The 123,763-nt window shown below is 45.5% G+C and overlaps 2 protein-coding genes across 3 annotated transcripts; both read right to left on the reverse strand.

Moving 5' to 3' along the window:
* Nucleotides 1–7,385: 7,385 nt before the first annotated feature.
* On the reverse strand, nt 7,386–50,546 carry ARL6IP4 (ADP ribosylation factor like GTPase 6 interacting protein 4). The gene is made up of 6 exons (XM_040347316.1): nt 50,438–50,546; nt 46,324–46,512; nt 45,818–46,192; nt 38,517–38,634; nt 8,517–8,586; nt 7,386–7,646 (listed from the first exon to the last, which is right to left on the reverse strand). Exons 2-6 carry the CDS (start codon nt 46,493–46,495, stop codon nt 7,587–7,589), a joined length of 795 nt encoding a protein of 264 aa, XP_040203250.1. The 5' UTR covers nt 46,496–46,512; nt 50,438–50,546; the 3' UTR covers nt 7,386–7,586.
* A 6,524-nt stretch (nt 50,547–57,070) lies between these two features.
* OGFOD2 (2-oxoglutarate and iron dependent oxygenase domain containing 2) lies at nt 57,071–107,999 on the reverse strand. 2 transcript variants are annotated; one of them, XM_040347317.1, is made up of 7 exons: nt 107,763–107,999; nt 101,306–101,362; nt 95,923–96,033; nt 94,698–94,797; nt 82,812–82,936; nt 67,420–67,677; nt 57,071–57,382 (listed from the first exon to the last, which is right to left on the reverse strand). In XM_040347317.1, exons 1-7 carry the CDS (start codon nt 107,889–107,891, stop codon nt 57,107–57,109), a joined length of 1,056 nt encoding a protein of 351 aa, XP_040203251.1. In that variant the 5' UTR covers nt 107,892–107,999; the 3' UTR covers nt 57,071–57,106. The 2 variants fall into 2 exon arrangements, with proteins under 2 accessions (XP_040203251.1, XP_040203252.1); XM_040347318.1 differs by having other exon boundaries at nt 95,923–96,050; nt 107,763–107,797.
* Between the last annotated feature and the right edge of the window lie 15,764 nt (nt 108,000–123,763).

Raw genomic sequence — 123,763 nt, forward strand, 5'->3', positions numbered from 1 at the left:
CAGGTGGAGTAGCCCCCCCTGGGAATTCATCCAGCATTGCGCTTCCTCATCTTCCTGCTCCTCGACGGCTTGATCAATGACACAACGCAATGCACGCTCCAGAAAGAAGGCGTAAGGTACGATGTCACTGATGTCGCCCTGGCTGCGACTGACCAGTTTGGTGATCTCATCAAATGGCCGCAGAAGTCTGCATGAGTCGCGCATGAGCAGCCACTGGTGCGGTGCAAAAAAAACAAGCTCCCCAGAACCTGTCCTGCCGCAGAGTTCGTACAGGTAGTCGTTAACTGCACGTTTCTGCTGGAGCAGCCTATCAAGCATATACAATGTTGAGTTCCATTGTGTCGGGCAGTCACAAATAAGACGTCAGATGGGCAGGTTGTGTCGCTGCTGAATGTCAGTAAGGCGAGCCATGGCCGTGTAAGATCTTCTGAAATGGGCCATAATTTTCCTGGCCTGCCGCAAGACGTCCTGGAGCCCAGGGTATTTGGCAACGAATCGATGCACGATCAAGTTCAGGACGTGTGCCATGCATGGCATGTGTGTCATTTTCCCCTGTTTCAGCGCGCTCAGCACATTGGCACCATTGTCGCACACCACTTTACCAACTGTCAAATTGAGCGGTGTTAGCCACTGATCTGCCTGTGAACGCAAAGCTGAAAGGAGTGCAGGACCAGTGTGGCTCTTGTCTTCCAGGCAAAACAGACACAGCACAGCATGGCAACATCTCACCTGGCTTGTCGAATAGGTTCTGGGGATCCTGGGCGGCGCAGCGGAAGAGACGGTAGCATCGGAAAATGAGTCAGCCGAGGAGAAGAGGGAGGATGGAGTAGGAGGAGAAGAAGAGGCAGGCCTGCATGTAATCCGTGGCGGTAAAACCAAATCTACATGGGTGCCACGGGTTACATGCTTGACGGCCGTCAGAAGGTTCACCCAGTGGGCAGTGAAAGTTATATACCTTCCCTGCCCGTGTTTGCTAAACCACGTGTCTGTGGTCAGATGTATCTTGGCACCTACACTGTGTTCCAGAGATACATTCACTTGCCGCTGAACATGGCCATATAGCTCTGGGATGCCCTTCTGTGAAAAAAATTTCCTTCCTGGGACCTTCCATTGTGGTGTTCCAATGGCCACAAATTTTCAAAAGGCCTGCGACTCCACCAGTTTATATGGCAGTAGTTGGCGGGCTATCAGTTCTGACAAGCCAGCGGTTAACCGTTGGGCAAGAGGGTTATCCGGCGTCATCGTTTTTTTACAATCAAACATTTGGGCCACGGAAGCCTGCCTTTTTGCAGAAAAACGTGAGGAAGGCATGATGGAAGGTGGAGTGGAGGACAATTGTGAACATGAAGGAGAAGAGGCTGGACGGTGAGAGCCTGGAGTGTGGCTTTGTGGGTTATGATGGCGTTGCTCCCACTGGGCTCAGTGATGGGAGGTCAGGTGCCTTCTTAAGGCGGTCGTCCCTAGGTGAGTGTTGGGCTTACCACGACTTATGCGTTGACTGCAAAGGCTGCAGATGGCAACACTATTGTCTGCAGCGGACATGTTAAAAAAAGCCCACACTGCGGAGCCATGGGCCGGCGTCCTTGGAGCACAAGATGTGACCGTACATGGTTAATGGCTCGCTCCTCATACATTAGGAGTCTGGTTTGTCCCTCCTGTGCAATGTAAGTTCGACCTGCTTCTCTTCCCTATCTGCTGGTCCATCTCTCCCTCTGAACTTCCCTCCTCTTCCTCTCTTGTGGGCACCCACGTGACATCTGTAGACACGTCATCATCAATGTCACCTTCCCCATCACTAACATTAGAGATCTCCGAGTAGGCAGCAACAGCGGGCACCAACCTCCTTGGGCTGATCTGAGTACTGTCGTCAGACTGCTGAGTGGCGGCTGTTGCTACCTCCTCTTCCTGATCCAATGCCAAGAATAGCTGCACATCCGAAATGTCTTCTGATGGATCGGAAAATAATTCCTGTGACTCAAGCGGAGGGTATGTGGTGGTGGTGGTGGTGTTGGTGGTGAGCCACTCAACCAAGTCTGGTGCGTCCTTTGACGTAATCGAACGAACATTGTGCCACTTCCCACTTTGGCTCCGGCCTGGTGCTCCTGCCCTACCACCCCTGCGGAAGGGCCTGCCTTTTCTTCTGCCTGTCATTTTTTAAATGACCATGTGACAACAAAAGTCTCTAGAGAAGCGCAGTATATGTGGAAGAAGGTATATAACAAAATTTGTCGTTTTGGGGGGGCCACTGGTTTATCGCACCAGTTATGAAACTTTTTTTTCAGGATTTTTTTTTAATGTGTGTGGCAGAGGTAACGCAGCGAAGGAGGCAAAAATCCAGCAGTAACCAAATACACCACCAGTCACAATGCTGCACAATACAAATCCACTATAATATGCTTTCTATATTCGAAAGTGTAATAGAAGTGTATATTAAACCTATATACTGCAGAGCAAGTAGCACACCTATACCAGTGCTTGAAAGGACTTTTTTGGACCTGTTAGGTAGCGATTTGTGTCGCTAAAGTCTGTCCCTGCTGGAAACGCCAACCTTTCCCTACACCAGGGATATGCAATTAGCGGACCTCCAGCTGTTGCAAAACTACAAGTCCCATCATGCCTCTGCCTCTGGGTGTCATGCTTGTGGCTGTCAGAGTCTTGCTATGCCTCATGGGACTTGTAGTTCTGCAACAGCTGGAGGTCCGCTAATTGCATATCCCTGCCCTACACTGACAAAAAGTATATGAATGAATGTATTAGACACTATGATGTACTGCATAGAAAGTAGCACACCTATACCAGTTCTTAAATGGACTTTTGTGGACCTTTTAGATAGCTATTTGATTGAATACAGCCCCTACCTGCTGGAAATGCCAACCTCGCCCTACACTGACAAAAAGTATATGAATGTATTACACACTATCAAGTACTGCAGAGCAAGTAACACACCTATACCAGTGCTTGAAAGGACTTTTGTGGACCTGTTAGGTAGGGATTTGTGTCGCTAAAGTCTGTCCCTGCTGGAAACGCCAACCTCTCCCTACACTGACAAAAAGTATATGAATGTATTAGACACCTATATACTAGAGCAAGTAGCACACCTATACCAGTCCTTAAAAGGACTTTTGTGGACCTTTTAGATAGCTATTTGATAGAATACAGCCTGTCCCTGCTCCAAACAGCACCCTCTCCCTACACTGACAACAAGCAGAATGTAAGATGGCCGCCAGATCAGGTCTATTTATAAGGTAGGGGGTATGTCCATGTGCTGAAATGTCTCAATTGGCTGCCCTGCACCACCTGATGGATGTGTCATAGGTCAAAGTTCTTACCCATGTAACATTGCGGACACGCAAAGTTCGCCGCGAAACGACCGCCGGGCGAACCAGCAGGCCATCTCTACTGAGGAAGCTGTGGAGGGGTGAGTGCGCTGTTGCACTCCAGCTGTTGTGGAACTAATAATCCCATGAGGCATTGCAACGCTGACAGTTACAAGCATTACTCCCAAAGGCAGAGGCATGATGGTACTTGTAGATCTGCAACAGCTGGAGGGCCATAGGTTGAGCACCCATGGTCAAAACAGACCCCATATCTCTTGAGACAGAGAAAGGGACTAAATATTCTCTGCAGCACGTTACTTGAATGAATGAGGAATCTGTTCATTCATTCATAAAATGACAGTCTGATACATGATATCACTCGCGGTTACTATATATCCACTGTACTACAGGGGGGCTTGGTAAACACATGTATACCAAGCCCCAACTTAACCTCCACCTGCACAGCTCCCCATACCCCCCCCCCCCCCACTGTGCTCCCCAGCCTGACAGATCACGGAGATAAGTGCAGGGAGGGATGCAGGCTCTTGATGGTAGCTGCGGGGATCCGGTTAGGGGGGATCAGTGCTGGAGTGGGGGGGGGGGGTAGTTTAAGGTAAAATTTAGCGACTGGAGGTGGAAGAGGCGGCATAGGAGAAGATGGGGGGGGGTGGTGGCCACAATAGAGGTTAATAACTCTGATCAGTTGGTTGTAATCCGCTGATGAGAGGTATAGAATTGTTTAGCAGAGTCTGCTGAACAATTCTGATATAAGCTTATGGTCATTGAAGTGGCCATAAGCTTATAGGAGAGGGAGAAATGAGGTCCGTATGGCGTACGCACTTGGCCACCTGTAGCCACTTTTTAGGTCTGTACGGTGTACGAACCTGGCAGTGAAAGGGTTAAAGCACAACTTCAGGCTTCCATTTTTTCCCCTCGTATTGAGGATGTTCAGAAACTTCCTTTTTGTTTTCTCATGCTTGAAATCCCTCTACATCCATTTATTTTTTGCCATAAATGTTAATAGAAGGCCTAAGCCATTCCCTTACTTTCAGGCTGTGAAAATTCCCCCTTTAGTACCAGGGGGTGAGGTCCTGATGCAGCCCTCAGTAGCTGAGCTTTTTTATTGGCTGATGCCTTGCTGGATGCTCTGCGAGCAGCTGCACCTATCAATGATATAAGTGCCAGAGATCTCCTCCCATAGTTAGATTCTGCTAGAGAAGGAAGGAGCCCTGCGACAGTTACACGAATACAACTTTACACATCACTGCTTGTGCTCACTCCAGCTTTCCCCATTTTAAATATTTACTTTTAAAGCAATTTTCCCTACTATTTCTTGAGCACTTTTCCAACATTTGGAATGGATATCCGACATTTCCTGATGCTTAACAAATGCAAGAAAAGTGATTTCAACATTTGTTAAGCAGTTGATCTGCCAGTAAGTTCCAAGAAATATGGCGTTGCAACATAGTTTTTTTTTTGTATAACCACATAAAAAGTCATAAATGTAGGAATTTATTTTGTAGCCTTGTTTACTGGATTATTTTTTATGTCTTTGGAAACAGCACTCACCCTGCTGCATCACCCACAATGAGGTGCTGACAGGCTCCATTACATCTTGCCAAGATATGAGTTTGGAGATTTATACAGCAGAGAGGCGAGAGCCTGAAGTGAGAGGCTGATTGTTTATGACAGAGTACACATCCTCCAAACAAACATGTGTGTGGAAGTGACTTGGTGTCTTGCTTCAATACTGACTTACCCTGAATGTTCCCAGCCGACAAACCAAAAGCACTTCTCGGCAGCAAGAACCCTTCTCTAAAATACTTTAAAGCGCTCAGCTCATCCTTTCAATAACTAAGAAACAGAGAATACTTAAACATTTACCTGCCTCTGTCCCCGCTAACTGGAATTTTATTACTAGAAACGAGTGTAAATTTGTGCTATGCCGTTTTTACTCTGTGACTCCTTTATAGAACTCTATAATTTCATAATCAGTTTAGCAAATACTTATGCCTTGTACACACGATAGGAATTTCTGATGAAAAAAGTCTGGTGGAATTCCTATGGTGTGTGGGCCCCATAGGATTTTTTTTCGTCGGAGTTTGAAAATAGAACATGTTTTATTTTTTTCTGATGGAAAAAAATTCTATGGGGAATTCCGATCGTCTTAGTGGAACTCTGACGGAGAAAAAAACACGCATGCTCAGAATTAAGTCGACGCATGCTCAGAAGCATTGAACTTCATTTTTCTCAGCTCATCGAAGTGTTTTACGTCATTGCGTTTTGGACGGTCTGAATTTAGTCTGACAGTGTGTATGCAAGACTGATGGAAGACAGCTTAAACATAATTCTGACAGAAAATTCCATCAGATTTTAGCCCATAGGAAATTCCTATTGTGTGTACAGGGCATTAGAATTAACATAGTACCAGTGCATGTGCAGAATCAATTGCAGAGATTAGTCATGTTAAATACATGGCAGGGCTGGTAAAATAGGACTGAAGCTAAAAGAAAACCATCCTATCAAGAATATGCATGCTGGCATTGGTGGCCATTTACTGAAAGTTTTAGCCAACTGGCTGTCTCTGAATTCAGTATTATCTTGGCCTGGGACAAGAATACTGCATGTGAAGTCACAGCTTCTGATCTACATGTTTATTCCAGGTCAATGGCAGAGAATTGTTGCTATTGGTTCTGCATGGAAGCCAAATACATTTTTTCTGGTTGACTTGAAAATCTTCTAACTTAAAAGCCCAATTTAAATCACAGAAATAGATATGCAGTCAGATACATATGCCATTAGTCTCCATTTTCATATTAGTAACACAGAAGCTGTGTGGAGTGTCTATGGCTGGCCATAGACTGTATATTGTCTGGTTCTGCAGGACAGGCTAAATGTTCCAAGTTGATCGATCAACTTGGGTACAACCAAGCCTGCTGGATTTTACATACGATTATTGCTAGCAGGTGGTATAACCACTAGCAATAATCATTGTCTTCTCCTGGCGTGAACAGTTTCCCCCTGTGGGTGCAGGAATGAAATTTGCTTTGTGTATGGCCTGTCTAAATACAACTCGTACCAGAATTGACTAGTTCTATCAGTTTTCAGATGATCCTTCATGTGTACTAGGCTTAATTCACACAGACCTGGAATAAAGGTCTATGTTAGGTCACTTGTGCTGAGAGGTGTGACTGAGAAGCCTCGTACACACGCTCGGTTCTCTCGCAAGAACCAGCAAGAAAACTGCTGGCAGAGCTTTCTTGCCGAGTAAACCGAGCGTGTGTACGAGGCTTTCAGGTTTCTCGTCTGGAAATCTGGCCAGAATCTCAATGAGATCCTGCTCTCTATTTTCTCGCCGATAAATTTTTGTCGGCCTGTTTCCAGACGAGAAACCCGAGAGTGTGTATACTTACCTGTCGCCGTGGAAATCTGCGCATGCTCGAAATGACTTTGACGCATGCGCAGTAGCTTCCATGGCATAGGTAGGGTGAAGCAAGATGGCGGCGATGGCATCATATGTGACGAGCGCATGCTCGTCGTACGCGATGACGTCACCGCGTTCTTGCCTTTCAAAAGAAACGCGGTTCTTTTGAAAGGACTGTGTGTACATTTGTGTACACATATTCGCCAGCACACCAAGGATCATTTAAAAAACGTCCAAAAATTTAATGCATAATAGCGATCCAAAAAGCAACGTTTCGAGGTCACGCAGGACCTCTTCGTCAGGCAAAAGATTCCTGGAAGGTGTGCAGTTGGAATATTTTGTGACTGTGTGTACATTTGGGCGGCAAGAGATTCTTGCCAAGAATCTCGTCAGGAAAAAGTTTTTTTTTCCTGACGAGATTCTGGCCCGTGTGTACGAGGCCTTAAGCTGGCCATGGTTGGCGAGGATTTCAAACAAAAATTATTGGGGAAAAAATGTTCTAAGGAAGATCCTTTGTTTTTCTAATCATTAGTGGGTCAAAATCGATGGTCATTTTCAACCGTATTGATGAAAAAATTTAAAGGACAGGATAAAAAAATTGTTCTCGAATAAACAAATTTGTAGGAGTGAGTGTTGTTTTTTTTTCACGTCTGTTTATTTTTATATACTGTACAGTATAACATAACCCTAACAATTAATTTCTATCACAAAAAAACAAAAAAAAATGTTTCTTTTCCATGAGAACACCATGGATTTGTGACATCAAGCCCAGTAGTTCAGTAAGGGGAATCTGAACATCTGCTTGCCTTCACCACAAAGACGGAGGATAGAAACTCTCTGAGCCATTAGTCATAGAGTATCCCAGACCTCATTTGGAAAGTCAGTCCGTCATTGGCTGTAGCTTGCTGCAGGAAAAGATACAATAAATAAGGTTATTCACAGGAAATGGTTAATCTACCGCTGTATAAAAGGTAAAGTCAAATGTGTACTCGGACTACATTTAGATAGAAAATCCTCTTTAACCTCAAAGATAGTATTTCCCAAACCTGTCCTCAGGTTACAACAACAACACCTGCCATATGTGTAACATCACACTTGTCCTACCTGTTTGGATAATGTAATATAAGTGGAGCCCAAGGACAAAAAAAACACCCATAAAAAATAAACATGACAATTTGGTTCCACAGCTTCAGAGACAATTAGACCCAGTTGATAGTTTACTTTTTATGCTAAACATCCAGGGACTTGATAAGCCTAATTTTTAGGGGGTTCTGGGGTGCTGCCTGCAGTATTTTATGACTGTCGGCCTGCACATCACTGCTTGTGCTCACTCCGGCTTTCCCCATTTTAAATATTTGGAGAACTTTTAAAGCAATTGGTTCCCTACTATTTCTTGAGCACTTTTCCAACATTTGGAATGGCTATCCGACATTTCCTGATGCTTAACAAATGCAAGAAAAGTGATTTCAACATTTGTTAAGCAGTTGATCTGCCAGTAAGTTCCAAGAAATATGGTGTTCCCATGCATGTCACTACCATGCACATGTATAAGGATTTCAATCTAATCTGTGATGTGGCCACATCTATTTCACATGATATACCATTGCCATTCGGATCGGAAGCAAGCTAGTCTGCTTTTTTTATGCTGTACTGTCAATAGGTGCAGTGCAAAGTAGGAAAAAGTATCTCTATATGAATCATCAGGTGATATGTTGTCCAAGTCTCTATTAGACACAATGTAGTGCAATGTTTCAAAGGGATTCCAATATACATACCTTATTGATCTCTCTGTGCTTGTCCCTGCTTACAATTTCTTCCAGTACTTCACCATCTCCTTTAATTAGCCTGGATTAGACACAAATAACATTAATTTAACGTGTTGTACATGAAAGATCTTCATTCTTGATATAGGCTCCTATGAAGTACAGTGGGTATAGAAAAGCAGCCCCCTCCCCCCATTGCAGCCTGAAATGAAGACCGACACAGTATTTGTTTTATCCACCTATATTTACTAGTGAGTTGGAAAAAGGATCACCCCCTTTTGACTAGAGGTCGACCGATATATCGGCCGGCCGATATATTGGCCGATATTCGGTCATTTTGGAGAAATGAGGCCAAATGTGGCCGATATTTAACATATCTGCATCAGCAGAGTGTGGAGAAGGAACATGGGATTCCTCCTCCCTTCTCCACACTGTCTGCAGAGCAGCGCTGTGTTTGTGAAACACTAAGGGAACTGTCACTAGAACGGTCTGATGTCGGGGTGGGCGGGATTCAGCTGTCCAACACCAGCCAATGGGATGAGATAATTGGCTGGATAGCCGCTGGGGCCCGCCCACCTCGGGTCCCGCCCACCTCCAACATCACGATGAATCTGAGCTCCCCTCTCTCTCTCTCCTCTCTGCAGCACCATGTGAAACTGTATGGAGAAAGAGAGTTTCACACAGCTCTACATTATGGGCTGTGAAACCTGCCAGTGCCATCTGCTAATGCCAACCAGCCAGTGCCAACTAGTACCATCCAGTGCCACCTGCCAATGCCATCCATTGCCAACTAGTGCCACCTGCCAATGCTATCCATTGCCAACTAGTGCCACCTGCCAATGCCATCCATGCCAACTAGTGCCACCTGCCAGTGCCAACTAGTGCCACCTGCCAGTGCCAACTAGTGCCATCCAGTGCCACCTGCCAGTGCCATCCAGTGCCACCTGCCAGTGCCACCTACCAATGACAACCAATGCCACCTGCCAGGGCCATCCAGTGTCACCTGCCAGTGCCAACCAGTGCCATCTATTGCCAATTAGTGCCACCTGCCAATCAGTACCAACCAGTGCCACATGCTAGTGCCACCTGCCAATGCCACGTGTCAATTCCAACCAGTGCCATCTGCCAGTGCTAACTATTGCCATCCAGTGCCACGTGCCAATCAGTGACATCTGCCAGTACCAACCAGTGCCACCTGCCAATGCTAACTAGTGCCATCCAGTGCCACCTGCCAATTAGTGCCATCTGCTAGTGCCAATTAGTTCCATCCAGTGCAACCTGCCAATCAGTGCCACTCCCAGTGCCACCCGCCAATCAGTGTCACCTGTAAGTGCCACGAGCCAGTGGCACCTATCAGTGCCACCTGCCAAAAAAAAATAAAAAATAAAAATCGGCCTAAAATATCGGCCGCAAAAATCGGCATCATATATCGGCCATCGGCCACCCCGATTTCTAAATATCGGCATCAACATCGGCCAGGGAAAAACCCATATCGGTCGACCTCTACTTTTGACAGTATTTCGTTGAATTAACTTTTGCTTTAATTACAGTCTTTAGTCTGTTGGGATATGTCTCTGCTAACTTTACAATATTTGCCCATTCTTCTTTGCAGAGCTGCTGAAGTTCTGTTAAAGGAGTTGTAAATAAAATAAAAAAATTGATGCTGAAATGACTGTTTACAGGGTATAGAGACATAATAGTTAACTGATTCCTTTTAAAAATGATTAAAAATAGCTAAAAATCAATCATATAATGTACCTGTAGTTTCTAGTTTCGTTTTTGCATGGTGTTTCCTGCCTCTGTGCTGTACAGAGCCACAGAGCCAATACAGGGCAGTGATGGTTTGGAAAACTAAACTGATTGGTGCTGAGGGGGTTTTAGACACACAGTAATCACACCTCCTTGATTAGTGACCACAGAGAGAAAGCTCCCAGCACTGTGGTTATCAGGAAACAGACAACCAGGAAGTGTGGAGATCAGAGAAGAATTACAGCAACTTGAGAGCAAAAACGAACAATGAGGACATGAAAACAGCACTGCATTAAGGTAAAGGAAGCTATTAAGATTAAAAAAAAAAAATCCTTTACAAACCCTTTAAATTTGATGGTGACCGTTTGTGGACTTCGAGTCATTCCACAGATTTTCAATGGGGTTTAAGGCGAGTACACACGGTACGAAAATCAGAAGGAAAAAGTTGAAGACGAGCTGTCTGCAGATTTTCGGATCGTTAGTACGGTGCATTCGACAGACAATTTGACTTTTACATCAGACAAAAGCTGGATTGGATGTGCAGGCTAGAATATGTCTGATGTGAACTCAAATAGCTAGATTCAGGTAGAGTTAGGTCGGCGTATCAGTAGAGTTATTCTCAAACAGAGATACACTTAAACCTATCTAAGATACGACGGCTTGCGCCATCCTATCTTAGGGTGCAATTTTTAGGCTGGCCGCTAGGTGGCGCTTCCATTGCGGTCGGCGTAGAATATGTAAATCACTAGATACGCCTATTCACGAAAGTACGTCCGGCCGACGCAGTACAGATACGCCGTTTCCATAAGAGATAGGCTGCCTAAAGTTAAAGATGCCCCCTAGGTGGCATAGCCAATGTTAAAGTATGGCCGCCGTTCCCGCTTCGAAATTAGAAAATTTTACGTTGTTTGCGTAAGTCGTCCGTGAATAGGGATTTACGTCATTTACGTCCACGTTGAAATCAATAGGACCGTGCGGCGTACTTAGCCGCAATGCACACTGGGAAATGTAGGTGGACGGCGCATGCGCCGTTCCAAAAAAACGTCAATCACGTCAGGTCAAAGCATTCTAACATAAAACACGCCCCCTCAGCCTATTTTGAATTAGGCGCGCTTGCGCCCGCCGCATTTACGCTACGCCGCCATAAGTTAGGAGGCAAGTACTTTGAGAATACAGTACTTGCCTCTCTGACTTAAGGCGGCGTAGCGTAAAAGTTGCGGCAAACTACCTGAATCTAGCTAATAGTCTGATTTTCGGATAATCAGTAAAGAAATCCGTCACACAAAAGTCGAAAGTACAAACACGCATGCTCGGAATCTAGGAACGAAGAGTTCAGTCTTGTCTTGTCTTGTAAACTATTGTTCATAACGCGGCAATTGAAGAAATGTCAAAATTCTCACTTTCTTTAATGGGATAATAAAGAGATTTTTAATACAGCTTACCTGTAAAATCCTTTTCTTGGAGTACATCACGGGACACAGAGCGGCATATTCATTACTATGTGGGTTATATGGAGTACCTTCAGGTGATGGACACTGGCAATCTCAAACAGGAAGTGCCCCTCCCTATATAACCCCCTCCCATAGGAGGAGTACCTCAGTTTTGTAGCAAGCAGTATGCCTCCCAAAATGGTCCCCATAAGAGGGGTGGGAGCTCTGTGTCCCGTGATGTACTCCAAGAAAAAGATTTTACAGGTAAGCTGTATTAAAAATCTCTTTTTCTTTATCGTACATCACGGGACACAGAGCGGCATATTCATTACTATGTGGGATGTCCCAAAGCAATGCTTACAATGAGGGGAGGGAGAACATCTTCCCAAGACAAAAGGATTTAATTTAGAGATATACTCAAATTATAATAAATCCAACTTAGTTGAGAATTTTTTTTTTTAAATTTAACTCAAAAGGGAGCCCCCGGAATCCGAGGGTCTCAAACTGCAGCCTGCAGCACTGCCTGCCCAAAGGCTGTATCAGTATTCCTTCTTACGTCCAACTGGTAGAATCTTGTAAACGTGTGGACAGAAGACCAGGTTGCCGCCTTGCAAACTTGAGCCATAGAGATCTGGTGGTGTGCTGCCCAGGAGGCGCCCATGGCCCTAGTAGAATGAGCCTTTAATGATAACGGAGGAGGCAACCCTTTCAAGCCGTAGGCCTGAGTGATTAACTGTTTAATCCACCTCGAGATGGTGGATTTTGCAGCTGCCTGCCCCTTCTTGGGCCCATCCGGTAAAATGAACAACACATCTGTTTTCCGGATCTTCTCTGTAGCTTTAAGATAGGCCTTCATGGCCCTGACAATATCCAAGGTATGCAGCAACCCTTCCTTTCTGGAAGTAGGTTTAGGAAAGAAGGATGGTAATACCAAATCCTGGTTTAGATGAAAACTGGATATAACCTTTGGTAGGAAGGAAGGATGAGGGCGGAGAACGACCTTGTCCTTATGTAAAATAAGATATGGTTCCTTACAGGATAAGGCTGCCAGTTCCGATACTCTTCTGGCGGAAACTATGGCGACCAAAAATACTAACTTCCTTGTCAGTAAAACCAAAGGAATTTCAGCCAACGGCTCAAAAGGTTGTTTCTGTAAACTTGACAGAACAAGATTTAAATCCCACGGACAAAGTGGGGATTTAACTGGAGGATTAATACGTAAGACCCCTTGCATGAAGGTCTTAACCAGCGAGTGGGTGGCCAGCGGCCGCTGAAACCACACTGACAAAGCTGAAATCTGTCCCTTGATTGTGCTTAATGCCAGTCCTTTATCCACTCCTAGCTGGAGAAAACGTAATACTCTATCGATGGTAAACTTGCGAGAAAGCCATCGCTTGGACTCACACCAGCCTACATAGGCCTTCCAGACCCTGTAATAAATCACCCTAGAGACCGGTTTCCTGGCTCTGATTAGGGTAGAGATTACTTTCTGAGACAGACCTCTACCCCTGAGAATCAGGGATTCAGCTTCCAGGCCGTCAATTTTAGATGCCGTAAGGCAGGGTGGAGGATCGGACCTTGCGATAGCAGGTCTGGCCGTAGAGGAAGAGTCCAAGGGTCTCCCACTACCATCTTCAGGATTAGTGAATACCATGCCCTTCTGGGCCATGCTGGAGCTACCAGGATGACTGGTATGTGCTCCACCCTGATCCTGCGCAGCAGGCGGGGTAGTAACTGGAGCGGGGGAAATACATAAAGAAGTTTGAACTGATGCCAAGGGCAAACCAGCGCATCGGTTCCGCAGGCCATCGGATCAATACTCCCCCACCCTCGTGGGTGGGGGCGCCCCTTCATAAGGTCGGCTTGGGGGCTGGTTTTGCTGGTTTGCGAAACCACTGCTTCTTGCCTCTAGCGGCCTGTCCCTGCGATTTGTTGTTAAAGTTAAAGTTTGATCTTGCAGGAGGCCGTCGATACTGTTTGGTATTAGAGTGCCCCTGCCCAGGGGAGTGCTGTCGTTTAAACGCAGGCCACTGAAACTTTTTCTTGGTTGGCAAAATAGTACTTTTGCCGCTTGAAATGGTCTGAATGTATTTATCCAGGTCTTCTCCGAAGAGTCGTCCTCCATGGAAGGGGAACCCTTCCAGGAGCTTCTTGCATGGGGGCTCTGCCTCCCAGCTCTTTAACCATAAGAGTCTTCTCATATGGATAAGGGATAACGATAAGCGTGACGCTTGCTGGATAGAATCCTTAATCGCATCTACCGTAAAGCGTATGGCCCTAGGGACATCAGAAAATTCTTCTGCCTGCTGGGCAGGAATAAGTTTAAGCATCTGCTTAGTTTGATCCGATAATGCTTGTGCAACCCCAATCGCAGCCACAGCTGGCTGCACTACTGCCCCTGCAGTAGTGAAGGAGCTTTTAAGTAGCGTTTCCAAGCGTTTATCAACCGGATCCTTGAACACCTGTATGTTTTCTACAGGGCATGTTAAAGATTTGTTAACACATGAGATGGCTGCGTCCACCGCCGGGGTTGCCCATCTCTTGGAAAATTTATCCTCCATAGGATATAAGGCAGAGAATCTTTTAGGTGGTAAAAAGATTCTATCTGGCTTGGTCCAATCTTGGAACATAACTTCCTCTAGCAGAGGATGGATCGGAAAAACTGCGTTGTTTTGAGGCGCCTTTAGTGAGCCCAAAGCTGAAACAGTCGATACTTGGAGATCTGGTACTGGCAAGTTGAATGCACTATGGACCAAGTCCGTTAAGGCTTGAACCCACCAGCTCTCCCCTTGGGAGGCTGCCCCAGACTCCCCCGTATCCGGATCCTCGATCCCCGAACCTGCTTGGTCCTTGTCCAAGAGGTCGTCCAATTCCCCTGCAGAAAGGACCTCCTCCTCTGAGGGTCCACGCTCGGGCGACGGAGATCTATTCCGTTTTCTGCCCCGCATAGCCCTGGCTATCATTTTTTCCATTCTCTTTTCCATCTCTTTTAAAGAGGTGGACAGTACCTCGTCCGTGACCACCCTAGGGTTGGACTGACCCGTGCCAGCTCCAGCCCCAGATCCCGATGGTCCCACCAAGGCTCCCTCTCGGGAAAGCAGCGGCATAACTTTGTCCGAGACCTCAGACTCTCTGGGGGAATCCCCACCTCTTGTACCCTCTTTTTTTTTTTTTTTTTTCAAACCAAAGAGAGAAAAAACATTCTGTCCCCCTTAGTAGTATTGCCAAAAAACTGCTGAGATAGAAAAGAACAGCCTAACTCTAGGCTCCAGGACAGTCTTATTGAAGACTGTAATAATCTTTTTTTGGCCACTGTGTGTCCTCTGCGCCCCGTGCTGCCGCTCTGGTCTCTTCCTCTCTCAGTTCCAGCATACACTGAGCTGAGAACGAATGGAAGGGCCGCCCCTTCCTTTAACATGCTGGCCCGCCCTTCCCCCCTCAGCTAACGGCGCGAAATTGCGCCCATATCACGGGGACGCGCGCGCCCGCCGGTGGGGGGGGGTGGGGGGAAGGAGACCACACGAGGAGGCAGTTTGTCCAGTCTCCAGGCTAGGAGGAAGAACCGTGGCAGCAATCGCCTGGAGGCTTTGCAGGTACAGTAAGCACAGCTCTCTTTACACACACACACACACACACACACACAGGCCTCTTTCTCAATGCTTACAATACTACCAGGGAGGTCACCTTTTATGGGGAATACACATAGAGCCATCCTATCTTTAAGACATGTGACTTACTTTGCCAGATGCAGCGCATAACTTTAGGCATGTCCCACTGTGACCCCCCCAGAAAAACCTGCTAAGAACCAAGTTCCGCAAGTTTCCCCTCACTTACCTGCTCCATGCCGCAGGACTTTGCACAGCAAGAGGCCCAATCTTCCCCCATCTCCGTGGGGCATTGACCTTCAGGCCCTGGGTTCCTATGAAGGATCCACTGTCCTGGGCCCATATAGCACTCTGGCAACAGAAACATTAGGCCCCCAAAGGTTTCTAAGTTCTGGGCCCAGGGTCCAGCTCTCTAAAAAGAAAGCATTATGGGCTATACCCCATTGGTTTGGGGTCCGGTTACTGACCACTTTAGCGCTGAGGCCGTTGGACAGAACCGGTTAGCCCACCTTAATCCCAAGGATGTGGAGACAAGCTAAACCATGACCAACACCTAAGACACTGGCGTAAAAACTGAGGTACTCCTCCTATGGGAGGGGGTTATATAGGGAGGGGCATTTCCTGTTTGAGATTGCCAGTGTCCATCACCTGAAGGTACTCCATATAACCCACATAGTAATGAATATGCCGTTCTGTGTCCCGTGATGTACGATAAAGAAAATGAAACTGCTTTGCATGTAGTTACGCCAAACGTATTTTAAAAGGCATTTGTTCAGTATGGTCTGAAAAATCAGGGCCCAAAGGGTGGCGCTTGAGAAAACACCTTCCTCTTTATACTCTCATGCCGCGTACAAACGGTCGTTTTTTGTGATGAAAAAAAACAACGTTTTTGAAAACTTCATTTAAAATGACTGTGTGTGGGGAAAACGTTGTTTTATGTCTTCTGAAAAACGACAAAAAAAAATTCGAACATGCTCAAATTTTTTGTGTCGTTTTTCAAAACGTTGTTTTTTGTGTCAATGAAAATGATTGTGTGTGGGCAAAACGACGTTTCAAAACGACGTTTTTAAACCCGCGCATGCTCAGAAGCAAGTTATGAAGCTAACTTCAATGGAAAAGAGTGCTGAACGTAACCGCGCTTTGCTAGAGCATTTTTAAAAAACGATGGTGTGTAGGCAACGTCGTTTTTGAAAATGAAGTTTCAAAAACGTCGTTTTATTTCATGATTCAAAACGTCGTTTTTTTTTCATCACAAAAAACGACCGTCTGTACGCGGCATCATAGTACGTCACTACGTTCGTGTTTATCAAACGACAATTTGCAAAACGTTAGTAGACAAAATTTTGCACACGCCCTTTTAACAAAAAATTGGTTTGTACAAGGCTTAAAGCGGTGGTTCACCCTCCATAACAACATTTTAGCATAAAATGAGGCATAGTAGCGCGAGCTACAGTATGCCTGTATTTATTTTTTTATCCCCGTACTCACTGTGCACTCGTATATTGAAGATTCCGACTTCCCGCGGGGAATGGGCGTTCCTATCCAGAGGGAAGGTGATTGACAGCCGGCTCTGGCACGTCACGCTCCCCGAAGATAGCCGGAGTAGGTCTCGGCTCTTCACGGCGCCTGCGCACAGACTATGCACAGGCGCCGTGAAGAGCCAAGTCCTATTTCGGCTATTTCCGGAGAAGCGTGACGTGCCAGAGCCGGCCGTCAATCACCTTTCCTCTGGATAGGAACGCCCATTCCTCGCGGAATCTTCTATGTACGATTGCACAGTGAGTACGGGGCTAAAAAAATAAATACAGGCATACTGTAGCTCGCGCTACTATGCCTAATTTTTTTTTTTTATAGGGTGAACTCCCGCTTTAAGTCTGGGCTCTGACTAAGCCATACAAGGACATTTACCTTTCTCTCCTTCAACCATTGTGTGGCCATTGTGGCTGTGTGCTTTGGGTCATTGTCATGTTGGAAGGTAAACCTTCTTCCCATTGATAGCTTTCTGGCAGAGGACAACAGATTTTCCTTAAGAATTTGATGGTAGTTTGCCCCCATCTATTTTCTTTCTATCCTGACAAGTGCTCCAGTCCGTGCTGCAGAGAAACACCCTCATAACAGGATATTATCACCTCCGCTGTATTGGATTTCATGCCAGATATATCGTTTGGTGTTGAGGCCAAATAATTCAGTTTTAGTCTCATCTGACCATAACACCTTTTTCCACGTGGCCTCAGAATCTTCAAGGTGTGTTTAAGGTGGTCAGAGGAGACTACAATTCAATTGGACTGGAACACTCATCAGGATAGAAAAAAAAAATGGATGGGGCAAAATACCATAAAATTCTTGAGGAAAATCTGCTGCCCTCTCCAAGAAAGTTGTCAATGGGAAGAAGGTTTACCTTCTAACATGACAATGGCCCAAAGCACTCAGCAACAATGACCACACGGTGTTTGTAAGAGAAAAGGGTGAATGTCCTTGCATGGCCTAGTCGGAGCCCAGACTTAAACCCCTATTGAAAATTTGTGGAATGACTTGAAGACTGCAGTCCGCAAACAGTCACCATCAAATTTAACTGAACTTGAGCAGTTCTGCAAAGAAGAATGGGTAAATATTGCAAAGTTAGTAGAGACATGTTCCAACACACTAAAGGCTGTAATTAAAGCAAACTGTGGTCCAACAAAATACTGATATAAGGGATCCTTTTTCCAACTCACAATTCTGTTTTTGATTTATTTTTTTCTGACATTGGTATTATATCTTTCACTTGGATTCTATAAGTTGCACTAGTAAATAAACCTGGGTAAAACAAAAACTGTGCCTGTCTTCATTTCAGGCTGAAAATCAAAAACATTTGATTATTTTAACCTGACGCTGACCACCCCATTCAGATTTACTGTGCAGAATCATGTACAGGTACACGATTCTGCACTTCTGGGTCACGCATCTGCGCTACCAGCGACCTACTCCCACAGTGATTGGACACAGCGGAAGACAATCAGCTGGTCCAGCAGACGATGTCTGACGATTATTTGAGGCACAGGTGGAACGGCGATTGCCTATGTAAACAAGGCAGTTATCTTGTGTTTCTGCTAAGTAGGAACACAGATCTCTGCCTTCCCATCTGTACAAGCACCCCCCCCCCCCACACACACACAGTTAGAAAGCACTCCCTAGGAACACATTAAACCTTTTAATCGCCCCTGATGTTAACCCCTTTCCTGCCAGTGTCATTAGTACAGTGCATATTTTTTAGCACTGATCACAGGGCCACAAAAAGTGTCAGTTAGGTGTCTGATTTGTCCGCCGCAATATTGCAGTCCCAGTCCCACAATAAATAGTTTTTTTATTGGGTATGTTTTATAGCATAAAAGTAAAATATCTCTCTCTTATTTTTTTTAAAAAAAAGCTCTATTTGTGGGGTAAAAAGTACATACATTTTATTTGTGTACAGTGTCACACGACCCGGCAATTGTCAGTTAAAGTAACGCAGTGCCGAATCACAAAAATTGGCCTGGTCATGAGAGTAACCCTTCCGGAGCTGAAGTGGTTAAAGGGGAGTAATTGTTTTCTATACCCATTGTACGTAAACTCACTTCAATACAGATTATGTAAGTGCCTACACAGAATTACAGCTGCCTCTTATATTTGGGGTACAACCCCCTAGAATGTGACAGATGGTTTGTCTACATGATGTGTTCATCTGGAAAGAAGGCTGTTTTTAATGAGCATACAGGAATCTTGGGATGAAGAGAGAGGAGTAGAGGACACATTTAATGAATGAGAATGGCTGATTGCTCTTTGCCATTTAGATCACAATGTGACACAATCCTGCCAAGTTCTGCTCTATTTTAGGATCCTGCTTGTGCGATCTCATTTTCGTTAGTCTGATTTTTCCTGCTGAAAGTGGGTCATTTCTTCGGAGTTCAATCTACACCATTCACACACACACACACACACACACACATTCATCAAGTGTGGTCTTCGTGTTACTCAGTGACACCATTCCTTACACATCTATTTGTCAGTCAGACATCTATGTGTCAGTCAGACTACTGCAGCTTCTCCCAATTAGTACAAGTAACGCGAAAGAGGATACGTTATGTCAGATTTGCTTTCTATTGCTGCTTGATATATATATATATATATATATATATATATATATATATATATATATATATATATATATACTCTGGAAGTCCACAAGACCCCAAGCCAGTATAAGTAATAGGTTTATGCAGTAAAAAAGTAATGAGCACAATGTAAATCATAGTAACTCAGAACAACCAATTAGAATTCACCAATCTGACTTCAGTAAACTGAACACATGAAGCATACAATATTATATTAGCAAGATCACAAGCATTCTTACAGAGGCTGAATCAAGACCAAACATATCTGTAGAGACAACATCAGTACTGTGCCCCTACACAATCTGTACTGTACCGACACAACCAGAAACATCAGTACTGTGCCCCTACACAATGTGTACTGTACCGACACAACCAGAAACATCAGTACTGTGCCCCTACACAATCTGTACTGTACCGACACAACCAGAAGCATCAGTACTGTGCCCCTACACAATGTGTACTGTACCGACACAACCAGAAACATCAGTACTGTGCCCCTACACAATCTGTACTGTACCGACACAACCAGAAGCATCAGTACTGTGCCCCTACACAATTTGTATTGTACCGACACAACCAGAAACATCAGTACTGTGCCCCTACACAATCTGTACTGTACCGGCACAACCAGAAACATCAGTACTGTGCCCCTACACAATCTGTACTGTACCGGCACAACCAGAAACATCAGTACTGTGCCCCTACACAATCTGTACTGTACCGACACAACCAGAAACATCAGTACTGTGCCCCTACACAATCTGTACTGTACCGGCACAACCAGAAACATCAGTACTGTGCCCCTACACAATCTGTACTGTACCGGCACAACCAGAAACATCAGTACTGTGCCCCTACACAATCTGTACTGTACCGACACAACCAGAAACATCAGTACTGTGCCCCTACACAATTTGTATTGTACCGACACAACCAGAAACATCAGTACTGTGCCCCTACACAATCTGTACTGTACCGGCACAACCAGAAACATCAGTACTGTGCCCCTACACAATCTGTACTGTACCGACACAACCAGAAACATCAGTACTGTGCCCCTACACAATCTGTATTGTACCGACACAACCAGAAACATCAGTACTGTGCCCCTACACAATCTGTACTGTACCGGCACAACCAGAAACATCAGTACTGTGCCCCTACACAATCTGTACTGTACCGACACAACCAGAAACATCAGTACTGTGCCCCTACACAATCTGTACTGTACCGACACAACCAGAAACATCAGTACTGTGCCCCTACACAATGTGTACTGTACCGACACAACCAGAAACATCAGTACTGTGCCCCTACACAATCTGTACTGTACCGACACAACCAGAAACATCAGTACTGTGCCCCTACACAATTTGTATTGTACCGACACAACCAGAAACATCAGTACTGTGCCCCTACACAATCTGTTCTGTACCGGCACAACCAGAAACATCAGTACTGTGCCCCTACACAATCTGTACTGTACCGACACAACCAGAAACATCAGTACTGTGCCCCTACACAATCTGTACTGTACCGACACAACCAGAAACATCAGTACTGTGCCCCTACACAATCTGTACTGTACCGACACAACCAGAAACATCAGTACTGTCCCCCTACACACTCTGTACTGTACCGGCACAACCAGAAACATCAGTACTGTGCCCCTACACAATGTGTACTGTACCGACACAACCAGAAACATCAGTACTGTGCCCCTACACAATCTGTACTGTACCGACACAACCAGAAACATCAGTACTGTGCCCCTACACAATTTGTATTGTACCGACACAACCAGAAACATCAGTACTGTGCCCCTACACAATCTGTACTGTACCGGCACAACCAGAAACATCAGTACTGTGCCCCTACACAATCTGTACTGTACCGACACAACCAGAAACATCAGTACTGTGCCCCTACACAATCTGTACTGTACCGACACAACCAGAAACATCAGTACTGTGCCCCTACACAATTTGTATTGTACCGACACAACCAGAAACATCAGTACTGTGCCCCTACACAATCTGTACTGTACCGGCACAACCAGAAACATCAGTACTGTGCCCCTACACAATCTGTACTGTACCGACACAACCAGAAACATCAGTACTGTGCCCCTACACAATCTGTACTGTACCGACACAACCAGAAACATCAGTACTGTGCCCCTACACAATCTGTACTGTACCGGCACAACCAGAAACATCAGTACTGTGCCCCTACACAATGTGTACTGTACCGACACAACCAGAAACATCAGTACTGTGCCCCTACACAATCTGTACTGTACCGGCACAACCAGAAACATCAGTACTGTGCCCCTACACAATCTGTACTGTACCGACACAACCAGAAACATCAGTACTGTGCCCCTACACAATCTGTACTGTACCGGCACAACCAGAAACATCAGTACTGTGCCCCTACACAATCTGTACTGTACCGGCACAACCAGAAACATCAGTACTGTGCCCCTACACAATGTGTACTGTACCGACACAACCAGAAACATCAGTACTGTGCCCCTACACAATCTGTACTGTACCGACACAACCAGAAACATCAGTACTGTGCCCCTACACAATTTGTACTGTACCGACACAACCAGAAACATCAGTACTGTGCCCCTACACAATCTGTACTGTACCGACACAACCAGAAACATCAGTACTGTGCCCCTACACAATCTGTACTGTACCGGCACAACCAGAAACATCAGTACTGTGCCCCTACACAATCTGTACTGTACCGACACAACCAGAAACATCAGTACTGTGCCCCTACACAATCTGTACCGACACAACCAGAAACATCAGTACTGTGCCCCTACACAATGTGTACTGTACCGACACAACCAGAAACATCAGTACTGTGCCCCTACACAATCTGTACTGTACCGACACAACCAGAAACATCAGTACTGTGCCCCTACACAATTTGTATTGTACCGACACAACCAGAAACATCAGTACTGTGCCCCTACACAATCTGTACTGTACCGGCACAACCAGAAACATCAGTACTGTGCCCCTACACAATCTGTACTGTACCGACACAACCAGAAACATCAGTACTGTGCCCCTACACAATCTGTACTGTACCGACACAACCAGAAACATCAGTACTGTGCCCCTACACAATCTGTACTGTACCGACACAACCAGAAACATCAGTACTGTGCCCCTACACAATCTGTACTGTACCGGCACAACCAGAAACATCAGTACTGTGCCCCTACACAATGTGTACTGTACCGACACAACCAGAAACATCAGTACTGTGCCCCTACACAATCTGTACTGTACCGGCACAACCAGAAACATCAGTACTGTGCCCCTACACAATGTGTACTGTACCGACACAACCAGAAACATCAGTACTGTGCCCCTACACAATCTGTACTGTACCGACACAACCAGAAACATCAGTACTGTGCCCCTACACAATTTGTATTGTACCGACACAACCAGAAACATCAGTACTGTGCCCCTACACAATCTGTACTGTACCGGCACAACCAGAAACATCAGTACTGTGCCCCTACACAATCTGTACTGTACCGACACAACCAGAAACATCAGTACTGTGCCCCTACACAATCTGTACTGTACCGACACAACCAGAAACATCAGTACTGTGCCCCTACACAATCTGTACTGTACCGACACAACCAGAAACATCAGTACTGTGCCCCTACACAATCTGTACTGTACCGACACAACCAGAAACATCAGTACTGTGCCCCTACACAATCTGTACTGTACCGACACAACCAGAAACATCAGTACTGTGCCCCTACACAATTTGTATTGTACCGACACAACCAGAAACATCAGTACTGTGCCCCTACACAATCTGTACTGTACCAACACAACCAGAAACATCAGTACTGTGCCCCTACACAATTTGTATTGTACCGACACAACCAGAAACATCAGTACTGTGCCCCTACACAATCTGTACTGTACCGGCACAACCAGAAACATCAGTACTGTGCCCCTACACAATCTGTACTGTACCGACACAACCAGAAACATCAGTACTGTGCCCCTACACAATGTGTACTGTACCGACACAACCAGAAACATCAGTACTGTGCCCCTACACAATTTGTATTGTACCGACACAACCAGAAACATCAGTACTGTGCCCCTACACAATCTGTACTGTACCGACACAACCAGAAACATCAGTACTGTGCCCCTACACAATCTGTACTGTACCGGCACAACCAGAAACATCAGTACTGTGCCCCTACACAATCTGTACTGTACCGGCACAACCAGAAACATCAGTACTGTGCCCCTACACAATCTGTACTGTACCGGCACAACCAGAAACATCAGTACTGTGCCCCTACACAATCTGTACTGTACCGACACAACCAGAAACATCAGTACTGTGCCCCTACACAATCTGTACTGTACCGACACAACCAGAAACATCAGTACTGTGCCCCTACACAATCTGTACTGTACCGACACAACCAGAAACATCAGTACTGTGCCCCTACACAATCTGTACTGTACCGACACAACCAGAAACATCAGTACTGTGCCCCTACACAATCTGTACTGTACCAACACAACCAGAAACATCAGTACTGTGCCCCTACACAATTTGTATTGTACCGACACAACCAGAAACATCAGTACTGTGCCCCTACACAATCTGTACTGTACCGGCACAACCAGAAACATCAGTACTGTGCCCCTACACAATCTGTACTGTACCGACACAACCAGAAACATCAGTACTGTGCCCCTACACATTGGGCCTGATTTACCAAGCCTTTACTCCATGACTCATGGAGTAAAAGCAGGAGTAGCAGCCGTTTGGCCATTTACTAAAGAAATACGCTGCTAGTGCAGTGTATTTCCCTAGTTACTAATGTGCTCCGTGCGCCCAGGAGAGGGTGCATTGTGCACCAGTACAGACCTGGCGCACGGCACATTAAACTATAAATTGCGGGGGTTTGGGCGGGAGTTTATTAAGGGGGGAGGTGGGGGGATGCAGGGGAAGTGAAGTGACATGTGTTTTGAAGTGTTTGGCGGGCCGAATTGAAAGGGAAAGTGTTTTTTGAAAACAGATCCCCGTACGCTTGCACAGTGCGCCTGAACCTCGGGAGGTTCATTTGCATACTGGGCATGCGCAGAGAGAAAAGTCAGGGATTCCCGTGCGCCTTGTCAGTACGCCGTGAAAATCTTGGTAAATACCAAGCGGCGTACCCGTGATTGCGCTGCGTGACGCGGCGCACGGGAATCTCCGAGCTGTTTTCAGCCCTGAAGGGGAACTCCGCGCCAAATTTCAAACTTGAAATCGGCGCGGGTCCCCCTTCAGGGCTACATTAGGCTCTTAGGCTTGGTCCGGAACGTGAGGGGTTAAACCCGCGCCGATTCGGCGCGGGGTTCCCCCCCAAGATCCAAACCAAGCCCTCATCCCAAGCATGCAGTCTGGCCCGGACAGGAATGGGGGAGGGGACGAGCGAGCGGCCCCCCCCTCCTGAGCCGTACCAGACCGAATGCCCTCAACATGGGGGAGTGTGTGCTGTGGGGGAGGGGGGCACTGCCCCCCCACCCCAAAGCACTCTTGCCCCCATGTCGATAGGGACAAGAGCCTCTTCCCGACAACCCTTGCCATTGGTTGTCGGGGTATGCGGGCGGGGCTAATCGGAATCTGCGAGCTCCCTTTAATAAGGGGGCCCCCAGATGCCGGCCCCCCACCCTATGTGAATGAGTATGGGGTACATCGTACCTCTACCCATTCACATGGGGAAAAGTGTAAAGTAAAATAAAAACACCACACAGAATAAAATATTTTATTAATCTGCTCCGGAGCCCCCCCTTTCTTCTTTAGCTCTCTTAGAAGGGGGGGTTTCTTCTCTCCCGATCTTCCGCCGGGACCCTGGGCTTCGGTGATTTCTGCCGGGGGAGGGCGCCATCCCTCGGTCCTCTCCGGAGCCTTCCGCCGGATGCCCCCACCCCATTTAAGCTCTTTTTCATTAGGGAGGGGCATCCGGACTTCGGGGTCTTCTGCCGGGGGATGGCGCCTATCCCCCGGTCTTTCCGGTGCCTTCCGCCAGGGTTCCGGTCTTCCTGGTCTTCTGCCGGGGGTGCGCCAACTCCCCGGTCTTTTCTCTTCTGTCTTCTCTGCTCCCTCTTCTGCCTGGCTCCCCCGCGGAGCCAGGGCTTTCTTCCGTCTTCTTTCTTCTCTCTTCCTTCTTCTGCCTGTCTCCTCCGGGAGCCCAGGGCTTGTCTCCGCTGTCTTCTCCCTTCTCTTCCATTGGATGTTGACACGACGAGGTCCGGCGCTGGAATGCCGTCTGAGCAGTGGGCATGGACTTATATAGGGCAATGCCACCATGTGACCTCAACCCATGTGACATCACATTCCCATCATGCCCAGGGAATGTGATGTCACATGGGTTGAGGTCACATGGTGGCATTACCCTATATAAGTCCATGCCCGCCGCTGACACGGCATGTCAGCGCGGAACCTCGTCGTGTCAACATCGAATGGAAGAGAAGGAAGAAGACAGCGGAGACAAGCCCTGTGCTCCGCGGAGGAGACAGGCAGAAGAAGGAAGAGAGAAGAAAGAAGACGGAAGAAAGCCCTGGCTCCGCGGGGGAGCCAGGCAGAAGAGGGAGCAGAGAAGACAGAAGAGAAAAGACCGGGGAGTTGGCGCACCCCCGGCAGAAGACCAGGAAGACCGGAACCCTGGCGGAAGGCACCGGAAAGACCGGGGGATAGGCGCCATCCCCCGGCAGAAGACCCCGAAGTCCGGATGCCCCTCCCTAATGAAAAAGAGCTTAAATGGGGTGGGGGCATCCGGCGGAAGGCTCCGGAGAGGACCGAGGGATGGCGCCCTCCCCCGGCAGAATTCACCGAAGCCCAGGGTCCCGGCGGAAGATCGGGAGAGAAGAAACCCCCCCTTCTAAGAGAGCTAAAGAAGAAAGGGGGGGCTCCGGAGCAGATTAATAAAATATTTTATTCTGTGTGGTGTTTTTTTTTTACTTTACATTTCCCCCATGTGAATGGGTAGAGGTACGATGTACCCCATACTCATTCACATAGGGTGGGGGGCCGGAATCTGGGGACCCCTTTATTAAAGGGGTCTCTCAGATTCTGATAAGCTCTCCGCCCGCATACCCCGACAACCAACGGCCAGGGTTGTCGGGAAGAGGCTCTTGTCCCTATCGACATGGGGGCAAGAGTGCTTTGGGGTGGGGGGGCAGTGCCCCCCTCCCCCACAGCACACACTCCCCCATGTTGAGGGCATGTGGTCTGGTATGGCTCAGGAGGGAGGGGGGCGCTCGCTCGTCCCCACCCCCATTCCTGTCTGACCAGACTGCGTGCCTGGGATAAGGGCTTGGTTTGGATCTTGGGGGGGGCCCCACGCTATTTTTTTGGGCCCCGGTTTAACCCCTTATGTTCCAGACCAAGCCTAAGAGCCTGGTATGCACCTGGAGGGAACCCACCTTATTTTTTTTTGGGGGGGTCTGGAGTTCCCCTTCATGAACAGCGATCTGTCATTTACACATGTCAGTCCCACCCCCCCCCTACAGTTAGAACACACCCAGGGAACATATTTAACCCCTCCCTCGCACCTAGTGTTAACCCCTTCCCTGCCAGTGGCATTTTTTGAGTAAGCAATGCATTTTTTACAGCACTGATCGCTAGAAAAATGCCAATGGTTCCAAAAAACTGTTCGATGTGTCCGCCATAATGTCGCAGTACCGATAAAAATCGCTGATCGCCCCAATAACTAGTTAAAACAACAAAAAAAAAAAATTTGTAGACGCTATAACTTTTGCAAAAACCAAACACTAAACGCTATTTGCGATTTTTTGGAACCAAAAAGATGTAGAATACGTATCGGCCTAAACTGAGGGTTTTTTTAGTTTTTTGAATATATATTTTTGGGGATATTTATTATAGCAAAAAGTAAAAATAATTTTTACATATGTGGGCGGGACTTACGCAAGTCCCGCCCACATATATAAACATCGTTCAAACCACACATGTGAGGTATTGACGCGTGCGTTAGAGCGAGAGCAATACTTTTACCACTAGACCTTCTTTGTAACTATAAACTGGTAACCTGGAAAAAAAAGAAAAAGGTCACCTATGGGGATATTCACGGAATTCATTTTGGCCCCATTGCAGGAGTGTTTCCAATAGTAAAGCGTGACTTGTAAGGTATCTATTTACTCAGTGTAACATCATCTTTCACATTATCCCCAAAAATTGGGCTCACTTTTGTGTTTTGTTAATTTTTAACCACTTGAGCCCGGACCATATTTCTGGTCAATGACCGGGCAAGTTTTTGTGATTCGGCGCGGCGTCGCTTTAACTGACAATTGCGCAGTCGTGCGACGTGGCTCCCAAACAAAATTGGCAACCTTTTTTTTCACACAAATAGATTATTAAATGTGCGTGTTTACTTCTGTCTTTAACACCTCCCCTTCAGGCTGGAAAGCATCAGATCAGGGGAAACCAAAAAAAAAAAGCTCTCATTCCATTGCAGCTTGGTTCCTACATGTGTGATGAACTGAGCATGCTCAAACACTTAGAAAAAAAATATCCTTTCTTTTTAAAAGGTGAAAAACACTCATTGGATGCTCATAGAGCGTGGTTTGGGTTAATTGCAGGTGTGCCCAATTACAAGCTCACCCAAACTAGAGACTGCAATTTGGTCATGTGATTTCAATTGCTTCATTACTAGCACTGTTATAAAAAGCTTGGATCGATCAGTCCTCAGCTGCCCTCAGAAGGGGCAGGCTGGCAGAAATGCTGTTGCTAAACACAAATGTGGTTTGTTGCATGGGTTTTGGTTTATTTTTAAATGATGTTCACTTTGATGTATTTGTCTATGTGGCCTTATTTTATGAAAAATGTGTAAAGCTATGGTTAATTAGAATTTTGAAATGTATTTTTGTTTGTTTGTCTTTTTTTGCTTTCCTTGTTTTGTTGACCAATAAAAATTACTTTAAAATTGTTAAGTTTGTCTTTTGTTACTTTTTCATGCTACATATGTTGACAGCTGCAGCTGAACTAGGTTAGGGCCTAACAAATTATGTGTGATTTTTGTCTAAGCTTCTTTCCTGGTGTGTAATCATGAAATGTTTGCCATGTTTATTCTCCCTGACTTTAAAGACAAAAACTCGTAAGTATTTTATTTATTCTGCAGTGGTCCTCAGCCCTCAAGTACCCCCGACAGGACATGTTTTGGGGATTTCTCTTATCAAGAATTGCTGTCCAGACTATTTTAAAGCACATGTGCAAGATGAAGGAAAACCTGCAAACATGGCCTGTGGGGGGGGGGGTTTGCTATTGGTGGACAGGCTTGACGTGCTGATTTACAGCACTGTGCTTAAATCTAGCGCAAGGCAATCCTATTCAAATTGTGGGTGTTTGAGGGAAGCCAAGTGAGTGTTAGAACCCCTGCTTTGTGTTTTTTTATTTTTGTGTTGAGCTTTGTGTCCCTTTTCTTAAAATTGGCTTCACTTCCTGTCACACAGCTGAACAGGAAGTGAGGTTAAAACCCTACCAGTGTCATTTCTTGGGGACACCGGTCAATCTAACTAGTGTCCCCATTAACTAAATAAAAATAAATAAGAAAACCCCAAAAAAATTTTTTAAAGCGCACAGAAGCAAACGCATACGCGAGTAGCGCCCGCATATGAAAACAGTATTCAAACCACACAAGTGAGGTATCGCCGCGATCGTTAGAGTGAGAGCAATAATTCTAGCCCTAGACCTACTCTGCAACTCAAAAAATGCAACCTGTAGAATTTTTTAAACGTCGCCTATCGAGTTTTTTAAAGGGTAAAAGTTTGACGCCATGCCACGAGCGGGCGCAATTTTTAAGCGTGACATGTTGGGTATCATTTTACTCGGCGTAACATTATCTTTCACAATATAGAAAAAAATTGGGCAAAATGTATTGTTGTCTTATATTTTAATTCAAAAAAGTGATTTTTATCCAAAAAAAGTGCACTTGTAAGACCGCTGCGCAAATACGGTGTGACAAAAAGTATTGCAATGACTGCCATTTTATTCCCTAGGATGTCTGCTAAAAAACAATATATAATGTTTGGGGGTTCTGATTAATTTTCTAGCCAAAAAATTGTGATTTTCACATGAAGGAGAGAAGTGCCAGAATTAACCCGGTGGGCAAGTGGTTAAAGTACTCATGGCTATAAAGAATAGAGTCATTGCTCATTAAAAAAAAAAAAAAAAAAAAAAAAAGGGGGTCCCTCCAAATTAAATTACCAGGCCCTTCAGGTCTGGAATGGATATTAAGGGGAACCCCGCCGTAAAAACCCCCAAAAAAAAAGACGTGCGGTTCCCGGCAAATATCCATTCCAGACCCTTCAGGTCTGGTGTGGATTTTAAGGGGAACTCCACCCCAAATAGAAAAAAAAAATGGCGTGGAGTCCCCCTAAAAATCCACACCAGACCCTTATCCGAGCACGTTGACCTGGCCGGCCGCAGAAAAGAGGGGGGGACAGAGTGCGGCCCCCCCCCTCTCCTGAACCGCACCAGGCCACATGCCCTCAACATGGGGAGGATGTCCCCATGTTGATGGGGACAAGGGTCTCATCCCCACAACCCTTGCCCGGTGGTTGTGGGGGTATGCGGGCGGGAGGTTTATCAGAATCTGGAAGACCCCTTTAACAAAGGGGACCCCCAGATCCTGACCCCCCCCCTGTGTGAAATGGTAATGGGGTACATTGTACCTCTACCATTTCACCCCAAAAAAAATGTCAAAGTGATAAAAATGACAGTAGCCGGTTTTTGACAAATCTTTTAATAAAATCTTCTTTTCTTCTTTCCTTCGGGGTTCTTCCGCTGCTTCTTTCTTCTCGTCCACATCTTGCCCGACGTCTTCTTCTATCTTCTCCGTCCGTCCTTCCGCCTTCTGGTCCCGCATCTTGCCCGTTGTCTTCTCCGTCCGCCTCCTCGTCCGCATCTTGGGTCTTCTGCGGTCTTCTTCTCGGTCCGCCGCCTTCTCGTCCCCTGCGTTTGAATTGTAATTGGCCGCCGTTTTCCCGCTCCTGGGACCCGCCCCCCTCTGACGCCACAAGTAAACTCCTTAGAAGGTCATGTGCGTCAGAGGGGGGCGGGGTCGCAGAGCGTCACACAGCGGGGGAATTCAATTTCAATCGCGCCGCCCGGAGAAGAAGTTCCCGCCGTGTCACACTCATGTGACCCCGCCCCCCTCTGACGCACATGACCTTCTAAGGAGTTTACTTGTGGCGTCAGAGGGGGGCGGGTCCCAGGAGCGGGAAAACGGCGGGAACTTCTTCTCCGGGCGGCGCGATTGAAATTGAATTCCCCCGCTGTGTGACGCTCTGCGACCCCGCCCCCCTCTGACGCACATGACCTTCTAAGGAGTTTACTTGTGGCGTCAGAGGGGGGCGGGTCCCAGGAGCGGGAAAACGGCGGCCAATTACAATTCAAACGCAGGGGACGAGAAGGCGGCGGACCGAGAAGAAGACCGCAGAAGACCCAAGATGCGGACGAGGAGGCGGACGGAGAAGACAACGGGCAAGATGCGGGACCAGAAGGCGGAAGGACGGACGGAGAAGATAGAAGAAGACGTCGGGCAAGATGTGGACGAGAAGAAAGAAGCAGCGGAAGAACCCCGAAGGAAAGAAGAAAAGAAGATTTTATTAAAAGATTTGTCAAAAATCGGCTACTGTCATTTTTATCACTTTGACATTTTTTTTGGGGTGAAATGGTAGAGGTACAATGTACCCCATTACCATTTCACACAGGGGGGGGGGTCAGGATCTGGGGGTCCCCTTTGTTAAAGGGGTCTTCCAGATTCTGATAAACCTCCCGCCCGCATACCCCCACAACCACCGGGCAAGGGTTGTGGGGATGAGACCCTTGTCCCCATCAACATGGGGACATCCTCCCCATGTTGAGGGCATGTGGCCTGGTGCGGTTCAGGAGAGGGGGGGGGCCGCACTCTGTCCCCCCCTCTTTTCTGCGGCCGGCCAGGTCAACGTGCTCGGATAAGGGTCTGGTGTGGATTTTTAGGGGGACTCCACGCCATTTTTTTTTTCTATTTGGGGTGGAGTTCCCCTTAAAATCCACACCAGACCTGAAGGGTCTGGAATGGATATTTGCCGGGAACCGCACGTCTTTTTTTTTTTTGGTTTTTACGGCGGGGTTCCCCTTAATATCCATTCCAGACCTGAAGGGCCTGGTAATTTAATTTGGGGGAACCCCTACACATTTTTTTGTTTGTTTTATGAATGAATCCCTTTAGAATTGTCAGAGCCGACAATTCATTATAGCCGCGTGTGAATTTTTAAATGACTTTTTTCCTTCAGAATGTCACTTTGTGCAGGGGGAGTTCTAAGTGCGGGAAAAATGCGCTATTTCACATGCTGACATTACACCCCCCCTAGGTACGAAATTTAAAGGAATATTTCACTTTTATTGTTTCACTTTAAGAATTATTAATTTCACTGCTCCCGAAAAAACGGCCGTTTTAAAAAATAAAAAAAGCATTGATACATGTTCCCTGGGGCAGGACTGAGGTCCCCAAACACTTTTTAGGACTAAACTTGCAGATTAGCCTTTAAAATGAACACTTTTGATTTCTCCCATAGACTTCTATAGGGAGTTCGGCGCGGCTTTACATATTAGTTTCAATGCGCCGGCTGCTACGCTGGTTCATGCGCCTGATTAAGCCTCCACCCGGAGTACTAATTAATGCATGAACCAGCGCAGCGCACATAGCTTAGTAAATCAGGCCCAATGTGTACTGTACCGACACAACCAGAAACATCAGTACTGTGCCCCTACACAATTTGTATTGTACCGACACAACCAGAAACATCAGTACTGTGCCCCTACACAATCTGTACTGTACCGGCACAACCAGAAACATCAGTACTGTGCCCCTACACAATCTGTACTGTACCGGCACAACCAGAAACATCAGTACTGTGCCCCTACACAATCTGTACTGTACCGGCACAACCAGAAACATCAGTACTGTGCCCCTACACAATCTGTACTGTACCGACACAACCAGAAACATCAGTACTGTGCCCCTACACAATCTGTACTGTACCGGCACAACCAGAAACATCAGTACTGTGCCCCTACACAATTCGCACTGTACTGACACAACAGAAATGTTCACAAAGACACAATCGGTAGTGTACTGGCACAAGCAGAAACATCTCTGCAAAGATTAGAATTAGTAGTGAAACAATTGAGTATGCTACATTAACTTTATTATAATTTTTTTCCCACTAGCATCCACATTTTCAACACAAGCTTTTGGGGTGTACCCCCTTCTTCAAGGTCCAAGCAGTACTAAATAAAAAATGGATAGTACCCAACTGATTTTGTTACAAGTGCACTAATACTGCTACAATCACCTCAAGCAATCAGTTCTAAAGTCACATAAGCAATCAAAACAACACCCGGCTGCTATGGTTGCACCTTACACAGAACATTCACCTGTGTTACTTGGATTAGAATACTGTGAAGTGGCAAATGTACAGAGAGCAAAGGTCAGCATACACTGTTCAGCTGTTTACAGTATGTATTGAATAAGAAATGCTGCCCTGATATCATAAAACAAAAACTTGAATCCACTACAAAAATGGCAACTACCACATTGAAGTAAATTGTGCTAAATATAAATACATATAAAGTGTCCATATGAACACGTTGTTTATTTAAACCACAGTGTATCCAAATGTGATTAGCAACCTCATATAAAAAAACTTTAATCACGTGTCCTTTAATCAGTGTTATTACCACATAAAAAAGGGCCGGATTCAGATAGATTGGTCTATCTGTCCGCCCGGCGTAACGTATCCAAGATACGTTACGCCTCTGTAACTTTGGGCGCAAGTTCTGTATTCAGAAAGAACTTGCGCCCTTAGTTACGGCGGCGTAATACCGCCTAATTCAAATGGGGATGTTGGGGGCGTGTTTTATTTAAATTTGAGTTGACCCCGCGTATTTAACGTTTTACGCATGCGCCGTTTGTGAAAAAATCCTAGTGCGCATGCTCGAAAATCCGCCGCAAAACGTCATTGCTTTCGACTTGAACGTAAATTACGTCCAGCCCTATTCGCGAACGACTTACACAAACGACGTAAAAAATTCAAAACTCGACGCGGGAACGACGGCCATACTTAACATAGGATACGCCTCATATAGCAGGGGTAACTATACGCCGAAAAAAGCCTAACGTAAACGACGTAAAAAAATGCGCCGGACGTACGTTTCTGAATCGGCGTATCTAGCTCATTTGCATATTCCTCGCTTAACTATACGGAAGCGCCACCTAGTGGCCAGCGTAAGTATGCAGCCTAAGATACGATGGTGTAAAACACTTACGCCGGTCATATCTTAGGGAAATCTATGCGTAACTGATTCTCTGAATCAGGCGCATAGATACAACGGCGTATCTCCTCTCTGAATTTACCCCAAAGTGTCCAAAATTCTTCAAATATCCAATTTTCCACAAGTGAAATATTGCTATAAATTGTATCCCAGTGAGAACCTCCACCAACCCCTGTGGGCACTTTCACCTTCTTAGACCTTGGCTACTCTCCCATGGTCTTACATTGAGACCATGAGAGAGTGGCCATCGGTGTATCATTAGTGCAGTGCTACAGATTATGTAATACGCAGCATGAGGTACAGAACCCACAAGTCAACGTTCACATATTTTTGACCCAAGTAATAAGGCAAAAAAGCAGTGGCCCGTAGGAGGAAAAAATGCTCCAAAGCCAGTGGTCAATGAGTGGTAAAAATAATCCAAACTCTGTGGTCAATAGAAAGAAAAATCCAGATGGCACCCCATAATGAAATCCCTGTAGCTCGGTAAAGCGCTCTTCCGGTCCCTCCCCCTCTTCTAATACCCCAATTTTTTTTTAACCTTCTGCACCTGATAAATGTTAATGCCGCGTACACACGACCATTTTTAATGGTCTAGAAAAAACAACTTTTTTTCAACCCTGATTATTGTTAACTACTTAACCCCCGGACCATATTGCTGGTCAAAGACCAGAGCACTTTTTGCGATTCGGGACTGCGACGCTTTAACTGACAATTGCGCGGTCGTGCGATGTGGCTCCCAAACAAAATTGGCGTCCTTTTTTTCCCACAAATAGAGCTTTCTTTTGGTGGTATTTGATCACCTCTGCGGTTTTTATTTTTTGCGCCATAAACAAAAATAGAGCGACAATTTTGAAAAAAAATAATATTTTTTACATTTTGCTGTAATAAATATCCCCCAAAAATATATAAAAAAAACATTTTTTTTCCTTAGTTTAGGCCGATACGTATTCTTCTACATATTTTTCGTAAAAAAAAATCGCAATAAGCGTTTATTGATTGGTTTGCGCAAAAGTTATAGCGTTTACAAAATAGGGGGTATTTTTATGGCATTTTTATTAATATATTTTTTTTTACTAGTAATGGCGGTGATCAGCGATTTTTTTTCATTACTGCGACATTATGGCGGACACTTCGGACACTTTTGACAAATTTTTGGGACCATTGGCATTTTTATAGCGATCAGTGCTATAAAAATGCATTAGATTACTATAAAAATGCCACTGGCAGTGAAGGGGTTAACACTAGGGGGCGGGGAAGGGGTTAAGTATGTCCCTTGTGTGTTCTTACTGTGGGGGGGGGGGGTGGCCTCACTAGGGGAAACACTGATCTTCTGTTCATACATTGTATGAACAGAAAATCAGCATTTCCCCCGCTGACAGGACCGAGAGCTGTGTGTTTACACACACAGCTCCCGTTCCCTGCTCTGTAACGAGCGATCGCGTGTGCCCGGCGGCGATCGCGCCCGCCGGGCACACGCACGGGAGTCGGGGGCGAGCGGGGGGCGCGCGCGCGCCCCCTAGTGGCCGCTCGAAGAGCGGACGTATAGCTACGGGCTCTCGCCCAGGAGAGCCGACCTGCCGCCGTATAATGACGGTGGCTGGTCGGCTAGTGGTTAAGCTGGCCTTGCATACACATGATCGTTAAAAAAAAAGGTTCTAGCAAAGCGCGGTGACGTACAATGGCACTATAAAGGGGAAGTTCCATTCGGATGGCGCCACCCTTGGGGCTGCTTTTGTTGATTTTGTGTTAGTAAAAGTTTGGTGAGAGACGATTCATGCTTTTCAGTCTGTTACAGCGTGATGAATGTGCTTACTCCATTACGAACGCTAGTTTTACCAGAACGAGCGCTCCCGTCTCATAACTTGCTTCTGAGCATGCGCATTTTTTTTCACGTTGTTAAAGCCCACACATGACCATTTTTTACAACGTTAAAAACGACGTGAAAATTTAGAGCATGTTCTAAATTTTTAATGCCCATTTTTTACGTTGTGGAAAATGCTCTGGAGCCCACACACGATCGTTTTTAATGACATCCCGAAAAACGGTCGTGAAATATTTACTTTATGCCCACCTCCATTAGAGTTGCAATAAAGCTGAAGGCACACCTTCTCAGACAACAGTACACCACACCCCCACTTTGGTGTCAGGAACATGCTAGATCAGGGGTAGGCAACCATGGCACTCCAGCTGTGGTGAAGCCTCTGCCTCTAGGCGTGATGGGATTGCAAGACCCCGACAATCACAGGCATGACTAGAGGCAGAGTCATGATGGGATTTGTAGTTTCACCACAGCTGGAGTGCCAAGGTTGCCTACCCCTGTGCTAGATTTTAAAACAGCTTAATTTCTCCACCATCACTCCTTTGTAACCAAGAAGCATTACAGGTAATCACTGACTATGCACATGATCAATGCTGCTAGACAATGTGTTCCCATCCACTGGTTGTTACTCCAATACCCAAGAAAGAAAGAATGGTACATCAGGTTGAACAAAATTGCTGACATGGAATGGATTCATATTGCACAAGAATAGTTAGAAAAATATCTCATCTTGACTGCATTAGCACCTCCACTTTGTTCAAAACATTGGAATTTCAGCCACCTCCAGGTGGCACCCCATACCCCCATACTCTAATTTCTAAACCACTGTGGAGCTCTCTTGCGGTACCTCCCCCCTCATCTAATACCTTGGAGTTTTCTTCAATCCCTCTTTCCATCTACATCCCGCACACCTTCCCAAACTGCACCTTTTTTTGGTTTGTTTCTTCACTCTGCACAATTCCACAAACCCCCCTCAGCACCACAACTTGGTTCACCACCTAGTAGCAACTAGAGCAAGACCTTATGGATGCCAACTCTGTTTTTTCTGCCACAAACCATAACATCCTGGAGACACTCTGCATGACCACTGATACCACTCCTTACATACATTCACCCTTCCTTTTTGCATGGCCTCAAGAAAACTCAACTCTGGAATTTGCAAGAAGATTACAATACATGTCTGTAGTACTAAGAAATGTAATATGAATGCTAAATGTATGCCTAGCTGAAAATGTGACACTCTTGTGTCATACTGGGAACAGTTCTGTATCTTTCTCACTTTTCACACTAAGACCTTCCACGTTGTCATTTACTGGAAAAAAAATCTTGTGCCATTTTATTTTTTGTAATTTGAAAATCTCAATAAAAAATATTATGGAGAAAAACATTGGCGTCAGTGAGAGAAAAAACATTGGGGCACTATGGTGTGGTAGAGGCTCTGCTAGGGCTTGTTAGGGGGTAATCTGGGAGGCAATATAGCAGACTGGTAAGCACTGTGGGGAGTAAAGGTTCTGGAGAAGGATGAGGGCTCTGACTCAAGCTTGGGGGCACTATAGCAGGCTGTTTGAAACATTGTGGGAGACTGGGGGGTGCTTTGCAGGAGGTTAGACGGAGTACCTGCCTTTCTTCTACTTACTTTTCAGACCTACCTGCACAGGTGCCCACTGAAAATTGTTACTTCCCATTCTAGCGCCCTCTAGTCATGTGATGGGTCACATGACAGGGGAAGACAAGCTGAAACATCCAAATTAAGATGCAGCATTTAAAATAACCATACTAAAATAAATTAAAGTGCAAAAACCAAACTGTGCAACCTCTTTTGGTTTTTTCACTTTAATATATTTTGGTTTATTTTTTTAAATGCTACATCTTTATTTGGATGATTTTGCTTGTTATTTTAGCCCATATGGACTATAATTAGAAGTTCATCTGCTGAGGTATTTTATGTAGTGATACACCATAAGTGTAAAGTAACTCCCATCCCTTCAGGGGAAGAAGACAACAGGCGCCCTTGCTGCTTGGTCAGGGAATGCATTCATCTCCAATACCTCTCCATGATGTCAGAGGGAGAAGTACCCACAGGACATCCACTGAAGCTCTGCAGAAAGTCCTGGATCCTGCAAAACACTCAAAGTTCTTTCCTCTATGCCACCCTCAGCCCTAGGCCCCAGTCCATGGTCTGATCCCAACAGTAATGACATTCTTTATGCTTTCCAATGCAGGATTTTATTAAAGCGGAACTTCACTCTAAAGGGAAAGTTCCACTTTATGCCCTCCTCTACTACATTTGGCATATTAAACATTTTTGGGGGGAGCAGGTCTACTCTCTTTGCTTGCAGCCTTCTGGGACAAGTCACAGGTCCCAGAATGTTGCGGGACTATTCACAAAGCGCAGCACAGCGGGAAGCCAGCTGTGACGCTGCAAGGAGTCACAGCCGGCTTACCAAAGTAAACATACCAGTGCCGGGGACCTGAAGACAGGCAAGTAACTGGCCTTGGTGAGTATGGCACTGGATCCCTGGACAGGTAAGTGTCCCTTTATTAAAAGTCAGCAGCTACAGTATTTTCAATTGCTGATTTTTATTTAATTTTTTCTCTAGGGTGAAGATCTTCTCATTCAAATTGATGGGCTGCTGTGCCCGTGCAAACCGTGGCTCGCAGAGCCACATCAATGTGAACCTATCCTTAGAGGGTATCAGCCTATATGACTGGTGTACTAGGTTAGCATCAATGATAAAATAAAAATCCCCCACCTTCTTAAATAAAACGCAAATCTGAACCCATTGAAAACTGCTGCATTCATTTATCACTACGAGAAAACAACCCAGAGATGGTCACCTCTACTACAGTACAAATATGAAAATTACATAAGCTTGTACCTCATTCTACCGGTTTCAGGATCCACGACTTTTCGTATAACACTCTGCCGTGCCTCCCACTCCTCCTTGGTCATTGGCTTCATTGCTTGAATACGGCTCTTCTGCTCATCAGTTAACACTGTTAATCAAAGAGTAACAATTGTACAACCAATCATAAAATATCAATTCAGGTAAACAATCTGACAAACGCAGAGCACAAAACACTCTATATTCATTGCAGCCATAAATTACGTGACACTCACAGAACAGGAAAGATTCAACCTTGATGCCAGCTGTAATATTTCAAAGCATGTTACCTTGCTGGCATTTACAGAGTGCTAGCCATAAATGGTCAACTGTTGACTTATATTAAAGTATATCATTTTTTCTGTTTTGGATAGAGCAGGGTAAAGGTTAAAACCCCTGCCAGGTTATTCTTTGCCATCTGTGTAAAATTGGGAACATTTCCCTTCACTTCCTGTAACACAACAAGACGTTAAAGGGCATCAGCAAAAGTGAGTGGAACTCCCCTCTTTATTGGAAGCTTTCCTTTTACCTCTTGTTCTGGAGACAACTTTTAAATTCTTAATTTCTCCTCACTTTCTTTCTCGGAGACAATAGTCACCAGTACAAACAAGAGAGGCGAATGGCTGACAGCAAGAAAAACTTGGAGAAAGGTTTCAACCCTTCTCCACACTATCTAAACCTAAAAAACAAAGATTTGCCTAGAGATCAGTTTTAATTCCATGGGCTTTCTCCAGACATCCACCATGGTGTCTAAAAAATGATGTCAGGAACTGGTGACCATGTTAATGTCAGTACAGAAACTGCTCAGATTCTCCTTAAGGCTCCATTTACACTTGTGCAACTTGTCATGCGACTTTGGACATCAAAGTCACATGGCAAGTCGCAGCCCATTATTTTCAATGTCACCTGGTCAAATTGGTGCGACTTAAAGGGTCACTAAAGGAAAACATTTTTTTGCCTAAAATTAATGTCTACACGGTAGACAGACAGAATAGTGTAATGATTCTGTTAAAAAACAAGTAAATACCTATTAAATTCCTTCATCTATATCACCTCCGGCATTCTAGTTTCTGTTCTCTCATTCGCTTCCTGGTTTGCATCGCTCGTTCATGTAAGAACTACATTTCCCAGTATGAATTGCGGCACGCCCAGTAATTCACATCTCCTTGAAGTCTCTAACACGTAGAGCGCGTCCTGCAGCACAGATGTAGTTCCCAGGAGGGGGTGAGCACGTTTATGACCACCGCAGTAAAGCCTCCCATCACGGTGGTCAGTAAAATCAGACAAGCAGGAAGTGAAAAGAACAGAGAAGAAATAGAGCAACTTCTGAGCAAAAACCAACAATGAGGAAGTGAAAAGAGGAATGTCTGCAGGTAAAGGATGCTTATTCTGAAAACATTTTTTTTTCCTTTACAACCCCTTTAAAGTTAAGATTTGGAAAAAGTGGATTGATGCATTGTGTTTTAATCTAAATTTAAACCCTCAACGGGGGGGGAGGGATCTGTTATAAAATTTATATTACCTGACCTGCAGTATTTTTGAACATTTTGAAATTGTCTGAGTGTTATTGAATATTTCTGAAAGTTTCTGATTATTTATGAACAGCTTTTCGAGTATCTGTGCATATTTTGGGAAAATTCGATGTGGCTGTTTGGATGATGATTTTTTGTTGTTGGTGTTTGTTTGTTATAACATTTTCAAAAATGTAATGATAAAAAAAAAAAACTTTAAAAAAAGGTGCTTTCACTACTTTGATCCAGAAAGCGTAGAGTCAGACTCAAAGTCGCACTGGAAATTGCCTAAAACTCATTAATTTATGGATTTATTTACATGCTGATTCTTACAAATCTCCACATAGCATTACATTATCCTTAGCTGCAGGACAATTAAACAAAAGAGGCAGAACTGAATTGTGTAGAGCAGCTCAGCAATCATGTTGGAGCCTTTTAAAGATGTCACTGTATTCTATTCTTCAAACATCCATTGATTGTGCTGGATTCAATATATCCTCACTCCTACATAGCATTTTCTGAGCACAGGTCACTACAGCTCAACAGAAATGTATAAACTATGCCTGTGTGCACATAAGTACATCACGAGACAAGACTAAATCATTTCACCTGATCGTGCCCTCTAGGGTAGGAACTGTCTGCCTGGTGTCCTCAAGCATCCCTGCCTGAGCCCTGGGACCGGTGGGTGCCCACCTGCTGCGGCATGGCCTGGCCTGTTCTGCCCCTGTGACATGACTCCCCTGCCTGACCCCCCCCCTGTTTTTTTACTGTTCCTGACCTGGGAAGGACTCGGCTGGGAGCTACTTGTCTGCCCTTTCCCCTAGGAGCTGATTCCAATGAACACACACTTCTGATACACCTCCTGCACTTGGGGGATTGGGGGCCTGAGGCTTGCTCTGGAGGGAGGGGGTGGTGGCCGGCTGCATGATCCGGGAATGGCATGGGAGGATATTATGTGTTGGTATATCTCTTTCTGTTTTAATGTTCAGGCTGGGTTATAGTACTGAGCTCATTTTGATTGTTTGGTGGGAGGGCTGGGGTGAACTTTGCCTCGGAACGGCCCACCTGCGTCTGACTGTCATGGATCCTCACCACGTGGTGCTTGCTATTGTAAGGACCTAGTTAAGAACAGTGCCCCTGGCTAAGCCAGGAGATTACCTATTTTTCCTTTTTTTTTGAGTCCCGCTCCGTTGGCGGCACCTCTGCTGTTCACCTGTGCACCTAGTGCTCGGACTGCACTTGCCTGCTTGACTGATGTTCACGGCCCTATGTGGTGTATAACCACCTTTGTTGGGGGGATCAAGGTGCATTCTGGTTTTGATGAATGTACAGGGTGGGGGGAAGTTGGGGATGTTAACGTTTTAAGCTTTCTTTTGGTTTTTCTTTTCTTTTTCTTTGTTTTCATATGGTTTGAAGGAATAGATACTGTGCTCAATCCCAGATATGTGCATGTCCAGCCCCAGCCCATGTCCAGCGGGCCACCCCCCCACGTGGGGGGGGTGGCCCGCAGCCGCTGCCTGTCACGGCGGCTGTGCCCGGGGTTCCAGATGCGGGTCTCTGCTGCCTCCCGGTCCCATTTTACTTTTTATTATATTTTTCTGCAGTTTTACTATGGCCTCCCTATCGGTAGTCTCTTGGAATGTCCGGGGGCTGAATTCCAAAATTAAGCGGGCGCTGGTCTTTAAGTTTCTTCAGCACTACTCCCCGGACGTCTGTATACTACAAGAGACACATCTAGTGGGTGGCAGGATTCTCAGCCTGCGTAAACCATGGGTGGGGCACTACTATCATGCCACCCACTCTAGTAGGGCCAGGGGGGTTAGCATTCTTATTCGTAAGTCCCTAACGTTTGAGCTGCTTGACCTGCATCTGGACCCAGAGGGAAACTATGTAGTGGTACACGCCGTGATGGCTGGTATGCCGATGGTTCTGGTGGGCCTGTACAGTCCCCCCCCTGCTAGTATTGGTCTCCTAAATAGGATTGTTCAGCTAGTAGCGTCCTATTCTGCCGCTGCGGTCCTCTTAGCGGGGGATTTTAATATGGTGCCCTGCCCAAACCTGGACAGGATGTCCTTTAGCTCTGCAACTGACTCCCCGCTCTCTAGGTGGGCGGAGGCAGTGGGCCTTACGGATGTTTGGAGGTGGAGGAACCCGGGGGTTAAAAGCTTTACGTGCAGTTCGGCCACCTATGCAGCCATGTCGCGGATCGACCTCATGTATGCCAGCAGCCCTATGTTAGCCAAAGTACAAGAGATCTCTGTGCTCCCGAGGGGAATATCAGATCATGCCCCCATCTTACTCCGACTACATACGGGCCTGGCCCCCGGGGGCGGCCTTTGGCGCCTTTCGAGGTACTGGGTTTCCGATGAGAGGATAGAACCTGAAATGGAGTCTAGTATAGCCGAATATTGGTCCTCCGATGCTCCAGGAGCCGAGTCTCCAGAGCGTTGGGAGGGGTTCAAGCTTTTAGTTCGAAATAAATACCAGTCCCTTATTCAATCTGTTCGCGCGTCCTCCCGGGCCTCGCTTGCCCAGGCGGAGGAGAGGGCTCAGTCGTTGGAGACGCAGTATGCAGAAGAGGGGGGGGAGCAGAAGAGGGCGGATCTTCAAGTGGCGGTGCGGGAGGCTCAACTCCTTAGACTGACGGCGGCTAAGAAACAGCTCCTGCATCAGTCTCAGAGAGTGTTTGAGCAGGGGGAAAAGACGGGACGGCTGCTGGCGTGGATCTCTAGGGACCCGACCAACTCAGTTCCCATAGCTGGTATCCGGACTGTGTCGGGAGACCTGGTATCTGACCCTAGTGAGATAAATGCCTGCTTTGCTACCTACTATGAGGGGTTGTACTCGTCTAGGGTCGATTATTCTCCGGATGAACTACACTCCTTCTTAGATGGCCTGGTCTTCCCTGCTCTTTCGGAGGAGGCTCGCGCGTCACTGGACGCTCCGATCACTCTGAAGGAAGTCCAGGGGGCGATTGCCTCCCTGCAGGCCGGGAAGACCCCTGGAGATGACGGCCTGCCGGCCGAATTCTTTAAGACCCACGGGGCCACCCTGGGAGCGCGATACCGAGGGGCCCTACTGACCTCCCTCCGGAGACACTCATTGCCCCCCTCCATGCAGCGGGCAGTTGTCGTGGTGATTCCCAAACCGGGGAAGGACCCTGCACTCTGCTCGTCGTACAGACCGATTTCGTTATTGAACGTTGACGCAAAGATATTTACTAAGGTATTGGCGAATCGGCTCGGTACAGTGATACTTTCTTTGATTAATGGGGAACAGACCGGATTTATGCCGGGCAAGGGGACAGACATAAATTTACGAAGGCTGTTCACGGTTATTGATCGGGTGGCCGGGAGGGGGGGAGAGGAGGTTATTGCCTCCCTCGACGCCGAAAAGGCCTTTGACTCGGTGGAGTGGGAATACTTGTGGGAGGTCCTACAGAGATTCGGCTTGGGTCCACAGTTCATCTCTTGGCTCAGAATGTTGTACGCCAATCCGACGGCGAGGATTCGGACAAATGGCTCCCTCTCTGCATCCTTCCCACTCCATCGAGGTACAAGACAGGGGTGCCCTCTCTCCCCGGCCCTGTTCGCCCTTGCCATCGAGCCACTGGCTATTATGCTTCGCTCCACCCCTGAGGTTACCGGTATTACGGTCTGCTCTGTTGTCGAAAGGGTCTCTATGTATGCGGACGACACTCTCCTCTACCTAAACGACTCACACAGCTCCCTGTCCGCTGCGCTCTCGGTTATTAACACGTTTGGCCGGTTTTCCGGTATTCGGATCAACTGGGACAAGTCGGTCCTTTTTCCTCTGACACGATCGCCCCCTCCCGATGATCTGCCGGCTCCGCTTCAGTGGGTCGACAGTTTTAAGTATCTGGGCATCATGGTTCGCAGAAACCTGTCTGAATACATCGAGGCCAATGTGAACCCTGTTCTCCAGAAGTTTCTCCAAAGATGCGCGGCCTGGAAGACCCTGCCTCTCACACCTGTCGGCAGGGTTAACTTGGTTAAAATGTCCTTCCTCCCTAAGTTTCTATACGTCTTCAGACATACACCGGTGACTATCCCCAAGTCATTTTTTGATAGACTGGATCAGGCGGTGGGTACGTTTGTTTGGCAGGCCTCGGTCCCGAGGGTGGGAAGGCCCATACTTCAGCTCCCCTTGTCGGAGGGCGGTTTAGCCCTTCCGAACTTTAGAAAGTACTATTGGGCGGCAGTGTTGGTATCCGTTAGATGGTGGTTTGCTCAGGATCACAACAACCCGTCTGTTAACCTTGAAGCAGCAATAATGGGATCCTATGCTGGACTGAGCAACTTGGTTTACCGGGGTGTTGGAGTGAGCGCCCAGATTACTGCACCAATGAGGGCCACAGTGGTGGTATGGAGACAGGTCTCGAGGCTACTGGTTGAGCCCGGATCTTTCTCCCCCCACGTCCCTTTGTGGGGCAACCCATCCCTGTCCCATATGAGGACTGTGCCGGATCCGCAGCTGTGGGCGCGATATAGCATTAAGACACTGAGAGACGTCATGCCGGAGGGTCGTTTGCTCTCTTTTGGCGTGTTAAAGGCTAAGTTTGGGCTTCCCCCCTGGATGTTCTTCAGATATCTTCAGCTTCGGCATGCGGTCCGGGCGCAGTTTCCGGATCCTATCAAGGTGGAGCCCCACTCGGTGGAGAGGCTCCTTACCTCCCGTGTAGTGGACAGGGTGCTCTCTTCTATCTACCTTCGGTTGGCCTGTGCTGGGGGGCCCGGGGCCTCGCGGGCATTTTCGGCCTGGCAGCGGGACTTGCCGGCCCTCACATCGGAGGACTGGTCAGAGGGACTGCAGCAGTATATTCCCTTCATGATATCGGCAAAGGAGCGTTTTATCCAGTTGAAATTTATTCATAGGGTCTACTATACGCCTCAGAGGCTGGCGGTTATTTACCGCACCTCTGAGGATAAATGTCCCAGATGCAGCCAGGCCGTGGGGAACTTCATTCACATGGTCTGGCTCTGCCCGAAGATCCAGGAGTTTTGGCGGCTGGTGGCGGCGGAGATTGAGTCGATCGGCGGCGTGGCTGTTGGGCTGAACCCCTTAATCCTACTGCTGGGTATTACCGATAACCTCCCCACCTCCACACACAAAAAGCTTTTTATCTTCTATACAGCTTTCTACGCTCGCAAAGCGATCCTGCTCCAGTGGAAGGCGACTGACCCGCCTGGTCTACCTGCCTGGCGGAAACTGGTGAATGACATCCTCCCCATGTATAAGCTCACGTACATGGGGCGTAACTGCCCCAAGAAGTTCGACAAGGTCTGGGGGGCCTGGGTGGCGGCCAAGAGGCTGACGGTATAATGAGTTTGGGTCTAGCTGCTTGCCCCCCTCTTCCCCGGGGCGGTCCCGGGGTTCCCCCTTACCCCTCCTGGGTCCGTGATTTGGGTTGGCGGAGCCCCCACGATTGGGTTCTTTGGTGGGGGTGATATGCTTGGGAGACGCAGTGGGTGCACGGTGTGTTATGCGGTATGGTCACCTCATATGGCTTGCTGGATGGGATATGGCCCCCCCCCCCCCCCCCTACCTCTCCCCTCTCCCCCTACCTCTCCCCCTTCCTGCCCTCCTCTCCGGTCTGGATAAGTTTTCATGATGTCCTCTAAATGCATTTGTTTTTTCCTGCACTGTCTGTAACCAATGGTTGGGCCTTGCGGCCCTCTTTGTATTATTTGAATGATATGAGCATGTAACCGTTTGATTTTCTTGAATAAATATTCCTTCTGTTAAAAAAAAAAATCATTTCACCTGGACCAATTTCTTCCGAAGACTCCTGAGACAACTCTAAAGATGGTCCCTGTTGAGGTTCTTCTGTTCTGCTCTTGGCCTCCTGAACTTTCACTTTAGACAAGCTATTCTTTTTGGCTTTTTTGCTTTTCTTTTTCAACTTCTTTTTCTTTTTACCCTTCTTGTACTTTTTCTTTTTGTGATGTCTCTTGTGTTTAGAACAGTCACTAGATTCATCTGAAGAGGAAGATGATGAGCTGGAGCTATCTGAAGAAGTAGAGGATGAGGAGGAGGATGATGATTTTGCAGCCTTATTTTTCTTCTTCTTTCTTTCTGGTGAGGAGGAGGATGAAGAAGAAGATGATCTGCTCAACTTCCTCTTTCCACGCTTTCTTTCTACCGAAATAAAGGGAAAAGAGCAGATTAAAGTTCTACAAAACTATACAACAGTTTTCACACATCATATTTTGTATTTTATCCCTAGTACAGGTTAATGTCACCCTGCTCAGGGTAGTTGTGTGACAAACCTTTCCTCAAAACCTCGGGATGGTATTTGGAGAGGGTTGACCGCCTTCTTGAAGGTGAAGGACTGCTGCTGTCACCCCTGTGCCTTGATGCAGATTTCTTTTTCACCGACTTGTGGTGTGATGGATGAGGGCTCCTACTTCGAGGTTTCTTCTTTGTCCCAGTGTCATCCATGATCGTCGCAAACAAATCTGCATTCAAATATATTTATTTAAAAATGATAATAGAATCTACCGCTATGGCTGCAAGAGATTCCAGAAGAATTAATGCCAGTTTACAAATGAGCAAACTGGCGGTAATGTATTATTTATTACAGGTATTTATATTGCGCTGTCAATTTACGCAGCGCTTTACACATATATATTGTACATTCACATCAGTCCCTTACCCTCAAGGAGTTTACAATCTAAGGTCCCCAACTCAAATTCATATATACACATACTAGGTAGGACCAAGGGACAGGAGCCAATTAACCTAGCAGCATGTCTTTGGAGTGTGAAAGGAAGCTTGTGTACCCAAAGGAAACCCATGCAGGCACAGGGAGAACATGCAAACTCCAGGCAGGTAGTGCCATGACTGGGATTCAAACCAATCACCCTAGTGCTGCTAGGTGGAAGTGCTAACCACTTAGTCACTGTGCTGTGTAATTAAGACCAACACAAAGTCGGTGTACACAGGGAGGAGTGTTGTGTGTTCTTTACCTTATTATTATGTTTGAATGTGTTTTAGATTTACTTCATTGGTTGCTAAGATGAAGGCCGCTTATGGTCTAGCAACCAATGAGGCAAGAAGTCACACTGAATTGACAGCTGGTGGAACCTGTTGGGGCACTTTGAGAGACTCGGTCCCCATCAGGTGCTCCTTGTCTAAGATTTACAGTGGGCGGATCAATAGCAGCTGTTCAGTCCAATAGTGGCTCTGGAATCCGCCCACTGACAATCACAGGCAAGGCGGACCTGACAATGAACTGGACTCTCATCCGTCCACCAGACAACTCAACTTCAGGTCCACTGTGCCTGTTGTGTGGATGGAGCCTAACAGGGAACTCTTAGGCCTCGTACAGACGGACGGACTGTCCGCTGAAAACGGTCCGCCGGACCGTTTTCAGCGGACATGTCCGCCCGGAGATTTCTGTTGTACACACCATCAGACAGAAATCCGCGCGTACCCGATACGCGGTGACGTGGCCGCGACGATGACGCGGCGACGTGCGCGGCCCTGGAAGTTCAAAGCACGCATGCGTCGAATCACTTTGACGCATGCGAGGGATGGCGGACGATCGGACATGTACGGTGAGTCTGTACAGACGACCGAACATGTCCGACGGACAGGCTTCCAGCGGACATGTTTCTTAGTGTCAGTATAAGTGTAGTAGTCAGTGTAGTGTAGTAGTCAGAGCAGTGAAATGGACAGTGTAGTGGTCAGTGCAATGAGGTGGACAGTGTAGTGCAGTGGTCAGTGCAGTGAGGTGGACAGTGTAGTGTAGGGGTCAGTGAAGTGAGGTGGACAGTGTAGTGGTCAGTGAAGTGTAGTGGACAGTGTAGTGGACATTGTAGTGGTCAGTGTAGTGGACAGTGCAATAGTCAGTGTAGTGTAGTGGTCAGTGCAATAGTCAGTGTAGTGTAGTGGTCAGTATAGTGGTCAGTGTAGTGGACAGTGCAATAGTCAGTGTAGTGTAGTGGTCAGTGCAATAGTCAGTGTAGTGTAGTGGTCAGTATAGTGGTCAGTGTAGTGGACAGTGCAATGGACAGTACAGTGTAGGTGACAGTGTAGTGGTCAGCGTTGTGTAGTGGACAGTGTAGGAATCAGGTAGTGTAGTGGACAGGTAGGTCAGTGTAGTGGTGGCAAATATAGGAAGCAGGTAGGTTAGTGTAGTGGTCAGTGTAGAAATCAGATAGGTTAGTGTAGTGGTCAGGTAGGTCAGTGTAGGAATCAGGTAGGTAGGTTAGTGTAGTGGTCAGTGTAGGTATCAGGTAGGTCAGTGTAGGGGTCAGGTAGGTCAGTGTAGAAATCAGATCGGTTAGTGCAGTGGTCAGTGTAGGAATCAGGTAGGTAGGTTAGTGCAATGGTCAGGTAGGTTAGTGCAGTGGTCAGTGTGGGAATCAGGCTGGTCAATACCATCGTAGGAAGTGAAGGGACTCAGGGAGTGCTAAAAGCCCACAGGTTAGGGGGCTCAAATGACTTGCCTTTCCCCCGGGCGCTGACAACCCATACGCCACTGATGCTCATTGTGGCCGTGACCGGTTACCAAGTCGATAAAGTGGCCCCCGCTCCTCAAAAGGTTGGGCACCCCTGAGCTAGAGTCTCCCTATGCTTTGATTCAAGTCAGTGAATGCGAGCAAGCCCACTCTGTTGCCTTCTGCTTGATAGCCATTGATCTTCTGTGGGGCTTGAGGTCTGGGTTGGGCTGAGACCTGTGTGGTATGCACCACTGAGCCCATTACCTGTCGGTCTGGACATCCAGTTGTGTCCATATCTTTGTAAGTGTATTATACTAGCTTTGAATGTCATATGGAAATAGTAAAACCATGTACAATCTGGTAAAATTAAATATAAATTTCATTATGCTTTTTCTTTTGTTTTCTTGAAGTATGTAGGATTGCTTCTACTTCCTTATGCCCTGATGAAGACTTTATATAAGTTGAAACGCATTGGTTGACTTGGTGGATATGCAATTTATTTAAACAACTTCATGTATCCCTGCAGTATATTTATATTGTAGGAATGGTACAAGATCAGGACGTGAAGTGTCTAGAACAATTTTAAAACTGTTGTTCAATAAAAGTATTTTTTTTATACACCAATATGTCATGGTGTGATTTCTATTGCTGAAACAAAGTCCCATGGGAGATATCTTTTGTCTAGTGTATCAGGGATGGAGCAGCCCTCTTCCCATGATATAATTGCTACTCTTTGCTCCCAGAACTGAAGCCTTTCGGCTTCATGACCAGGTCCCTTCTGCGCATGCGCAAAGCACGCTGCACATTCTGATTGGCCTGGTGGCGGAGAAAGGAGCCGAAGTTCGGGTTATGGTCCGAGATCGGGTTTCGGCCCAGTCTCCCAGAAGTGGGGAAGGGGACTTGGCAGAAACAGGTCCCTGTTCCCCCCTGAAAGGTGCCAAATGTGACACAGGAGGGGAGGGCAAATAAGTGGAAGTTCCACTTTTGGGTGGAACTCTGCTGCTTTAACAAATTAAAAAAAGTTACATTCCCGGAATGCCAGGATTGCTAACGGTCACATTAGTTGTGCTCTCAACCAAACTGTCAAACCATCCAATGTCTCATAACTGATCACATGTGCAGCATCATGGCAGTTAAAGATTAAACAGAGGCCAAAATGGCAGCTTCCTTGTCTGAAAATGGTAGGAGGGTTTAGTTCCACTTTAAGTCCGCCTTGCCTGTGATAGAAGGCATACAGCAGTGGGCGGATTCCAAAGCCGCTATTGGACTAAATAGTGGGTATGGATCTGTCTATTGCCGTGTCAGTGAAATGTAAAGTGTACCTGATTGTGAACTAGTGTCTCAGTCCCCACCCACCCCAGTATAAACCTCCTGGGCCATGCCATGCCATGAGGGCACACGGAGGATGGATGTTTAGCGTGGGCACTCTGACCTCAGTGCAGATTCATGTACCAGCCTGGGACAGGCCCATGAATTGGATACACAGACACGTTATTGCAATTCCCTGACACAATTCTAAATGGAGTCTATGGCCCCTGTGTGATTCCCTCAGATAATGTACTAAAACACTGCTATATCCCACTCTCTGCCATTATAGTCCAGTCTATAATGCACACAGATATGATATTGCACACTGAGTCATGGAGGCTTGTGGCCTGCAGACAGTGTGTGTCTCTATATACAATGTTATCACTGGCCCTTCACTGGGTTCCCTTCCTCCCTGTCAGCTATGGGCTGTGGACCGCAGCACCGCGCATGCGCGTCACTCTATCAGCAGCAACAATGCAGCGCTCTAAGCGGAGAGTTTCTCGGGAATTTCACTCATAACGTACACCGAAGGCTCACCCCTTCCCCCTGCGAGCACTGAGCCCGCGGTCAGTATGCAGCAGGAGAACCCACAGATACTACGAGCATTTTCTATGCTGTGATGATTTACCTGATATATCCGCTGTGCAACTCTTATATGCGCCCCCTGCAATTGTTCCCGTCTCTTTAGTTCCGGGTGTTTTATTGGAGGGCCTTTGGACAAGTGTGTAGGCGGCTGTTCATACAACTAGCAATAAAGAGTCAGCCCATAGACTACTAGGGATTTATTATATTGTACTGTTACAGAAACACTAAACTTCTATCCAAGTATGTATTCTTAAAGAGGAAGAAAAAGCTAACACTAATTAACCACTTTAGCCCCGGAAGGATTTACCCCCCCCCCCCCTTCATGACCAGAGCACTTTTTGCAATTCGGCACTGTGTCGGTTTAACTGACAATTGCGTGGTCGTGAGACGTTGCACCCAAACAAAATTTACGTCCTTTTTTCCCCACAAATAGAGCTTTCTTTTGGTGGTATTTGATCACCTCTGCGGTTTTTATCTTTTGCGCTATAAACAAATTTGAAAAAAAAAGCAATATTTTTTATTTTTTGTTATAATAAATATCCCCCAAAAATATATAAAAAAACGAATTTCTTTCTCAGTTTAGGCCGATATTCTTCTACATATTTTTGGTAAAAAAAATCCCAATAAGCGTATATTGATTGGTTTGCGCAAAAGTTATAGCGTCTACCAAATAGTGATAATTTTATGGTATTTTTATTATAATTTTCTTATTAGTAATGGCGGCGATCAGCGATTTTTATTGTGACTGCGATATTAATGGCGGACACACCGGATACTTTTTTGGGGACCATTGTCATTTATACAGCGATTAGTGCTATAAAAGGACACTGGCAGGGAAGGGGTTAAACACTAGGGGGCGATGAAGGGGTTAAGTGTGTCCTAGGGAGTGATTCTAACTGTGGGGGGGCTGGGCTACAAGTGACACAACAGTGATCACTGCTCCCGATGACGAGGAGCAGTAGATCACTGTCCTGTCACTAGGTAGAACAGGGAAACGCCTTCTTTACATTGGCATCTTCCTGTTCTGCAGCTCCTTGACACGAGCGCGGGACAGCCGCGGGCATGACCACGGAGCACGTGGCGGCAAAGCAACGTACAGGTACGTTACTTTGCACAGCCGTGCATCTCCAGATACGCTGTCGTATCTCCAGATACGCCGTCGTATCTCTGAGTCTGAGCCGTCGTATCTTGGCGCCTGATTCAAAGAATCAGATACGCCAGAATTTGTATAAGATACGACCAGTGCAAGTCTCCTACGCCGCCGTATCTTAACTGCATATTTACGCTGGCCGCTAGGGGCGTGTACGCTGATTTACGCCTAGAAATATGTAAATCAGCTAGATACGCCGATTCACGAACGTACGCCTGGCCGTCGCAGTCCAGATACGCCGTTTTCGTAAGGCTTTTTCCGGCGTAAAGTTGCCTGTTCCCCGTTCACGTCGAAAGCATTGGCTTCTTGCGGGTTAATTTGGAGCATGCGCACTGGGATACTTTCACGGACGGCGCATTCGCTGTTCGTAAAAAGCGTCATTTACGTGGGGTCACAATAAATTTACATAACACACGCCCACATCTTCCACATTTGAATTAGGCGGGCTAACGCCGGCCTATTTACGCTACGCCGCCGCAACTTTGGTTTGTGAATACTGCACTTGCCTATAAAAGTTGCAGAGGCGTAACGTAAATAGGATACGTTACGCCCGCACAAAGATGCGCTCTTCTACGTGAATCCGGGCCCTAATTTCTTCATAAATTTAGGCCAACATGCTACATATTTTTGGTTAAAAAAATCCCAATAAGAGTCTATTGATGGGTTTACATGAACGTTATAGCGTCTACAAACTACGGTGTATATACTGGAATTTCTATTTATTTATACTAGTAATGGTGGAGATCAGCGACTTATAGACGGGACTGCGATAGTATGGCGGGCAGTCAGACACTGATACTTTGTGGGGACCAGTGACACAAATACAGTGATCAGGGCTAAAAATATGCACTGTCACTGTACTAATGACACTGGCTGGGAAGGGGTTAACATCTAGGGTGTGTGCAGTGAGGTGCTTTTACTAAGGGATGTGCTGGTTTTTATTCCCTGCACATTTCCACTGACAGGACAGAGCTCTGTATTGTTTATATACACAGACTTCTGTCCCGTCTTCCTCCTTGATGATCAGCGAGTGCCGATGGTCATCCATTGGCTGGGACCCGCTGATCAGCTTGTGCTGTCTAATCACAGCAATGTGGGCATGCTGTTGGCACACCTCCTACCTGGATGTACTGGATCACACAGTGGGTATGTGATCCAGCACAGGAGAGACGCTCTGCTGCTGTACTTATACGTAAGGCAGTTGGCAAGTGGATAGTATTAAAAAAAAAATTTCCTCCTACTAGGGTTGTCCCTTTAATCCCGAACACATCGTTTAATTACCACCTTAATCAGCCACAGAACCTGTGTAATTATTATGTGTTCGGTTTTAAAGGGATGAGGTAGCAACCCTACCTCCTATATTTTCTGTCTAACCTGTATAAAAAAAGATGTGCGTACTTACCTATTTTTAATCCACATCTCAGGGGGGGATTTTGGTCCACTCTTCTTTATAGATCTTCTCTAAATCCTTAGGCTGCTTTTACACTGAGGCGCTTTACAGGCACTATGGGCCAGATTCTCGTAGAATCCGCGGCGGCGTAGCGCAAGCCATTTACACTACGCCACCGCAACTTACTGGAGCAAGTGCCGTATTCTCCAAGCACTTGCTCCGTAATTTGCGGCGGCGTAGTGTAAATGGCCCGGCGTAAGGCCGCGTAATTCAAAGGGGGCGCCTTGTATTTAAATTAAGCGCGCCCCCGCGCCGATCGAACTGCGCATACGACTGGCGTAAAAATAGCCCAGTGCGCATGCTCCAGCTCACGACGGAAAACGTCAATGACGCCGACGTGAGCGTCATTGACGTAAAGTCCTATTCGCGAACGACTTAGGAAAACAACGGAAAAAGACGACGCCGACCCGACGCCATACTTAACATGGCATACGACGGACCTTCGTAAACTTACCCCTCATATAGCAGGGGTAAGTTTACACTTACGGAAACGTCGTAAATTCACTGCGTCGACCGCGCGTACGTTCGGGAATCTCGCGTAAATAGCTCATTTGCATAGACGACTGGGAAAACGACGTCGGCGACACCTAGCGGCGGGAAAAAAAAATTGCATCTAAGATCTGACAGCGTAAGAGCCTTACGCCTGTCAGATCTAATGGATATCAATGCGTAACTGATTCTAAGAATCAGTCGCATAGATACGCCGGGCCAGATTAGAACTTACGACGGCGCAAATGGCGTTGCGCTGTCGTAAGCCCTTTGAGAATCTGGCCCTATAACTCTAAAAACTAGCGCCTGCAAAGAGCCTCTCCTCTCACTCCAGTTTGAAAGCCCAGGTGCTTTCACGCTGGAGCGGTGCACCAGCAGGACGCCAAAAAAGTCCTGCAGGCAGCATCTTTGAGGCGTTGTTGAAAACTAAATGAATGGACAGCGCTGCTTTGTGGGCGCTTTTAACCCTTTTTCGGCTGCTAGCGGGGGTTAAAAACACCCCGCTATCGGCCGAAAAGCTCCGCAAAAACAACGGTAAAGTGCCGCTAAAAATAGTGGCACTTTACCGCCAACGCCCCCAACACCTCAGTGTGAAAGTAGCCTTTAGGTGTCTTGACTGTCTTTTGGCAACTTGAAGTTTCAGCTCCCCCATACATTTTCTATAGGATTAAGGTCTGGAGACTTGCTAGGCCACTTCATGACCTTAAAGTGCTTCTTTTTGAGCCTCTTTTGTTGCCTTGGCGGTATGTTTTGGGTCATTCTCATGCTGGAAGACCCATCCACATCCCATCTTCAGTATTCTGGTTGAGGGAAGAAGGTTCTCATCCAAGATTTTACAATACATGGCCCCGTCCATTGGCCGCTTAATGTGGAAACGTCAGCCTGTACCTTTATGAGAGAAACAGCCCCAAAGCATCATGTTTCCACCTCTGGGATGACTGTAGGGATGGTGTTCTTAGGGTCATAGCCAGCATTTTTCTTACTCGAAACACGGCAAATCCAGTTAATGCCAAAGAACTAAATTTTGATTCAGAGAAGCGCTGTGGTCAGATGAGACCAAGATTGAATCATACACCTATGACAAAAAATGATAGACCCTTCATTTCTTTGTAAGTAGGCAAACCTACAAACCCTTCCAGGGATCAAATAATCATTTCCCCCACTGTACAGTACCTACTAAAAGCAAACTCTATCCAAAACAATTCTTCTAGTGAAGAAAATGTATAAGTACATCCTAAAACATAAATATATATGTAAACTCACTTATATTGAACATGTTAGGCATAGAACTAAGAGCAGCAAGGATGTAATAATCACATTGCAATGGCGGTGGTGATCTTTTGAAGTTAAAGGGGTTGTAAAGGTAATTTTTTTCCCCCCCTAAATAGCTTCCTTTACCTTAGTGCAGTCCTCCTTCACTTACCTCATCCTTCCATTTTGCTTTTCAATGTCCTTATTTCTTCTGAGAAATCCTCACTTCCTGTTCTTCTGTCTGTAACTACACACCATAATGCAAGGCTTTCTCCCTGGTGTGGAGAAAGCCTCTTGAGGGGGGCTAGCAGGAGTGTCAGGACGCCCACTAACACACAGCTCCTTTCTCTATCTGCAAAGTAGAGAGTGTCCTGACTTGCCTGCTCGCCCCCTCCCCCCTCAAGAGACTTTCTACACACCAGGGAGAAAGCCTTGCATTACTGTGTTGAGTTTACAGACAGAAGATCAGGAAGTGAGGATTTCTCAGAATAAATAAGGACATTTAAAAGCAAAATGGAAGGATGAGGTAAGTGAAGGAGGACTGCACTAAGGTAAAGGAAGCTATTTAGGAAATACATTTTTTACCTTTACAACCCCTTTAAGGAAGTTCCTTGCATGCTTTCCTTCTGCCCAGCTGCTTGAGGCATAGAAATCATCTACAGCTTCTGTGAATGGAAAGCGATCTATGAATGGAGGATGAGCAAATTATTACTAGCTCCACCCCCCTCCAATCAGAGATACTGTTAAGTGCAAGTTATGTGTTGGTTTTTCAGTTTTTTATTTTAGCTACACTTGGGCCCCTTTCACACTGACATGTTTTTCAGGCGGTTCAGCGCTAAAAATAGCGCTGCTATACCGCCTGAAAAATGTGAAGCCTGCAGGGCTTTAGATTCACTTTGACAATGACAGGGGTATACGTGGCTAGAGAGAAATGCAAATCTTTTGGCAGATACAGCTGTTTGTTATTAATTAACAACCTTTCATTGTCGGGTTGATACAGTTGTTTATGTTTTTGTGTGTTTAGTAGGGTTGCACTGATACTGTTTTTTTTACCAGTGAGTACGAGTACCGATACTTTCGGTCAAGTACTCACAGATACCGAGTACTGATAACTTTGCTGTGCTATTTGAGCCCATACAAAATAAATGTGCTCAAATAGTACTGCAAAAAAACGCATGTGATTTGAACAGGAATGCAGTGGTGCTATTCCCCACACTGCTCCTGTTTGGATCCAAGCTGAAGCCACTATGATAAGCCTGGGTTCACACAGGAGCGCTGCGGGAAACCAAATGCGATTCGGACAGGAATCACACCAGATTTCTGTTCAAATCGCACATGATTCTTTGCAGTGAGATTCAAGGCCATTCATTTTGTATGGGCTTAAATCAAACTGCAAAGGTATCAGTTTTGGGTATCTGAGTATTTGCATGAGTACATACAGTAGTATTTAACTTGGAGTTCACCTGGGTTCACAGTATTGCAAACACAGACATCGCATGAGATTCACACCGCATTGCTGTCCAGATCACATGCGATGTCAGTCCAATGCGAATTTCCCCCACCCCTGTGCACTGGAATCGGATCGCATGGGTTCATGTGAAAAAGGTGCAGGAGACCCCCCCGCACTGGAATCGGATCCCATGTGATGCGATTCCTGTCCGAATTCGAAGTTCACACTGTGGTCCGCGAACCAATCGTTAACTTTGTATTGACACCCACAGCGGTTCGCAGAGGGCAGTGTGAACTGCCTGCAAGACAGATGTGATGTGGGAACTGTAACTATGCTAGTTTCCACATCGCAATTGTGAACCCAGGCTAAGAGTTGTGTGCATCTGTCCTCTCTTCTACCTATACTTATCTGTCTATATCTGCAATGTTTTGGCATGGATAGGTGCGCCCCTGAAAAGTTTCAGCATTGGAGCCATCATTTGTTTTTTTTTAATATACAGTAGAGGAGGCAAAGCACACAAGTGTCCATTTATTTGGCATCAGATCTCAAATGTGTGGAAAGGTGCCCACACACTGAGGGATTTGATTTAGGAAGTGCTCTTCACCATAATGCTGCCTCTTGAGCTCAATGGAGATCTGAGTATGCACTCCTCTAAAGGGGAAGGGTGCAGTGCGAACGATACCCTGATCAAGTACGCACGTAAAAAGGCCCTCCATCACATCTGAACGTAGAACCTCCAAGTCCAGTGTGAATGAAGCTTCTGTTTTTCTTTTGAGGAAGGCAGCCAAACTTACGATCTTTAACACAAGCCTACTGCAAGTTGAAAACACCTCTGTGTATTTATGTATGTATGAACGGTTAAATAAACCATGATAAAAGCTTACAATGTTGATATAAAAATATTTTATTCTGTACAATAACTTTACAATACAGCACACATATCTACTGTCTCCACCTTGATTTCTTTTTCTGTCACTGTAAATCCATCTCCTTGTCCAACAGTCTCTATAAGCTTAGGCTCCTTGTCACACATGGGACAACGTTTGTTACGTACTGATGACGCTCTCATCCATAATATAAGATTCCACCGTTCTCCTGAAGTAATTGGGAGGGCTCCATGTATTTGCTGCCCCCTGTGCAAAATTCCCTGACCAATTAGATGCTCAACTTCTGTATATCTTCTTTCATTGACTGGAACCTGGATGGAAGACAAATTATTTTTTACTATAGTCAATGTAGAGATTTAGCATTCAGAATTGGTAACCTAATACTGAAAGAAGAATTAAGAAATAACCTATATGAGCCAATCATCTTTTAATCCGTTTACCAGGGTCATTAGAATGAAAACTGGTATTTAATTACAAGCAGCAGGCTATATATTTTCTTTTTTTTCTCCCCACTGGGGAAGTTTTCCCCCCTATCTTCTCCTGGTCTGAAATTAGCAGCTTAAATCCAATAAAAGTGGCCACACATGTTACAACTAGGGATGCGCCGATATATCGCTGTTTTGGAGATATCCTGAAACAACTTAAAAATTGCCGATAATGACTAGTGGTGCAACGCGGGATTGCAGAACGGTAAAACACACATTGAAATTGTCTCCGCTCTGCTCGCACACAGCCCCGCCTGCTCCTAACCACGCTGTGATAGACAGAATGCGGGTCTAATGCTGAGATGTGTTCTGTCTATCACAGCGTGGGGTTAGGAGGAGGCGGGGCTGTGTGCGAGCAGCATGGAGACAGTTTCAGCATATGGGCAGTGAGTTTCTTTCTTTTCTAGTAGAACATGTGTGCACTGTGCAGCCATCCGTCCTTCCCCCCACACCTCCCTCGGCTGACTCTATCTTCTGCACTCTGCCCCCCCCCCCCTCCTCCCCCGGTTGCCTAGTCTGGCTCCTGTCCTTGCCGCCAATGCACTCCTGTTTTTGGAGGTGACAGGGTTAATAAAGAGAACCTGTCACCTCCAATTGCTATCACACAGGGAATTATTTTGTGTGGTAGCAATAAAGTTAAGTGTTAAATAATAATTAAATTAATAAAATAAGTAACTAAAAAGTAAGGAATAAGAAAAATAATATTAAAAATAAGAAAATTATACAAAAATAAAAAAAGTAAAACGACAAGCTACAAAAAAAAAAGTGATAAAGTAATAAAAAAAAAAATTGGGGGACAGTGATAGGATGCTCCATACATTTTTGCAATCCGACTGTACTGTTTTAACATACAATTATTTAAAAAAAAAGAAAAGTAATTTTCGGTTTTCGGCCTGACATTTTTTTTTATTTCGGTTTCGTTTCGGTTCTGAAATTTCCATTTCGGTGCACCTCTAGTTACAACCTAATTAAAACAATTTAGAAAGAAATCTTCATAAATCAGGTGGAAGAATACGTTTATCAGCTAACACATTTGGAGCAGTTTGAGCGGTTTTTAGTGACACACATGCTTTAAGAGCGAAGGAACTTCACTGGAAGATGGCGAGAGATCAGGAAGACTTTCAACAAGCTCAAACCCCAAAAATGTCGAAACGATCGTCGGAGAACAATCGCGCGTGACACTCAAAACACACTTTGAAATCCTCATTGCAGCATCTTTATTCTAACTTGTGGCCCATAATGAAATAGCAGGCGGGGTAACGCACATGGTCAGAATAGCACCAGTTGCACAGCTCCCGATGTACACAGGACAATGTCTTTTGGCACACCTACCTAGGAAGGTCGGTTCTTCCTGTGACTGTGCCTGCAGCATTATGATGCCATCTGTTGGCGTGTCACAAAACTAGTCTCTAAACTTTTTGTCACTACAGTACAGTGATTGGACAAGGAAAAGATGGAGAGATGTCACGATTATCACCACATTTAATCAGAGAATGCTTTGTATGCATTGAAAAAAAAACAAGGTGTCCTGTGAACGGTGGCACTGCAGAGTGAGCAACCCTCTGTGATCAAGGTGCAGAGGGGAAGCCACACAACACAGGACTCAAAAAATCATGGCTATCATAGAAACACCAACTACAACAGTAATTGTCAGCTTCCCCAGCAGTCCCTCAGTAATTAGATATGTATACTTACATTGCTTCAAGCTGAATAATTGTATGTATGCAATAAACCTCATACCTGGAGTTCAGCTTCAACAACTATGTAGTGTAAGTCTATTATTATTATTATTAGGTCTATTTGTAAGGATAATTTAGGTAGACACTCATACTACATCTAAAATAAATTGAACATACATTGTGCAATCATATCACATTTTATGTGGTTCCTGTTTAAAAACGCAATACACACATTACAATTTCCTTTTTCAACCAATTTTCAAACATTATAAATACCTTATAAATATGTGATCACATTCCCTCTGTTTTCAGCTGCATGAGAGCTGGGGGAGGAGAAAAAATAGCTCACTGAGCTTCCCAGTGAATGGCTATGCAGCGGGGGGCGTGTCAGGACAAGTCTGATCATTGGAGGAGAGCACACAGAGTTCCCAGCACAACTAGAGAACTGACCATGGTGTGCTCGCCTGCTTAGTGTGGTCAGTTTTTAATGGGAAAGCAGAAGGACTGACAGGAACACCAGGAATTTCACACAAAGGAAGCGATACAGAGAACAGGGTACTTTCTTACAAGTAATGTACAAGTACATGGTACAGAAGACACATATCAGGAATATGAAGTGTTGGGGTAACAAACGTTTTAAGATTTTTTACTTTAATGCTTTCTCTGCATTAAAGCGGGGGTTCACCCTAAAAAAAAAAAAAAAGAGATTTTTAATACAGCTTACCTGTAAAATCTTTTTCTTGGAGTACATCACGGGACACAGAGCGGCATTCATTACTATATGGGTTATATGGAGTACCTTCAGGTGATGGACACTGGCAATCTCAAACAGGAAATGCCCCTCCCTATATAACCCCCTCCCATAGGAGGAGTACCTCAGTTTTGTAGCAAGCAGTATGCCTCCCCAAAATGGTCCTCAAAAGAGGGGTGGGAGCTCTGTGTCCCGTGATGTACTCCAAGAAAAAGATTTTACAGGTAAGCTGTATTAAAAATCTCTTTTTCTTTATCGTTACATCACGGGACACAGAGCGGCATTCATTACTATATGGGATGTCCCAAAGCAATGCTTACAATGAGGGGAGGGAGAACATCTCCAAGACAAAAGGATTTAATTTAGAGAAATACTCAAATCATAATAAATCCAACTTAGTTGAGAAAATTATTCTTAAATTTTAAATTTAACTCAAAAAAGAGGAGCCCCCGGAATCCGAGGGTCTCAAACTGCAGCCTGCAGCACTGCCTGCCCAAAGGCTGTATCAGTATTCCTTCTTACGTCCAACTGGTAGAATTTTGTAAACGTGTGGACAGAAGACCAGGTTGCCGCCTTGCAAACTTGAGCCATATAGATCTGGTGGTGTGCTGCCCAGGAGGCGCCCATGGCCCTAGTAGAATGAGCCCTTAATGATACTGGAGGAGGCAACCCTTTCAAGCCGTAGGCCTGAGTGATTAATTGCTTAATCCACCTAGAAATGGTGGACTTTGCAGCTGCCTGCCCCTTCTTGGGCCCATCCGGTAAAATGAACAGCACATCTGTTTTCCGGATCTTCTTTGTAGCTTTAAGATAGGCCTTCATGGCCCTGACAATATCCAAGTTATGCAGCAACCCTTCCTTTCTGGAAGTAGGTTTAGGGAAGAAGGATGGTAATACCAAATCCTGGTTCAAATGAAAACTGGATATAACCTTCGGTAGGAAGGAAGGATGAGGGCGGAGAACGACCCTGTCCTTATGAAAAATAAGATATGGTTCCTTACAGGATAAGGCCGCCAGTTCCGATACTCTTCTTGCGGAAACTATGGCGACCAAAAATACTAACTTCCTTGTCAGTAGAACCAAAGGAATTTCAGCCAACGGCTCAAACGGTTGTTTCTGTAAACTTGACAGAACAAGATTTAAATCCCACGGACAAAGCGGGGATTTAACTGGAGGTTTAATACGTAAGACCCCTTGAAGGAAGGTCTTAACCAGCGAGTGGGTGGCCAGCGGCCGCTGAAACCACACTGACAGAGCAGAAATCTGTCCTTTGATTGTGCTTAATGCCAATCCTTTATCCACTCCTAGCTGGAGAAAACTTAAAACTCTATCGATGGTGAACTTGCGAGGAAGCCATAGCTTGGACTCACACCAGCCTACATAGGCCTTCCAGACCCTGTGATAAATCACCCTAGAGACCGGTTTCCTGGCTCTGATTAGGGTAGAGATTACTCTCTGAGACAGACCTCTACCCCTGAGAATCAGGGATTCAGCTTCCAGGCCGTCAAATTTAGATGCCGTAAGGCAGGGTGGAGGATCGGACCTTGCGATAGCAGGTCTGGCCGTAGAGGAAGAGTCCAAGGGTCTCCCACTACCATCCTTAAGATTAGTGAGTACCATGCCCTTCTGGGCCATGCTGGAGCTACCAGGATGACTGGTATGTGCTCCACCCGGATCCTGCGCAGCAGGCGGGGTAGTAACTGGAGCGGGGGAAACGCATAAAGAAGTTTGAACTGATGCCAAGGGCAAACCAACGCATCGGTTCCGCAGGCCATCGAATCCCTTGAGCGGGACATGAACCTGTCTAGCTTCTTGTTGAGTCTCGATGCCATGATATCCACGTCCGGCACTCCCCATCTTTGGCAGAGTGCTTGAAAGATTTGTGGATGCAGAGAACATTCCCCCGGCAATAGAGTCTGGCGGCTTAAGAAGTCCGCCTGAAAGTTGTCCACTCCTGGAATGAATATTGCCGATATGCAGGGCACATGAGCCTCTGCCCATAGGAGAATCAAGCTCACCTCTCTCTGAGCGGCTTGACTCCTGGTTCCCCCTTGGTGATTTATGTATGCCACGGCCGTGGCATTGTCTGATTGAATTCTCACCGGGAACCCCTGCAATTTTGACGTCCAAGCCCTGAGGGCTAGTCGAGCAGCTCTGAGCTCCAAGATGTTGATGGGCAACTGCTTCTCTGGCTTTGCCCAAGTACCTTGGCGAGTGCAACCATCCAAAATTGCTCCCCAGCCCGTCAGGCTGGCGTCTGTGGTCACTATCTTCCAAGCCACTGGGCTGAAAGACTTCCCCTTCAGTAGATTCTGAGGGTCTAACCACCAACACAGACTTTGTCGGACTCTTGATGAGAGCGGCAACGGGATATCCAAGGCCTGTGGCCTTCTGCTCCATGCTGACAGGATGGCTGCCTGCAGGATGCGAGTGTGGCTCTGGGCGTATGGTACCGCCTCGAATGTGGCCACCATCTTGCCTAGTAACCTCATACATAGGCGAATAGTCGGTTCCTTCTTGCTTAGAACCAGTAGGATTAATTCCTTGATGGCTTTGACCTTCCTCAGAGGTAGAAACACTCTTTGTTGTTCTGTGTCTAATCTCATGCCGAGATATTCCAACTGCCTTGTGGGCAGGAAAGCTGACTTTTCTCGATTTAGGACCCAGCCGAACTTCGAGGTATTGGACCGTGAGGGCCACTGCTCGCTCCAAGCCGGGAGACGAGTGATCTATGACTAGGAGGTCGTCCAGGTATGCTAGGATCGTGACCCCTTGGATCCTTAGCTTGGCTAGGATTGGAGCTAGGACCTTCGTGAACACCCGGGGGGCCGTAGCCAACCCGAAGGGAAGCGCCACGAATTGGAAATGAAGCCACCATGAAGCGTAGATATCTTTGATGTGGCTGATAAATTGGAACATGAAGGTAGGCATCCCTTATGTCTATGGACGCCATGAAGTCGTCCTTTTGGAGTGTGGCAGCTGCTGACCGCACGGATTCCATCCGAAATGAGCGGACTTTTAGGTATGCGTTTACCATCTTTAGGTCCAAAATTGGCCTGACCTCTCCATTGGACTTTGGGATGATGAATAGGTTGGTGTAGAAACCCAGCCCCTGTTCCAGGACTGGTACCTCTACTATTACTTCCTGGGAAAGTAGATGATTTAATGCCGACATTAATGCGGCTCCCTTCTCCGGATCGTTTGGAATCCTCGACGCCTGGAAATGAGGAGGAGGAAACTTTAGGAAATCTAATTTGTAGCCCGTGGCCACGGAAGACCGTACCCACTCGTCGGGAATGCTGGCTTCCCAGACCTCTGAAAAGAGTCGCAGCCTTCCCCCCACCTTCGTGGGTGGGGGCGCCCCTTTATAAGGTCGGCTTGGGGGCTGGTTTTGCTGGTTTGCGAAACCACTGCTTTCTGCCTCTAGCAGCCTGTCCTTGTGACTTGCTGTTGAAGCCGAAGTTTGCTTTCGCAGGAGGCCGTCGATACTGTTTGGCATTAGAGAGCCCCTGCCCAGGGGAGTACTGTCGTTTAAACGCAGGCCCCTGAAACTTCTTCTTAGTTGGCAAGAGAGTACTTTTGCCGTTTGAAATGGTCTGAATGTATTTATCTAGGTCTTCTCCGAAGAGTCGTCCTCCATGGAAGGGGAACCCTACCAGGAGCTTCTTGCATGGGGGCTCGGCCTCCCAGCTTTTTAACCATAAGAGTCTTCTCATATGGATAAGGGATAACGATAAACGTGACGCTTGCTGGATAGAATCCTTAATTGCGTCTACCGTAAAACATATGGCCTTAGGGACATCCGAAAATTCTTCTGCCTGCTGGGCAGGAATAAGTTTAAGCATCTGCTTAACTTGATCCGATAATGCTTGAGCAACCCCAATCGCAGCCACAGCTGGCTGTACTACTGCCCCTGCAGTAGTGAAGGAGTTCTTAAGTAGTGCTTCCAAGCGTTTATCAACTGGATCCTTGAATACCTGTATGTTTTCTACAGGGCATGTTAATGATTTGTTAATACATGAGATGGCTGCGTCCACTGCAGGAGTAGCCCATTTCTTGGAAAATTTATCTTCCATAGGATATAGGGCAGAGAATCTTTTAGGTGGTAAGAAGATTTTATCTGGCTTGTTCCAATCTTGGAACAAAACTCCCTCTAGTAGAGGGTGGATCGGAAACACTGCATTGCTTTGAGGCGCCCTCAGTGAGCCCAAAGCTGAAACCGTCGATACCTGGAGATCTGGTACTGGCAAGTTGAATGCATTATGGACCAAGTCCGTTAAGGCTTGAATCCACCAGCTCTCCCCTTGGGAGACTGCTCCAGACTCCTCTGTATCCGGATCTTCGATCCCTGAACCTACTTGGTCCTTGTCCAAGAGGTCGTCCAATTCCCCTGTGGAAAGGACCTCCTCTTCTGAGGGTCCGCGCTCGGGCGACGGAGATCTAATCCGTTTACTGCCCCGCATAGCTGTGGCTATCATTTTTCCCATTCTTTTCTCCATCTCCTTTAAAGAGGTGAGTAATACCTCGTCCGTGACTATCTTAGGGTTGGACTGACCCGCGCCAGCTCCAGCCCCAGATCCCGATGGCCCCAAGGCTCCCTGTGGGGAAAGCAGCGGCATAACTTTGTCCGAGACCTCAGACTCTCTGGGGGAATCCCCACCTCTTGTACCCTCTGACCCGGATGCCATGGTACAATACCGAGGTACACCTGCTAGCTTATTGGTACTTGGAACTATAAATAGTTAATTGCCCAAACACCTGTTTGGGGGATAAAAAAAATGCTTCCTCTCCCCTAGATGACTTTTTTTTTTTTTTTTTTTTCAATCTTTTTCTTTTTTTTTTTGTTTCAAATCCAGGAAAGAAAAAGCATTCTGTCCCCCTGAGTAGTATTGCAAAGAAAAACTATGAGATGGAAAAGAAACAGCCTATTTCTAGGCTTGAAAACAGTCTTCTGAAGACTGCAATATCCTTTCTGGCCACTGTGTGTCCTCGGCGCCCCGTGCTGCCGCTCTGGTCTTTCCTCCCCAGTTCCAATGTTAGAATGAGCTGTTGGAACGAAAAAGGAAGGGCCGCCCCTTCCTTAAGCCACTGACCCGCCCTTCCCCCCTCAGCTAAACGGCGCGAATTGCGCCTATAACACGTGAACGCGCGCGCGCGCCCGCCGATAGGGGGGGGGGGTTGGGGGGAAGGGAGCCTCTCTGCTCCAGCTGGAACCACGAGGAGGTCAGCGTTTTGCAGGCTCAGAGGAGGAAGACTGATGGAGCATCGCCTGGAGGCTTGCAGGTAAGCACAGCTCTCTGACACACACATACACTTTATATCACACAGGCCCCACTCAATGCTTTTCCAACACTACAAGGGAGGTCACTTCTTATGGGGAATAATACACATAGAGCCATCCTATCATTAAGATATGTGACTAGTTTGCCAGATGCAGCGCATAACTTTAGGCATGTCCCCTGTGACCCCCCAGAAAAAACCTGCTAAGAACCAAGTTCCGCAAGTTTTCCCCTCACTTACCTGCTCCATGCCGCAGGACTTTGCCAAGCAAGAGGCCCAATCTTCCCCCATCTCCGTGGGGATGTCTAGACCTTCAGGCCCTGGGTTCCTATGAAGGATCCACTGTCCTGGGCCCATATAGCACTCTGGCAACAGAAACATTAGGCACCCAAAGGTTTCTAAGTTCTGGGCCCAGGGTCCAGCTCTCTAAAAAGAAAAGCATTATGGGCTATACCCCAAGGGTTTGGGGTCCGGTTACTGACCACTTTAGCGCTGAGGCCTTTGGACAGAACCGGTTAGCTCACCTAATCCCAAGGATGCGGAGGCAAGCTAAACCATGACCAACACCTAAGACACTGGCGTAAAAACTGAGGTACTCCTCCTATGGGAGGGGGTTATATAGGGAGGGGCATTTCCTGTTTGAGATTGCCAGTGTCCATCACCTGAAGGTACTCCATATAACCCATATAGTAATGAATGCCGCTCTGTGTCCCGTGATGTAACGATAAAGAAAATATTCTAGCATGCCATTCAGCATACTAGCGCGAGCTACAGTATGTCTTTATATATTTTTTTGGCGCCGTACTCACAGTTTAATCGCGTAGTAAAGTTTCAGACTCCCCGCGGGGAATAGGTGTTCCTATGCAGAGGGAACGTGATTGACGGCCGGCTATGGCGCGTCACGCTTCCCAAAAATAGCCGAAATAGGACTTGGCTCTTCACGGCGCCTGCGCAGTCAGCTCCGATGTCTGTACGCAGTATAGCGCCGTGAACAGCCGAGTCCTACTCCGGCTATTTTCGGGAAGCGTGACGCGCCATAGCCGGCAATCACGTTCCCTCTGCATAGGAACGCCCATTCCCTGTGGGGAGTCTGAAACTTTACTACACGATTAAACTGTGAGTACGGCGCCAAAAAAATAAATAAAGGCATACTGTAGCTCGCGCTAGTATGCTGAATGGCATGCTAGAAACTTGTTTTTTAGGGTGAACCACCGCTAAATTTAAGGTAACTTTTTTGCAACGAGGAAAATACCACCCCCCCTCCCCATGCTTACCTGAGCCCGATCCTGATCCAGTGCTGTGCACGAGAGCAGCGGATCTCTCCGCTGTCTCCCTCCCGAAAGAGCAGATTGATAACAGCGGGAGCCATTGGCTCCTGTTGCTGTCAAACAAATCCTATGACAAGGGAGTGGGGGGCTGGCCTCAGGAGCAAGGACTAACAATGCCTCCCTTAGCAAGTGGCTTGCTAGGGGGGTACTCGGCAGGGGGGAGGAGCCAGTAGAAAACCCCAGAAGAGGAAAAGTATAACGTGTGTTATTCAAAAAAATAAAATGTGAAGGTTTAAAGCGACATTAAAGCTTCATTGTTTTAAAATTAAAATAACAAACATAGTATGCTTACCTGCCCTGTGCAATGGTTTTGGGATCCCCCGCTGGCACTCCAGGCTCCTCCTTTTTGTCAATTGCCCCCATTGAAAGACAATTTTTCATGGGGGCACCCATGAGTGCTCACTCACAAGCCGCCCTGTCTGCGTCTATTTACACAGAGCGGGCGGCTCTCTGCCTCTCTATACTAGATATATTGCTCAGCATACAAGATTACAAGATTATAGCTGGTATTACAACAGGCTGCAGGCATCTACAATTGGGTGGCAGTAGTAGTAGTAGTACTACAAAGATGTGACATAATCTGCAAGTACAATCCTAATAGAGAACACAGTGCAAAAGCACCATACACACAGTGTAACACAACACGGCCCTGAGAGAAAGAAAGCTAAAATGACCAGAAAAATAAATCAATCACACAGCACACAGTATCTCTGCAACCACAATGGAGCACAGGCAGAGTCAGAGCTACCATATCTAAAGGATTAGGGATATGCACTTTCTGAACTGTTCTGTATAAAGAAAATATGAATTGCAAAGATAGTTTACCTCTCTCATTTCAGAAAAATAAAGGTTTCCATCAGTGAACTCTTTCCCCAGGGAAACATTCAGAGTAACCTCAGAGTTATCGTAATGACAGCTGAGATCCAAGTCTTTATCCAAGGAGTACTGTACTACAAAGGCTTTGTGGCTGTCCAGGCAGCTGCCTCCCCAGTCTGGATATAAGACAGAAACCAAAGGCCGGAGGTATTTCTCACGCAAGGGAGTAATGAACGAATCATCTAAGCCAAGTTCATTCAGAAGGACCTATGGGCAGAGAAAACAATTAAATCCACTGTGCAAACAGATTTTGGCCTCATGAACACAGATGTATAAAAGAATACTCCAAATATGCTGCCAGATAAAAAAAAATGCATATTGCGTTAAGATTCGTATGAGCGTAAACTGATTCTATTGGCTAGAATAGTCATTTATTCTGGCCACCATAATACATTCTCGTGTTTAGATGCATTTTGGGGGCTTTTTTTACTGCATTTTTGGAGCGGCACCAATTAATTAAATGGGCCTCCCTCTGCTCCAAAACCCCGTTAAAGAAGCTCATGTGAGGGGCGTGGCCTGACACCGCATGGAGTAGGACGCTGATCAGAGAAGCTCCGTCCATTACTCCTGATTTCTATCCTCCTTTGCCTCACTTGAGACCCCTTTTGCCTCCGAACTGACTCCATTGCTGCCGGGGACGATCGTGACCATGTCGCCATCAAAAGCAGCGAAATCTGCCGCCTTGGCGAAGCTTGATCAGTACCGGCGCCAGGACAACGTGGAGGCCGAGGAAGATGGCGACGCAGCAGACGCGAGCGGGAGTAGAGCGGCGGGAGACACTGCTCGTCTCCTAGAGGCTATTACCCTCTGCAGAACCGCGCTCACTACGCAAATAGAGGAGGTCAGGACGGATATATCGTTGATCCGACAGGACTTCCATAAACTCCGCGACCGCGTGAAGACGGCAGAGACCCGAGTCGGGGCAGTGGAGGACGCCATTCCTCCCCTACAGGAAGTCACAGATCGCATGCAGCGACAGATCCACCAACTCTTCACCAAACAAGATGATATGGAGAACAGATTGAGGCGCTGTAACCTAAGGCTTATTGGCCTCCCCGAGGGAGCTGAGGGGAGAGACCCCACTGTCTTCCTAGAGGACTTACTCGTCACTACATATGGCAGGGAAGCCTTTTCCCCCATGTTCGCGGTGGAAAGAGCCCACCGCATGCCTGCACGACCGCCGCCGCAGGGGGCCCCCCCCCGCACCTTTATTGCTAAGCTGCTCAACTACAAGGACCGAGATGCGGCGATGAGACTGGCCCGGGAGAAGGGCAACATCCCCCTAGGTAATGTCCGGGTCGCGGTCTTCCCAGACTTCTCCGCGGAAGTCCAGCGCCGCCGTCTGGGTTTCATGGAAGCTAAACGCCAACTACGCATAAAGCATATCAAATATGCCATGCTTTTCCCGGCCCGCCTCAGGATTGAACACGATGGCCGGGCACTTTTCTTTGAAGATCCGGAGGAGGTAATTGCCTGGCTGGAGAGAAGAGAGGGTGCTGCAGATGAGGGCTGATCCCTATTAAGTGAGTAACACCATTATCCCCTCTTCGATTGTTTTACCCCTTTTTTTGTGTACCCGGGCATACCTCATGTACTATCTCAAGTATGACTTCCCCTTTCTTGAACTGTGTTTATCCCCCCTGGGGGGGGGGGGGGGGGGGTTTTACATGCACACCTCGCCAATGCTTTTCATGATAACACATGAGCAAATCCCCGTGCTGGGATGGATTCCGGGACATGATGTGGCACCTTTTCTATCCCCCTGGCCTTTAATCTTTTATGTACTGTCCTCCGCAGTCTGAATTTACCATCCTTGGGAAAATTTGTAAATCGGCCGCCATGTGAGCTGTCTTTCCCCCCCTCCACACGCATCATGGCGATGCTTGAGCGCGCCTCTCCCTGTACTCTCTACTCCACTACACGACTCTTTCTTCCCGGCTGATCCGTTAGCCACTTGCTATAATACGGAGTCAGTTCACCCATTTGTACATTTATCCCCCTTTTTTTCTTTTTTGTTTTATGTTTTACTTTTATTACTGTTTCATTTTTTACGGCAAACTTCTATTTGGGGTCCAGTGGGGCCCGGACTGTTACCCACGGGTCCGGAGCCTCAGATGGTTAGTAGTTCTACCCACCGCATGCAAGGTGCAGCGAGACTTTTTCCCCCCTGTTGGAAGGAAATCTAACCAGTATGATTGGAGCTGCAGCATTACTGTGCTTGGGGCTTCCCTTTTTTTATTTTTGAGCCTCGGAAACTGTTTTCTTAACACCTTGCAGCTCCAACATCATATTAGTACCTCTTTGCATCAAGAGCAGTTTGTAACTCCACTGTTAGGATTTTTTCCTAGGTTTCGGGACGATGCCTACACCAAGTTCCTGGGGTGTAAGGCGGGGTGGGGGGTGGGGGGTTGGGGAAAGTTTAGATTGAGTAAATTGTTACTTATGAAGATGTGGGTCACACTACACGTTCGTTTTCCATTTCTGATATTGTATGTGCAATGTGTATTTATGTATATGGGTCGCTTCGCGACACCTACCCTATTATCTTTGACCGCTACTCCTTACGTGAGGTTAATTAATACAGCTGAGCCCAGATATTTTTTGGGACGTGGACCATGACAGCCTTAAAATTTCTCACCTGGAATGTCAGGGGTATGCGAGATAAGGTCAAGCGGTCAGCGATACTAGCGTTCCTCAAAAAACAAAGGGCTGATATAATGGTCCTAGTTGAAACGCATGTAGAAGGCAGACTTCAGATGGCACTCCGCAGGCCATGGGTGGGGTGGGCATTCCATTCGACCCACACACCCCATGCCCGGGGAGTCTCCATTCTAGTGGCGAAATCGGTGCATTTTGAACTGTGTACTATCTCTACGGACCCACAGGGCCGATATGTTTTCCTGTCTGTGAAATTGTATGGGGAGCCGTTCCTTCTTTTAGCATTCTATGTCCCTCCCCCCTTTGCCATGACGGTGATACTCGAAGGGATTACGTTTATGGCAAATCACCCCTCGATTCAGGCAGTATGGTTGGGGGACTTTAACACTACTCTCAACCCCAGCCTAGATAGGTTGGCCGGAACGCCCCCCCATAATTTAGGTGAGGTGACCACCACTAAATTCTCGAAACTCATTGCTTCCCTCCATTTAATTGACTCTTGGAGGTTTAAATTCCCACAAAAACGGTTGTATTCCTGCTTCTCTGCCACACATAGTTCGATGTCGCGCATTGATTTCATTCTAGTCTCCCAAGTCCTCACGTCCAGACTCTCAGAGGCCAAATTCGGCCCACGCCTACTATCTGATCACAGCCCGTACTGGATCTCATTGAACGTCCCGATTGACAAACCTAGGCGGGCATGGCGTTTGAACCCCTTCTGGCTCTCGCTCCTCCCGGAAGATGACGACCTCTCGGATGAGTGGAAGTCATATTTCGAGACGAATACCGGGTCCGCATCAGCGGAGACGGTGTGGGAATCATTTAAGCTCCACGCTCGCATGTCTCTGATCTCCCGCATTAATAAGATTAAATCAGATTCGGCGGAAGTCTCTGACAAAGCGATGCTAGACCTCTCCCTCGCAGACCGAAGATATGCGACGGACCCAACACCAGAAGCGGCAGCGGCGCTTAAATTACAGACAAGGGTAGTGAATCAACTACAATTTGAACAAGCCAGACGCAAGTTATTTTTCGCCAAACAAAAATTTTTCGAACACGGGGAAAAGGCGGGGAAACTTTTGGCCTACATGGTGCATAGTGAAGATAGACCGCCGGTGGTCATATCCCTGCATGGTCCCGAGGGGCAATGCATCACTGATCCGTCGGCAGTGTCGTCCGAATTTAAAGAATTTTTCGCCAAACTCTACACGTCTCTGAGCCCGGCGGACGACGGCCCGATGCAATCGTTCTTCGAGACTATCACCCTCCCCTCCTTGACGGTTGAACAGACTACCCTCCTCGAGGCCCCACTGACCTCGAAGGAAATAACTGAGGCTATTGCTTCATTTGCTCGATCCAAAACCCCAGGCTCAGATGGACTCCCAATCGAATTTTACTCACAGTATAGTCAAATTCTCTCACCCAAGCTGTTACAACTCTATAACTCCATGTTTGAGACACACGTCCTTCCCCCGACCATGAGAGAGGCAACCATCGTCCTCATTCCGAAGCCGGGAAAGGACCCTGGATACCCGGAATCCTATCGCCCTATCTCCCTCTTGCAGGTAGATATTAAAATACTTGCAAAGGTGTTGGCAAATAGGCTCAACAAAGTTATACTCTCATTGATACACACTGATCAGGCGGGATTCATGCCAGGCCGCAATACCTCTTTTAACCTTCGACGGTTGTATATCAATCTACAGGCCACACACGACAATGTAGGTTCTAGAGTTCTAGTAACACTTGATACAGCTAAGGCCTTTGACTCTGTGGAGTGGAGGTATCTGTGGCGTTGCCTCGAGACTTATGGCTTTGGCCCAAAGTTTTGCAAATGGGTTAGCCTACTGTACCACAACCCCACAGCCAGAGTAGTAGCGAACGGTTGGACCTCCCCATTGTTTGCCTTGAGCAGAGGCACGAGGCAGGGGTGCCCCCTCTCCCCACTTTTGTATGCCTTGGCGGCGGAACCCCTCGCAATATCTATTCGCACTAACCCAGAGATAGATGGTTGCAGAGTGGGTTCATTAGTAGAAAAAATCAGCATGTATGCGGATGACACCTTATTGTATTTGGCAGATTCAGGTCCTTCCCTTCATGCGGCGCTTCAGACGATTGAACAATTCGGTATTTTCTCGGGCCTAAAGATCAATTGGGGGAAATCACAGATTCTACCGATCGATTGCTTCCCACCCCCTGAATCCCAATCCAGTATGCCACTACAGAGAGTAGACATTATCAAATATTTAGGGGTACACATCTCCAGACGCCCAGCTGACTATATTGCCCTTAATGTGGAGCCCCTTTTTGCACTTGTTAGGTCTAAAATCAGGGTATGGGCCCAACTACCCTTAGGGGTCTGGGGACGCATCAATCTTATTAAAATGGTCCTTCTCCCCAAACTATTATATATCCTTTGGCACACCCCAACCTACCTTCACTTGAAATACTTCAAATCATTGGAAGCCCTTCTGAAACCATTCATATGGGGATCAGGCAGACACAAGCTCGCGTGGCAGGCAGTTAAGAACCCGACTGATATGGGAGGCATGGCTCTGCCAGATCTAAACCTCTACTACATAGCCGCACAGCTCTCACAATTATACCACATAGATAAAACTGACAGTCAACGCTTCCTAACACTATTATGCCCGCGAGTGGCTCAGCTCACCGGGGATGCAATTTACGCGGTGTCGACGGGATCTGGGAGTATCGGTCCAGGGAGGGAGACGACGTCTACCCTGGGTCACTACAGACGCATTTGGGAACTTGCTTCCGCCAAACTTGGAATACCCGAGTATACTGATTATACACCATTATGGCAAAACAAGGTTCTACGGGAACTCTCTAATGATCAGGGAGCTGAGCTCTGGGCCGCGCGGGGTATCTATTACCTTCACCACTTGCTATCCGAGGGTAACCTTAAAACCTACCAAACACTCAAGGAAGAATTTACACTCCATGATAATATGCGGTTCAGGTTTTTTCAAATTAGACATGCGATCCAGACACAGTTTTCACGCACCTACCCACAACCAACGCCGCACCCGATCGTGGCCATAGTAAAGGGAAAAGACCCCAACAAACTGATCTCTGCATTCTACGCTATGCTCTCTACCCCTGTAGCCACTAAAATAGCATATGCCATAAAACCTCGGTGGGAAAGGGAGGTGGGAATTCTTGAGGACGAGGAATGGGAAGAGGCTCTGGAGACTTGCAAAGCGGTGTCCCCTAGGCTATCGGATAGACTGACTCAGATATACATCACTCACAGGACGTACCTGACTCCTATCCGCGTAGCCAGGTATAAACGCACACAGTCCACTCTATGTGCGATGTGCGCCCAAGAAACAGGAACATTTTTCCACCTTATCTGGGCCTGCCCAAAAATCCAGGACCTCTGGAAACAGATCATAACATTCCTGCACGATACAATGGGCACGCCGGTTACCCTTGACCCCAAACAGTGTCTGCTGGGAATTTTCCCCACAGACACAGACAAATTCACCAAAATATTCCTCCATGAGTCCCTATTCTCGGCCAGAAAGATAATAGCCCGCAAATGGATGAGACAGACCCCCCCTACTTTCCCTGAATGGAAAGCTGAAATAAATATGACCCTACCCTATAAAAAATGCGTTTACATAAATAGGGCGTGCCCTGAAAAATATTATAAAATTTGGGATCGCTGGCTGAACGACTCTGAAACCTGTAACTAGTTCTCTCCTCAGCACAGGATATGGTCTCCATCCCTCTTGACTTGGTCTACTACTTCCTATTTCTAATATCTAATATGTTCTCTTAACCTCTGGCTGAGCTGGTTCAAAAGGAAGTAAATGGAGTATAAATTACACATGCAAACCTGTACTGATTGTGTGACATCTTTACTAATAAGAGACCTTGTAATGTTCTATACCCACGAATTACTGATTTATTTATGTATGTAACTTTTACTCAATAAACAGTTTTTGTTTGATTAAAAAAAAAAAAAAAGAAGCTCATGTACCAAACTTGACATGAGCCAAGTGCGTTTTGCAAGTTTTTGTGCAATCACGTGGCAAAAAGCGCAACTGCTACCTGCATTTGGAGTGCCATTAAGAAATAATGGCACTGCAAGTGAGTTACAGCACTTTTTTCCTGCATTTGCAGAAACGCAGGCATCCCAATGAGATGAAGTACATGTAGTTCTTACTTGCTCTTACTTCTTGTTCTGGGCAACTCCAATTTTTTTGATTTCCCCTCGCTTTATTTCTGGGAAAATGGTCACCAAGGCAAATAAGGCAGTGACAAAAGTCTAAACCTTCCCAACTCCATCCAAAGCTAAAAAAAAAAAATGTTTTGCCTACAGATACAATTTTATGTTTCTGTTGCATAATGAGCTAGTATGCATCACACCTTAGAACTGAGCCCTCCAGCGGGGCGGCACACCACTAAGCCAGCTGACATCTTCCCTGGAGTTTCTTTCGGGTTTGCGGGCTCCGCCAATGTGAGTGGCCATAGCCGGACTTACAGAGCGCATGTGCCGATGATGTCAATGGCTGCATGTACTCTAAATATCTCCTAAACTGTGCAAGTTTAGAAGATATTCACAGTACCTACCAGTAAGCCTTATTATAGGGGAAGGGGGGGCAACCTGCCGCCCGCCACCGCTAATTGCCTGGCCTGTCCGTACCTGTGATTAATTCACAGGCACTCGGTCCACGGACATGTTCGCCGCAGTCCTCATTGGACAGCAGCTAGCGGCTGGTATCACAGGGCTGGATGGGGATGGGAACCGCTGAAGTTAACTGTTTACATTAAACAGCAGGTGATTGGTTCTGGACGATCCTAGCCTGTTGATGTAAAAAGTAAACTTCAGCAGTTCCTGCCCCTATCCAGCCCTGTAATACCAGTCGCTCGCAGCTGTGCTCTACATTTGTATAAGGTAGAAGAGTTCTACCTACACAGTGGCCCAGATTCAGGTAGATTTGCCCATTACTTACACATGAGCTGCTCAGCTGAATTTCTCTGCGCTGGGGCAATTTTGCCAAATTGCCACCTGATTCAGGAATCGTTTGTTCATTTAATTTGCTCCTGTTTAAGGCAAACCTGAGGGCGCAAGGTCGTGCAAGTCAAAGTGGGTGTGCCCCTATGTAAATGAGGATTTTTCGGCTCAGCAGAGGTTTGCGCCGGGCGCGCGCATGCGCAGTTATAGCGCTGCCGTCTGCGCATGCGTCAAACTGCGCCTAGCATACTTTCAGGGCAAATCATGCTCAGCTGCTTGCACTGAGCAAATAAATAGGAGCAGACTTGCGCAGGTTCTTTGCTGAATTTCATCCTGCTTTTTCCAACCCCCCCTGAGTAAGGAAATTCAGCCCATTTTGAAGAGATGGCACCTCCCAAAGGAACTAAAAAAAGAAAGGCAAACTTTGTGGCTGCGGAGATGGACATCTTAATTGCTGCACTCCAGCAACATAAAGAACTTCTATATGGTGCCCAGCGGGCAAACACCACCGTTGCCCAAAGGAGGGCTATCTTTGAAGCCATAGCCCTGGACATCAATGCCCTGGGTAATGAAGAGCGTTCCTGGGATGACATTAAAAAAAAACTGAATGATATGAGGCGCAGGGTCCGGGATAAACTGGCTCTTATCAGAAAACATACCGGTGGCACGGGAGGTGGACCGCAATGTAAGATCCGTCTTAATCATGAGGAGGAGCTTATTGCCCAAACTTTTGTGCAGGAGCAGGTGGAGGGACTTGCAGGGTACGACTCCACTCTTGGGAACTTGGGGACTGGTAAGTTATTTTTGTTTCATATCTGCTGTGCATCATGGCAGGGGGTAGAAGTGAACATATTTGTGGGTAGAAGTGAAGATGGAACTATTATTTTTTTTTCATATCTGCTGTGCATCATGGGAGGGGGTAGAAGTGAACATATTTGTGGGTAGAAGTGAAGATGGAACTATTATTTTTTTTTCATATCTGCTGTGCATCATGGGAGGGGGTAGAAGTGAACATATTTGTGGGTAGAAGTGAAGATGGAACTATTATTTTTTTTTTATATCTGCTGTGCATCATGGGAGGGGGTAGAAGTGAACATGTGAGCAGTGTGTTGCACCAGCAAAATATTTCGTTTTGGTGTCATCCACAGGTGGTGATGATGATGATGATGAAGCTGGGCCGTCTTCGGCTGCGGGTCGACCCACGCCATCCATACCAGAGCCAGGGGTCCAGTCAGGCCCCATGGACATTATGGCTATGCTGGTCCAGGAGGAGATCCTACCGGGGCCAAGTATGGTGGAGGAAGTTGTTTTGGAGGAGGATTCCTTTTTCCTCATCCAGGAGGACTCTGGCTCCCTCCAGGAGGATACCACCATCCCTGAGCAACCCACCACCCCCCCGCCCAGCACGTCATCCCCCTCCAGGGCAAGCCCCTCTGCTTGGTGGCTCAGGAGAACGCCCCCACTTTATTAAGCAGGATGGCAGCTGCGGTGGAGGCCAACACTGCTGCTGTGCAGGCCAACACCGCTGCAGTGCGGGAGGAGGGGAGAGTTACACGCCGTCATCAGCGGGATACCACCACCCGCCAAATGCGGATGTTGGCCCAGACCAACACCATCCTCGCCCGTCTGGCCAACGCCATGGAGGGCATGCAGCCACCACCTGCGAGGAGTTTGGAAGTAGGGGTTGATGCTCCTCCCCCCCCTCAATCCCCACCCCATGCCTCCTCCGCACCACGGAGATTGAGGAGCCAGAGCTGGGGCACCCTTGGCCCAAAGAAAAAATCCAAAAAATGATCTAATTTCTACATTTATTTTATGCTCAGAATATGATTTTTTTTTTTGTTGATATATGCTCAGGATATGAGTTTATTTTATTTTTGATATATGCTCAGGATATGAGTTTATTTTATTTTTGAGATATGCTCAGGATATGAGCTTTTATATTTATTTGTAGTCCCTACACACGGTGAGGAGTGTATACTACAGTGTGACTGGTGTGTGAATGGGGGGGGGGTGGCACTCCTGCTGGAAAAGGGGTGTCACCCTCTGCCATGTGAAAGGTGTATGAATGCAGCAACATAATTGGAGCCTTGACGCAGCGTTGCTGCTCCCTAATACCATGGGGTATTGTTGGGTCTAATCCAATTTGGGGTGCATGTGTCGGGTGTGTGCTAGGGACTACAGTGGTGTGCATACATGCATTATACTTGTGACAAGATCAGGGTGTGTTTAATGTGCAAAGAGACGTTCCACAAGACCATTCCGGATTGCTCTTCCCTCAGAAGATCCGGTAGTGTTTCTTGGGGGGGGGGGTTGCGTGGTTCGGGGGTAAGGTCATTGCGTAGCTCAATGTGCATGCCCCTTCTCTGAGCAAAATTGTGGAGAATACAACATGCCCCGACGATTTGGCACACAAAGTTGGGTGAATACAACAGGGTCCCCCCTGATTTATCCAGACATCTGAATCGAGATTTAAGGATGCCAAATGTGCGCTCCACCACCGCACGGGTACGTGCATGGGCTTCGTTAAATCTTTCCTCTCCTGGTGTTTGAGGGTTACGAAATGGGGTCATCAGATGTGGTCCCAGGGCATATGCAGAGTCACCTGGAAGGGAAAAGACAGGAGGATGTTAGTCGTGCATGTGCCCCTTGTGATGTCTGCATCATGGGGGGGGGGGCAGTCATACCTGACACCCATGTCACTCACCAATCAGCCAGCTGTCTCCATACATGTTCTGGTCAAACTCGGTTGGGATGGGGCTGTGTCGGTAAATAAAACTGTCATGGCTTGACCCTGGGTGTTTGGCACGGACATGCCATATGAGGCCATGTGCATCCACAATAACCTGCACATTTATCGAATGCCAATGTTTCCTGTTGCAGTAGATATGCTCGAGGAGCCGGGGGGGGGGGCGTAGTGCCACATGGGTACAATCTATTGCACCCACAGTGCGTGGAAATCTGGCTATTTCATAAAAATCACTGATTGCCTTCTGCCGCAGGTCAGCCGTGGTTGGTTTGATAAATTGTGTGCCCATGCGTCTGAGTATTGCAGGGATCACTTGGTGCACACACCTGCTCATGCTGGATTGGGACATCCCCGCCACCACTCCACCTGTGCGCTGAAATGAGCCACTTGCCAAAAAATGAAGGGTTGCCACTACCTTCACCAGTGGCTGCACTGCCTATCCCCGATGGGTCGGGCTGCTGATGTCATCCTGCAGGATTGTTACCAACTCAAGGATGACTTCAGGGCTGAAGCGAAACATGCGATACACCTCATTATCACTCATCTCAAAAAGGTTGTAGCGCCCTCTGTAAATCCTCTCCCGTGCCCTCCTACGAGTCGGCTCAGTCAATAGAATATCAAGAACCATAGCTGCCCCTGGCATGTTGGTGCACAGATGTGAGGTTCCAAAAATGTGGGTGCTCTGCTTGTTCAGCTCGTCTGTTTAGGTGCTGCTGAAGTTGCGCGCTCCTTCAGATGACATTTGGCCATCTTTTGCTAACTTGCCCCTGCTTTTAGCAGGAGCAAGTTTGCCCGGGGAAAAAAGCTTGCGCGCTTCCAGCGCAAGATGCGCATCACACGCGCATGTTTCTGAATCATCGGCAGTACCTAATTTGCATATTCGCTGAGGGAATTCCATGAAGGCGCAACTTACACCCCGCGCAAAATTGCGCTATAATTGCGCCGGAGCAGCGAGGCTGCGTGCGCGGGAAAATGGCCGCATTTCAGGCTTAACTGGTTTACAGAATCAGCCGCAAATTTGCATGGGAGCAAATCAGTACTTGCGCGGCGCAAATCACACTTGCTCCCGCGCAAGTGCTTCTTGAATCTGGGCCAGTGTGTTTTTGTGTCCGTGGGGTGGGTTGCAAGAGGGGCAGAGGACACTGGGGGGGGCAGAGGTCACTGGGGCCCAGATTCACGTACAACGGCGTATCTTTGAGTGGGCGTAACGTATCCTATTTACGTTACGCCTCCGCAACTTAGACGAGCAAGTGTAGTATTCTCAAAGTACTTGCTCCGTAAGTTGCGGCGGCGTAGCGTAAATAGGCCGGCGTAAGCCCGCCTAATTCAAATGTGGAAGATGTGGGCGTGTGTTATGTAAATGTTTTTTTTTGTTTCATAAAGTTTCATTGAGTAGAAATATTGCAAACGACAATGTAAGTATACATTTTGTGTACAAAAAGAATATTGAACTATACAGTACAGAAACTTTTAAAGGTCTGAACAATAACAGTACAATAAGAATGGTGCAAACATTATGCATATGGAACAGTTTAAAGCTTGCTTGAAGTGTTGGTATGAGACATAACTTCTCCTTTAATTTTTGTATCAGTAGTAAGGATATGGGGAGGGAAAGGATTGAGATAGGAGGGGAGGGGGGTATAAAAAAAAAAAAAAAAAAGGACTAGGCCACTAGAAGGGACATATGCTGTGTGTATGATAAGAAAAACAGCAAAGCCATCTATCGTGAAGCAATCAGATCTAGAGGTCAGGGATTTACAAGTTATAGGCTTTGAATTCAGGGGTGTTTTTAAACTCAAGCCATTTGCACCAAGTCGCATTAAATGTAATAATCCGTTCCTGAGCAATGCTAATGAGTTCTTCGATTCTCTCTGTGTTGATAAGCCTGCGAAACCACTCTATCTTTGTTGGTGTGATAGTTGAGCGCCAGTGGCACGGGATGCAGTGCCTAGCAGCGTTTATCATGAACATTGTGAGGGATTTCAAGTATCTCCTTCTGGGAATTGAGCTGTGGTGTAGCAGGTATTGTGCCGGTTCAAGTCTGAGATCATCTGAGGTGATTGCAATGATAGTCTCATGTACCATTTTCCAGAAGGACTGGATCACTGGGCATGACCACCATATGTGGAGCATCGAGCCTTCCCCGTCACCGCATCTCCAACATTTGTTAGAAATTTGGGATGAAAACTTATGGAGCAAAGTGGGAGTTCTGTACCATCTGGTTACAATTTTAAAGCCACATTCTTGGGTGGCAACATTTAGAGAGCCCTTGTGGGCATGCATAAAGATGGTTTCCCACACCGTTCGTGATAAGTTAAGGTTAAGATCTTTTTCCCATGCCAGACATGACGCACTGGAGAAGTCAGCTACGGTCTCAAATAGTGAGTTATACAGTATAGAGATGGTGTGTCTTTGAGGCTGGTTTTGCGAGGCTAAGGTTTCTAGAGCTGTGGGGCGTCTTGACCAGATACGGATATGTTCTGTCGTATTCAAAAAGTGTTTGATTTGCAAGTATTGCCATTGTGAAAATACATTCGACTTCAATTTTCTATTTAGTTCCTCTCTAGTTAGCAAGGTACCAGACTTAAAAAAGTGCAAAAACAATTTGTCTCTGTGAGGCCAAGTTTTGGGGAAGAAGTTTCGTTCTAACCCAGGAGGAAAATCAGGATTGTTGTTTAGCGGGGTAAGAGGGCCTAGCCATGGTGATGGGCAGGATGTCTTAAATGTGGTACGGAATATTTCTAAGGTGGGGCCAATGAGAGGGTGACGCTTGGCAGCTGGAGGGTGATGTTTCGGGTGGATCCACGGAAGATTCCTGACTGGTAGGATAAATTGTGAGTGTTCTAATGTGACCCAGTCCTTTACTAAGTGGTGATTGTTCCAGTCCACTATTCTCGCTAAAAGGGCCGCTTGGTGGTATTTACGCAGATCAGGGAGTGCAATCCCTCCCTTGTGTTTGGGTAAATTCAGCTTTGTGAAGCGTATTCTTGGAGATTTGCCTCTCCAAATAAAAGAGGAGCAGGCTTGCCTAAAGGAGACAAAAAAGGTGGGGGGAAGTTTGATAGGTATTGTTTGCATAACGTAGAGGAAGCGGGGTAGAATTGTCATCTTAATCAACGAGGCCCTTCCAAACCAAGAGACATTCAAGGAGTTCCATCTCTTGAGATCGTCTTTAGATTCAGTTTTCTGTTAACAACGTGAAAAACGTCAAAAAATAATAGAGCACGTTCTAAATTTTTAATGGCCATTTTTCACGTTGCGAAAAATGCTCTGGAGCCTACACATGATCGTTTTTTAATTACCAATTAAAAAAATAGCATTTTTCTCGTCATGAAAAACTGTCGTGTGTACGCGGCATTATAGTTGTCCTGTGGACAAATTCTCCCACCTGAGCTCTAGATCTGCAGCTCCTCCAGAGATACCATGAGCTTTTTGGGTGCTTCTCTGTATAATGCTCTCCTTGCCCTGCCTGTTAGGTTAGGTGGATGGCCATGTCCTGGTAGATTTGCAATTATGCCATACTCTGTCCATTTTCGGATGATGATCAGTGCTCCATGAGATGTTCAAAACTTGGGATATTTTTCTTATAACCTAACCCTGCTTTAAACGTCTCCACAATTTTATGTGCTTTTAGGGTACATTCACACCACATGCGATGGGACCTTGTTGGGTGGCTATTCCAGCGCAGTCCCTCCACATGACAAAACAAAATGCCTCGTCTCCCTATCTTCCCAGTTCACATCACTGTGCTGCAGTCGTGCGCGGTGAAAAAAAATACTGTGCAGTGCAAGGCAATCCACTGCCTCGCATTGTGTGTCTGGCAATTGAACTTTATGAGATGTCTGTGTGACATCACAATAAAGTTTGTTTTAAAAAAAGGAAACAGTGTGATGCACAAAGATTGGCGCATCAGCACTGCACCGATCTGTCCAGGGCCACACCACACACCAGCATTGAACAATCCCCCTAGTGGATATTAACCCTCTGGGACCATTGCAACTTGTTATATTTTTAAGCGTTACTTGTACAGCACATATAGGGGTAGATTCACATAGACTTACGATGGGCGTATCAGTAGATACGCTGTCGTAAGTCCGAATCCCCGTCGTCGCAACTTTAAGCGTATGCTCAAACTGAGATACGCTTAAATGTTGCTAAGATACGACCGGCGTAAGTCTCCTATGCCGTCGTATCTTAACTGCATATTTACGCTGGCCGCTAGGGGCGTGTACGCTGATCTACGCCTAGAATATGTAAATCAGCTAGATACGCCGATTCACGAACGTACGCCCGGCCGTCGCAGTAAAGATACGCCGTTTACGTAAGGGGTTTTCAGGCGTAAAGTTATTCCACCAAATACATGGCGCAGCCACTGTTAAGTATGGCCGTCGTTCCCGCGTCGAAATTTGAAAATTTTACATCGTTTGCGTAACTCGTCCGTGAATGGGGCTGGCCGTAATTTACGTTCACGTCGAAAGCATGACGATTTACCGACGTCATATGGAGCTTGCGCACTGGGATAGATCCACGGACGGCGCATGCGCCGTTCATTAAAAACGTCAAATACGTGGGGTCACTAGTATTTTACATAGAACACGCCCCCAACCAGCCTATTTTGAATTAGGCGGGCTTACGCCGGCCCAGTTACACTGCGCCGCCGTAAGTTTCAGCGCAAGTTCTTTGAGAATACAGGATTTTCTGCTCAAACGTACGGCGGCGTAGTGTATCTGAGATACGCTACGCCCGCCTAATTCTACCTGAATGTAGCCCATAGTATTTTTGAGGGACACTACTACTCTTTCAAAAGAGGTCATTAGATTTCTGACCCCTATAACAAAGGCAAGGACCAGCTCAATGATAAGAGGTGGCAGGTGCTGGACAAGGCAGCACTCGCTCAATAGACTCAATACAATCCATAAGATTAATCATGAAATATAAAACTGGAAGTACCCCATAATTATTCATAGTGTTTGGGCGTCCTTTCTCCAGTGATGATCTTTCAAAATGTTCAAGCTCTTCCACAAAGTCTTTACAAAACTGTGGAACAAATACAGGGAGTCGATATATCCTTTTATCTATGAAAAAATACAACAGTTTAATGTATAGAGGCATATTTAAATTTTGGAAACACTAAAATTATTTTACAAAACCTAAAGCGGTATTAAACCCAAAACTAAAACTGTAAAATATTGCAGCTTATCAATCATTAGATGTTGAGGCCGCATTAGTGTTCCTTTTTTTAGGTCTTTTCCCCTCTGTTTTTAGCTGGTGATCTGGCTAGTAACACACCTTCTGTATCAGGGTACCTCCACTCTGGATGAAGGAACAGAGACAGCTTTGGACAGTAGCATTGTCAGTCTTGGGGGAGGGTAATGTTACATGCACTAGCAGAATTAAATACACTCAAGACAACTTCAGCAAACACTTTTTAGGCTCTGTTCACATTGTGCGCTTTTGTCACAATAAAAAGCAGCTTTACAGTGCGCCAAAAGCTAAAAAAAAAAAAAAAAAATAGTCCCTTTTAAATCCTATGTAACTGTTCACATCACTGCGCTTCAGGTGCACTGCATTTTAAAAAGTCCTCCATGCTGCATCTTTAGTGCCCTGTTTCAAAAGCACACCAATGTTTTATAGATGATCGCATACGGTCTTTATAAGTGCACAGTAACAGTTTTCTTCCTTTTTGGATAAAGGTTTTACATAAACAAATAAAAGCTGATCATCGTAAGCATCACTGTCATTGTTAAATGGTTTGTTCCAACCCTCCAACTGCTACATCTGCAGAACAGCTTGTTCTCTTTAAAAACAACAGACTTACTGGATAGATCACCAGGTGAAAATAAAGGGGGAAAAAAACTAAAAAAGAAAACAAATGCAACCATCACATCGAAGAATTGAAATGCTGTATGTTAATAAATGTTTGCTGTTGGATTGAATGCATTCCTAAATGCACAGAATAAAGATTTAAAGTATAACTAAAGGCAAAAAACTTATTTTATAGTTCTGGATGGAGTGGAGAGGAATTAGAACACCTGTCAGCTTTTATTGCTGTGTGTGGCCCCGTTACGGAGATTCACCCTCTCCATTTGTCCTAAATGAAAGTAATAGAAAATCCCCCAAAAAAATTGTCCTCAGAAAAGAAATAGTAGGAAATCTTCCGATGGGGACACTAGTTCTAGTGACTTAGGGGTCCCCAAGCAATTCCTATTATTTGCAGGAATTAAAAATGAAAGACAGAGATTGTTTGGTTGCAATGCACAACTGCTCCAGATTCTGGATTTAGATTTCAGTTTTCATAAATTCCCTCTATGTATAGTAGTTATTCCTTTGTTTTAGACTGTGATATGTAGTAGTTATTCAACAAGCACTGCACATTTCCCAATATCAGCAGAAAAGGACTACCTCTAAAGCCAAAGAAGTCTGAAGTAATCAATGACGAAACGCGTAGGCGGAGCGGCGAGACGAGAGATGGAAAGCAGAAGCAGCTGACACTGAATCCCGGGCAGTGTTTATACAGAAGTGGTGAGAGCTGAGAGCTGAGAGCTGTCCCTGCTCTTTGGCATAATCAGTGTAAAGTGTGGCTTAACCAGTTCCCGACCCCCGCATGTACATATACGTCCACAATATGGCACGTACAGGCACATGGGCGTACATGTACGTCCCCGCCTTACCTGGGTTCGGGGGTCCGATCGGGACCCCCTCCGGTACATGCAAGGGCCGGGAACGGTGTACGGGAGGTCCGGGAGGAGGGGGCGGCTATTGGTTTCCAGCCGTCCCCTCTCGATCTCCCTCGGCGAATCAGCTTCCACCTGAGCCCTCCCTGCCTGTGTAACTGTAAACACAGGCAGGGAGGAAGTGACGTTTTCTCCCCTCTGGCGGTCTTTTCGTCCGGTTCCAGAGGAGAGAAGACGTCAGTACTGTGAGTTGCACCAACAGCACACTGACACAGCACACATAGGTACATAACCCCCCCCGATCACCCCCCCAGCACCCCCAGATCACCCCCTGTCACAGTGTCACTGATTGCAGTGATCATTTATTTTCTGATCACTGCTTTTAGTGTCAGTGTGACAGAAAAAAGTGTCAGGGCAGTTAGGTTTAGGCCCCTTTAGGTCCAGGGTAGCCCCCTACCCCCCCCCAATAAAGGTTTAACCCCTGATTGCCCCTAAAGTTAACCCTTTCACCCCTATTGCCAGTGTCACTAAGCGATCGGTTTCTGATCGCTGTATTAGTGTCACTGTTGCCGCTAGGTAGTTAGTTTTTTTTTGAGGTTCGCTGCCAGGTTTATATAGCGTTAGGTACCCCCATAAATAAAGGTTTTAACCCCTGATTGCCCCTAGAGTTAACCCTTTCACCACTGATCACTGTATAAGTGTCACTGGTGACGTGGTTAGCCAGTTAGTTATTTAGTTATCTTAGGTTCGCCACCAGGTTTTTAGAAAGCGTCAGGTACCCCCATATATTACCGAATAAAGGTTTTAACCCCCTGATTGCCCCCTAGTTAACCCTTTCACCAGTGATCACCGTATAAGTGTTACGGTTGACGCTGGTTGGTTAGTTTGCTGTTTATAGCATCAGAGCACCCGCCGTATATAACCCAATAGGTTTAACCCCCTGATCACCCGGCGGGTGATATAAATTTAATTTTAGCGCCAGTCAGGGTCTGCGTCGCCCCAGGCAGCGTTAGGTTAGAGCCAGTACCGCTTACACCCACTCGCTAAGCATACACCCCCCTTAGTGGTATAGGATCTGAACGGATCGATACCTGATCTGATCAGATCTATACTAGCGTACCCAGCAGTTTAGGGTACCCAAAAACGCATTGTTAGCGGAATCAGCCCAGATACCCGCTAGCACCTGCGTTTTCCCCCTCTGCCCAGCCCAACCCACCCAAGTGCAGTATCGATCGATCACTGTCACTTACAAAACACAAGACACATAACTGCAGCGTTCGCAGAGACAGGCCTGATCCCTGCGATCGCTTACAGTTTTTTTTGAAGCGTTTTCTACGTTTGCTTTTCTACAGATCAGGTGCTTTTTTTACCTGTGAATCCTTACCATTGTACCACTAAATTTAGAGTCCAAAATGGCAAACCGAAGGTACAATGATAAGCAGGCCTTGGAGTTCATGTGCATGTCAGATAGTGAAGAGGAGGAGGTCACGCATCTGACAGATTCTGGCTCAGAATACGAACCCGTTTACGACAGCGGCTCCATGTCAGATAGCTCGCACGACGAAGTTGAGGTCCCTGCTAAGGCCAGGCATACCCGATCCCGTTCTGATGTTGTTGAGCAGCAAGAACCGCAGGACCCTCGTATGGAGCAGAGATCCAGTACTAGCGCCGCTATTCCTTCTGGTGAATTGGCAAGCACCAGCGGCCTAGTACACCCTGGTCGTTTATCCAGCACTGCAGTAACACTTGGTGACGTGGCGAGTCCCATAAGTGCAGTTGAAGCTGGCGATGTGGCAAGCACAAGTAGTGTCCCGCTGCCACCAAGAAGAAGACAGAGACAGGCCCGTCGTGCCCATAGTGCCCTTCCTGTAGAATTTGCCTATCCTGATTGGGTCCCCACCACTTCTACAGCACCTGTACTTCCCCCATTCACTGGCCAACCCGGTATTCAGGTGGATACAGCGAACTTTACGTCACTTGATTTTTATTCGCTGTATTTCACGGAAGATCTCTATAGATCTATTGTGGACCAGACTAATTTATATGCTGGTACCTACATCGCCGCTAACCCCCAGTCTCGCCTTGCCAAACAATGGAAACCTCTCGAGGTTTCCGAATTTAAGACCTTTCTGGGCCTTACCCTCAACATGGGCATACACAAATTTCCGTCATTGCGGATGTATTGGTCCACACATCCCATTGACCATATGTACATTTTCTCTGCTCACATGGCCAGGAAACGATACGAGGCGATCCTGCGGTTCCTGCATTTCAGTGACAATACACTTTGTCGTCCACGTGGAGACCCTGAATTTGACCGGCTCTACAAAATTCGGCCCCTCGTAAACCATTTCAACGAACGTTTGCTGGCCGCTTGTCTTTCAAACAGTACCTTCCCAGCAAGCGTTCCAGATACGGGGTCAAGCTCTATAAGCTCTGTGACAGGGCCACAGGCTACACATGGAGCTTTAGGGTTTACGAGGGAAAAGATAGTCAGGTAGAGCCGGAAGGATGCCCAGATTACATGGGGAGCGCTGGCAAGATTGTTTGGGACTTGGTGTCACCCTTATTCGGAAAGGGGTACCATTTGTATGTGGACAATTTTTACAGCAGCGTGCCACTTTTTAGCCACTTATTTGATCAACAGATTGGAGCATGTGGCACCGTGCGACCTAATCGCCGGGGCTTCCCCCAGCGGCTTGTAGATGCCCGTGTTAGGCCGGGGGCGAGAGCCTGCTGCAAATGTAAAAATTTGCTCGCTGTGAAGTGGCGGGACAATAGGAATGTTTTCGTTCTTACCACCCTTCACGCAGACACGACAGTCCAAATTCGTACGGCGGCTGGTGTTGTGGAGAAACCCCTCTGTGTCCACGAATATAACCAAAACATGGGAGGGGTGGACCTCAACGACCAGTTAATGGCGCCGTATCATATTGCCCGTAAGACGAGACGCTGGTACAAAAAAGTGTCTCTACATTTATTTCAATTGGCTCTACTGAATGCTCATGTCGTATACAGAGCTTCAGGACGGAATGAATCCTTCCTTCAATTCCAGAGGGATATCATCACAGAACTCCTGTATCCAGGCGGTACTGTACCTCACCAGCCCCTACCAAATGCAGTAAGCCGACTGCATGAGAGGCATTTTCCTTATGTCCTCGAGAGTACCCCTACCCAACGAGCCCCCCAAAGAAAATGTCGTGTCTGTACCAAGCGCGGATTTAGGCGTGACACCCGTTATTTTTGTCCCAAATGTCCTGGCAATCCTGGTCATTGTATTGGTGAATGTTTTGAACGCTTCCACACACACGTTAATTATTAGTGTAGGGTGAAACATTTCACAGGCTAGGCACACTCACACAGGGTCTCCCAAGATGCCATCGCATTTTGAGAGACCCAAACCTGGAACCGAAAAGTTGAAGTTACAGTTCACAGTTACAAAAAAAAGTGTTAAAAAAAAAAAAAAAAAAAAGTAAAAAATAAAAACACACAAAAAAATATAAAATAAAAAAACCAAAAATAGTTGTCGTTTTATTGTTCTCTCCCTCTCTATTCTCTCTCTATTGTTCTGCTCTTTTTTACTGTATTCTATTCTGCAAAGTTTTATTGTTGTTATGTTTTTTCATGCTTGCTTTTCAGGTATGTAATTTATTTTACTGTTTTCAGGTACGCCATTCAGCTGTTGCGCGGACTTATTTATCTTGACAGCAACAGCGTTTGCTCCCACGATATATAAAGCCGCGACTCCAGTGCTGTAGGAGGTGATTTCACCACCACAGTTAAAAAAAAGAGCATATATGCCGAAGCATGGGGGCAGCAGGGGCGGAGGAGCGATTTTGCTCCTAATGCCGCGTACATACGGTTGACATTCCTACGGAGGCTTTCCCGTGGAAAAGTCTGACCATGTGTACACGGCATAGAAAAGTCCGACCGTGTGTACGCGGCATAGAAAAGTCCGACCGTACGCGGCATAACTTTTTTGCGGAAGGATGCCCCCATGCTTCGGCATATATATATTTTAGGCACAGGTTGCGTTAAAAAATGTTTTATTTTTTACTATGTTTTTTTATAGGTATTTGCTTTGCAGGTATGGTATGATCTTACTGTTATACTGGAATGTTACTTTGTTTTAATGTTAACCATCATTTGCTTAGCAGGTACGCCATTCAGTTGCAGTGCGGATTTATTTAGCGTGACAGCAACAGCGTTTGCTCCCACGATATATAAAGCCGCGACTCCAATGCTGTAGGAGGTGATTTCACCACTACAGTTCAAAAAAGAGCATATATGCCGGAGCATGGGGGCATTAGGGGCGGAGGAGCGATTTTGCTCCTAATGCCGCGTACATACGGTTGACATTCCTACGGAGGCTTTCCTGTGGAAAAGTCTGACCATGTGTACACGGCATAGAAAAGTCCGACCGTGTGTACGCGGCATAGAAAAGTCCGACCGTACGCGGCATAACTTTTTTGCGGGAGGATGCCCCCATGCTTCGGCATATATAAATGGTGCATGTATGCCCATCATTAGAAGTGGGTGGATGAAGGGAGGTATTCTAATGGTGGGCATACCCACCGATCAATCTTTTTTTTGTTCAGCCAACAGGCTGCATGAAAAAAAAAAAGATTACAATACATGTCCAACAAGAACCATCAACGTACTGGTATGTTGCAGGACTTTGAATGGTTATACCAGAATGATGCCTGCGGGTTTAGGCATCATCTTGGTATCATTCTTTTCAGCCAGCGGTCGGCTTTCATGTAAAAGCAGTCCTAGCGGCTAATTAGCCTCTAGACTGCTTTTACATTCAGTGGGAGGGAATGTCCCCCCCCAGATATAAACGGCGCCATTGAGAATATGGGAAAGCATTTTATCACACCGATCTTGGTGTGGTCAGATGCTTTGAGGGCAGAGGAAAGATCTAGGGTCTAATAGACCCCATTTAAAAAAAAAAAAGAGTACCTGTCACTAACTATTGCTATCATAAGGGATATTTACATTCCCTGAGATAACAATAAAAATGGTAAAAAAATAAATAAATGGAAGGAACAGTTAACAAATAAAATAAAAAAAGCGAAATAAATATATAAAAAAATAAAAAAAAGCATCCCTGTCCCCCCCTGCTCTTGCGCAAAGACGAACGCAAGCGTCGGTCTGGAGTCATATGTAAACAGCAATTGCACCATGCATGTGAGGTATCACCGCGAAGGGCAGATCGAGGGCAGTCATTTTAGCAGTAGACCTACTCTGTAAATCTAATGTGGTAACCTGTAAAGGCTTTTAAAGGCTTTTAAAAATGTATGTAGTTTGTCGCCACTGCGCGTTTGTGCGCAATTTTAAAGTATGTCGTGTTTGGTATCCATGTACTCGGCCTAAGATCATAATTTTTATTTCATCAATAATTTGGGCAATATAGTGTGTTTTAGTGCTTTAAAATAAAAAAAAGTGTATTTTTTCCCCAAAAAATGCGTTTGAAAAAACGCTGCGCAAATACTGTGTGGAAATTTTTTTTGCAACACCCACCATTTTAATCTGTAGGGCCTTTGCTTTAAAAAAATATATAATGTTTGGGGGTTCAACTTTACTTTCTTGCAAAAAAATAATATGTTTTTATGTAAACAAACAGTGTCAGAAAGGGCTTTTTCTTCAAGTGGTTAGAAGAGTGGGTGATGTGTGACATAAGCTTCTAATTGTTGTGCATAAAATGCCAGGACAATTGAAAACCCCCCCAAATGACCCCATTTTGGAAAGTAGACACCCCAAGCTATTTGCTGAGAGGCATCTTAAGTCCATGGAATATTTTAGATTTTGACCCAAGTTGCGGGAAATATAAATATATATATATATATATATATATTTTTTTGCGCAAAGTTGTCACTAAATGATATATTGCTCAAACATGCCATGGGCATATGTGGAATTACACCCCAAAATGCATTCTGCTGCTTCTCCTGAGTACGGGGATACCACATGTGTGAGACTTTTTGGGAGCCTAGCCGCGTACGGGACCCCAAAAACCAATGACCGCCTTCAGGCTTTCTAAGGGTGTAAATTTTTGATTTCACTCCTCACTACCTATCACAGTTTCGAAGGCCATAAAATGCCAAAATAGCACAAAAAAAACCCAAATGACCCCATTTTGGAAAGAAGACACCCCAAGGAAACTGCTGAGAGGCATGTTGAGTCCATTGATTTATTTATTTTTTGTCCAAAGTGATTGAATAATGAGAAAAAAAAAAAAAAAAAGAAAAATGTGTCACTAAATGATATATTGCTCACACATGCCATGGTTATATGTGGAGTTGCACCCTAAAATACATTCTGCTGCTTCTCCTGAGTACGGGGATACCACATGTTTGGGACTTTTTGGGAGCCTAGCCGCGTACGGGACCCCGAAAACCAAGCACCGCCTTCAGCATTTCTAAGGGCGCAAATTTTTGATTTCACTCCTCACTACCTATCACAGTTTCGAAGGCCATAAAATGCCAAAATAGCACAAAAACCCCCCAAATGACCCCATTTTGGAAAGTAGACACCCCAAGCTATTTGCTGAGAGGCATGTTGAGTCCATGGAATATTTAATTTTTTTGCCCCAAGTGATTGAATCATGACCAAAAAAAATTAAAATAAAAAAATGTACAAAACATTGTCACTAAATGATATATTTCTCACACATGCCATGGTTATATGTGGAATTGCACCCCAAAATACATTCTGCTGCTTCTCCTGAGTACGGGGATACCACATGTGTGGGACTTTTTGGGAGCCTAGCCGCGTATGAGACCCCGAAAACCAAGCACCGCCTTCAAGATTTCTAAGGACATAAATTTTTGATTTCACTCACACAAATCTTGAAGGCAGTGCTTGGTTTTCGGGGCCCCGTACGCGGCTAGGCTCCCAAAAAGTCCCACACATGTGGTATCCCCGTACTCAGGAGAAGCAGCAGAATGTATTTTGGGGTGCAATTCCACATATAACCGTGGCATGTGTGAGAAATATATCATTTAGTGACAACGTTTTGTATTTTTTTTTTTTTGGTCATTATTCAGTGACTTGGGGCAAAAAAATTAAATATTCCATGGACTCAACATGCCTCTCAGCAAATAGCTTGGGGTGTCTACTTTCCAAAATGGGGTCATTTGGGGGGGTTTTGTGCTGTTTTGGCATTTTATTGCCTTCGAAACTGTGATAGGTAGTGAGGAGTGAAATCAAAAATTTATGCCCTTAGAAATCCTGAAGGCGGTGATTGGTTTTCAGGGTCCCGTACGCGGCTAGGCTCCCAAAAAGTCCCACACATGTGGTATCCCCGTACTCAGGAGAAGCAGCAGAATGTATTTTGGGGTGCAATTCCACATATGCCCATGGCATATGTGAGAAATATATCATTTAGTGACAACGTTTTGTAAAATTTTTTTTTTTTTTTTTTTTTGGTCATTATTCAATCACTTGGGGCCATAAAATTAAATATTCCATGGACTCAACATGCCTCTCAGCAAATAGCTTGGGGTGTCTTCTTTCCAAAATGGGGTCATTTGGGGGGGTTGTGTGACATCTTGGCATTTTATGGCCTTCAAAACTGTGATAGGTAGTGATAGGTAGTGAGGAGTGAAATCAAAAATGTATGCCCTTAGAAATCTTGAAGGCGGTGCTTTGTTTTCGGGGCCCCGTATGCGGCTAGGCTCACAAAAAGTCCCACATATGTGGTATCCCCGTACTCGGGAGAAGCAGCAGAATGTATTTTGGGGTGCAATTCCACATATAACTATGGCATGTGTGAGCAATATATCATTTAGTGACAACTTTGTGCAAAAAAAAATCAGTTTGTCATATTCCCGCAACTTGTGTCAAAATATAAAATATTCCATGGACTCGACATGCCTCTCAGCAAATAGCTTAGGGTGTCTACTTTCCAAAATGGGGTCATTTGGTTTTTTTTTTTGCTATTTTGGCATTTTATGGCCTTCGAAACCTTGATAGGTAGTGAGGAGTGAAATCAAAAATTTGTGCCCTTAGAAATGCTGAAGGCGGTGCTTGGGTTTTGGGGCCCCGTATGCGGCTAGGCTCCCAAAAAGTCCCACACATGTGGTATCCCCGTACTCAGGAGAAGCAGCAGAATGTATTTTGGGGTGCAATTCCACATATAACCATGGCATGTGTGAGAAATATATCATTTAGTGACAACTTTTTGTAAACATTTTTTTTTTTTTTTTTTCGTCATTATTCAATCACTTGGGACAAAAAAAAAAAATATTCAATGGACTCAACATGCCTCTCAGCAGTTTCCTTGGGGTGTCTACTTTCCAAAATGGGGTCATTTGGGGGGGTTTTGTACTGCCCTGCCATTTTAGCACCTCAAGAAATGAGATAGGCAGTCATAAAATAAAAGCTGTGTAAATTCCAGAAAATGTACCCTAGTTTGTAGACGCTATAACTTTTGCGAAAACCAATAAATATACGCTTATTGCGATTTTTTTTACTAAAGACATGTGGCTGAATACATTTTGGCCTAAATGTTTGACTAAAATTTAGTTTATTCGATTTTTTTTACTTTGTGTTATAAGAAAAATCTTTTTTTTTCAAAATTTACGGTCTTTTTGCGTTTATATCGCAAAAAATAAAAATCGCAGAGGCGATCAAATACCATCAAAATAAAGCTCTATTTGTGGGAAGAAAAGGACGCAAGTTTCGTTTCGGTACAACATTGCATGACCGCGCAATTACCAGTTAAAGCAGCGCATTGCCAAATTGTAAAAACACCTTGGGTCTTTAGACAGCGTATTGGTCCGGGGCTTAAGTGGTTAAAGTGGTTTTAAAGGCTGAAGGTTTTTTTACCTTCATACATTCTAAGATTCATGAAGGTAGAAAACCTTCTGTTTGCAGTGCCCCCATCCAGTGATGTTCAGCTGTCCCCGGACTCTCCCTCCTCATTGGCTGAAACAGCATGGGAGCCCATTGGCAATTGTCAATTGCAGCCAGTGAGCCAATTAAGAGAGAGCGGGAAAGCATAGAGCAGTGGCTCAGGAGCAAGCACACAGTGGTGCCCCCAAGGCAAGCAGCTTACTCTGGGAGGGGTCTGGGACCCGAAAAGAGATGGATTGGAGCTGCTCTGTACAAAAGCACTGTACAGAGCAGTTAAGTATAACGTGTGTTTTCTTTTTTTTTTTTTTTTTTAAACAAAGCTTTAGTACCACTTTAACTTTAATATTGTGAGTGTGTTTTAATAAAAAAAATACATTTTAAACAAATAAAATATTTTTTATGGTTGCTTTAATACAAATTGAGAACACTATGGATTTCATATTTTCTCCTTTTTGAGCTACATTTATGATTTGTCTGTGGGGTCTCCTATGAGGTTTGAGTAAGCGTTGAATTTAGCGCAAAAGGTGTCGCCTTTTAACTAATGTCCCTGTCATACCTCTGATGTCATTTTAATGCTTTAATAAAAATACCAGCAATATTCCAGATTTGTGCATGTTACTGAATCTCAAAGATGAGCTTTGCAGCACCCAGGGTTCAAGTTCACAACATGTGAGAGCGGGTCACTCACCTAGAGTGGCATTAAAATAAAGGGGGAAAAAATGAAAACGAATGCAGCCACCACTTATAAAAAGATTTTTTATTTTTTTTTTTGCATTTAGATACACTTTAAACAGTTTTGTATTCAAACTACTCAATTTTTAGACAGTACAAACAGCAATTCTTTAAAGTGGAACTTAAGGCAAAGATACCCATCTTTCCAACGGTCCCTCTGGTGCTGGCATTTTCTGTGTGTCGTTTTTCAGGCCTCTTCATTGGATGACATCACATCTGCGCAAGCCCAATAACTAGTAACCCGGCACACAGAATGGGGCCGGCCGCTGTAAGCTGAGCTGTGCATGTGCAGCTCAGCTTACACTCTGGGGATCGCTGTGATCAGGCAGGTATATGTCGTTTATAGAAGAGGAGGTCTCTTCTGCAATAAACTGCAATAAAGCCCGCTTGCTCATATTTCCACATTAAATCAACAAGGCTAAGAAGTCTTGCATCTTCACCCTGTGCTTGGCATGGTGTCTTTCCCAGCACTTTTGCAAACTTCTGGGGTCACAACATCTTCTGTCCATATGCCCGTTTTATTTCTACTACATGCAATCAGTCTATGGAGACTTGGATTAACAATAAATACCTGGAATGGAATCAAGGAGGTTCAATAGACCATCCAGACTAGCATGGGGAGACTGGCAAAATTGGACAGCTTCCAAAAAGTCTGCTGATAGAAAGGACTCCTTAAAAAGCAAAGGTGAGAAAGAGATAATTAACCAATATTCACAAATATGCATTTGCTGTTAACACTTTATGAGCCCTTTTTATTATATCATATATTGGGATGAAAAGATTTGTCCCCTCTCTCCCCTGTTCATTACTGCATTATCAGGTTGATGCCCCAGTTGAAGTCCCTCTAGGACGAAACGCGTAGGGCTTGGTTTTTTACCATTTTCTCATATTGCCCCTTTTATACCATGTGATCACTTTTTTATGTACTTGTCGGTATTATTCAAATAAAACCAATTTTTTTTTGACCTGCACCATTGGGGCTGCGTTTTTCTTCTCTCTACCCCGCATGTTGCTTGGAGCCTTCCATTTTCATTCCATCATACCCCATACAGGGTCCAACATCATCCCTCCCATCCACTCTTGCGAGCGGACACCTTGGGATAATCAAGGCAGCTAACCGGGATATTGTATACCAAGGGACCTCTACTGAAGATCCATTCCATGTTTGATCCAGTCCGAGGAAGCCCAGTAGAGTATGTCCCGTGATCGTTCATGCCTCATTGATCTGCTGTCGCTGACAGGCAGATCCACGCTTTCTGGTAAGCACAATTACATCTCTATGTCAATGGTGATAACTTGTCTCTGAGGATCCACGTGGTCATTTACCATCTATTTATCTTACCTGTTTTGGATGGACTTTTCAGTGTTTTATTATCATTATTTTTTGGTTGTGTTTCACTACAGCACCATTTTTTCACTTTTGTATTTTCACTTTTTCATTGTCCCAGCACAGTGATCTTCAATATTTTCCAAGAGGAATCACTCTCTATGGTTTCACAGCGCTGCATTTTTTGCTCACATTACTGGATTCACACCTGAGCATGTTTATATGATTTGTGAGCATTTTTGTGTATTTACTAGGAGGCACAGATGTTTGTAAGGCAGGAAATTGCTCAATTTTTACATACTCCCCCCACTGAAGTCTATTGGGGACAAACAATGTATGATCATGCTCAAAAGAAGCTCCTGTACATTTCTGGGCATTTAGCGACAGCATGGATCTATATGAAAACCTGGTGTCAAGCACTTCTGGAAACATGCTACAATTTGGGAGGCAAATTTATATTTGAAGTTACCTGCAAGACATACAACTCTGGATGCAATGGTTTATAACGGAGTGAAATTTCCGATTTTCTTTGCATAGACTCCTCAGCTAATTTCATTCTTCTTTCCACTTCTTTCTTTACCTGGGGAAATAGTAATTCTAGAAAATAACACAAAGTCATCTGTGAAAAAAGCAAAATACGTGCCTGAAAAGCCTCACGATTATTACTTTCAGGTTACATACCAGTTCCTGGCAAAGCCAAGGAGTCAGCAACTTATACTGCAGCTAAACCTTTAATTCAAATATCCTACAAAATAGCAGACTGGACATATTACAATGGCAGAAGTGCAAAAATATTTACAAGAGCTAACCTGACCAAGAAAACAGTGGTTTAATAGAAAACGCAGGCATGTTGTTAATATAAAAAATGTTATGCCGTTTAGAACAATACATTTTTTTATCTTTTTAGCTTGAATTATATTTTATGTCACATCCCTGACAAAAATACAATGGAAATTCCTGCAGTACTAAGCATCATTGCTTTGCAAACATTCTTCCAGTCCCACAACCCTCATGCTGCTTTTCCCTGGCCGGGAGCTCCACCTGATGGTGAGATTTTGCATTGCAGTTCCTCCAGGCAACTATAACAATGATGCCTAAACAGACCGTATCTAGGAAGGCTGATTTAGCCCTCCGTGTGATTGTATGTGACAGTAAGTGGAGGGTCATGCTCTTTCTCATAAAGTGGGTGGGAAGAGGGATTCCTTCCTTGACACAAAGGCCTAAGGCTTTGGCAACATTTCATTTTCCATGGCTGTGACCTAAGCAATAGCATAATATGGTAAACATGTAAAGAAATATAAAGCCAGCCATTGCTCACTTTCTTCTGAAAATGCTAGCTGCCTGCCTTTCTTTGGCTTGGCTTCAATCATTTCTGTGTAACAGACCAGAACAAACATGCAGCTAATGAAGCCAGAAGAAAATCAGAACTCCTGACTGTCACACTTCTCCCAGGTCACTGAAAAGTATTGAAGTATTTGAATCCACATGGCCAGGCAACTAGCATTTTCAGAGTTCATGGATAGCGGCCTGCATATTTTCTCAGCACAGGTTTCCTTTAATTGTATATACGGTATACCAATGTACCTCAGCTGCTAAACCATACATACTGTATATGAACCCTGCAATCAGGTACATAAAACCTTCTGTGCAATCCCTTGTGGCCTTCCTGGTAGAATTTTGCATCAGTGAGCATACAATAACTATAATAATATGTTCTACTCAGTCATTTTATTTAAAACTTAAGGCCTTGTGGCACACGGTTCGACGGCGCTTTAGGAGCGGTGTATTTACTGCTCCAAAAGCGCTGCAAAAAAGCTACTGGCAGGACTTTTTTTGACACCCTGCCAGCGCAGCGCCCCAGTGTGAAAGCACTCAGGCTTTCACACTGGGATTGCAGCTGAGGCTTTTTTCAGGTGCTATTTTTAGCACTAAAGCGCCTGAAAAACGTCTCCAGTGTGAAAGGGGTCTTAAATACAACGTAAGCAGTGTGCGATGCCAGCCTCTAATAGAGGGGCTGGCATAGCCTTATAATAATGCATTAACAACCACTTCAAGTTCTGTGTGCACTGAGATACAGCACATACTCTGCTGTGTTCTGAAACAAGGATTTCCCTGCCTTTAGGCCTGGTTCACACCTATGCATTTATTTGTGCGTTTTCAGTTTTGCAGAAACACACTACAGTCCATTTAACATGGTTTCCTATGGATGTAGTTCACATCTGTCTGTGCTTTTTATGGAAAGGGCCAGGGATTTTTTGGTTCCATAGACTTCAATGGATCAAACACATCTATTGAAAACCCCAAAATGCACCTGGAATATGCAAACTGCAACCTGCATTAGGTGTGAACCAGGCCTTAGGGTTGGTTCACCGCACTCCCATGCAATTCCAATTCTTGTGTGGTGCGATTTTGCAGTCCAATCATATGAAACTGCATGGTACTGCGCTATCATGCGTTTTGGTGCCTGCAAAACAAACTGCATTTGGGGTGCCAATAATATTACTAGTAGGCACTCAAATGCAGTTCACAAGGGCAGTGCCTTCTGATATGAACAGACCTCACTACAGATAAACAGGAGCTACATTCTTGGGCTTCCTTGCATTCTAGACTGAGACATTCTACTTGTTGCATATAAATAAGAATATCCACCAGATCTTTTTACTTTGGAATACTGCCCTGCAGACTTTACATTGTAGCAAAGTGTAATTTCCTTAGTGTTGTCACATGAAAAGATATAATAAAATATTTACAAAAATGTGAGGGGTGTACTCACTTTTGTGAGATAATGTATATCTATCTATAAATATAGATAAACAGTGTGTGTATTTTGTATTATTAAAGGGGTTGTAAAGATTTGTTTTTTTATTTTCTAAATAGGTCCCTTTAAGCTAGTGCATTGTTGGTTCACTTACCTTTTCCTTCCATTTTCCTTCTAAATGTTTTTTTTCTTTGTCTGAATTTCGCACTTCCTGTTTCTCCTCAGTAGGCAGTTCTGGCTGACTAACCCCCAGCCAGATGATGGGGGCAAGCTTACTGAGGAGGAACAGGAAGTGAGAAATTCAGACAAAGAAAACACAATTTAGAAGGGAAATCAAAGGAAAAGGTAAGTGAACCAACAATGCACTAGCTTAAAGGAACCAATTTAGAAAATAAAAAACAAACCTTTACAACCCCTTTAAGTTGCTTTTGGACTACATTGTTGAGCTGCATAGTTGAAAACGCAGTGTAATAGTATATCTGGGCTCTGTTTGTTATTGTAGTGGAGAGAAGAGGAGCGCTGTAATGAATGTAATGTGTTCCAATGAAAAAGAAAAGAAAATTAAAAACAGAGGGGCAAGTGACATTGCTCCTTAAATGGGAACTTTAGGGCCATAATTAAAGATGGGCGAACAGGCAGAAATACACCCAGTGTAAACCTGCAAGATGGTAATGGGACTTTATTATGTTTGGAGGGCGCTCCTGTAGTGTCGGTGCGCTCGCTTCTTCCTTGCGTTCATTCCCTCAGCTCCTGGGATAGACTGCTTTGCAGTACTGCTCATTTAGAACAATTTATACACAAGTATTCCAGGGAGATACACATCTTGTTTCCCCTTGTTCCTACTTTTTTTTTCTTACCATCTGGGCAAAACATTAGATCCTATTCTGTACTTTTTTTCAGATATGCTATGCGTTTTCTCATGATAAGTGGCAACTGACCACGAAACGCGTTGACTATTCAATGTTATTATGTTCCCAACACAGAGCTCGACCTCAACTGTGATTCATCTGTATCCTATAACCCATTTGTATTCATACCCAAGCAAGCATTTGGCTTTGTATACCAGTTACTTTCATGGGGCACTATGCGATCTCAGATGCGTGCATGTACAAATATATGAATTCTTATTTTTTGTATATTATCGTTTTGTATATAGATTTAAATACTCATGTTCATTCATGTATCACATGATAAGAGATATACTTTTGTTTTTATGCCAATTAAACAATCTACATGATCTCTACCACATGTCTTGTGCCTCAAAGTCCCCAAAAAAACAAAACGCTCTTTTCACCCTTGCACAGTGAGCTGCAAATTTACTGTACAATGTCGAATCTCTGGGTCATCCCCACCCAGGTTGCTTGGGGAAGCCACATCTCTGGAGCCAAGGTGAGTATAGTCCCCCCATCCACCCCCCCCCTACTGTTCTGGCCATGTCTTAGTCTTTGACTGACACTGACTCGGTACTGAAACACTGTATTCAAAATATTTTTCATTTAGAAAGCTATAGCTTTCTTTGGGTGTATTTTATAACCAACTAGCTGAATACCCGGCGTTGCCCGGTCTTCCTATCTTAACCTTTTGGGGAGGAAAATCATAGTAATATAAATATACCCATCTTTTATATAAGGGTGTAGGTAAGGGTTAATTTAACTGTCATATATTTTTATTTGGCATATAAGTAATATGTGTACCAGGTATTATTGAAATATCTCCAGGCGTACAGAAGTTATGTGGGAACATACATTTCCCATTGATTTGCATAGGACTTTAAACAAAAACCCCGACCCTCACAAATGGGGGTAGTTAAGGGATAAATTAACTATCCTATAGTTTAAGTGGACATATAAGTAACATGTGACCAAGTGTTATCGAAATATCTACAGCCGTTTGGAAGTTATGAAGTAACATGTATTTCCCATAGAGTTGAATGGGACTTTAAAGAAAAACCCTGACCATGGCAAATGGGGGTGGGTAAGGGTTAAACCACCTATCCTATGTTTGTTGCTGACATATAAGTAACATGTGTGCCAAGTTTCATGTTAATATCTTTAGCCGTTTGGACGTGATGCTGGAACATACATACATACATACATACATACATACATACATACACACACACGTTGAGTTTTATATATATATAGATAATCACATTTTGCAAAGCGTTCTCCGATTGGATGAGGTGAAGAGTGTGACATCACCGCTATGCCTCTCCACCACATCCAATCAGAGAACACTTTGCATTGATTCACAAAATGCTGAGCTGCCAACCTCCTGTGTTCACAATCCATCTGGCAGGCCACTCAGCACGGGACCCAGAAGCAAGTGGAGATCAGTGAGTAGCGGTGTCTACTACAGTTATTTCCACCTTTCAGGGTCATCAGCTACTGTAGGTATGGTATATATACATAGTTACATTTATACAAGCTTCTCTATTGTAACCATGTAAAAAAGTACCATGCCTGGAATTCATCTTTAACTGAAATGATATAGTTCGCCCCTTTGAAAGAGCAAGGGCCTATTCACACGAGACGCAATTCCATGCAGTTTGTGGCGTTCTAATCTGCATTCATACTGTATGGTAGGTTACAAATCTATTCATGTCAATGGAGACTGCTGTTACCAGAGCTCCAGTTTTTTTTACAAATTTTAAAAACATAATACTACATATATTTTAATAACAGCTATAGTATATACTGTACATGGGACTGATGTGAATGTACAATGTATATGTAAAGCGCTGCATAAATTGATGGCGCTATACAAGTACCTGGAATAAATACAAATAAATATTATTATTATTATTATTATTATACAGGATTTATATAGCGCCAACAGTTTGCGCAGCGCTTTACATCAGGGAAGACAGTACAGTCACAATACAAATCAATACAGCAGGGATCAGAGGGCCCTGCTCGTTAGAGCTTACAATCTAGAAGGGAGGGTCAAGTGGAACAAAGGGTAGTAGCTGTGGGGGATGATCAGATGGATAAATACATGCAGTATATACATATGTAGTATATAGGCTATATGCAGCATATAATATATATATATATATATATATATATATATATAATTTTTTTTTTCACCATACCGTTTCCAGAACTTGCGAAAGCTTCTCAGGCGTACGACATCCTCTGCTCAGCAATGCCTGTATGACACAGTAGAGTATTAATAGGAATTGCCAACCCACTTTGCCATAATAACATGACTCATCCTTTATACAAAGCATTCTTCAGAAAAAATAGATTTTCACTTTACATACCAATTGTATAAAACTGTAAATTGTAAAGCAAGCCATTAGTCCATGCGGAAGAGAATTCTATCATTCCTCAGGCTCCCCTCTGCTATTAACCCTGGATTGTATGTGGCGGAGGCAGATGTGCGATTGTGACTGGGAGCGCATTAGAGGGGAGGTTTTGGGGGATCAGTCACACTGCTGGGGGGACCCTGCTAAAGCAAGGAGTAAGGTATTTCTCCTAATTCCTGTACCCCGAGACTTAACAAGGCTGCAAGGGTGGATTTTGTCGAATTCCCAAAGTTGGGCTTTGTCTTTGTTTTATTGGTTACATACAGCTGAAAAGACCCAGGTGGCTAGCCACATAAACTGCACATTAAAGCGGAGGTCCGCCCAAAAAAAATAAACAAAAGGAAAAACTAGCAGCTCCACATACTGCACCTGCTGGTTTTTAATAATAGGACACTTACCTGTCCTGGAGTCCAGCAATGTTGGCACCGCATCCGCCGCCATTGGGGTTAAGGGTACTCGGCAGTGTAGCCTTTTCGGCTTCACACCGGGAACCCTAATGTGCATGCGCGAAGCCCGCTCCTCTCTCCTACTGGCCCGGCGGCCGAAAGAGGAAGAGCCCCAGCCATGACGTCAATAGCCGCGGCTGAATCTCCTTGAAGTAGGAAAGGATACCTTTCAAAGACAGGTATCCTTTCCCCCCCTGAAAGGTGCCAATTGTGGCACCGGAGGAGGGGAGGAATCAGATGAGTGGAAGTTCCACTTTTGGGTGGAACTCCGCTTTAAAACAAAAATAACCCTAATTCGTGCCCACAGTGCCCACCAAATGTATACATTAGAAAGCAGGCAACACAAACATAAGACTACTGACATAGCGAAAATACATGTTCTTGTTAACACCATCCCCACATGGAGTTCAAATTATACAATCAGCCCACATAAAGGCCTAGAAGTCTATCCATGGTCAGATCTGCCAGGGCAAGCCCAGGCACATCCAACCATGGATCCTAAGGCCTCCCATATTTGTGTGAACACCCCCTATGCTGGTAAATAAGCTTTTCTATTCTGAATGGTGTTTCCCACAGCAGTCACCCGTTCTTTACCCGTAGGAGGAGTCTCTGATTTCCAGTGTAGCATTATCATTTTACGAGCTTGAAATAAGGTCCTAGTAATAGCCTTTCTAATATGATTTTCCCATTCAAACTTGTCTAATAGATTAATAAGCAAACAAGGTTTAGGATCCAAAGGAAGCGACACTTGAAATACCCTGTTTAGGGTGCCCACCACCCCTCTCCAATATAAGTGCAGTTTTGGGCACCTTCATAATAGATGGATCAGATCATCGTGGTCTCGCCTACACCTAGTGCACATTGGAGTATTAGTGTGTATTCTATGGGGGTATAGTACACCCTCAAAAGAATGTAGAGTTGCATAAATCTCTGGGTTACATTCAAGGAGCAAGTGTTGACAGCCTGCAGAGCCTCCTCCCATCGTTTCCCATCTAGTGGACCAATGTGGACCTCCCACTTAGTCCTCACTCTTAGGAGGTGTTTCTTCAGAAATAACTGAAGCAACGTGGCATAACCTTGGGATGTAAACCCCTTGGAAGTTGCCATCTCCTTAATCAGTGTACTGAAGACATAGACCATTTAGAGTTTCTACTCTGGGCTACTATTGCATGCCATAGTTGCATGTAGTAGAAGTTTAAATGCCCCCCCATGGAGTTGGGCTTTAAAGTAAACTTTTCCTAAGGCTGGCCACACACTTTACAAATCTGATTGTACAATCTCTATGTGATCTATTTGGTTCACATAAAATCAGAAAGATCCTTGTACTGCATAGCTGATGGTAGATCTATTTGAGATTGAACAGTCAGTATACATACTGTATGGCCAGTTTAGGATTAAGGTGATTGCAGCCGTATTCTAGAGCTGCACGATTAATTGTTAAGAATTGAGATTGAGATTCTTTCCCCTTTGCGATCTTAGCAAAGAATTTTCCTGATTCTATGCAGAGTTCTCTGCTCAAGCCGACAGCTGTCAAAAAAACAAAAACAAAAACAAATAGGCAGTCTGCCAATTTCAGGACATTCCTCAGCAGCTGAGCTAACTATAAACATTGTAATGTTTTGTTCTTTAGATCAGAGAAATTAACTTAGGTCTGTAAATGAGGGAAGTTTAACCACTTAAAGACTAAACCCTTTTCTGACACTTGTTGGTTTAAAGTTAAAATCATTATTTTTTGCTAGAAAAAATTACATAAAACCCACAAACATTATGGCCCAGATTCACGTCCAGCGGCGTAACGTATGCGATTTACGTTACACCGCTGCAACTTAGACGGGCAAGTGCTGTATTCTCAAAGCACTTACTCCGTAAGTTGCGACGGCATAGCTTAAATTGGCCGGCGTAAGCCCGCCTAATTCAAATTTGGATCAGGGGGCGTGTTTTATGTAAAACTACTGTGACCCGACGTGATTGACGTTTTTGCGGAACGGCGCATGCGCATTCCGTGGAATTTCCCAGTGTGCATTGCTCCAAAGTACGCCGCAAGGACGGCATTGGTTTCAGCGTGAACGTAAATGACGTCCAGCCCCATTCACGGACGACTTACGCAAACGACATAACTTTTTCAAATTTCGACGCGGGAACGACGGCTATACTTAACATTGTTACGCCGCACTTATGCCTCATATAGCAGGGGCAACTATATGCCGGGAAAACGTTGTAACTTTACTGCGTCGGCCGCGCGTACGTTCGGGAATTCTCGTATCTAGCTAATTTGCATACTCAACGCGGAATTGGACGGAAGCGCCACCTAGCGGTAAAAAAAAAAAGCAGTTAAGATCCGACGGCGTAAGAGACTTACGCCTGTCGGATCTAATGGATATCTATGCGTAACCGATTCTAAGAATCAGGCGCATAGATACGACGGGTCGGATTAGGACTTACGACGGCGTACATGGCGCTGCGCCGTCGTAAGTCCTTTCAGAATCTGGCCCTATATATATATATATAATTTTTTTTTTATTTATTTTTTTAAGCAGAGACCCTAGAGCCCAGGTGTCAAACAAAAGGCCCGTGGGTCGAATCCGGCCCTTCAGGCCATTTCATCTGGCCCTTGCACCTTTTCTGCAGCTGCAGGAGAGCTCCAGCCCTCCTCTGGTCCTCCTCCAGACCCCTACTTTCTGCTTCCAAGCAATGCATACAGCTACTTTCCAGCATCAGCATAAGGAAAGGGAGTGCACTGTGATGTAAGGGAGAGTGGGGAGACTTAACTTCTGATGGTGGGGTGGCTCTTGACATCTAATGTAAGGGGAGAGGAAGCGCTGGACATCTAATCTTACAGATACAACTGGCCCTTTTGAGGACAATCATAATGCTGATGCGGCCCAAGATGAATTTCATTCAGATTTCAACCTTTAGAAATGAAATGAACATGTTAGCCTCTACTTGCAGTTAGTGATCGGGGCAAAGAAATAAAAAAGTGTCTGAGACAGGTTCTATCTTAACTGGCAACTTGCTCATAGCAAACCAATTGGCAACTATATTTCATATTTTCTACCTAGCTACGAAAAATAAAATGTAAAAGCTGACTGGCTGCACTCCAGTTGAGACAAAGGGTAGATTGCCTCTGAAGCCTGATCCATGTTCAGATGGTGCTCTAGACTCAGCTACAGACAGGCGGTGAGGAAGAGATGCGATGGCTCCTCACCTCCTGTTTTAACCCCATTTTTGCAGACAAATGCGCTTGCAGTTGAGGAGCATTTGGGTCACTTCTTCATTTACCTGACTGTGTCGGGTAAACTTTGCCATGGGCATAAAGCAGGGCAGCTGCAGCATGTAAACACCCCCGGTCTGCTGTCTATTGCCGCCCCCCAACCACAAGACTAAACAAAGCCAAAGTTTGTCCCAGAAACTCCCCTCAATAATCTAGGTCACTGGCTCAGAAATAATTGAAGTCAAAGGATCAGAATAACAAATGAGTTCAGCCATGGCAGCCTCCGTGTTTCTCACATGACAGGTTCCCTTTAACCCTTCCACTCCCTCCGATATATGTCACTTGTCAGTGGTGGTAGCAGCAGCAGATTTTACACAAATCTGATAAGTCAATAATCGGTTATCAGGTGGGAGCATTCCTCCGGTAGTGTAGCCCCACCGCCAGCTTTCCTGGGGTTTGCTGTCCTAGCTGGGACCTGGTGCCACCAGCAGGCTGGGTTCTCTTGGGTAGAGTGGAGGGAGACCAGCGAATGTCTATTCTGATCTCCATTATCTAGAGACAGACTGGAAGAAAAGTGCATAACATCCATTCCAGCTTCGCCTATCACTTTACCTGGCCGCTGCAGCTGGGGAAAAGCCAATGGAGTGTGATCTGTGTTCCATTAGCTTCAGTGGATGGCAGGTGAGACAGAAAATAAGGTTTAGTGAAAAAAAAGGGTAAAAATGTGTTGCACTCATGTACCTACCCCCCCCCCCCCCCACTCAAATGTAAACTTCATTTGTGATACACGTTAGAAATTGCTGCCTACACCAGTGAGTGAGATCAGTAATTCTAGGCCCATTATTGTTGGGTAACTCAAAACCAGGGGTCTCCAAATTGTGGCCCTTTGCTTGCCTTTATCTGGCCCTTGGGGCACCATTTCTCACATTGATACACACAATGGGTCACTATTCTTCCCACTTACACCGATGATGGGGTGCTATTCCTCCCACTAATGCCAATGATGGGGCACTACTCCTTGCTCTGACACCAGTGATGGGGCACTATTCCTCACACTGACACTGATGATGGGGCACTATTCCTCACACTAATGCCAATGATGGGGCACAATTCCTTGCACTGACACCAATGATGGAGCACTATTCCTCCCACTGATGATGAGGCACTATTCCTCCCACTAATGCCAATGATGGGGCACTATCCTTGCACTGACACCAATGATGAAGCACTATTCCTCCCACTGACACCAATGATGGGGCACTATTCCTCCCACTGACACCAATGATGGGGCACTATTCCTCCCACTGACACCAATGATGGGGCACGATTCCTCCCACTAACACCAATGATGGGGCACTATTCCTCCCACTAACACCAGCGATGGGGCACTATTTTTCCCACTAATGCCAATGATGGAGCACTATTCCTCCCACTGACACCAATGATGGGGCACTATTCCTCCCACTAACACCAATGATGGGACACTATTCCTCCCACTGACACCAATGATGGGGCACTATTCATCCCACTGACACCAATGATGGGGCACCATTCCTCCCACTGACACCAATGATGGGGCACTATTCCTCCCACTGACACCAATGATGGGACACTATTCCTCCCACTAACACCAATGATGGGGCTCTATTCCTCCCACTAACACCAGCGATGGGGCATTATTCCTCCCACTTACACCAATGATGGGGCACTACTCCTCCCACTAACACCAGCGATGTGGCACTATTCCTCCCACTAATGCCAATGATGGAGCACTATTCCTCCCACTGACACCAATGATGGGGCATTATTCCTCCCACTTACACCAATGATGGGGCACTATTCCTCCCACTAACACCAGTGATGGGGCACTATTCCTTGCACTGACACCAATGGTGGCGCACTATTCCTCCCACTTACACCAATGGTGGTGCACTATTCCTCCCACTTACACCAATGATGGGGCACTATTCCTACCACTAACACCAGTGATGGGGCACTATTCCTTGCACTGACACCAATGATGGGGCACTGTTATTTGCACCAAAATCAATGATGGGGCACAATTCCTTGCACTGACACCAATGATGGCACATTATTTCTTCCCCTGATACCAACAATAGGGGACTATTCCTCCTACTAATGCCAATGATGGGGCATTTTTACTCCCATTATTTTGGAACCTTTTCTACTCACTGGCACAGTCCGGCCCTCCTAAAGTCTGAAGGACAGTAAACTGGCCCTTTGTTTAGAAAGTTTGGAGACCCCTGCTCCCCCGCTTTTAAAGCTTGCCTATGGAAAATGTAGGGTACTGAGTGTTGCCACCATTTCCCCAGCTCAGGTAACTATAAGGGTTGACATGTTGGGTATCTATCTAATCGGTGTGACCTCGCCTTTTATATTTTACTAGAAAACGACGTAATATATTGCATTTGTGTTCCCTAAAATGAAGGTAAGTGTACTTTTTTACTGACATTTTGCACCTGATAAACCATTGCACGAACACCATGTGACGTAAACCAATGTCACTAGCACCATTTTATTCTCCAGGGTGGCAAAGCAGTGGTAGGTAATAGGAGGAGAATACCTTGTGATATTCCTGGGTGAACTGCTCCTCATCTGTGAAGCTGACATGCATTTGGTATTGCTGTATGAAAATGTTGTCAGTGTAGAAGCAAGCACAGGAATAGGAGAGTCCGCCGGAGCCGTGTGCCATGGTATAGAGCGGTCACTGGACGGAGCCCATCACTCTCCTCCACACAAACACACAGCTACCTCTCTCTCTACTTCCGGCCACGTGACAGACGCGCCCCGCCCCACACTTAGGGATCGTCTGTAAATACACGAGCTGTCCTGTGCAGTGCTGTACTGTAGTGCTGTGTGCGCTGTATTGAAGTTAGGAAGTGTGACACGGACCTTTAGCTTGTGTCACAGTTAATGAAGTCCGCAGGAAACTGTGCCCACTCTGTGGATTAGGGCAGGCTCATGTAGTTTCTATCCTAGTTATTGAGTTCCTGGAGCTGGCAGCATGGAAGACAAGGGGGTGTTCTAGCAGTCAGCTGCCCATCTCCAGGTTCTCATGTCACAGCTGAACCAGGCTGACCATGGAGCCCCTTCAGGTGGCAGAGGAGGTGGTGGAGTCCAGTCCCAATAAGCTGGAAGATATTTACAGACTACTGGCTGAAGGCTCATTTCCATCTTCCTTCTGCTCCATCAAGAAGAAAAACCTGAAAAGATATGCCCGCAAGTTTATCCTAGAAGGTCAGATGATATTATTTCTATGTCTGGGGGCAATGCCACCCAGAGTAGATGTACTGCCGATCACTAACCGCACGTAGACGCTTTAACATGTTCATTTCATTTATAAAGGTTGAAATCTGCAGCTTTCATTAAAGGAATAACTTTCATGAGGTCCTTGTTCAGGCGCTTCCTGTTATAGGGTGCCAACTTTATAGGGTGACAACTGCGTTGTCACTAGGGATTAAGGATGAGCTCAGGCGTGTTCGCAAGTCCACATGCCCGCGCCCGCAAGGAAACTGTCATTTTGTGGTGCTAATCACAGGCAGTGAGACAATTCACAATCTGCGGCTGCACAGATTGGCAAATGTCTCACTACCTGTGATTAGCGCTGCGGAGTGTCAGCTTCCTGGCGGGCACGTGGACTTGCGAACACGCCTGAGCTCATCCTTACCAGGGATGAGCTCAGATGTGTTTGAATCCTAGTCCAAACCCACCAGAGTTTTCCTACCGGGAAATAATAAACAGTGTAATGAATCTGCACTGTGATAACATGTGACTGCTGGCAGACAAAGTTTGGCATACCCAAACCTAACGACTTATACCCCTTTCACATGGGCGACCCAAACAGGTCTCGAACTCGATCGGACCATCCATTGCACTCTATGAAGCGGCAGATGTCAACTGACATCCGATCCTATCCACTAAAAATAGACAGATGGGGAGCGTTCCCCATGCATCTGGCAGATCGGATCGAATGACAGTCGACAGCCCATAGAGAACAGCGGACTGCGTCTGCTGATGCACGGGCCTGTCATCTTCCTGTTCTGCGAGGATCAGCAGAGGGATCCCCCGCTAAGCAGGCGGACTCCGCCAGTGTGAAAAGGGCCTTACAGTATCGTGTTGATGCCGGCACTGCATCATTACACAATATTGTAATAGCAGTGTATTACAATAGCATGTAGCGATGCAGTGCCTGCATCAAGAAAGCTGTCACTATACAAAGCCAATCATAAGCAGCTGGGACATTTTCCACAGCCAGACGTATACACGCTCCTTTTATGTGTGTAGCTGCGGGGCCCAGTACAGTTCCAGCTTCCTGGCAGTATCACTAGGACATCCCTAGTTGTCACCCTGTCTCCATGCACTTGGTCCCCCAAGGAATTCCACAAGGATTTATAAACTCTGGTGATACCAATGTTGCCAACCTACCAGATTGAAATTTACTGGCACAGCCCAGTTTTTACTGGCATTTACAAAAGTAAAAAAACAAAAAACGATTTTAAGTGCAAATTTCAGTATTTATTCTACATACAAGTATGATATGCAATCAACAATGTGATTTAATGTAAATTATAGGGCACAACAACATATTTCTTATTTTATTTTCGATATAGCAAAATACATTAGAATGGGCAGGCACCCTTGCTCCCATCCTGCAGACCTGCACATGAGTTTCCGGCCGCTCCGCTCAGTTTCCCTTGCAACATGGCGTCACACAACACGCTCAGGCACCGTCTCCGCCAGACCTGCCTCTGCTGGCGCTGCCCAAACACACTGTAGCAGACGCTTGGGTGGTCTTGGCATCACAGCTGTATTTTTTTTACGGGCAGCCTTTTCCTGTCACTGGCATTTACTAGCAGGTGAAAAGTGAATGTTTTTTACTGGTTGCCAGTAAAAATACTGATGGTTGGCAACACTGGGTGATACTTCTTCTCTAACTCCAGACAGAATTTTTCAGATTTGAAGATTTACAACCTCTGCCGGGTTTTTATTGCTCTGTTTTCTCATTAGGAAGATCAGCACACGCATGCAATAAAAACTTCTGTTTTTTAACCTGAAATGTGGACACACTTTATTCAGATGCTTTGTGCTGACTGAAGGGTGAGTGTGCTGGGGAAGTTACAGTGGACAAGACTAGGTATGGCTAGAGCACATTCCTGTGTTATTGATTTATTATACCCGAAAAAGTTACTATATTCTATTTGCACAATACAAATGGCATAGTTACTGCATTCAGAGGGCCAGATCCACAGTGAGAGTACGCTAGCGTATCTACTGATACGCCGGCGTACTTTCAAATTTCCTGCGTCGTATCTTTAGTTTGAATCCTCAAACCAAGATACGACGGCATCTGGGTTTGATCCGACAGGCGTACGGCTTCGTACGCCTTCGGATCGTAGATGCAATACTTCGGCGTCCGCTCTGTGGAGTTTGCATCTTTTTCCGTGTCGGGTATGCTAATTAGCTATTTCCGACGATTCACGAACGTACGCGCGGCCGTCGCATTTTCTTACGTCGTCTCTAGTCGGCTTTTTCCAGCGTATAGTTAAAGCTGCTTTTTTGCGGCGTATAGTTAGATTTGCCATGTTAAGTATGGCCGTCGTTCCCGCGTCGAAATTTGAATTTTTTCTTTTTTTTGCGTAAGTCGTCCGTGAATCGGGATGGACGTAAGTCACTTCTAAGTTTAAAAAATGACGTCCTTGCGACGTCATTTTGCGCAATGCACGGCGGGAAATTTTGAAACGGAGCATGCGCAGTTCATTCGGCGCGGGGACGCGCTTCATTTAAATGGAACACGCCCCCTAATCGCCGATTTGAATTCCGCCGCCAGAAATACACTATGCCGCCGTAACTTACGGCACAAAATCTTTGAGGATTTGAAAGAACGCCAGGTAAGGTACGGCGGCGTAGCGTATCTCTGATACGCTGCGCGGGTGCATATCTATGTGGATCTGCCCCAGAGTTTTTTAAAGGGCGCCATCATGTATGGCGCCCTTTAAAAAAGGGCGCCATACATGATGCAATATAAGCAATATCCAGTCATTTTTCTAAAATCGTAGATTTTTTTAATTTATAATATTAATATAAAATCATTATCACATATTCAAAGTCCCTCTGTCATCCTCATTTGTCCCTCATTTTGATCGGATCTATATAGTTGTATATAAAATGCACTATTTCTCTCTCAAAAAGTTGGCAGGTGTGATATTCCACAAATTTCACAGATGAATGGTGGCTGTGATAGACAGTCAATTGATGTACAGTATCTCTCAGAATGTAATATGAATGGTAAATGGCATGTGTAAGTCAATACTGTATGGAAAATGACATGTACTATGTTTGAAGAAAAATCGCCAAAATCGTCCCCCTTCCCATGCCCCACAATTCCCCCCAATTTGACATACTATCTCTCATATAGGTTTGAGCATATTTGTAAATGTTATTATAAAGTGGAACTGCTGGAAAACGGGTAAATTCCTATCATAGGAAATACATATACAGTGCCTTGAAAAAGTATTCATACCCCTTAAACATGTTCACATTTTGTCATGTTACAACCAAAAACATAAATGTATTTTTTGGGGATTTTGTGTGATAGACCAACACAAAGTGGCACATAATAGTGAAGTGGAAGGAAAATGATAAATGTTTTTTATTTTTTTACAAATAAATGAAAAGTGTGGCATGCATTTGTATTCAGCCCCCCAATACTTTGCAAAACCACCTTTCACTGCAATTACAGCTGCAAGTCTTTTTGGGGATGTCTCTACCAGCTTTGCGCATCTAGAGAGTGCCTGTTTTGCCCATTCTTCTTTGCACAAGCTCTGTCAGATTGGATAGAGAATGTCTGTAAAAAACAATTTTCAATTCTTGCCACAGATTCTCAATGTGATTTAGGTCTGGACTGTGACTGGGCAATTCTAACACATGAATATGCTTTGATCTAAACCATTCCATTGTAGCTCTGGTTGTATGTTTAGGGTCGTTGTCCTGCTGGAAGGTGAGTCTCAAGTCTTTTGCAGACTCTGACAAGTTTTCTTCTAAGATTGGCCAGTATTTGTCTCCATCTATCTTTCCATCAACTCTGACCAGCTTCCCTGTCCCTGCTGAAGAAAAGCATCTCCACAACATGATGCTGCCACCACCATGTTTCACGATGGGGATGGCGTGTTTAGGGTGATGTGCAGTGTTTTAAATTTTGGTCTCATCTGACCAGAGCACCTTCCTCCCACATGTTTTCTGTGTCCCCCACATGGCTTCTTGCAAACTGCAAACAGAACTTTATATGGTTTTCTTTCATTAATGGCTTTCTTCTTGCCACTCTTCCATAAAGGCCAGATTTGTGGCGTGCACGACTAATAGTTGTCCTGTGGACAGATTCTCCTACCTGAGCTGTGGATCTCTGCAGCTCCTCCAGAGTTACCATGGACCTCTTGGCTGCTTCTCTAATGTTCTCCTTTCCCGGCCTGTCCGTTTAGGTGGACAGCCTGTCAGCCATGTCTTGGTAGGTTTCCAGATATGCCATACTCTTTCCATTTTTGGATGATGGATTGATCAGTGCTCCATGAGATGTTCAAAGCTTGGGAGATTTTTTTATACCCTAACCCTGCTTTAAACTTCTCCACAACTTTATCCCTGACCTGTCTGGTGTATTCCTTGGCCTTCACGATGCTGTTTGTTCACTAAGGTTCTCTAACAAACCTCTGAGGGCTTCACAGAACAGCTGTATTTATACCAAGATTAAATTACACAGAGGCGGACTCTACTTACTAGTTAGCTGACTTCTGAAGGCAATTGGTTCAACTAGATTTTAGTTAGGGGTATCAGAGTAAAGGGGACTGAATATAAATGCACGCCACACTTTTCAGATATTTATTTGTAAACATTTTTGAAAATTATATATAATTTTCCTTTTATTTTACAATTATGTGCCACTTTGTGTTGATCTATCAGATAAAATTCCAATAAAAAACATTTAAGTTTTTGGTTGTAAAATGACAAAATGTGGAACATTTCAAGGGGTATGAATACTTTTTAAAGGCACTGTATGTTTTCAGTTTCACCTGCAAAAGTATTCATGACTATTCAGCAGTTCCTGGGATTGGCTAAACTGCTCTTTTTTTTTTTTGGTTCAGGTGGCTGCTTGTACTATGTTGGCCCAAAAAATGAAGAAAAGAGAGAAGTAGTTGTGGATCCAGAAAAAAGACATACTATCTTCCTAGAGAACCATCTAACAGAGTCTGGGCATCATTTAGGCCAGAAGAAAACTGTGAACAGGATTCAAAGCAGATATTACTGGCTTGGTGTAGTAAAGGATGTAATAGATTGGGTAAGTCGTATGTGATCAGTTAAAGTGGAACTAAACACACCGATTTAACGGTTTCCCTATGCTGTTACACTCGAGACATGCAATGAATAATAACTGTCAGTTTCTTGTGCTCTCAAACAAACTGTCAAGTTATCAAATGACACATCAACATCACATGTGCAGTACCATGGCAACTGCAGGTCAAACAGAAACAAACATGGCAGCTTCCTTGGCTGTAACGATAGAAGGGTTTGGCTCCACTTTAAAAAGCTGACAACAATCACATGATTTGTAATGAGTACATATACTTACCTTCATTCCACACCCCTTCTGCTCCTTTTTGTTTGCTCTGATCAAGGAGTTCCTTTCCTATGTAACTCTAGGGCCCCGTACACACGAGGAGACATGTCCGATGAAAACGGTCCGCGGACCGTTTTCATCGGACATGTCTCCTGGGAGCTTTTGGTCTGATGTGTGTACACACCATCAAACTAAAATCCCCGCGGACAGAGAACGCGGTGACGTAGAAGACACCGACGTTCTCAAACACGGAAGTGCAATGCTTCCACGCATGCGTCGAATCAATTCGACGCATGCGCGGGATTTCGGGACGCTGGTTACACGTCATAACCAGCGGACATGTCCGATTAGGTGTACTAACCATCGGACATGTCCGACGGACATGTTTCCAGCGGACAAGTTTCTTAGCTTGCTAAGAAACTTTTGTCCGCTGGAAACCTGTCTGCTAGGCCGTACACACGGTCGGACATGTCCGCGGAAACTGGTCCGCAGACCAGTTTCAGCGGACATGTTCGACCGTGTGTACGCCGCCCAAGACACAACTTGAAGCCTACTGTACCTAGGACTGGAGGACTCTGTGCATGCCCCTGTGTGATAGAATTGTGTGAGTCACCAAGCACCAGTTCTGTCAGGTAGCAGGAAGAGCAGTGGGTGACATGCCCCCCATACCCACAAGTACTTATATGTTGCTTTGCTCTGCTTTGACAAAATACAGGTTCACTTTAATAACTACATTTATAAAGACAATCTACAGTATTTTCTCTCCTCTATGGAGGATTTAATTCTGAAGAAATTCACATGCCTGTACGTTTTTTACATCCCATGCAAAAAAGTTAGGTGAAGGTGGACAGTTCATTCAGAAAATGAGAATGCCAACAACAATACTTTTAGTAACCAGGGCAGCCAGATGCATAGGATGAATGCCAGTTTGGAAAGTAGAATAGTTTAGCAGGTGAATCGTTAGAAGTACAAAACATGGTTTTCTGAAGTCTACCCTTTTTAAACCAAGAATTGGAGTACAGTGCTTAATTTTTTTTGCATTTCTGTGTTTTCTGGTGCAGATCAAAGTATGTGAAACTTGTCAGAACGCTGAATATCACAAGTACCCCTGTAAAAAACTCAAACCCGTGAAAGTGGATTATCCGTGGGAAGTCCTAGGAGTAGCATTCCATGGTATGAATAACTCTTGGCCTCTGCAATTGCATGGAATCAACTTTTGAATTGTTTTTTTTTATTATTTTTAGTTATTTTTTTTGTACAAAAATTACAACTTCTGCCAATTGAAATGGCAAAGTAGTTTTTAACCACTTAAGACCCGGACTAATATGCAGGTTAAGGACCTTGCCCCTTTTTGCGATTCGGCACTGCGTTGCTTTAACTGACAAGAAAATTGCGCGGTCAAGCGATGTGGCTCCCAAACAAATTTTTTTCACACAAATAGAGCTTTCTTTTGGTGGTATTTGATCACCTCTGCGGTTTTTATTTTTTGCGCTATAAACAAAAATAGAGCGACAATTTTGAAAAAAATTCAATATTTTTTACTTTTTGCTATAATAAATATCCCCCAAAAAGATATAAAAATACATTTTTTTTCCTCAGTTTAGGCCGATACGTATTCTACATATTTTTGATAAAAAAAATCACAATAAGCGTTTATCGATTGGTTTGCGCAAAATTTATAGCGTTTACAAAATAGGGGATAGTTTTATTGCATTTTTGTTAATATATATTTCTTTACTACACTACTAATGGCGGCGATCAGCGATTTAATTTTTTTGTGAGTGCGACATTATGGCGGACACATCGGACAATTTTGACCAATTTTTTGGGACCATTGTCATTTTCACAGCAAAAAGTGCTATAAAAATGCACTGATTACTGTGAAGATGACAATTGCAGTTTAGGAGTTAACCACTAGGGGGCACTGTAGGGGTTAAGTGTGACCTCATAGGTCTTTCTAACTGTAGGGGGGCGGGGCTGTACGTGTGACGTCAATGATCGTCTTTCCCTATATCAGGGAACAGACGATCAATGACACTGCCACAGTGAAGAACAGGGAAGGTGTGTTTACACACACCTCTCCCCGTTCTTCAGCTCCGATGACTCGAGTCCCGCGGGCGTGGTCACAGAGCTTAAGACCGGGTCGCGAGCGTGCCGCCGGCGGCACGCTCGCGACCCCACGGCTGGGCTTAAAGAGACACGTACAGGTACGTGATTGTGCCCAGCCATGCCATTCTGCCGACGTATATCGGTGTGAAGGGGTCCTTAAGTGGTTAATAACCTTTTAAACTGCAAAATTATTTGTATGAAAATAATGTGTATTTTTCAGCACTTTCAGTATGTGCCCATTGATGTATAAATAACAGAAGGTGTTATTGCACATGTAATAAAGTATGTTGTGTTAAAGTGGATGTAAACCCTCACATACCCAGTGATGTGAACAGCCTCAGATGATACACAGAGATTAAACAAATCTCCTTACATAAGCTTTACATGTATATCTGCTGTCTTCAGCTTTATATACTGTTTAGAAAGTGCACGTCCTGTTATAATTTTCTCTTCCTGTACCAGCAGGAGGAGGGGAGTCTTTCCATACACTGTGAGACAGCTGATTGGAGGAAAGACACCCCCCCCCCCCCTCTCCTCATAGGAGAGTCTTGCATAGCTGTGCTGTGAATTGACCAGCTGTCTGCTAATCTTTTTATAGCACCCACCCTGACACAAATTTCAGCATGGTTTTATCACAGAGAGTCAGAAGATATCATGCTGATAACAGAAGAACAGAGAAGGAGACAGCAACAGGAGACAGTGCAGATATACAGCAAAACCTTGGTTAGAGAGTAATGCCGCGTACACACGATCAGTCCATCCGATGAGAACGGACCGATGGACTGTTTTCATCGGTTAACCGATGAAGCTGACTGATGGTCAGTCGTGCCTACACACCATCGGTTAAAAAAACGATCGTGTCAGAACGCGGTGACGTAAAACGCAACGACGTGCTGAAAAAAAATGAAGTTCAATGCTTCCAAGCATGCGTCGACTTGATTCTGAGCATGCGTGGATTTTTAACTGATGGTCGTGCCTACTAACGATCGGTTTTGTCCTATCGGTTAGGAATCCATCGATTAATTTTAAAACGAGTTGCCTTTTTTTTAACCGATGGTTAACTAACCGATGGCGCCAACACATGATGGGTTTTGACCGATGAAAACGGTCCATCAGACCATTCTCATCGGTTTAACCGATCGTGTGTATGCGGCATAACTTGATAAGCTAATTTTTTAAATACATTTTGACTTGATATACAAGCGATGTCTTAATATACAAGTAGCGTCATGTCACAACTGAGTGTAAAAAAGAAGAGAGGCTCCTCTAAGTGTAGCAACAGTAACCTCTCTTCTCTTTTATACTCTGTAGCTCCTGCTGGATTTTGCTTCTAACCCCCTTGTGGACATCAACGGACATCAATGCACCTCTATGGAAAAACTGATCCGCATCCTTCATCATCCGATTTTTTTAAACTGATCAAAGCTCTTTTTTTCTTCCGTTTTTAAAAGAACGAATCGGACGAAAAACGCATGTAAACTGACAAATGGTCAGTTTTTCATCCGTTTTTGCATTGGTAGTGGAAGTAAAAAAAATTGATGAAAAACTGATGAGCACTCATGAAAAAAATGCCTGAAAAATGATGAAAAGCTGAAGAATACTTCATCCATTTTGACGTGGCTGAACTTATGAAATGAGTGTGTAAAAGGGGTGTAAAAGGGGCCTTAAAAAGGAGTTTTACACTGGGGCCGCCCATGCCTTTTAGCTGCGCTTTTCAGCCGCTAGCGGGATGAGCTTTTAACCCCAAAGAAGGGGTTAAAAATGCCCGTGTTGTGGCGCTGCAGTGCTTCGGAATTGCTTTTCAGGTGCTTTGGAAGTGCTGCGCATTCTTTGCAGTGGGCAAGGGTATTTTGGGAGTGCTGTATACAGCGCTCCCAAACCGCCCCAAAGATGCTGCTTGCAGGACTTTTTCTAATGTCCCGCAAGTGCACCGCTCCAGTGTGAAAGCACTCGGGCTTTCACATTCGGGCAGCATGGAAGGCAGTTTTTAGGTACTTTACATGTGCTATTTATTGCGCTATAATGCCTGAAAACTGCCTCAGTGTGAAAGGGGTCTAAAAGTCAGCAGCTACACATACTGTAGCTGCTGACTTTTAACATTAGGACACTTGCCTATCCTGGAGTCCAGCGATGTCGGCCCCGCAGCCGATGTTTACATCGGCTGGTCTAGTTCTGCCGCCGCCATTGCTGGTAATGGAACCCGGCAGTGTAGCCTTTTGGCTTCACGGCGGGGATCCTACTGCGCATGCGCGAAGCGTGCTGCGCTCTCTCACTGGTGCAGCAGAAGGGAAGAAGGAGGCGGCCGAGCTGGTGACGTACTTCACAGCGTCACCGGCCTCCCAGAAGTGGGGACGGGGTACCCCCATTCCCCCTGAAAGGTGCCAAATGTGGCACCGGAGGAGGGGAGGAATCAGATAAGCGGAAGTTCCACTTTTGAAAAACATTTGAGACACTACATGGGGCTATGTGGTCAATTAAAGATACAAATAATATCCAGTATTCTTGTTAATTGAAATGAAATCTACACTTTGTTATATAGGGAATATGCGGGTGATGTAGCTGCCATATACAGTATACTCTGACATATTTCTTTCTTTGGTTTTTATAGGGCCATTTCCTCCAAGCTCTCAGGACAGTACATATGTAATAATGGTAACTGACTTTTTCACAAAGTGGACAGAAGCCATGGCAGTTTCTAACAATGATGCAGCCTCTGTAGCCAAAGTGTTGGCCTCTGTTTATTACAGGTGTGTATGTAAATTGTACTGATTGAAGTAATCTCCAGTGTGATTTCCTGCATTTCAGGCAAATGTGTAAGAAAATGAATCAAGCAAACTATGCAAATGAGAACCTGTCTCTTTGTAAAGAGCCAAGACTGATCACATCCTAAAGTGGTAATAAACACCACTTGCCAAATTGTACCTACAGGTAAGCTTATAATAAAGTCTACCTGTAGGTACAAGGAATACCCCCTTTGGGAAATATGCACTATTTTTGCAGCCGGGGACATCACTGTTGCATGGGCACTGCGCTCTGAAGAGATGGCATACTGAGTATGTTGTTCTTTCTTAGCACTGTACCGTGGCTTTGGCTCCTGTGCCCATGCGTAGAAGTGATATCATCGCAGTTTGGCCGTTTAAACAGCCAGAGTCCACAAAAGGGGAAGGAAGACCAGATGAAGATGTTATCTCTGTCAGGGGTGACAGCGTACTTCTGGAGGGCTTGGTTTTAAGGTGAGTGTCATAATGTGCTAGTATGTGATGCATACTAGCAAATTATTACATTAACTTGTAGGGACCATATTTTTCATTTATTTGTTTTTTAAGACTTTACTTCCGCTTTAAAGGAAGCCTATCATGAGACAAGAATGAGCAGATTTTTGCAGCTGGGATGACAGGTGAATGCGAATAGAGGTGGCTGCACAGCCTTTACAAAGTAATGACAGGCTGAGAGGAGCTGTTGCTCTCTGCATGTAGCTGAACAACTAGCAGTTACTTGTGGTTAGGGATAGATGTCCAAGCCTGGATGTATCTTTCTGTGTCCAAGGTCGCTCACCTGTCCTTAACGTGGTTATAAAGGTTAAGGGTTATTTACCTTCATGCATGCTTCAGGGTGCAGCTCCCCCCTCAGCCCCCCTAATACTTACCTAAGCCTGATCTCGATCCAGCGACATGCACGAGACCTGAGGTTCTCCCAGGTCTCTCCCTCCTGATTGGCTGAGATGTAGCAGCGTGAGCCATTGGCTCATTGAGGCAGAAGTGGGGGGGGGCTGAGCCGTGCTATTTGTGTCTTATGGACGCAGAGAGCCAGCTCAGGAGTGAGCACTCATGAATTCCCCCACAGCAAGCGGCTTAATATGGGGGCACTCAGCACTCGGCAAGGGAGAGGGGCCCAGAGTACCGGTGGGGGACCTGAGAAGAGGAGGATCAGGGCTGCTCTGTGCAAAACCACTACACAGAGCAGGTAAGAATTACATGTTTGTTTTTAAATACATTTTCTTCCGTTACAAACACTTTAACAGCATATAACTGCGGCTACATGTGAACAGCAAAGGCTCCTGTCAGCCTGTCATTACTTTGTACATGCTGAGCGGCTGACACTGTTCTCATAAACCTGTATCCCAGCAGCAATAATCTGCTGATTCTTGCTGCTGGAATATGCTGTAGACTGGTAATGTGTCAAGGAGGTCTTATTGTCTGTACAAATCTGTGCACTCTGTATTTGTAATAATTATAATGTATTGTGTACTTTTTACACCTCTAATATGTTGTTTTTTTTTTTTTTTAAATACTGTGTAGCACACTCTAGTGTGCTACTAATGTAGGTAAAATTTATACTGACTCATGTCTAAACCAACCATGTTTAGAGTCTTTGATTCTGGGTCAGTTATTAAAGTTCAGGGCAGCAGGACTCATACAGACAGCTCTCTGGTACCTCCCCCTGGTTCTGGAATTTTGAAGAATGTTCTGGAAGCTGGAGCACGGCTAGGAGGGTTGTTATACATATTTAGAGGAGCTTAGCCAATCCCCAGGTGGTGGGCCTGGCAGGTGACTAACCTTAAATATGAATGAGTCATGCTGGAAGGAGGGGGGGGCGCTGCTTCGAGCCGGGGCTCGGGTGGTAGCCTGGGAGGATCCTGACAACAGCAGAAGCTTGGAGGTAGACTTTCCTGAGATGCAGCAGGAGCAAGGAGGACAATGTGAGTACTACAGCACAAGGGGAGAGACTGCCACATATAGCAGGTCTCTCTTGAAGACAGTGGTGTGCTTAAAGGGGTTGTAAAGGTGCAATTTTCTTTTCCCTAAATAGCTTCCTTTACCTTAGTGCAGTCCTCCTTCACTTACCTCATCCTTCCATTTTGCTTTTAAATGTCATTATTTCTTCTGAGAAATCCTCACTTCCTGTTCTTCTGTCTGTAACTCCACTCAGTAATGCAAGGCTTTCTCTCTGGTATGGAGTGTCATGTTCGCCCCCCTCCCTTGGACTACCGGAGAGTCAGGACGCTCACTAACACACAGCTCCTTTCTCTATCTGCAACATAGAGAGCGTCCTGACTCTCCTGTAGTCCAGGAGAGGGGGCGAGCATGACACTCCACACCAGGGAGAAAGCCTTGCATTACTGTGGTGAGTTACAGACAGAAGAACAGGAAGTGAGGATTTCTCAGAAGAAATAAGGACATTTAAAAGCAAAATGCAAGGATGAGGTAAGTGAAGGAAGACTGCACTAAGGTAAAGGAAGCTATTTAGGAAAAAAAATTGTACCTTTACAACCCCTTTAAGTCTGCTTTAAACCTTGCCTTGGGAGATCCCCAGAGAGTCAGTCGGGTAGACTAGTGGAGAGAGTCAGTCCGGTAGGCTGCTGAAGAAGCAGCCAAGTGGGCTAGCATTTACTGCAGTGATAGAGCTGGGACCAGTGTGTCTACAGGGGAGTTGGAGGTACTCCAGGATGCAGTTCACAATACATTGTGCTACTTTCTAAGGGACTGAGAATTCCTAGCCTGTAAGGGTCTGTTTCTGATCTTACACAGACTGTTAGCTTGCACAGAGAAATCAATTGGAATTATACCGAGGAATCAATTGGAGCTGTACAGAAGGTCAATCAAGGTTGTATGTAGGGAGTAAGTTGTCCTGGTTTTGTCACTATCAAGTTGGACATCCCATTATTCCTGTTCCCATCCAAGTTATTACCTCCAAATAAAAACACAAAACAAAGCTCAAGGGCTGTTTACTATGTCTGGATAAAAGCTGAAAATGTTATGTGCCTGGCTGTGCTGCAGTGGGGGACCCTGTCCCCTGCAACCCCTACGGGGGTAGTGCTACAACTGTAATAATGAACTATTATATCCCTTCTTTTTAAAACAGATTTGGGGCTTCAAAAACCATTTACTGCAATCAGTCCTGGGACTTCTGTGAGGAGGTATGAAAAGCAAGCATACAAAAAGAACACACACACTCTCTTAGGGCTTTTTTTTCTGTTATATATAAATTTAGTTTACCTAATTGGTTAAAGGGGTTGTAAAGGTTCGTGTTTTTTCACCTTAATGCATTCTATGCATTAGGATGAAAAAACACCTCGCTATCATGCGTCCCCCAGCCCTCCTCCGTTTTACTTACCTGAGCCCATTCACCTGCTGTGCGCGTCCCCCGGTGTCCTCTTCACCACAGAGTTTGGCCGTTGATTGGGTAGTTTGATAGCAGCGCAGCCATTGGCTCCCGCTGTTGTCAATCACATCCAATGACGCGGCCGCTGGGGGGCAGGACCGAGCCATACACTTGGCGTCTATGGATGCCAACTGTATGACACGGGAGTGCGCCAGCAAGCTAACTCCCTCGGGAAAGAGCTTCCCAGAGGGGGATAGCTTTAACAGGGAGGAGCCGAGGCAGCTGCCATGGGACCCCAGAACAGCAGATTTGGGGGGCCACTCTGTGCAGAACGAACTGCACAGTGGAGGTAAGTATGACATGTTTGTTATTTAAAAAAAAAAATCGAACCTTTACAACCCCTTTAAAGCGGGAGTTCACCCGAATTTTTTTTTTTAACATTAGATTCATGCTCATTTTGTCTATGGGAATCGGCTAGTTTTTTTAAAAACGAAGCAGTACTTACCGTTTTAGAGAGCGATCTTCTCCGCCGCTTCCAGGTATGGTCTTCGGGACTGGGCGTTCCTATTTGATTGACAGGCTTCCGACGGTCGCATACATCGCGTCACGAGTAGCCAAAAGAAGCCGAACGTCGGTGCGGCTCTATACGGCGCCTGCGCACCGACGTTCGGCTACTTTCAGAAAATCGTGACGTGATAGATTGCGACCGTCGGAAGCCTGTCGGAAGACTGTCAATCAAATAGGAACGCCCAGTCCCGCAGCCCATACCCGGAAGCGGCCGAGAAGATCGCTCTCTAAAACGATAAGTACTGCTTCGTTTTTAAAAAAACTACCCGATTCCCCTAGACAAAATGAGCATTAATCTAATGTTACAAATTAACATTTCCGGGTGAACCTCCACTTTAAGATGATATTCTGTGTATCAACTTTGTACTGTTGCTTTTTTCCACTAACTGTTCTCAACTGGAATGTTTGCCTAATACTCATGTTTAAAGGGGTTGTAAAGGTAAAATAAAAATCCCTAAATAGCTTCCTTTACCTTAGTGCAGTCCTCCTTCACTTACCTCATCCTTCCATTTTGCTTTTAAATGTCCTTATTTCTTCTGGGAAATCCTAATTTCTTGTTCTCCTGTCTGTAACTCCACACAGTAATGCAAGGCTTTCTCCCTGGTATGGTGTGTCGTGCTCGCCCCCTCCCTTGAGGGGGCGAGCAGGAGAGTCAGGACGCCCACTAAAACACAGCTCCTTTCTCTATCTGCAATGTAGAGAGTGTCCTGACTCTCCTACTCGCCCCCTCAAGGGAGAGCGCGAGCTCGACACTCCACACCAGGGAGAAAGCCTTGCATTATGGTGTGTAGTTATAGACAGAAGAACAGGAAGTGAGGATTTCTCAGAAGAAATAAGGACATTTAAAAGCAAAATGGAAGGATGAGGTAAGTGAAGGAGGACTGCACTAAGGTAAAGGAAGCTATTTAGGGAAAAAAAATTGTACCTTTACAACCCCTTTAAGTTATAGGGAACCTTGATGATGCCTTATTCTAATTCCAGGTCAGCAGGCTATTGTGTGAGAGGTGGAATATACAACAAACTGTGACTGTGACAGATTCCTGTGAACACAACGGATTAGATGACCAATCTTATGATGTGCTGAAATCCTCAATCAGGAGAGCAGTAAATGATCATGCCGTAGACTGGGATAAATACTTGGATTCCATTTTATTTCAGTTTCGGACTACCATTAACCCAGT

The sequence above is a fragment of the Rana temporaria genome, chromosome 1 (assembly GCF_905171775.1).
Source record: "Rana temporaria chromosome 1, aRanTem1.1, whole genome shotgun sequence".
Taxonomy (NCBI): Eukaryota; Metazoa; Chordata; class Amphibia; order Anura; family Ranidae; genus Rana; species Rana temporaria.

Coding starts and splice junctions, on each gene's coding strand:
- ARL6IP4 (XM_040347316.1), bottom strand. CDS start 46,495: ATGGATGACACTGGGACAAAGAAGAAACCTCGAAGTAGGAGCCCTCAT. Junction 38,635..45,817: donor TTCGGAAGAAATTGGTCCAG/GTGAAATGATTT, acceptor TTTGATTAACAG/TGTTAACTGATGAGCAGAAG. Junction 7,647..8,516: donor AGCACAGAGAGATCAATAAG/GTATGTATATTG, acceptor CTTTTCCTGCAG/CAAGCTACAGCCAATGACGG.
- OGFOD2 (XM_040347317.1), bottom strand. CDS start 107,891: ATGGCACACGGCTCCGGCGGACTCTCCTATTCCTGTGCTTGCTTCTAC. Junction 82,937..94,697: donor CCTCCTTGATTCCATTCCAG/GTATTTATTGTT, acceptor ATTTTTTCATAG/ATAAAAGGATATATCGACTC. Junction 67,678..82,811: donor ACACTATGAATAATTATGGG/GTACTTCCAGTT, acceptor CTCTGCCCATAG/GTCCTTCTGAATGAACTTGG.